Here is a 121320-nt window from a genome sequence, read left to right as displayed (position 1 = left end):
GATTTTGGACTCTACGTATTTATATTTGTACTCTTTTCAAATGGAGCCTTAAATATGAGCCAGATATAAATTTTGGACCCACTTCCGCTTTCCATCTATTTATGCAAATTTTACAACTTTTTTGTTTCATAAACCATCTTAATTTTAACTCCTAATGAAGGAAGATTTGGCCCGACCTCGTAACCATTCAACACATGGCAAAGGCAACAGCTCGGCACAACAGCACGCCCAAGGCGCAAGCTCCGAAAGGAGGAACCAGCGGTCCAAACTCCCTACAAGGAGTCCGAACTCCCCGTAAGGAATCCAGGCTCTCCCTTAGGCCCCGAGCCTTACGAACACAAAGGGCAGCAACCCGTACTGGCCTGCCCCATGGCAGTTCGGGCCACACCTTTATCCGAACTCAATACCACCTCGCACACCACTCCAACACTTTGCCTCCAGTACGCCAAACTGAATAACCGTACCTGACACCGAAGGAGTCCGTATCCAAGGGTGGTGCACCTGACTGACTTGGGATCTGACGCTTGACAGCCGCACTTCAACGGCCACCTGCTACCGCCATCTCCGGTTACAGAGACGGCTCCGACAAAGAGAGCAGTGGCGGTTCTGCCCCAGTAGAAGTGATGACACCCGAACTGGCAAGAGCGCAGAGGTAATCATACCCGACCTAACAGAAGCTTAGGAGTGAGTGCGCGAAGTGGTTATAAAAGGCTCTCTACCCCCCAAGAACAAGGTATGCGAACTTTGCACCATCTGGTTTTATCTTGCCTTTGGGAGAATACTAACTTGAGCTTCGGAGCATTCTCACCGAGTTCTTCCCCGGAGATTACTCGCTTTTTTCCCCATTTCAGGCACCTGTTGCTCCAGTCAGAGGCAAGGTCGTTGACAGCTAAGACTGGCTAGATTATGCACCATCAATTGGCGTCGTCCGTGGGAACGCTTCTAAAAGCATCCCTCTAAAACTCTCATAACCTCTTTTTTTCCAAAAAAACCCCAACACTCATGGCTTCTTCTAGCAACGCCGGATGTGGCACGGAGATGAACACCACCGGGGAACAACTTCAAGTTCCCGTGGTGTGCATCGGACAGTTCACCATCCCCCTTCCAGTGGATGGGATCCCCAGCCTGAATGCGCCACGAACAGTGGCGCCCGTAAACCTTCCCGCCATGAATGTCCCCTTTCCATTCCCTATCGAAACAACCTTTACTGAACCAACTGCTATCCCCCTGGTGACCAGCCAGAACCAGTTTGACGACCTGATGCAATGCATGCGGGCAATGCAAGCCCAAATGCAACAATTCCAGCAGCACCAAGTACTGCACCACATCTCTCAGTATCACTATTAGCAGCAGTTCCCCCAGTTGCTTCTGAACCAACCACTGCTTCCACCTCGGCACCTGCTCCAAAGCCGATTAAGCCCTCCCCTCAAGGTGGATGCTATCACCGAGGAGAGGCCTCCCAACTTCAGAATCCCCACAAGAGCCAGACCTCATCCCCAGACCGCGGGGAAAGAAAAATCACCCCCGCCTCGCAGCTCGCCGGCGGGTCGGGAACCTCGCCCACCAAGTCAGTATCTCGGTAGACTACCAACAGTCCGGGCCCATTGAGCTCGACAACACGGAGGCTAGCAGCGCCAGCACCAGGCCCACTCAGTAACGAAGATGTCGGTGAAGTCGTCGAACTACCACCCGTGTCCTGCCCGAGCTTAGAGGTAAAGAAGAGACAAGCTCGAACGAGGTAAAAGCTGCCCCTATTCTCTCAGTTCCTTCCCCCCTCTCATCAGAACTCCTCGCGATCCCCATGCCCAGAGACTTCAAGCTCCCCCCTTTAGACAAGTATAATGAGTCCTTCAACCCCAACGACCACGTCGATGCCTTCCAGTCCCAAATGCACCTAGCCAGGGCCAGTGAATTGTGCATGTGCGTATCCTTCACCACCACCTTCAGGGGGGTGGCCCGCACTTGGTATAGGAACCTGGCCCCCGGGTCAATAAGAAGCTGGACCTAGTTCGTGTAGGTCTTCACCGCACATTTTGTTACCAGCAAGCAATGCCCCAGAACCGAGGAAAGCATCTTCGGAGTAGTCCAAAGGGAAGGAGAGTTTATCCGGGGCTACATCAAGCGGTTCGATGACGCGTGCTTGCAGATACCGCGACTGGACCCCGCGTTGCAGCTTGCAGCGGCCAAGAGAGGAGTAACACATAAGGAGTTCAAATGGCACATGGTAGCTAACCAGCCCACGACCATAGCTGAATTCCTCAAGCTCGCGGATAAGTTCATGTGAACAGAGGAAGAGATCAACCAAAGGACCGAGAGAGGGATTGAGAAAAGGAAGAGGGAATGTGAGCTTTCCAACCCAATTGACAGAAGAAAAAACCCGGCCCGGGAGGCAAAGCCGAGCCAGCCATTCCGAGCTCCCTTAGCATCTCGAATAGACTACACACCCTTAAACACGAGGCAGACTGAGATCTTGATGACGATCGAAGATGCCCCATACGTAAAATGGCCATCTCGCCTGAAAGGGAACCCAAACGAGAGATAAAAATTTGTACTGTAGTTTCCATAGAGATCACGGCCATAGAACCGAATTGTGTAATAATCTCCGGGACGAGATAGAGGGACTCATCCATCGCGGGTACTTGAGAAATTTTATACAACATAACAACAACAACAACAACAACAACAACAACAACAACAATAATAATAATAATAATAATAATAATAATAATAATAATAATAATAAGACAGGTTGGCAAGGCAAGCAAGGAAGAGATGTCCTCGAATCCAGCAGTAGGCCAACCGAAACGTCGCAAAGACATTCTCCGGAAGAGAGGCCAGTTCGGGAAACCATCCACGTGATCGTGGGAGGTTCAGTGGTAGCAGGTTGTACTTTGGCAGCGGCCCGGACGTCAGTTCGCGAAGCGGCCCGAGAAGAACAGAACCCTCCAAAGAGGCCGAAGATGGAAGAACCGATCTTCTTCACGGAAGACGATGCGCGAGGGGTCCATTACCCCACGACGACGCGCTTGTCATAAAACTAAGGATCGGCAACTTCGAAGTCAGGTGCGTACTTGTGGATTTAGGTAGCTCGGTAGACATCCTCTTCAAGTCGGCATTTGACTAGCTTCAGTTGCATAGAAGTGAGTTGAAGCCCGCGAACACTCCTCTGGTGGGCTTCAGCGGAGAGGAAGTCAGGCCCCTTGGGAAAATAACAGTACCTGTGGAAGTCGGCACATGGCCTTGTGCGGTGAGACTCAACCACGATTTCCTGGTAGTCGTGACCCCCTCCCCATACAATGCCATAATAGGGCAGCCAATTACGCATGTCCCACGGGCAGTGGTCTCCACCTACTATTTGGCAATGAAGTTCCCTACAGACTTCGGTGTGGGGGTAGCGCGGGGTGACTAGCTTGAGTCCCACAAGTGTTATGTTGACGCCCTGAAGGGAAAAACCAAGGCGGCCGATGACCTCGAACTGTAGCGGCCTACGGAGCAAGGCGAGGAACGAGCTTCGCCCACAGAGGAAACGGTCGCAATCCCAACTTCGGCTACGGTCCCGGCTCGAATGCCACAGATCGGTGCTTCCATCAAGGAGCCTCTACGAACTGAACTAGTGAGTTTCTTACTTCAAAATTTAGATATTTTTGCATGGTCCGTGGTCGATATGCCCGGTATTAACCTTAGCCTTATAATTCACAAACTTAATATTGACCTAGTAGTCAGACCCATTAGATAGAAGAAATGCAACTTAGCCCTGGAGCGCTAGAGGGCGATCAACGAAGAGGTCAAAAAGCTCATCGCAACAGACTTCATAAGGGAAGTTCATTACCTGAGCTGGGTAGCCAACCCAGTGCTAGTGAAAAAGGCAAACCGCAAGTGGCGCATGTGCGTCGACTACACCGACCTGAACTGAGCTTGCCCAAAAGACTGCTTCCCCCTCCCCAGAATTGACCGCCTAGTGGACGCGACCTCGGGACATGAGTTGCTAAGCTTCTTGGATGCCTAGTCGGGCTACAACCAAATTAGGATGGACTAGTCCGATGAGGAAAAAACCAGCTTCATAACCGAGTTCGGCCTGTACTGCTACAAGGTCATGCCCTTCGAACTAAAGAATGCTGGGGCGACCTTCCAAAGACTTGTGAATAAGTTGTTTCAGCCCTTAATTGGCACAAAAATAGAATGTTATGTAGATGACATGGTCGTCAAGACGCGATTTTCACAGGAATTAATACAAGACTTAGATTCTGTCTTCCAAATTCTGCGTCTATTTAGCATGAAACTGAACCCAAACAAATGTGTCTTCGGTGTCACCTCGGGTAAGTTCCTAGGGTAAATTGTCAACCGGCGCGGTATTGAGGCCAACCCGGACAAGATAAAGACCATCCTAGATATGAGACCACCCCAAAAAGTAAAAGAGGTTCAAAGGCTAAACGGTCGCATAGCCGCTCTGAGCCGCTTCACGTCCAAATCGGCAGACCGCTGTCTGCCTTTCTTTAAGGCAATCAAAGGCAAAGGGTCCGAATGGACCTGAGACTGCCAGCTCGCGTTCGACGAGCTAAAAAGCTACGTCGCTAGTATGCCAACCTTAGCCAGGCCCGAGGAGGGCGAGGTCTTAGAACTGTACCTCTCGGCAAGCGATGAGGTGGACAGTTCGGTACTAATAAAAGAAGTAGATCGGGTTTAACAACCCATCTACTATGTTAGTAAAATTCTGCAAGGAGCAGAGATGAGATACCCACAAATAGAAAAGCTAGCATACGCACTAGTAATTGCTGCTCGGAAACTCCGCCCATATTTTCAGGCTCACACTGTCATCGTCTTGACTGACAACCTCTAAGGCAAGTCTTACTCAAGCCCGAGGTTTCCGGTCGGCTGACGAAGTGGGCCATCGAACTCAGCGAGTACAACCTCCAGTATAAGCCATGAACTGCTATTAAGGCCCAAGCCTTAGCAGATTTTATCACCGAGTGCATGTTTAGCCTCGAAGTCCCTAGGCCGGTTGAGCCCGAGATCCCCAGTTCGGGTGAGCCCAGACCTCCCAAGCCAATAGAGTCTGAACCCCGTAAAGTAGCAGCTAGTGTGGCATCTCTCCTGGTTAGGCCAAACGTGAACTGTGATGAAGAGCCATGGATCCTTCACGTAGATGGCTCCTTGAACCAACAGGGCAGCGGGGCTGGAATAGTGTTGCGCGGCCTGGGTGGCACGAAATTGGAATACACACTACGCTTTGAGTTTGTGGCATCCAACAACAAGGCGGAGTATGAGGCATTGATAGCTGGGCTGAACCTAGCGCAAAAGGTAAGAGCAAAACACATAGTTATCTGTAGCGATTCCCAGCTTGTGGTCAACCAGGTTACAGGCGAATACGAAGCACGCGAGCTCACTATGATTGCATACTTGGCAAAAGTAAAAGAGGCTCTGCTAAACTTCCACTCACACTTCATCAGGCAAATCCCGAGGTTAGAGAACACTGAGACCGATGCCCTATCCCGGTTAGCCAGCACGAGTCACAACACCATGAGAACCGTGTACATAGAAGACTTACCTCAGCCTAGCATTCTCGGTGGGGCAGAGAAGGTCACTCACATCCTTAAAGCAGAGCCGAGCTGGATCGACCCACTCGTGAGCTTCTTGCTAGATGAAACTCTCCCTGCGGACTGCAATGTAGTTAGGAGGGTGCAGCACCAGGCAGCCAAATGCGTTATAATAGACGAACGGCTGTATTGGCAGTCCTACACGCTCCCCTACCTGCGTTGCTTGCGGCCTACCGAAGCCGAGCTCGTACTCCACGACACTCATGAAGGTCTGCACGGTGGACACTTGGGGGGCAAAGCCCTCGCCCAAAAGGCACTTCGACAAGGGTACTACTGACCAATGATGAAGGCAGAGGCTGTCGAGCTCGTCAAAAAATGCGACAAGTGTCAGAAACATGCAAATATCCACCATCATCCTACCGCCGACCTCAAGTACATCACTAGTCCATGGCCCTTTGCGCAATGGGGCATCGACCTCCTGGGGCCATTCCCGCTAGCAACAGGTGGGAGGAAGTTCCTAGTGGTGGTGGTAGATTACTTCATAAAGTGGATAGAAGTTGAACCTCTGGCAACAGTTACAGCCCAAAACGTACAGAACTTCTTTTGAAAGAACATAGTATGTCGCTTGGGTTACCTCGGGTAGTGATCTCCAACAATGGTAAGCAGTTCGAGGATATCAAGTTTCAAGAATGGTGCCAATATATGGGAATTCGACAGAATTTCACATCGGTCGCACACCCGTAGGCAAACGGTCAGACAGAAGTAATGAACAGAGCTATCATCTGTGGACTAAAAGCACGACTAGATCGAGCTAAAGGGTTGTGGATGGACGAGCTACCAAGTGTTCTATGGGCTCACCGAATCATGGAAAAAATCGCCACAGGAGAAACCCCCTTTAATCTCACCTACAACACTGAAGCGGTAATCCTGGCAGAGATCGAAATACCTACACTACGACTAGAAGCATACGACAATCAAACAAACAGTGATGAGTTACGTACCAACCTCGACCTACTGGACGAGGTAAGAGACCTCGCGTACATCCGAACCGCAACTTACCAGCAAAAGGTAACTCGGTACTACAACGCTAGAGTAAAAAGCGGAACTTCCGCGTCGGTGACCTGGTTCTCCGTAAGATCATGGCACTTGAGCCCGGCGTGGGCAAACTTGGACCGAATTGGGAAGGGCCTGAAGGGATAGGAAATCCATCATATGGATGCCCAAGATTGTGGAATAAAGGGGGCGAATTTCAAAAATTTTTCTTTCCCTTCAATTGGGAATCGAATTCCCTATTTAGAAAATCATATTTTCAATGATCATTCTTGAACCATAAACTGAACCAGATCTGAACCAAAAGGAGGAGAGAGAGATAATACCTGATACGGAGAAATAATATCTCTCAATGGAGGTGTTCACGCCCAAGGTAGAAACCAAAATCTGCTCCCACTAAAGATGGCACAGTGCAAGGTGGAGCAGAATCAGCAGTGTCCTTCCTAAGAACTTGATTCTTCCCAAGAATCACCTGGACGGCTAGTGAATACAACTCCTACCAATCTTTTCTCCAAAAGATTGAAATCAAGATCCCTCCCAAGCAATGGAGATCGAACTGCTATAGGCGGCAGTTGTAGGAAGGAGGCGGCTAGAGAGTATTTGCAGGGTGCAGAATTCTCTCTTCTATGATCTCAGCTCTGAAGACAAGACTGTTGCTGGTGATTGTGTTGGATAAAGGCTGCCGCCCCCTCTTCCTTTTATAGACTTAAAGGGATCAGCTCCTAATCCCATTAGGAGTTGCTAACCCAAATCATATATGGATTAGAAGTCCCTTTAAGATAAGGGATAATCCTTATCTTATCTGCAGATTAGATCAGCCAGTTCCTAATCTAATTAGGAAGTTTCCAAATCTAAATCTCATTTAGATCTTGGACTCTCTGAGTGGATAGGGTGTGGGCCAAATCCTATCAGCTGATCTTATCTCAAAATTCGCCCCTTAAAGACTAATCAAATTAGCCCAGCTCGAAATGGGCTTAAGGCCCATTTAGGGTTATGTATTCATTAAGCCTTCCAAACTGCTGCCCAGTTGGGCTTCCTTGTATGGCGTGGAACCCAAATACTGATCTACACATCAGCCACATGGGTTCTGCCCAGCCTTTGTTACAAGGCCTGGCCGAATACACTGTTATGGATAGTGCACCCCCTGAAACCCATCAGATAGGCTTTATGGGCCCAACACTTACCCTAAGTGGTCCTTGGGCCACGCCACCTTGTAACACCTAGGGACTGTGGGCAGATGCAAGATTAGCCCATCAGGTATTATCCTCAATGGCCTTACACTTAACCTCTCAGTCCATAATGATCATACACTGCCCGACAAGAGATGAACTCTCCCTCGGCTGCAAGGAACAGTGTTGCACTCTCTCAAATATGGATCCCGGGAATTAAAACCTTTTGCAAATCATTTCGAAACCATAATTTATATACTTTTATATCTCAAAAAATTTATTTTGCAAAACAAATCTCAACGATTGAAATTGGCTGCCGATAGTCTTGGTTTCCATTAGTGAGAGTGCATCCTCGATCATTACCTTTGTCCGACAAAGGGGCTGATTCTGTCACTATGATCACCCACTCAGATGAATTCTCAGACTGTCCCAACATACCCAGGTTTTGACCCCTGCTAAGGATCTCACTGATTGGTACATCAAAAACAGCCCAATCCGACACCTAGTGCAGTATCATAATCGAGTCTAAGGGTCGGGTGTAACTTTCCAATTTTGCCCATCAATCTCCAAGGTCCAGGGCAATACTGGAAATCTGGTCCAGTTCAAAGATTCAAATAATCCTACATTGTATGTGCCTAGGGTCTCACCCTGGTAGTTGAGACAAGCCACCCCAACCGACTTGGTGGCACCACAGTGTCAGCCTTGTCAGGATAGGTCTCCCCAAACCGACCCACTGGCTGTGAATATTCTAAACTAACACGAATCTCATTAAGTGTCCAGTTTAAGAGTATTACACAGAAACATACCAAGGGAACATGAATCAAATATGCACTTTTATTCATTTACAATAAACTCATAATGTACATCATTTTGATTGAAGCTAAGGGCACACAAAACTGTCTAACAGCTCCCACTTGCACTTAGGTCCAATCAAGTACTAGTCGGAGTCCCATGCTTTCCACGTGTTTCTCAAATACTTTCTGTGATAGTGGCTTTCTCAATGGGTCTGCTACATTTTCCGTTGATGCTACCTTCTGAATCAGGACGTCCCCTCTACCAATAATCTCCCTCAGTACATGGTACTTCCTCTCGATGTGCTTCGACTTTGAGTGGGCTCGTGGCTCCTTAGCCTGAGCAATAGCTCCATTGCTATCACACAACAATTGGATGGGTGATGTGCTGGATGGAACTACTCCCAACTCATGAACGAACTTTTTCATCCACACGGCTTTCTTGGCAGCCTCACTTGCGGAAATGTACTCGGCCTCGGTCGTGGAGTCTGCAGTGGACCATTGTTTGCTGCTTTTCCAACAAACAGCACACGATCCTATCGTGAAAACATATCGAGATGTAGACTTTCTATCATTTGGATCCGATTGGAAATCGGTATCTGTATACCCATGGATCTGTAGTGAGCTACTATCGAATACTAGACAAAACTCTTCTGTCCTTCAAAGGTACTTAAGTATATTTTTCATAGCAATCCAATGCTCCTGCCCTGGGTTGGCCTGAAATCTGCTTACTACACTCACTGCCTGAGCAATGTCAGGGCGAGTGCACAGCATGGCATACATGATGCTCCCTACGGCAGAGGCATAGGGAACATCCTTCATGCCATCAATCTCCTCAGAAGTCTTGGGAGACATCTTCTTGCAGAGAGTGACTCCGTGCTTGAAATGAACATTTCCTTTCTTGGAGTTTTTCATGCTGTATCTTTTGACTATTTTGTTAATGTAGGCAGATTGGGATAATCCTATTATCCGCTTCGAACTATCTCTATAGAGTCGAAGACCCAGTATATAGGAGGCCTCTCCAAGATCTTTCATGGAGAATTGCTATGAAAGCATGCTTTCACGGTAGTCAACATTCCTACATCATTCCCAATGAGTAGAATGTCATCTACATATAGAACCAAGAAGGTAACCTTATCTCCACTATACTTCCTGTAAACACAGGGTTCATCCGGATTCTACTCGAAGTCAAACGATTTGACGACAGTCAAAACGGATGTTCCAACTTCTAGAAGCTTGCTTAAGTCCATAAATGGATCTATTAAGTTTACATACCATGTTTTCCTGACCCGCAGCTATGAAGCCTTGCGGCTACTGCATATAGATATCTTCAATAAGATCTCCATTTAGGAATGCAGTTTTGACATCCATTTGCCAAATCTCACAATTTCCTGACGATGGGTGTCCATGATATAATCGGTCTCCAAGAACTGGGCATTTCGACTGCAGAACACTTTCTGCTCACTTGGGTCATAGAAAAGGTAACCTATAGAGCCTTTTGGGTAGCCTACAAATAGGCAACGGCTGGTCTTGGATTCCAACTTGTTTGCACTCGTTCTTTTAACGTGTGCTGGACAACCCCAAATCTTCAAGTGTCTGACACTTGGTTTCTTTCCGATCCAAAGTTCATATGGAGTGTTCGAAACTGGTTGGAACCCGATTCAGCACGTAAATCGCAGTATCTAATGCGTAACCCCAAAAGGATGTGGGTAACTCTGAGTGTATGAGAAGTGATCGGACCATATCCAATAAGGTCATATTCCTCCTCTCTGAAACACCGTTAAGTTGTGGTGTAGCAGGAGGAGCTAATTGTGATACTATCCCATTGTCCTTTAAGTAGTCCCTGAACTCGTCAGAGAGATACTCGCCACCTCAATCAGATCGAAGGGCTTTAATTTCTCTCCCCAACTGTTTCTCGACCTCTTGTCTAAACTCTTTGAACTTTTCAAAGGGTTCAGACTTGTGTCTCATTAGGTACACGTAACCATATCGTGAGAAATCATCTGTGAAGGTGATGAAATACACGTGTTGACGCCCCTATCATCTTATGAAACACTCAGACAAGCCCAACAGCAAATGGATAGCCCATTTTCTGGTGCATTTCCTCATTACTGAAGGACCCATCCTCATGCTAATGATGGAAGGCCTTTAGAGAGTTCATCATATGAATCTCCCTATCACATGCACTCATATTAGCTGGAGGGAACAAATAATTACGCCCTAGTTTGATTTAGGTCTAACCAAAGTGGCTCCCACTGACTTTCATAAAGCCAGATTTTGGTGGGCCTTAATTCGACTAGGGTTCCGTACGTAACCTCTCGATGATGTGTGGGGCCCACCACTGAGGGGGGTCATCCAATGACCAAAAGATAACCATGGCAATGATGTGCATTCAGCCATGGTGTGCTCAAGAGCCATTGTCGAATGAGCGTGGGCCAAGTACTTATGGCCCATGTACGCAGTACATCACACATCCATACATCTCATGCAAGGATAAATTGATCTAATCAATTAATTATCCGTAAGGCCCATTGGAAGCCCGTTAAAATTCCATAATATTAACCATTAATATTATCTAGGTATATGAGCTGAATTAGGGTTACCCAGTTCGGCCCATATAGCTTTATTCTTTAAAGAGGGCTTTTAGCAATTTTAACTGTTTAAAACTGGGCCTTTACAGGTTGGGCCGAATTAACCATTTAATTAAATATCAATCCTCAGGCCCATTAGTGGGAAAATTATGGCTGACTTTCAGCCTTGATTAAACCCTAGATTTGGTCCAAACAGTTTGAACCAATCTTGGTTCGAATGGGTCTAGGGTTTGATTTTTAATTAAATCCTTAATTCAAGAAAATAATCTAAAATTAAATATATGATAAAAGAAAAACAAAAAATAGTTAATCGGGGTTGTTCGCACACTCCATCCTGCAAAACAGAGGTTAGATCACAGATTGCAGTTTCTCAAACTTATATCAAGGGGAAGAACACAGATGGCAATGTTTTCCTAGTCAATCATGAAACACTTAACATTAACCCATCAAATATTGACTCTAGTTAATAAATTAAAGGCTAAGGACCCACGAAAGTGCAAAATAGAATATTTACTTGAACAAGAAACTAACAAATTTTCAAATTTTCGATATAAGATTCTCCATGTACATCCCTCTCAGATCTCAAATACAGGTTGAATCGAATTGTACGTTCATCCCAATGGACTGTTATTTTTGTAAGCCTCTTCTCATCCCTCCTGTAGACCGAAACTAAAAGATCTATTACAAATTTGTCAGAAGCGTATTATTTGTTTCCGAAGTGGGTGATTTGTCACTTCAGCTTGGCCTTCAATCACAAACTGTTTTAGGACTGTTTTTCTCATCGATTCGTTTTTTTCTTTATTATGAGATTATTCATGCAGTCTATTTTATTCTTCCAAGGATGACAACCTCATAAAAATATCTGGTTCTTATGCCTGTTCGATTTGATTAACTTCAAAAATCAATCAAATGGTTCAGATTTCATGATTGTAGAGATTTAAGAATGCTTGATTTATCATCACCAAAGCAGTATCAAACTCAAAACGATCTAAAGAGGTGGGCTATTCTTCCCAAATAGGTTCTTCCAATAACAAAAAGGTCCAAATAGATAGAAAGCAGAAAATCTAATGTAAAAAAGAGGGGAACAAAATGAAGAAGCTTAGCCCAAAAGTTTTTGAGATTCATCTCTTTTCTTTCTCTGCACCATATTTGCATTCTATTAACACGTCTTACTTGCTTGTCCTTCTCGTTTCCAATTAAGAAATAAAGTCAGACAAATCTTCTTTTTTCTTGGCTCAAAGAACCAATGTTCTACAGTATGGGCCCAACAATGTCTGAAAAAATAATCTTGGAGAGAGATCCGACTAGAAGATTGAAATTTCATATGGGATATGAGAAATGCTATTGCTCATTACAAGATAGCCTTAAACCCAGTACAGTTAATTGACCAAGCAAGGAATAGCCTTAAACCCAGTACAGTTAATTGACCAAGCAAGGAATGTACATGTATTTGACTGCACCTGTAAATAGTTCTACTACAAATTACCGTCACTTATCATCTGTTGTTCATTGATGGCTCTTTCCAGTCCACATCAGGACTAGCAGGCATTGGCGATACAATCGTTTCTAATGATGATCGCCCAATATTTACAGGCAGTCGGAGAGTGGAAGCAGTAAGCAGTTACCAAGCTGAATGGTGGGCTTTCTTTTTTGGATTGAAGCAGGCCGCAGCAACTTTGCAAATCAGATCGTTAGCTATATTCACTCACTCAAGCAATATTGTAAACAGTTACTATAATCAGATAGATAGGTGAAGACTGGTCGATCAAGCCGATCAAGGAAGAAGTGATTCGGATGAACTCTTTTGATAGTCTGTAAATCATATTAGTAGAAATATGAATATGGATGCCCATGACCTTGCTTATAAGGCATATAAACATAATTGAACGTTATGTATGGATAGCAGCCTATCTGCTGCCTGTACCTCTTCTATTTTGCAATGAAGCCTTTCTTGTTTGCAAGAAGAAGCAAATGTCATCATGGGCTTGGAAAATTATCCAAATGAAGTATCAAACTCTAAAATGTATGTCACCTTGGATGATTTGTAGGTTTATGATATAATAGTTCTGAAGGGTTATGAGAAGATGCCAGAGATAATAATTATTTACGCTAGGCTGATGACTAGACTTGCTCAAAAGATGATTCTCCTCCAATGCCATTCATTGATAATCAGGTTATGTAAGACTCTTATTCCAAATCCCAAGAGATTGATCCTAATCAAGCAGTATCATTGGGAAAGGTTGGTTTCGTAAGGGATGGAATCTGGCACTTACAGGATAGTACATACAAGTTAGTTGATTGAGCAGATTAACAGTCACCTTCCATTATCCACGTTTTTGGATCCTCGGAGATTGTTCAAATGGAATTAACAATCAAGACAGTACTACTGTTTTCAACTACTATCAAAGCAAATCTCACTCTAACCAAAAAATGTGTACTTACCACTACTGTCGTTTCTGCATGCTCATGGCTCACATGTTCTTTCTTTTCTTAAACTGACTAAACTGGTCTCAACAAGGACATGATATGCAAATGAAATCAATTAACAGGTTGGCACGGAATAATGAATCATAACTATAGCCATTTTGCTTAACAGTAATCATTCCATGTTCGAATCAAGTAAATTAGTTTCTTTGTTACCCATGAGGCCATGAGATAGAAGTTGCTCCGAGCAGTAAATTCAATAAAGAAGATGAACCATCTGAAATTCTGAACCCATAGTTTCATATCCTCATGCTATCACATCACAAAAAAAAAAACTACCAAATCAAGTACAACCGAAGGAACAACACTTTTCCCGTTCTGAAGCCTTGACTTTGAAGAAATGGTCCTCAGACTTTTCATCTGAAGGTCAAGATGGGGCATTTTTTGCCACCATGAATCTCATTTCTTCATAGATGACTATCAAGAGAACTCACTGTGCCTATATTTGTGTGAAGGAAATAACCTTGTACAACTCTCAGTTCATGGCATCATAGTCATCCAGCTTCTCGTTATATTCTAACACCTTCCTCTTTATCTTTGATGAGTCCACCCATGTAACAAAGTCCTCCACGTTTCTGGTAACAAGGAATGCTGGATCAGTAACTGTTTCTGGGCCCACTCTGATGTGGCCCTGCTCGATATATGTAACAGCTTCTCTTAAGTGTTCTGCAAACTTCAATTTCACCAATATAGTTGATAGCCTTCGCCTGGAAATGAAACATATAAAGATTATTCCAACAACATGAAAAACTGGAAAGTGCAATTTTACATAGACAACAAAACGATTGAGCTAGACTGCTAGAGACAATAGAAATGCTTTTGGATGCAAAGATCATTTATATTACTAAAAAGATTCTTGCTGAAATTGCATGCTGAGAGGTCTGGGATGTAAAGATGAACCACTTAATAGATTAACTCTATAAAAATCAATTACTAAACTATTCCCTTTCCACCATATTTAGTCTGATGGTCAAAAAAGCCTTAGAAATTATAGAATACTATGAACCTTTTTTTCTTTTATTCTCTTTTTGCAAAGATTAGATGGTTAAATTTCATGTAGTTATACTCTTTTTTTTTCATCTGGATGATCTGTTAGGCAAAAATTAAGTGGTCAGTCCTTATTCTCTGAGCATATGGCACATGCAAAAGGAGGTGGGCCAATCAATATGTGCACAAGAGAGAAATATTTAGATGTGTACATATAGATTTATGTGTGTATGAGAGAGAAATGCGAATTGAGTGGACATGGAGAGAAAGCAGACCTGCAAAAGGAAGATACAGACAAACGATCACACAAAGCCAAGCTCTTCCTGGTAGGGATTACACCCATATTATACCTGGCATTGACATAGAAACAAAACCAATCGTATAAAAGAAATGCTTTATTTCTAAGAGAAAATGCAAGGCTCAAGTATTCCAGTATCTTCCAGGTTTAACCAATAATAGCATCTTAAATAATAAAGCCTTATCAGTGACATTCATGATCCATTTCCATTGGGGTTAAACTAATCATGAATCATGTCTTCAATTATAAGATTACATATTTTTTTTACAAACTTGCAAAAAATTAAAAACAGATATAGTAAAAACATATATATATATATATATATAATTTCACCTATGTTTAATCCAAAATAGCTTCAGGCCTATAACAGACCTTACAATTGGTCAAAAGGTAACTGGAACTCTTTTCATCCTTAGAAAGACTTCAAATGTTCTTCATTAATCCAAGTTAACTAATTAAATGTTTATCAACCTCTAAATATTTGTTCTCCACCCCTCTCAACTTGTCAAAAGAAATGCTAATTTGAGGTAATGAACTGCAAGAGGTCCAATATCAATAATGGTAATGAACGAATTTATATCACGTATTGAAACAATAAAACCAATGTTAGATAAATAATATAAAAGTGTCCAGCCTGTCAATCTTAATCATGAGTTCATGACATGGGAAAAATTCCATAAATAAATCTTAAATTAGATAAATAATATAAAAATAATAAAAATAAAGGTAAAGAAAATTTGAAAATGAAATAATTATCATCCATAATTGGATGGATGATGCCCCCCGTCTCATGAGACCTAATTTGGGAATCTCAAGTGCCAACATTTTCTTCTGACTCCAGAATGGAGCATCATCGTGTTATCTCATCCTGTGCAATTCATCTTGTCCAAGTTTTAGAATATGACCTACTAACCTTGAAGTATCCTGGTAGCAGTGTAGCACTAATAAAATCCTCGTGAAGGCATGCATTTAAAATAAAATGTAGGAGAAAGAACATTTTTTTGAAGAGTAAAAAGAAAGATTACATCAATCATAAAAATGTAAAGTTACAATCTGAGAGGTATTAAGGAGATACCCCACCAACACAAATCAACTGCAAACTAGTTTATAGAAAATAGTTCAGCATTACAATCTTGGATTTCAAGTACATTCCAGAAGCTCTCCCCCAAATCTGTTCTATTAACCTGAATAAATCCATGAGCACCAACACCCAATCCAAAACTAGTTTCCCAACTGAGGCCACTAACACTTCAATACTCTTAGGACTTATTCTCGAACAGCCTCCTATTCCTTTCATTCCAGATGACCCGGCATACAGCAAATGGGATGTAGTAGGAGGAAGAACACAGGATTTTTGTATTATCTTTTTCTTTGATTTTCTTTTTTCCTTTTTTTTTTTTTTGACAGGGGAGGAGGGAGGCAGTAGGAACAATGTAAAGCACAAATTAATAGTAAATGTCTACAAAAACTCAATGAGTTAGATTCTAAGAAATTGCAAGTTAATTGTATGCAGTCTACACTCCAGAAGCCCTGGAAGGACCTAATGACCTAATTGTTTTTTGTGTATCATGGAAGAGAAAAACAAGTTATATTGCTCTATCATCACATGGTCCTCAGGTCCAACAATTGGGCAGCACTGTTATTACTTGGCATCTAAAGAATTACTAATATCAGGTTATTCAAGTTGCAGAAAAAGAGCTACCGCCGCTAAAATGTAACTAGGGAATAAGATGGATAAACCAATGAAGTGGATGTCTATAGTTCAATCAATGACATCAGATGTTCCATGTAAAGTACAAGGCCAAGGCCAGCCATCAACCTGGAAGTAGATTACTAGATTCAATGAGAAACACCGACTGAAAACTGCCACCTCAAAAAATTCTTAGCACTTGAAATTGTTTTAGCCCATCTTGATTGAGCTAGACGACTACTTATGGGTGCCTATATTTTTTTTTCATTTCATCTTAAAATGTTTGCATATCTGAACTCAATTCTGGCCTTCTCAATGGTATATGTAAACTATGTAGTCTTTTATTCCATGGATATTTGAAAACATAGTTTCATAATACGGCCAGTAGGCAAGGGCAACTCATATGACAGATCATTATAAAATAGATCTTAAAAGAACTGTATAGCTGGAATTTGTTGTTGGGATTTCATATTTGAAGACATCATTTCAGAAATCAGGAATTTTGAGTTCCATGCATCAACTTGTCAAATATCGCTAAAAGCAAACTTAGGAATCAATTCCAGTCATGGAGCAACGTGGAGTTGTTGTGGAGCAAGGAGGTCAAATTCATCAAAACCAGCAAATTCCAATTGGGAGTCACTGAGAAATTCTTGATAACGAATCATGTTTCGTTAAAGAGATATGCTACATTAGCAAAGAACTCAAATATTAAGAAAAAGAACACAGTAAAAGTCAGGGGCAGAGGAGCCTAATGACATTTTTTTGTAAATCAACCAACCATTCTCATTCAACACCGGAATACGTGAACCTAGAACCTAGAAAGTTTAAATTTTTCTTCATGTGTGAGGAGAACTTACAGCTTTTCAAGGAGCATATCGGTCATCTCGATACGAAAAGGGTCTCTTGGGTCCATTGTCATCAATATGCTCACGAGCTTCTGCACCATCCGGCATAAACTCGAATATCTGAAAGAAAAATAAAATAAAATAATAACCAAGAGAACATATTTAAAATATCTGCGAGTCTCGCAATGTTATAAATAAGAGAAACAAATTGAATTCATGGCTCAATCAAGAAGAAGAAAAAGAAAATTTAGAAAAGGTAAAATATCGAAGCACAAACAATAGCATGGATATATGAAATTACAGAAAGAAAGAAAAGAAATCACTTTTTGTAATCGTCTCTGCCAGTGACATGATAACGTTGCATAACATGGGCTTCCCTGTGGCCTCCTTCTCTCTTCCATTCGAGAAAATTCACCTTCTTCAGAAGTTTCTTCTCATGGAACTTGAGCTTCCTCATTGCTCTCACTGTCTGGTAATTCAGGAGACGCTCAGAGAGAGAGAGAGAGAGAGAGAGAGAGAGTTTCTGCGTGAGAGCAAGGGATCGAATAAACCCTAAACAGCTAAACCCATAGGATTGGAATCTTTTATATATGAAAGGGATTATAGTAGTTAAGGGCACTCAAGGCACTTTTGGGCCCTAATATCAATAAAACTAATATTTTTAATAAAATTTAAAAAATAGATGAATTTTTTAAAAATAATATCAAATAAGGATAAAAATACTGTTCATCTTATTTCTCTTGAAATTTATTCATCAGCGCCGCTGCTCGTTGCTGCTTCCAACAACCTCCGGCAATGCCTCTTCCCATCTACTCCGCCTCAACCTCTACCCAACACCACCACCTCCGCTTCTGCTTTCGCCCACCTCTGGAGGCGGAGCAGAGGTGGGAGGAGGAGGGCGAAGGCATTGTCAGAGGTTGTTGTAGGCAATGACAGGCAACGATGCTAATAAATGATCTGCAAAAGAAAGAAGATGAATAGTATTTTTACCCTTATTTGATATTATTTTTAAAAAGTTAACATATTTTTTAAATTTTATTAAAAGTATTACTTTTATTGATATTAGGGCCCAAAAATTGCCCTTATCTACTATAATCCCTTGATTAAACGCATCCAATATTTAATTATGAATAATAAAAGGAAAATTCATGTATCATGAACGTTTTAGGGTTGTGTCAAGTCAGTTTCCAAAGAGTCTAGATCTGCTCCTCAAGGAGCATGCCTCACACTAACCTCACAGCATATTCTTGCCACACATCGAGAACATCTCCGATATTTATATTTATTATTCAAGGGAGATGTTCCTAATACAAGTAATGTGGCTCTAAGGTTGGTGTGAGGCGCCGTCTGGAAGGAGTATATCCCAATTCATCCTGAAACTCAAAACGTGTCTTTGTAGTGCCCTAAATTTTCAAATCGTGTATAATAGGTCTGTACGGTTAATTGACCATTAGTCAATACCGTTACGTGATATTATGTGTGCATTAAATAATTTCAAAATAGTAAAATTACCTTTCATAATAATATTTTTCTGACCATTTTATTTATTTCATTTAAGTGTTAGAAAGAAGGGGAAGAAAAGTTATGAAACTGGACACTTATCACCTATTCAACCTCCCCCATTCAATGATCAACTGTAACCGAAGGATCACCTATCTAGTTTCATAACCTTTCTTCCCCTTTTATTCTTTTAACACTTGGAAAATTTGGTAAAATGTGCTCGGAGCACCCTCTACTTTAAAGTTCTTTAATGCCAGACTGTGAAGTTTGGTTTTTCCTTTTCTTCAGCCAGTTTATCCTCAGCTTAAAGTCAAGTTTGTCTCAAGAAAGTGAGGAAGAAGGTGGATGCTATGAATGGGGAAAAATGGAATAGAGATGTTCTAGAGCTTTTTTTTGGGAAAGTGCTTGTAGTTAAATCAATGAAAGCCTTCAGAGTGCTCCAAGTAAGAAACTTTTAGAGTAACAACAAATACAAAGCAAAATGGCTCAGTGATGAAGTTCTTTGGATTGTTTTTAAAAAGGAAAGTGACCTAGAACTATTTCTACAGCATAAACCATGGGTGGTAAAAGGATATGCTACCCTTTTCCGGAGATGGTTCCCCAGAGCCAACACTAGGTATCTGCATTTTACTTAAATGAGAATCACAATCAGAATTCTTGGAGTACCACCAAAAAAGATGACATGGGAATGGGGAGCAAAAATGGTTAGGATTGTCGAAACTCCCATAAAGGATGCGGGACTAGAAAATGAAGGAGAGGAGGGAGAACCTATGTGGAATAGGGTTTTTAGCATACGAGTGATGTTAAATGTTGACTCCCGTTGGTGAAAGGAAATTTCAACGAGGAAGAAAACGGTGAGAAGTGGTATGCTTTTCAATATGAGAGGCTACCAGTTTTTTGTATGAGATGTGGATTGATTGGTCATGAATAAGAAAGATGCAAGTTAATATCAAGTGATCAAGTTTTGGAGGAGTTGGCTAATAGGCTTGGAAGAGAAACGGTGGAGGACATGATCAAAACAGGCTATTACGGCCTAAATTTGAGAGCACTAACAGATAAGGAGAATTTAAAATTTATCAACAAGATAGAATCTAAGGGAGGATTAGAGATGGGCAGAAGCACAAGGATGAGGACTTAGAGGAAAGCCTTCAACCCAAGGCTTTCTTTGTCGGAGAGCGAATGTTAGACGCAAGGTGAAGCAAACACAAGGAAATGGCAAGCTCACCGGAAAGGCAAATAGAGAGGAGGCCCAAACCTCCCGAAGATTGTCCCAGGATGATCATATGTTATTCTAGGACTGAGAAATCTCCTCGCCAAAGAGTCAAACTTTAAGTTAGCTCTAACGCCAAAGAGAGGAAGAGGCCGACCGGAGAACAAGTGAGTTTGATTTTCCTGAGTCAACCATTGGGTTTTGATCAAAACTCGGAAAAGCTGGAAGAAGACATGGACATAGAACCTTTGTTATGCGACAACTTGGATGGAGGCAACATGATGTTGAATCTGGAAGGTACTAAAGGGTGTGATAGAGATATGGAGGAAGACGACACAAGTGGTGAAGAAGCCTCAAAAGGTTTGCTCAAAGACAAGATATGGCTAAATTTAATTCCAAAAGGTTGTGTTGTTAAGAGTTTACTTCCATATTTTAAAAGTGAACTGATAGATGTGGAATGTCTAGTCCCTTATTTTTTTTAATTATGCTTCATCCTGGAAAGAGAAAAAGAAGAGGAAAAAATCATTCAGAGGGAGAGCTCAAAAAAAAGGTAGAAGCTACTTAATAAAAATTAGAAAGTGGGAAGGGGGTCCCAAAGAAAGTTCTGAGAGGGGTGGGAAAAAAAAAGAGAGGAAAATGTGTAAAACATGGAATTTTAGGCCGATATGCAAAGAAAATCAAATCTGTTATAGAAAGCAGGAAACATGGCTCAGAAAAATAGGGAAGATGTGGGTGAATCCAAATAGGCTGGATCTTGGTCCATACCTAAAGAATACCATGGGTTTAAATAAGTGGGTTGGGGGTTCTATCCCGCAACAGAACCCAAGAGCCAAATGAGGATCATGAGTTGGAACTATCAAGGAATATGATCCTTCTTGATAGATCATGCCCTAAAAGTGATCCAATCAAAAGAAAAACCAAAAATATTTTTCTTAATAGAAACCAAAACCTCTTTAATAAACTATAGGTAAAAACTAAGCTTTCTCAAAAGATGGGAGTGTTGGGGAGTGGATTCATGTGGCTTGAGAGGAAGCCTAGCATTGTTCTGGACTGAAGAAGTAAATTTGAAGATCCTGTATGCAATACAACTTTATACATACCAGAGTTTTGGATAATAAGAATGGCAGTTGGTGTTGTTCTTTCATCTATGGGGAACCAAAAAAAGGAAAAAGGACAAAATTTCTATAAAAAATGGGAAAGATTTCCATATCTAACTTCGGAACCATGGCTCTGTATTGGAGATCTAAACTTAATCTTCCAGTTAAATGAAAAAAGGGGGCAAGATAAGTAAAATCTCTCATCTAGAAAAAAATAGAAACCTCCATAGCCAATGTGGACTACAAGAATTAACTAGCATAGGACCTTGATTTATTTGGTTAAACAAAAAGGAAGGCAATGATCTAATAAGAGCCAAATTGGATAGAGGTCTGTGTAATTTTGGGTGGAAGCAACTGTTTGAAGAAGCCTATGTGAGGGTAATGGTGACCATAGGATTAGATCATAGTCCTAGTATGGTGGAAATGGAAAAAAAAGGGAAGGTGGAGGAACAAACCTTTTCATTTTGAGATAATGTGGATATCTCATGATCAATGTGAGCAAGTAGTAAAATATAGTTGGGGGATTGATCCCATGGGATCAGATTAGTTTAAATTGTGCCAAAAAAAATAAGAAATCAGAAAAAAAATTTAGAGATGGAATAAGGAGGTGTTTGGAAATATCTAAAGAAGAATCCAGGAGTTAAAAGAGAAAATTGAGTATGTTCAGAAGAAATCAGGGAATGATTTACGCAAAGGAAATTTGAAGAGTTTGGAAAAAGAATTGGATAAAGCTTTGAAAGAGAAGGAAGTTATGTGGCTCCATAAGGCAAGGATAAATTGGCTTTTATATGGGGATAGGAACACAAAGTACTTCCATGCTCTTACTTTGAAGAAGAGCTAGAAACAGAATACTAAACCTCAAAAATGAGGAAGGAATTTGGTGTAGTGATGGGAAGGAAATTGAAAATATCCTAAACAAAATTTTTTGAAAAATTTTCAAATCCTTAAATCCTATTGGAATAAAAGAATTCACAAATGGCCTTAATAGGAGAATAGATGAAGCATAAGGGCTTCAATTAGAAATGGATGTGACTTTGGAGAAAGTCAAAGAGTTATTATTTCAAATAGCCCCCAGCCCAGATGGGCTACCAAATTTGCTTTTTTTAGAAATATTGGGGAGTGGTGGAGGATAGTATTTTCAAAGCTGTTAAAAAGTTTTTTGAAGGGTTTTTTTTTTAGAGAACTAAATCAAACCCTTATAGCCTTCATTCCCAAAATAAAAAATCCCGAGTTACCTAGTCATTTCAGACTTATCAGTTTGTGCAACACAATTTATAAAATTATAGCAAAGGTTTTAGTAAATAAATTGAAACTTTTCCTAAACAAGTTAGTGGGGGCAAACCAATATGCTTTACCTTCGGGAAAATTAATATAGGACAACATCCTCATAGCTCATGAAGTGATTCATTACATGAAACATACAAAGGGAAAGAGGAAGTGGATGACTCTCAAATTAGATATAAGCAAATCTTATGATAGAGTTGAATGACTTTTTCTCAAAGTGGTGTTCCAAAGATTAGGGTTTGAAGAGAGGTGGATAAGTTGGATAATGAATTGTGTAACTTCAGTGATTTATAGAATTCTGGTTAACGGGTCCCCTAGAGACATAATAATTCCTAAAAGGGGATTAAGACAAGGAGATCCCCTGTCTCCTTACTTATTCCTCTTAGTCTCTGAAGCCCTTCGAACAAAACTGAATAATCTGGTCCATGATAACATATTCAATGGTATTAAATTGTCTTCAAACTGTCCTACCATCTCACATCTATTCTCCAAAGTTGATCCCCAAGAAGGTATGGTCATCCTAGAGGCTATCCAGTCTTATGAGAAAGATTTTGGTCAGCAAGTAAACATGTCAAAATCTGAGGGTTTTTTTAGTAAAAATGTGCATTATAGACTCCAAAAAATAATGGCAAGGCATTTAGGAATGAAAAAAATAGATCACCCCTCAATTTACTTGGGCCTACCAACTGACATTGGAAGGTCAAAGAAAGATCTCTTTAACTTTTTAGTAGAGAGGTCAGGAAATAGATCACAGAGTTGGGAGAGCCTTCTCCTCTCTCCTGTAGGAAAAGAGATCTTACTAAAATCAGTAATAACAGCAATACCCTTTTGCACAATGTCTTGTTTCCTATTGCCAAGGTTAGTGTGTTAAAATTTGAAAAAAAAAATCCAAAGGAAGTTCTAGTGGAACTCCAAAATCTCCAAAAATAAAATGCAATAGCTCAATTGGGAAAAAATATGTATAAACAAACTAAATGGTGGTTTGGGGTTCAGGGACCCTCACTACTCCAATCGAGCATTATTGGCTAAACAAGCTTGGCGGTTATGTGGTGAAAAAAAAAATTGTGAGCAAAAATAATTAAGGCAAAGTACTTAAAAAATAAAAGATTTTTTATACAAATCTGCCCAAGAGGGATTCATGGGGATGGAAGAGTTTACTAGCAGCAAGAAGCATTCTTCAAAGAGGACGTTGTTGGCTAATTAATTCAAGGGAGAGAGTTAAAGTTTGGGAGGATCCATGGATTCCTATGGTCCTAGGATTCAAATTTCAGGGTCCTGCTCCTCAAAACCACAATGAGCTAAGGGTAAAAGACCTTATGATGGATGATAGGAAGAAATGGGATGTCTGGAAAATTCGAAGTTTATTTACTAAGTGTTACTAAAAAAAAAATCAAGAGCATTCCTTTAGCAACAGGGAATGGGAGTGATAAACTCATATAGACTCTAAATGAAAATGTAAAATTCTCAATGAAATCTACCTATTGAACAACTCAAAACCTTATAAAAATAGACCAAAGAGGAGGGTCAAGGGTAGGAGGGGATGCAAGACCCTTAGAGAAAAAAAAACACTAGAGTCTAACATGGAGTTTAAAGGTAGATCATAAAATTAAATCTTTTGTTTGGAAATGCTACTAGGAAACAGTCATCCATGCTCTGTTTTTTGCCACCATGCCAAGGCCACATGGTTTGCTAGCCCTCTAAACCTCAAAAGTTCTGCCTTCAATTCTATTAGAGATTTCAAATCATGGCTATGTTTCTAGGGTGAGGAATGTGGTAAATGGGGGGATAGGAAGATTGGAATTTTGTACCTATCTTTCTACCTCCTGTGGAAAATTTGGAAAAATAGAAATGGTCTTATATTTAATAATGAGCTTCCTAACCCAATTAGAGTTGTTAATGTGACTTGTAGGATGATAATGGAGAAGAACAAGATTTTCCAACAAGATTGGCAGCTTTCTTCCCAACAACTGATGGAAGGGGAAAGGAGGATTTTTGGTCTCCCCCTGATATAGGTGTGTTGAAAGTAAACATAGATGGGAGTTCTTTTAAACAAGGCATGGCAGGTTTTGGGGTTGTGATTAGAAATTATCTTGGCCAAATCATGGTTGCTCATGTTGGAAAAGCCACGACTTTTCTATGCCAAGATATTCTAGAAGTTGCAGGGGATCTCAATGTTTCTTTTGGGTTTGTTAATAGATCCAGTAACACTCTAGCGCATGAGCTAGCCAAGAAAGGTCTTCAGGAATCAGGTTTCTTTTTGTTCTCTTACCCAAAGAGGGTTTTGGACATGGTTGTTCAGGACGGGCTGCATTCTGGTGCAATCCTGTAATCTTGTCTATGTTTTTCCTTGTTTTATGTGTTAGACAATGTATGCCCTTAGCTTCAATCAGAATGATGTACATTATGACATTTAATGTAAATGAATAAAGTACATATTTGATTCATGTTATTGTGGTGTGTTTCTGTGTAATGCCCTTAAACTGGACACATATGACAGCCATTGGATAGATCTGGGAAGATTTATCCTACCAAGGCTGGCAATGATGTGCCGCCAAATTGGTTGGGGTGCCTTGTCTCAACTGCTAGGGTGAGACCTGAGGTACATGCAGTGTAGGTTTTCTTGAAACCCTAAACCAGACCAAAATTCTAGTATTGCCCTGGACCTTGGAAATAGATGGGCAAAACTTGAATGTTACACCTGACCCCTATACTTGATTATGATACTATACTAAGTGTCGGATTGGGCTGTCTTTGATATGCCAATCAGTGAGACCCTTAGAGGGGGTCAAAACCTGGGTATGTTGGGACAGTTCGAGAATTCATCTAAGTGGGTGATCATAGTAATAGGATCAGCCCCTTTGTTGGACAAAGTGAATGATGGGAATGCACTCTCTCTGATGGAAAACAAAATTGTCGGTAGTCGATTTCAACCGTTGAAATTTGTTTTGCAAAATATATTTATACAGAGATATACATACATACACACACACACACACACACACACACACACACACACACACACACACACACACATATATATATATATATATATATATATATATATATATATATATATATATATATATATATATATATATATATATGGTTTCAAAATGTTTGCAAAAGGTTTTAATTCTCGGGATCCATGTGAGTAGAGAGTGTAGTATTGTACCTTACAGCCGAGGGAGAGGTCATCTCTTGTTGGGTAGTGTTTGATCATTATGGGCTGAGAGGTTAAGTGTAAAACCATTGAGGGTAATACCTGATGGGCTAATCTTGCATCTTCCCATAGTCCCTGGGTTTTTATAAGGTGGCTTGACCCAAAGACCATTTAGTGTAAATGTTGGGCCCATTAAGAGCCCATGGTGATGGACTCAGGGGTTCACTGTCTTCTACAGTGAATTCGACCAGGCCTTGTGATAGAGGCTGGGCTGAACCCATGTGACTGATGTGTAGATCAATGTTTTGGTCCCATGCCATACAAGGATATTGTAGTATTGGATGAATGACCATTCAGCCTAAGGTCAGAATTTATAAGCTCAAAGTACATTTGGGGTAAGTGCCAGCTCAGAATTGATGCTAATTCACCGATAGGTATGGATGCATAGGGTGTGGGTTTTTTAACTTTTGAATATTTATAAAGTTGCATCAGAATTCAGAATTCTGCATTAGACATATCCATACTTCTATTAATACATATTTGTTTCTATTAGTAATTATTCCCATAGTTTTGAAAAACCAGCCGGATGATCAGATCAATTGACTTGGAAATATATCAGATAATCGGTTTCGTTTAATCCTAAAATTGTTTTTGAGCCAAAAATTGTTAATTTGGTCAGTGAATCATTGATCCAGGTGATCGAACCATTGACTCAAATAATGATTTTTAGTCATTTTTTATTTTAATTATTATTTTTAAATTATAATGGATTATTCGTTCCTGCGTTCCACCCAATAACCAGTCACCAAAACGATTCCATGTCCGATCTGATTTTTATAACCTTGCTTATTCCCCTCAGTCCTCTTTTATCTGACAACCATAAGAACGGGTCCTTGTAACTTACCACATGGCAGATATTCAGAAGACATCGTATGAAATGAATATATCCGCTTAAGAAGGCCCACTCTAAAAATCAGAAATGATTAAATGTCTATTCTATATATCATGACCTTCTAAAGAACTACAAATAGAAAATTTGATCCATGTTAGAATAGTTGCTTCAAATTCACATTTAGGTGTGAGTCCATATTGATTTTTTCTTTCACTTCAAACATTTTTTTGTTTTTTTTTTTTGATAAATTGCCCGGTTAATACTTTGAGGCAAGACTTTTTTTTTATTTTTTAAAAACTAAAAAGTCAATAACTGTGATGTGAGTTAAGAGTTTAAGAATTAGGAGAGCTAGAATGCACTTAATCGTGCGTACCTGGGTCTTGGGAGTTGAAGCCCTTATATAGTTGAGTTGTCGTAGGTCTCACAAAATGATTAAGTGCACTGATAGGTTGCTTTGCGGAAGACGTCAAACTAGAGCAATCAGCGGACTACACCGAGAAACGAGCTGCCCCGATTGAGGAGACAGGCCACATACTGGTTTCTAAGACCGAGCCGACAAAAACTCTCCAGATCGGTGCCCTGATAAGTGAACCACTCTAGACACAACTAGTAAGTTTCTTACTCAATAACTAAGATGTTTGTTATTGGTCCGCGGCAGAAATGCCGGGAATCAACCCCAAAGTAATAACTCACAAATTAAATATGGACCCTTTAGTTAGGCCGGTTAGACAAAGAAAACACAGCATCACCCTCGAAGCGGTGGAGGGTAGTCGATGAGGAGGTCGGAAAGCTCCTCGCTGTAGACTTTGTCAGGGAGGTCCATTACCCAAGCTCGGTCGCCAACCCGTACTGGTGAAAAAGGCCAACGGCAACTGGCGCATGTGTGTCGACTACACTGACTTGAACAGAACTTGCCCGGAGGACTACTTCCCCCTGCCCAGAATGGACCACCTAGTAAATGTGACATCGGAACATGAGTTGCTGAGTTTCATGGACGCCTACTCCGGCTATAACAAAATTAGGATGGACATAGCTAACCAGGACAAAATTGCTTTTGTAATCGAGATTGGGCGGTACTGTTATAAAGTCATGCCCTTTGGTTTGAGAAACGCTGGGGCAACTTTCCAGTGACTTGTAAATAAAATCTTTAATCCTTTGAGTGGCAATAAAATGGAATATTACGTTGGTGACATGGTCGTGAAGACCCAATTCTCTAATTCTTTAATGGATGATTTAAATGTTGTTTTTCAAATTTTAAGGAAGTATAATATGAAGCTAAATCCGAACAAGTGTGTCTTAAGGGTTACGTTAGGCAAGTTTCTCGGATACATAGTAAACCGACGTGGCATCAAAGCCAATCCAGATAAAATTAAATTCATTTTAGATCTGTGACCACCCCAAAAAATAAAGGTAGTCCAACGGCTAACTGGTCGGGTAGCTGCCTTAAACCGGTTTATGTCTAAATCGGTGGGTCGGTGCCTACCCTTCTTTAAGGCGATAAAAAGAACGATGACTTCGAAGTTGTACCTAAGTACCACTTGCGTTTGATGAGCTAAAAAAGTACCTAAGTATTGCCCCGGTTTTAACCCAACTTGAGGAAGGAGATAAATTGAAGTTGTACCTCTCAGTGAGTGACAAGGCGATCAGCTCGATATTGATCAAAGAAGTAGATCGGGTCCAACGACTAGTCTATTACATAAGTAAAGTTTTGTAGGATGTGGAGACCAGGTATCCTGACATCGAGAAACTGGCATACGCGCTAGTAGTAGCAGATCGGACACTACGTTCGTACTTCCAAGCCCACACCATTATCGTCCTCACCAATAGATCTCTGAGGCATATTCTATTTAAGCCTGAGGTGTAAGGAAGTTTTACAAAGTGGTCTATCTATTTGAGCGAGGACGACATCTGGTTTGAGTCACGTCCAGCGATCAAAGCCCAAGTCTTGGTAGATTTTGTTGTAATGTACATTTAGCATGCTAGCTCCAGATCTAATTGAGCCCGCTAACACATTGGAGGCGTCAACCAGTGTGGCACCGGTCTCGGTCGGGGTAGGATCGACTTGGGACGAGGAGCCCTGGATCTTCCACGTAGATGGTTTGTCTAACCTACGAGGAAGCGGTGCTGGACTAATATTGTACGGCCCGAGCAAGGTGAAGTTGGAGTGCGCACTTCGGTTTGGATTCGAGGCATCGGACAACGAGGCAGAGTACGAAGCACTAGCTGCCGACTCAACTTAGTGAAGGAGATGGTTGTTAAACACCTTGTAGTGTGCAGCAACTCATAGCTGGTAGTAAACCAGGTCAGTGGTGATTACGAAGCTTGCGATACAACTATGGCAGCCTACTTAGCCAAAGTCAGAGAAATCCTACCAAGCTTTCGCTCTTGCTTCATCAGGCAGATACCGAGGTCCGAGAACATTGAAGTCGATCCCTATCACGATTAGCAAGTACCAGCAACAACACCATGCGAACTGTGTACATAAAAGACCTTCCTCGGCCCAACATTCTCAGAGGGGCAGAAGAGGTCCCTTCCGTGTTGCAAGCAGAACCATGCTAGATTGACCCACTCACCGATTATCTACTCCACGGGACCCTACCAGTGGAATGCAATGTAGCTCGGAGGGTGGAGCGTCAATCAGCTTGGTATGTCCTTATAGACAAACGATGCCAATTGATGGTGCGTGATTTGGATGCTTCTAGTTGTAGGGCAGCTCAAACAACTGTTGCCAAGTAGGTCACTCGAACTACAAAGAAAAGGAGGATCAGAGAACCTGGGGTGGCTAACCCGGTGAGGTTGCTCCAATGCTTAGGTTAGTAATTGTGATGTGAGCTAAGAGTTTAAGAAATAGAAAAGCTAGAATGCACTTAATCGCACGTGCCTAGGTCTTGGGAGTTGAAGCCCTTATATAGTTGAGCTACCGTGGGTCTCACGAAACGGTTCCGAGATCCTCGGCCCTTGTAGTTGGGATTCGTTCTGTTTTAGAAGGAGAGTAACGTATCAGTCAATGATATTTATCATTACCTTCCGATCCAGGCAGGGAGAGGATAAGGTCTGCTGTTATGTGGCGTGATCTCGGGAGGTTCGTAGTCCGCTGAAAAGCTTCTAGAGTCGATTACGTGTCATTTCGATACTTAGGGGCCGAAGTGGCTTCGGTACCGAGGTGCCCGAACACCCAAGCTCCTGAGCTGTTGACAAGGCTCTCCTTGCTGAAGTGTCTTACTGACAAGTTGTATTCATATGTCCTTCACTTACTAGATCCGGTCAAATCACCCCTCATCGGTACTCAAGACTGAAAACATATTTATAGGTCCTAGATACATTATAGGTCGTGTTCCTTATTCCATTAAAAGTGTCCCTCCATTTGATTTTTCAAATTGTTTAATTTAAAAGTCTAAGTCCCCATTTACTTTTCAAATCAGGATTTCTTGCACTCATTTTGGTGTGAGACATCGTGCACTTCGAATCTGATTCTCGATCATATTACATGTCACATGTCTCCACATCTCGTATGTGTGGATTAAGTTAAACGGCAAATTTGGGTATTATGCCTCCAAAAATTCATTAATTAAAACTTAGAAAAGAGTGAAAAAAAGAAAAATTAATAAATCTAACGGGAAACAAGAAAAATTCTTCTTTAGTGATTCCTAGAAAATATTTATTTAGGTAAAGTGCATTTATCAAATTTTTTAATTTCTTAGATAAATAAGACAAATGACTCTTTTAGCCATAAAAAATTATTATTAAAGGGAAAATTTTGTCCAATCCAAGTGATGGTGCGTGATATGGATGCTCTTATCGAGTCCGTTTGTCCGGATGGGATAAAGATAAGACTTGCGGATATGCAGCGTGATCTCGAAGAGCTTAGAGACAGCTGACTAGCTTCTAGAAGTTAGCTACATGTCACCTCGACAGGTCGGGCATCACGAATTGCTCGGATCACGGTCTTAGCCGAGGTGCTCAAGGTACCCAAGCTAACCTGGATCATTGAGGTGGTAAGGAATGCCAAGTCATCATCCAATTAGCAGGTCGCTTCCACGTGTCTGGGTGTTGATTGGTTGGGCCAAATTACCCCTCATCACCAAGTGTTGGCAACTTCTCCCTAGGTGAAAAAGTTACCGCACCTGAGAGATGGGTATCACTAATGATAATGATAGTGATACCCAAGTAAAATAAACTTTCCATAAACCCTATATAAATCTGAAAAAAAAAGAATATTGGTATCTTTGTTAATGGAAACCGAAATCCCATTGACCAACTTTCCCCTCTCAAAATCTAAAAAAAGGGTGGGCATTAAGTACCACAGGCCCATGGCCAGGTCTATGGGCTATGAGATATATCAGGGAATTCTTTCAGTGTCCCAAGCCAAACCTATGGCGTTTGGGTCTGTATTGTTGATACAGGGAGTCTCGCTTGCTGGTTTTGGTTCTATGTTGGAGAAGTTTATTTTCCGTTTGGGCAATTCTGAACTTCTTGCAATGCTTGGAGGGGCTTCATGAGTGGTCTACTAGCAGTGCTCAACTTCATTTTCTCAGCAGTTTTGAAAGAGTTCAAAGACAAATATGTACAATACAAATATACGTACCAAATAGAGACCACACCTCGGCCCCACAAATACAGAAACCGATGATGTACCAGAACCAATGCCGTCATCGGGAGATGCTCTCAATACACGGTGGGGATGTTTTGTGGGGCGTTGTAGAGCGGAGATGTAAACTCCACAAAATATAAGATTTTGCACCTTATACATATTTGTACTTGTACGCGGTGTTTTTACTTGGGGTCTTATTGCTCGTTGTTTGATCTTATTTTGTATTCGGAGCATGGACGAATGAATTTTGCCTTAATGGTTTATAAAAAATAATAAAAATATTACAGGTTTCCATGTGGAATATTAAGCCAAGAAGCTTTATTACCTGCTCAGCTAATCCATAATAATAATAATGGGACGTCCCTTTTGTATTCCTACCAGGAGCAGCATTCCCCGATCTGTTGATCTTGAAGAAATGCTGTAACAGTTCAATCAAGCCTGTTTACACAAGTATTAGCTGAATGAAGGAGAATAGGTTATCCCCCTGTTTCCCTTGACAGACTCCAAGTGCTACTGTGCTACTACAAATGCTACTGCTGCTACTGGATTCTGGTTTTACAACAGCTGCTGGGTCAGAAGAGGCTTTCAGTAAGTTCAGTTCCTTGTGTTAACTGTTCAAGGCTTTATAGTGTCTACTCAAGCTGGTAGGAACATTCTGATTTCTTCACGGTTTAAGGCAGCAAGGTCGCTTCGACCCCTTCTTCATGTGGGCTGTTACTGAGTAGAGAAGTCACTGGATGCACTTTTGCTCCAAAAATGCCCCGATCTACTAGGGTTTTAGGGATATAATATGGTGTGACTTGTGAGGAGAAAACCCAAGTTCTGGTCAGGTCTTTTTACATATCCTTTGCTAGAAGTTTTGTGGAATCTTCTGTTTTCGATCCAAAAATGTCCTCGTGTGCTTTTCTTGACAAAAAAATGCTCACTGTGAATCATTTTAACTAATAGGGGCTGTGCATTGTGCGTAATGCCTAAGAAATTAGTCCATCATGTTCTCTTTTGTGTGGCGTGGCCACTTACTTTTTATGGCAGTTATTTTGTTCTTAGTTTCAAAAATCATGGTCATATCCTTTAATGCAGAATTAATTTTGTCTCGAGTACATCGTATATAATTCTGTCAATTATTTGCTGGGCTGTTTGGATACAACTAAAGAATTTATCATTCTCATCAATCTATCTGAGTTTTGTGTTGATGCTTGATGAGGGTTAATTTGGCCTGACCTGTTAGCATGTGGTCACGTGGAGCAGCCTGATGACTAGACAATTCAGCATTTTGGCCACCTCAGCAAGCCAGGTCAGCTCGGGTACCTCGGGAACCTCGGCCAAGACCGAGGTCCAAGCAAGTTGTGGTGACCTAACCAGATGAGTTGCCACGGAGCCCACTTCTAGGATCTAGCCAGTTGTCTTCGACCTTTTGGGATCACGTCGCATGTCCGTGAGCCTTATCCTTATCTTGCCCGGATTGGACGGATTTGATAAGAATTATCGGTTTATGTAAAGTCCATCTCCGAGTTTAAAATGGACTCTAGGTAACGTGGGGCGGGATCTCGGATGTGTTCCGTGAGGCCTACTGCAGCTCGCCTATACAAGGGCATCACGTCCAACTTTACAATGTATGTGCAATATTAGCTCTTTAGCTCTCTTGCTTACAAAGCTCTTCAATTCGCACTACACTCTTTGCTAACTTAAGCATTAGAGTGCCCACACTGGGTAAGCCGTCCCTGGGTCCTCTAATTGTTTTCTCTTGCAATTTGACCGGCCACTTAAGCAAACCGATGTCCAAGCTGCCATCCAGCTAGGAGCGACCAGATTGTGTATCAGCTTGCAATGCAAGCTCTTGATGGTTTGATTTTAAGGGATGAAGATACATGGATTTTGTTCCAACTCATGAAATTAGTAGAATTGGAAATAAAGTTGAACTAATGGGGTAGTTGATAAGAAAAAAAAGGTGTCAAGATGAATTTGGTATGATAAAAGGGGGGGGAGGGAAGAGAGGGGGAAGTTTAATGGAAGTGGTAAAGGAGTTGTCTAAAGAGGAAAGGGTGGGGAGAAGTTTGGTTCATCTGAAAATTTGGTATTAAGGTCAAGGTTTTTATGGTTAATACTTAAAAGGTGTCTTCGGATCGTAAGGGGTGTTTGCTGTTAGCAAGATTTTGGTGTTTGGATCTGTAGATGTGAAAGAAGTTTGAAACAGCAGCTCTAGGAAGTTGAGATTGTTTATTTTGACGGTGTCTTGGTTATTTTCATATTAATTGGGGATGTATCTATTTTTAATAAAATTTTCTGTTTACCATCATATAGGGCTGCAACTTGTTCAGGCCCAACCCAAACTTTTGTACTTTGGTTAAGTTTGAGTTTTCAGGCTTTGCGCTGGGTTGGGCTTGGGCTGAGGCCTCGGGTAGCCCAAACCCAACTTGAGCCCTGCACAATCCAACCCATTGCATGATATGCATATTGTCTTGTGTATCAGTAGAATAAGATGCGGATGTATATTACATGCTTATAATATAATATACACCGGAAACTATATTTAATTATTTAAAATATCTTAGCTTAAACTCACACCATCCACAACATGTACAAATACAAATATGTTATGCATTTTATTTATGAAAAAACTATGATGCCAGAAAGACATGAGCGACATGAAACCAGAAGACACTTCAGCGACATGGAAAATCTATTTGCTCTGGTTAGCCACCTCAGATTTATCACTGTTATTTTCAGTTTAACTAGTCATCAAGGTATCAAGCAAAGCAACACAGCACAATGAGTAGATATCAATCAGCCAACCCCACCCTTAGACCCGGCACATGACAGCTCTTCTGTGTCATGAATTTGGCCGATTTAGGGGGTCACATGATTGGTTTTTCTTTTGAAAACAAAAACGGGTGTACCAAGTATACCCTTGCCAGAAAACCGAAGCGATTACACCATAACTAAACTGAAAATACTTAAACGACCACTTCTCTTGATGAAAGTTGATTCCAAAGAACTATCGTACTTTTGCTCACTTGTTCACCCAGCCAAATTCGATTAATTTCATCTAACTCATTATTTTCTTGTCACTCCTTGTCTCATGTTCAAACAACGTAATTAAAAGGCTGGATTCAAGTCTTCTGATGATACAGAGCATAAACATCACTGTAACATGGACGTGGACTTTTTCCGACTGGAATATTTCAGCTGTTACTTCCGTCTCGCTCCCCTGCTCACTCTGAAGCAATAGCAATTCTGGAAGCAATTAAGTTAGCCTGAAGCCAAAGTCACCCTCTTGTGTAAATCGACAGTGATTGTAAGCAGTTGATCCTCTGTATTTTGAAGAAAGTTGTTGGATGCGCGAAAGAAATCTTTTTTTTTTTTTAGCCTCAAAGATATTGAACTGCTCAGTCTTAATTCTCTACGTTTATAGTATTCCAAATGAGAAATTAACAATTTGAAAAAAAGGAAATGATTTGGTGAAAATCGTTCTACAAACGCATCTTTGTCTTCTTTTTTATCAGAAAAGGATAATTCATTAATACTGAGAAAAGGAATACCAAAGAAAATGTCCACAATCAGGAGAAGCTCCGAGCTAGCTAACAAAACTAACCAATCAGGGCAGTTGAAAACAAAAAGTCCTGATCCTGCAAGCCTCACCTGGCAAGAGCATGTTCCAGGGAGTTCAACTTCCTGTTTACATACAAAAAAATAAACATCCTACTCTAAAGCAATATAAAAAATATCTTTTAAAAATGAAATAAAAAACGCTTGGGCTGTAATTTAAGATCTTCTTGCTCAGTCGAGATCTGGAAATTTCCTTAACCTGTGTTGGCAGGGATGCCAACAATGTAGCTCATATGGTGGGCTCAACAAGGCCTTGTTAGCTCGGATACTTTATTTAATAGTGTTTCGGTTTGGTTTTCTTTCTTTTTTTCTCTCTGATGATCAACAAAACTTGCTTAGTGTCAACTCTAGTAGCTCTACAATCTGTTTCAGTAGTTTTTTTTTTCTTCAGTTTTCTTTTGTGCTGCTTGTAGATCGTTGTTTTCATTTGCTTCCTTGTTATAGTTGTTTGTCTTTGGTGGCTGTATGTGTTTCTGTTTCTCTAATGAATTATTTTTTCTCTACCCAAAAAAAGGATAAATTTCAACCTATATTATGTTGAGAAAAATAGGAAACAATAAGAAAACAACAGGAATTTCATTTCTAACTGAAAACACTCTCACTTCGATCATAAAGATAAAGTTGGGGAGACTGGGGGACTAAGATGTAATGCATAACCGCTGCCATTTTGTTGTTTCTGTATCAACTCCCACATTGTTACCTGCTATCACTAATTCCGTCGTTCAAGAATGTCATTGCAGCCTTTAATGCATTGATTATATTTTGTAATGATGTTCTAATTGATAATTTCTAGATAAAGGATTTATGGTATAGATGCTGATGACATAATAACATTAATAAATTGCTTGCATCTCCACCTTCATGCTTCAAACTGTAACCAAAAGCACACCACTTTGGACCAACTACACAATACATACCAAGCAAGAGCAAAGGATATGAATATGATATACCACATGGAAATGCAGTATTTTGATGATGTATAGCTGAGCCTAAACATTGTGGACAAAGAGAAGCAGTCAGAAACTACAGCAGAGAAAATTCATCTTCCAACGGCGATGCTTCCGGAAGTGTCTCTGATCTGCCTTAGCCATTTTCACTGGACTACTGTTCCATTCTGAATGCAATCTGCAGATGTCATAAACCAAGTCAGACCATTACTTATAGGCCCTCAAAAATAGATGGATAGATAGGTAATATAGATGGTAACTTACATGGGGAATGCGAAAGAGCGATTGCTGGTTGTACTGCTATCTGACCGAAGAGAGATGCTACCAGAATATGGTATGGGTCCTGAGTATGTTATTGAGCCTGACATAGGACCTACTGCAGAGAAACTCGACTCTCCATGACCATGTTGAATGAAAAAACTTCTGCTTGAAGCTGTTAGGCTATCCACTGTTCCATCCTCGAGCCTGGATGTGTTTAGTAGAGTATGAAGAGGTTGTGGAGAGTCTGCTTTTTGTTTGCTTTCAACTCTACCACTGGTTGCTGATGTTGAAAGGTTGGAATCAAAGGTGATGCTTCTGTTCTCCACCTTACTATTTAAAGGGACCTTGTTGTCTGGGTTGCTGCTATCAGATTCAGCTGCAGGGGATGGCACTGCAGAGTTTGCTAAGGTACCTTCTCTGCTCATATCCTGTGATAAAAAAATCATCAAAATCTATTTCATTCTAGAAAACTAAAGATGCTCTCTCTCATATGATTATGCAGACATAAAACAAAAAAAAAAAAGAATGAAGCAAGAAGAAAAAGAACTTATTTCCATAACATAATGCCAGGAAGTAAGCCAGCAACTTCTAGGTACAGGATCTGGTAGTTCAATCCAGCCCAGGAATATGTCTAGATAGAATGTAAGAGAGAAATACAGTACAGAGCTTCATACATCAAATAATGATTTGGTCCAGTAAATCCAAACTCAGACCTGATTTTGATCCTATCAGAAGATTTGAACTACCGGAGACTGACATCCCTCCCTCCCTCCTCCCCCCCACCCCCACAAAAAAAGGATCAAGTCCAGATTGAGAAATATGCCACATCTGTAAATGATGCAGATAAAAAGTAAACAAGGCCAATGGTAATACCTGGTCGTGGGCTTGTTGCTCTCCATTGCTGTCAAAATTGGTTAACTCAGGGCAGGATTTCTCTGTTTTCAACTTTCCGACCAAAAGCATGTTTTCAGACATAACCTTTTTATCTAAGATGTGTGCATGTGCAATCTCATCTTCTACATCTGCATTTTTCTCATCTTTCTGAAACAAATCCTTGGAATTGCATTGGCTATCAGTATTTTTCTCGCAATCACTTTGAACCAAAGATTTCGTCACGTCTGAATCAAGTGTTACTGAGCCCACCATTTGTTTAGTCAAATCACTATTTACATCCAAGTCAGAATGCATGGAGCAGGGCTTGCAGTCCACCTGACCATTTTCGGTCAAAATCTTGTCCTGAGAAGGTACTCCTTCATCAACACAGATGTCCTTGACGACATGATAAGGACCCTCTTTGAAGCAAACAATCAGCTCTGGCACTTCACACTCCATAACACTCTTATCAGTATAAAACTTTGTCACTTTCTCTGACAATTTGATTTCTCCAGAAGGAAGGACATATGTTGGGATGTGATCTCCAATCTTTCCTTCTCCGCCATTTATTAAATCATCCATGCTCACAAAATCGTGTAACCCTTTTACATTCCTTACATTCTCTCCAGTTTGTTTCTCCACTGGTAATGAATCCTTGTCCATTTCACAACTTTGGCTTCTCAAGTCATATGAAATTTTGTGCTTGTCTTTCATGTTCTTGTTGTCTTTTTTCCATTGCCCAGTCTCCAGAGCATCATCAAAAGATTGGGTATCAGTCTTAGGAGCTGGACTTGGATGGCAAAACAGGGATTCACTATCTGCAGTTACACTTAATTTCTCAGTAAGGCAATGCAACAAATTTTAAAGTAGAAAACTGCTTTGTGCACTTGAAGTAACACTAAACAAATCACAAAGGGACAAGCATCATTTCACACAAGGCAAGGGCGTATATGAGCCAATCACAATTGCATACTGCAGTTTTAAGTTTGAAAAAGTTTCTCTGACTAAAATATAAACTTAGAAAAGAAAGAAAATGTAATCATTAAGCTAGAGTGTTCTGCAAAATTCATGGAGGCAAGATCAGAAGATTACCAAGTTTCATGCTTACATAAGTTGGGGAAGAAAATAAATCAAAAAATAACTATTTCTCTCAGCATTTTGAGCAGTCATCCATTGCAGCAAATAATATTGACTTGATCATCCCACCTGTTAGGAAAGGCAATCAGTTAGATCAATAACCAATTCTGAATTCGACAACTTGAAGAACTTTTAACATCAAGAGTAAGTAAATGATTAGATAAGACAAACATTTTTTTTCAGGTTCTTATGAATCAACTCTTTTGTTGAATTGACCACAAGTAATTAAAATGAGCTAAATAATGGTTACATACTTATGGAGTTTCATAAGAAAAACAGCCTACTGCATTAAAAGGCCAACAGAAGAAGCAACATGCATTCAAGGAAACTAAACATATGTGAAATTCATATGCAGGAACTAAATACAGACTCAAGAACAGCTTAAATTGGATAAAAACAACAATATTTATTATTCTTGTTATCAGAAATTAATATCATTTCAGAAAGAGACTTGGAAACATTTTGACTAAACCATGGATAATAAAGGTACAACTACAAACTGTTAACTTGCTCCAGTTAATTTTAAAATTTGATGGAAGTAAAATTGTCCATATTGATGAGCCACCAGCAATGGAAATTCTTGTATGATATGGATGTTAATTGTGCTTCTTTTTTCCATTGTCCTCAAATTTGTCATAGCAAAAAGCATCCAGAATAAAAAAACAAACTTGCTTTCATTTGCAGTACAAAAATGTATTTTTACCAAAACATCTGCAAAACTGAACCAGAGTGCAAATTGGCTTACATTCAGCATTTGCACTCTTACCAAAATAAACATTGTATTTTATCTTACTACCAAGAAAAAGCCAAGGAAAAAGTAAAGCAATACTTTGATACAACCAAGAAAGCAGCAAGAAGCGGAAAAGAGACCATATTAAACTCCAACAAAGTAAAGCACGGAAATTGGGAGACCGCCAGGTAGAAAGACCAAAGAACGTGATGTGTTTTCCTAACACACCTAACAGGAACCAGTCCCTCGAGCAAAAGGGAATCCATTAAAAGAAGAGAAAACGAACTAAAAATACACAGTTCTTTCCTTCATTTCCGCTTTAGTAGGGATTTAGGGAAAAGGCTAGAAGCCATTAAAAGTATTAAAACTCATAAACGAGTTCTTCTAATCCATGTACAACCCCCCTCTGATTTTATAGAAGCATTGAAGTTGCAGAAATTATTTAAGGGGAAAAAAAGCATAAATAAATACACGCAAGTGCGTACTTTTTAAAAGGTTTGGGAATCTTCAATGAACATCAACGCAACTTCTGATTCAGAATCAAACAGGCTCCTCTGTTATAGCTATTTTTCTTGGCCCTTTATTCTTTCCTCTTGTCAGTTACCTTCGGTTAGATCTAAACCCATTCAAAAACTAGGGTTCCAGGTTTTTACCCACACGTGAAGGAATATCGAAAATGGCTTCTCTCAAAAGTCCCGGAGAAAACCAAAAAAAAAAAAATCCAAAACGGACGAGGCTGAGAGATCTAAATTAGATCCCAAAAAATCCTCACAAGCCTCAGAAAGAACAAAAGAATGAATCGAAAGAATCTATTGGCTTTTTTTACCAAAAAAAATGGAAAGAGAAAAGATAAATAAAAGGAAAAAGGAGGTACCTTTTGAATTTTGATCGGTCCAAAAATCAGTCCTTTTCTTGATTGCTTCAAAAGAGACAACCATTACCTTATCTGCAGAAGAAAAAATAATCGTATGGAGACATAGAACAAATTAGACAGACAGAAGACAACAAACTCAACTTCTCAGATCAAGCGGACTCGATTCACGCCAACAGAACACTGGAACAACCTTAGCTCAAAGAAAAACCAAAACCTATTTCAAAAATAAAATAAAAGAGCACAGCGACAACCTTAGCTCCATTCTGCAGCAAAAAGAGACATCCCCTCTCAAATTAATTCAAGACAACGGACAAACAGAAAATCATAAACCGGCCGGTGAGGAGTAGAAAATAGTCAAATTATATTGTCGGTTCGAGAGAGACAGAGAGGAGGAGGAGGAGGAGGAACCTAACCCTATACACTACAAAGTCAAATAACTCTATAGTATTTACTTTAGGAGCAGGCGAGCAGCTCATCTAAAGTCCAGAAGGTCCTAACAAAGCGGCAGGTTTTAGCATTAAATATCACAACATAAAATAAATAAGCAGATTGTCTGTTTGCCAGCATTTACTGGCTTTACTCTACGAATGTTTATCATATATTCTTAATGGCTAATCTGATAATCTCCTGCACTGACCTGTAAACTTTCTATTCCGACGTATGCTGCCGGAGAAACGATATCTTCACATCTGTTATGTTCTCCTCCTCCTCCTCCAGGAGATCGCTTCCCGTCCACTTCTCCGGCGATTTCAAGGAAGTGCACACCGGACCGAGCTTTTCTCTCCGGGGAGATCGCGTCGTTACTCAGATACCAACAAGAGGTATCCGGTCGAACAAACAAGGTGTGTCCTGTATCTTCCGCTTCGGAGATGCTTTACAGTTGATTTCCGTGACGAAAACGGTGTTTCGCTCTGATTGAAAAGGACCGACTTGATCTTCGATGGAGAACAGGTTTCCGTTTTTTTCTCCAAAGACAGGAAGGGAAATGACCGAGGAGATTAGCTCGGAGATGTTATGATTTGCATCGGATCTATAAACTACTCCTCGCTTTCAGAAAATTTGCTTCTTGTAAAACTTCTTCACATAAAATACAACCGCATAAAAGAGTCGTGGCCCGATACTTGAACCGAAACAGAAATTCCGTTACAGTCAGGAACTTGGTTTCAACCCAAAAATCTCAGTACCGCCGAAAAACCGAAATTTATCTTGCCGCCGACAATTGATGTCTCCTTGATAGTTGAAGAAGTTCGCCGTAGAGTTCGTATCAGTCGACGGGAAAAACCCGGGAAAAAGTTTCGGTGGGATGGGCGAGATGTTCTCCTATCATATTTGATATTTCCCTCCCCCTCATCACGACGAAAGAGTTGGGCAGACTTGAGCTGGGCCGGTTAACCAGTTTCCTTGTTTTATTTATTCATTTGAAAATTGCAAAAGGTCCTTTCAGCGAAAAAATAAAAGAAAGAAAATTGCAAAGACCACTCTATTTTGATATTTTCTCTTCTTTTTTTTGAAAAAAAAAGATTAACTGTTCTAATCGAATGATCCTTCAACTCTCTGACTTCCACGTGGAAAATAGATATGGACTTGCTTGGCTGTACCGGTGGCAATTGGCCAACTCTGCATCTGCATGATAGTGACGTCAATTAGTGACGAGGGAAGGGTAAATAATAGAGTCGCGATTCAGTGGGACCACCACTTTTGAGTTCGCACAGTTGTTACTTTGAACATCTCGATCCCAGTGGATTAATGTGCTTCTGCTTGGGATTGGCCCACCCAAAGTCGATCACGAATCATGATGAAAAAAAAAGTCAGACCTAATAGTAATAGAGTAGCGAAACGAAAGCACTACCCAATGAATAATTGAATTTCCCACCGTTATACGATCTGCTGTTTTTACTGTTTAACAGCCTTTTGACTTTGATGGTAGCTTTTCCTTTATATATTTATTTTCTTCTTTTTTCAAAATAAATAAGAAATCGTGAAGATGACGCAAACGTGACGGTCGCTCTACTCATTACCACGGTGATTAGCCAGTAATGAGGGGGTAATGAGTAATGAATGACAAAAACCGCAGGAGTTACTTGGTGGTGGACTCCAGCGGCGCACGTTAGATTTTCTGCCACGTTCATTGCTGAACCCAGTCCAATAATCTACTGACACCAAGGCCAACGGTCACTTCACGTGAGAAAGTTGGATTTATGGAATATGGATAGGCGGCCTGGCCTGCCAAGTGCCAATTGACGGGCTGACCCAGACCAGTCCACTCCAGTCCAATCCGGTATCTTCATTCATGAGTAATGAGTTGAGCCTCTTTTTTTTTTTTTTTTTTTTTGCTGTCCCACAAAGGCACAAACAAAGCATTCTGAGTTGCGATGTTTACTGAGAAGCAGGCAATAATACTGCTCTCTGAGTCGAAGCATATTGTGCAACTTATGGCTGTCGTGTGTCAACCCAATACTCCGTCAGATCGCGATGTGCATGCACAAGATCAGCCATTAATCCAATTGAAACGAGTTGGGTTTCCTACATTTTCTCATATTTCATCGAGATTACAAGAAACACCTTATATTCGTGTGAGAGTTTGGAAGTGGAAATGAAATTAATTGAACAAAAAGATTTTTATTTTTTTTAACATTTCAAAGCTATTCATATTTTAACAATTCTTCGACCTAAAGCCTACCAAATTACATGCATCCTTAATACTAGGGGTGCAATTGAATTAAGCTTCAATCAAATATGTCTGGGCTCGAGTTTCAGTCTTAGGGTAAATTTTTAATAAGTTATTTGAATTCGAATTCAACCAATAAAAGATTCGGTCGGAAAGCTTACAAGCCTAGTTTAAACTTATACAACATATAAATGAACCAAATTCATCAAATAGAACATAATAATATTTTAGTCAAATTACACCAAGACATGTCAAAACTCAATTTTATTGCACCCCTACCTAATTCTAATACTTTAATTGAACCTTAGGATGTGTTTGCTTGTAATGCAAAGATGCAAAACCATGGCAGTGCAAATGATTTGATTGCAGTGTAAATGAAATGATCAATTAAGACACATAAAGCAAAATAAAGTAAAACCCCAAACAAAATTAAATTAAAATTTACAATTATTTTTTCTTTTACACTCTCATGCATTTATATTAGTGCAAATAAAATTATACCGCAACCAAACGCAGCTTTAAGTTGAATATGTTAAACATCATTTCCCTAGTTCCAAAGTTTCCAATGCCATGACCCATTATTTCTACCATTGTCCTCTATTAATATATAGTACCACTTCATCTTTCTTTTGTTTTTCTTTGACATTTTTCCAAATAAAAGCACCATATGCCAGTTTCCAATACTTTTCATTTTCAATGCATGTATGGGCGGAGCTGCTTTTTTCAAACACCATAGCTTGTCGTTACTGTTTCTTTCAACTCTATCTATATGTTATATGTCAAAACACCATAGCTTGTCGTTTCTGTTTCTTTCAACTGTATCTATATGTTATATGTCAAAACACCATAGCTTGTCGTTTCTGTTTCTTTCAACTGTATCTATATGTTATATGTCAACCCAAGAAAGCTTGAATAAATATAGCTAATAAGCTAGATGCTGTTTGGCCTATGAGTGTTGGACACTGTTCCCTAAACATCCACATGTGGCCCCGAATTCCCATAAGTCTAACACAGAGCTTGGGCCTTGGGCTGCTTACAACATTTATGAATGATACGTCTTTCCCATTCTTTTTGGGTGGGCAAGTTTTATTTAACCACTCTTTTATTTTCTGACTTCAAATACATGTTCAAAACAAGAAAATGACAAACAAATTAAATTGAAGGGCTGAAGACATGCGGGTTGTCAATTTCTGACTAAAATATTCCCCTCTTCCTTATCTTCTTGTTACCCAGTACAAATGGTAGGGACATAACAGTCCTAAAAATGTTGTAAACTATAGCAAATGTTTGGGCAATTGGAACCTGTTTGTATTTCGACAAGGTGGAAAATTCTGTGCAATTTTTTAATTTCAACCACTCTCCTCGGATGACAGCCTGACACCGACTTTGTATTGTACTGTATTCCTTCCAAACAGGGCCTTAGTTTTTTCTTCTTCTCCTCTTCTTTTATTGATGACCTCAACTTTTCTTCCTTTATTTTAGGTATTTATTTTTGTTGATTTAGTTAGTTTAGCAGTTTACAATTCTTTTTTAATTATTCCGTTAGGTTCTTTATTATAGCTACTGATTTTAGAGAACTTCTTTTAACCTGATCTCCCAGTTTTTCATATCCATTATCCAAAAGTATTACCAAATCCAAAGCAACCAATGCCTTTCTTTTTTTTTAGGCAAATTTTTTAAACCATCTCTATGGTTTAGCTAATTGATTAAATTTATCCTGTTTATATATTGTCTTAAAGCATCCTTAAGTTTTCTGATAATTGTCTAAAACCTCCCTTATCGATAATTTTTCATCACATTCTATTTGCATGTAACATCACGTGGTTGGTATATTTTTGGAAATTTCTAAAATACCCTTTGCAACTTGAGAGTTAGTTAGCCGACTCCCCTTCTTCCCTCTCCACCTCATTCTCTTCCCTAGTGCCACAGGGGAACTGTTGAAACTGCGAAGGTTAGATGCATGTGCGAATTCCTTGCTTCAACACAAACTCCCTCTTGGAGGTTGAAGATAATACACATCACCGAAGATTGAAAAGACTATATGCAAGCTTGGCGGCTTCAAAGGCAACATCCGCAAGCTGGAGAATTACGGCCGGGTGCCGAATCATGCTTCCCCGTAAGCAGCAATGGCGACACCAACAGAGATGGATGCAATGTTGGCCATGGTAGGAAACTTTAAAGTCTCCCTCTTAAGGAGGATCCTGGTCGAGTAAACGACGGCAGGCATGATTCTTATGGAGGACCCTGATCGATCAATCTCTTTTGTACCTCTCCATCCTCCCAACCGGAGCTCTCTAATCTCTTAGTCTTTGGTTCTCCAATTCTGCCTACATCCACCTCTTTGTGTCCACCCAAAGAGGGCCTTGTTTGGCCCTCTTTCTCGAAATCAGAGTTTATACGAGGAAGAGAGTTACAAAAGAGATTGATGGTGAACGATCAGATGGTAGAGGTTTGAGATATGGATTACAGGTGAGAGAGATTTGGGGGGTAGTGGCGGAGGATTAGATTGCCTAGATCCACCATGGTGTTCAAGCTCTCGACAATGAATTCAATATGCAAATGGAACAAGATAGGGATGCTACGACTAAAAAGGTTAGTCGCTAGTCAGAAGTTGCAGTGGTGAGAATTCTCCTCTTTATGGATGATTGCATATAAACAAATTTAATAGAAGGGTAAAATTGACATTTTACCATTTTCATTAGGATTTAACGACAATGGTAATTGTTAGAAATAGTATGGGTGGTTTAAGACAACAATTAAACAATAAGTGTAGAGTTAGTTAATTAGCTAAATAGTAAGGGTGGTTTAATAAATTTGCCCTTTTTTCTTTCTTTTTTATTTTGTTTTGTTTTTGTAAGAAAGAAACCCATTCCTATTAGATACCAATTGGTTTTAGTTGGATCAGATTTCTATGTATTTTAGGGATAATTTAGGCTATGGTTCAGTACCTTGGTTGTTGGTAGAGGTGTTAGTTGGATTGGATTTGGTCCAATATGAGTTCATTACAAATGAACCCAGTCCAATTCAATCTATCAAATACTCTAGACCATTTTGGACCAATCCAATACAATGTTTGTGGTGCTGTCTAATTGAGTTGTGTCGAGCTAAGGTGTGTTGAATCGAAAACACAACAGATAATCCAATCAATTGGATGAAGCCGAGGTGGAAGGATGAGGTCGTGCACTTAGGAGATCTACAAACTGGGCAGAGTCAGAGGCCCGGGGATGAGGTCCTAGGGAAAGAGCTCCAATGCTCAACTTAGTAGTTGGGTGATGGAGTCAGTTAGACTGAGCTGGACCAAGCCGAGGAGGACAGTAAGAGGGAAAGAGAGTCTAGAGGGTTGAAGACCCTTTACCTTACAAAGAGATGCCTTAAAATAATTGAGTGTTTGAGTTGTACGTTGACACATTCCTTGCAAGGTCATCAGGATGAGGCCGCCCATCAAGGTTTTCGAGGAGCTCCACCTTCCTCAATGAAGCCGCTTATCCTTGGGAGGTGGTTCTTATCCTCGTTCTTGCGGGCTCTACTTCTATCCAAAGTCTATGGTGGCATAGTTATCCACACTTGTAGGTGAGCAATGTGCTAATGTGATTCGTGGACGTCAACCACGGAAGTGCCCATAATGCAACTTAGACCAGCTAGGGCCCCACCCAAACACTAGTCCCCAAGTTCCAAAATCGAGTGAGGTGTTCGTTCGTGGTGAAGTGGAAGAGCTCCTAAAGTGCTCAATTGAGGAACTTAGTACATTTCTTTGGCTGGTCGATCCGAGTCTAATGCTTCAGGTGTTCCACACTCTTTGCTTCAGGAAGATGTCTTCCTCTTCATTATCTTTTTCCTTTTCTTCCCATTCATGTAATTCTACTTCAAGTAGTGCATCTAAGCCGAGGCCCAAACTAGATGTTGTTGGGTGTTGAAGAATGATGCCAACATGGTCGAGGCCAAGGTCAAGGAGACTGAAGGTGAGGCTGAATCGGCCGAGGTCAAGGAGACTGAAAGTGAGGTTGAATCCACCGAGGTCAAGGAGACCGAAGGTGAGGCCGAGTTGGCCGAGGTCAAGGAGACTGAAAGTGAGGTTGAATCCACCGAGGTCAAGGAGACCGAAGGTGAGGCTGAGTTGGCCGAGGTCAAGGAGACTGAAAGTGAGGTTGAATCCACCGAGGTCAAGGAGACTGAAGGTGAGGCCGAGTTGGCCGAGGTCAAGGAGCCCAAGGTCGAGGAGATTGAAGATGAGGCCAAGTTGGTCAAGGCCAAAGTCAATAAGGCTGAATGTGAAGCCAAGTTGAACGAGAACAAGGAGGTCAAGTTGGCCGAGGCCAAGGTCAAGGAGTTCAAATGTGAGGTCAAGTTCACCGATGCCGAGGTCTCTAGGGAGCTGGATTCGTTCATTGGTTGGGTTTGATTCTCCTGGATTGGTCGATGTCTTAAGCTGGCTAAGGTCTCGAACTTGATGGCTAGGTGTCCTCGGTCTTATGCTGGACAAGGTCCTGGGCTTGATGGATAGGTGGCCGAAGTCTTAGGTTGGCTGAGGTTGTGGACTTGATGGTTAGGTATCCTTAGTCTTAGACCAGACGCGGTCTTGGACTTGGTGGCTAGGTGGCCTTGGTCTTAGGCTGGCCGAGATCTCAAACTTGATGGCTAGGTGGCTGAAGTTGCAGACTTCATGGCTAGGTGGCCTTGGTCTTATATTGGCCGAGGTCCCGAACTTGGATGCTCTGGTGACCCCAAGCCTAGATGGCCAAGGTACTTCCAAGCTCTCAGGTAGACTTGTTCATAGGCCAGGCTTTGGGCCTGACTTACACTATGTTGGGCTTGGGCTTCAAGCCAGGTTCCATTCAAAATTCGACAAAAGCCAAGGCCGAGCCCGACCCATGAACATGTCTACTTTCAAGTAGGGGTGAGCATTGTTCAATTAAAACTGAAAAACCAAACCATAAATTTCAATTTCGGTTTTTGGTTATTATGGTTTTATGAAATTTTGGTTTTAATTTTGGTTTCGGTTTTTAGGTTTAGAAATTCGGCTAACTGAAAAAATGAATTAGCTGAACTTTATTATCTATAATATATATTAACATATAATACATATGTAATATGTATAAAATATATTATATTGTGTTATATTATATATTAAAATATACACTATAATATATATTAAAATATATAGTGTTGAAATTCGATTTTAACTTGGTTATTTTGGTTTTCCATTTAAAATTTCGGTTTATTTGGTTCGGTTTTTAACTGAACAAACCATTTCCTCACCCCTACTCTTAGGTTCCTTAGGGAGCTTGGTGAAGCCAGGTCATCTTGGAGTTGATCGACTACTCCTTAATGGGTTGGTCATAGTGCTTAGTTGACTCTTCCCTCAACACTAGGCCAAGGAACTTGCCACGGGTCCTTAGCTCCTTAAGGCCTTTATGACACTATGGAGCAGTCTTCGCTACTTGTCCTCAAGCGATGAGTGGCAGGGACACCATTCTTGCTTCACCTAGTCTGAACTAGGAATCTCAAGTGTTCGTGATCATTCGTTTGGATTCAGTCGAGTCATCGTGGAGGGCACTTGGTATGTGTAGTATGACGAACAAATCATCAAGAAGTTTTTAAGGATCTAAGGGTGCCTTTTAGGGTCCTCGGCATGAGGATTTGTCACCATAGGCACATGTGGGGCTGGTTGCACTACTATAGGGGCATGTCCTTGCTACCCTAACGCTTCAATCATCATTAGGATGAGGCGGCTGACCTTCCTCTGTAGGGCGTTGAACTCTTTCGAATTCAACTGGTTCAACGGCTGAGTTTCACAAGGATAAAACTACATCGAGAATGAAATCCCCAAGATGGGGAGTGTAGTGAGTGCCAAAGTGGTCAGAGGTGTTTTTGGGATGCATGGCTGCTTTCGGTGCACAAGGAGATAAGAGATTGGGAACAATCTTTTTGTGTTAGATTCCTTAGACAACGACAATATGATGTTGTCCAATCCAAGGTGTGTTGAACTGAACTTGCAGCAGATAATCTTGCCAAGTAGATAAAGCCGAGGTGGAAGGATGAGGTCGTGCATCAAGGAGATTTGCAAATAGGACATAGTTATAAGCCTAGGGATGAGGTCCCTGGAAAGGCACTTCAACACTAAAAAAAAATGGGGTGATGAAGTCGGTTGGGCCAAGCTATAAAGGACGAGCTGGGTCGATCCAAGGAGGACAGTAAGAGAGAAAGAGAGTCTAAAGAGTTAACACCCCTTTAACTTATGGCAAAATGCCTTTAAATAATTGAATGTTTGAATTGTACATGGACATGTTCCTTGCGAGGTCATTGGGATGAGGCCACCCACCGAGGTTTTTGGGGAGCTCTGCCTTCCCCGATGAAGGCGTTTATCCTCATTTGTGTGGGACTCCGCTTCTACCTGATGTCTAGTGATGTAGTTATCCACACTTGTAGGTGAGCAATGCAGTAACATGGTCCAAGGACGTCAACCACGGAAGTGTCCATGGTGCAGTTTTGGCTAGCTAGGGAACCACCCGAACAATTTGGAGTGTTTGTTAAAATTGGGTTTAATTTAAATTGGTTCCAACCCAAACCTGATCCGTTAATACCTATATTCTTATCTTTTATCAATGGATCAGATATTGGTTCAATCCAATATAAATCCATTACGGATGGACTAGTTCCAATCCAATATAAGTCCATTGGCACCCCTAGCTGTTGGTGCTTCTATTAATGAGCAATAAAGCCTCGTCAATTACAAAATTCATGGTTTACAAAACCGGACAGGACCAGACGGTCGGATCAGAAAACTTGGGAAGCGACCAGGTAACCGAATCTGTTTCACCCTGAAATTAATTAGACCCGGGCGATCAAACCGTTGAACTGTTGAACCCTTTTTTTTTTTGGTTCCACATTGAGCCTGAATTCTGATGAACCCAGATCCTCGAATGGAGTTTTGAGGTAACACGTGCTTGGAATTAGAGGTGCTTCTCACTTCTCAGATTGGCAGTTCCTCGGCAGGAAGCAACCTGAGGTCTGACCGTCTGAGGAAGCAGTTTGCCGGAATGTCCCAGCGAGAGAAAATAAGTATATAATAATAAGCACGGCAGCCTTGTAGGGTGAGTTGTCAAATGTCGCAGTGATGAAATTGACAGATAACTACAATTAATTTACAGCTCAAGATGCCAACAAACCATTTATTACATATATGGACCAGTATTGAAGTAGGCCAACGGTCTAAGCTAAACGTCAACCCCAGGAATTAAAACCATAACGTCTTCCTGTATTATAAATTTATAAGCCTATAAGATGTTTTGCCTTTTGCCCTTTTGCTTTGTTATTTGATATTGTTATCACTACGTTGAATGAAATATAATGTAGATAAAAAAAATCTTCGTAACGTCAATCACTCTCACGAAAAAATGCCAAAGTGGTAGATGGCCGAAAGTAGATAAGCTTCAAAGTTAAAACAAATCAAACTCCTCTTCTACATTCTCTTGAGGCGGTTAGAGAGTTCATAGAGAAAGCATGGGAAACCGCCAAACAACCGAATCTTGGGACCATTAATTTTTATTTCATGCATAGCATAACTGTACTTATTAGCTTCACCAAACTGGTGGTGGTGGGGGGTGACCCGCTTTTATTGGGTCATTAATTAAATAGACCATGACTTTGATCGATGGTCGATCTGCTTGCATTACAATATTACATAGAGGAAGCTTAACCACCAAGGAACTACGAAGGCCTTGAGATGTCTTTCCTGTCCCTTCATTGCGACAAAACATTTCCTTGCAACCTCTTTACTGGGATCTGCTCTGCTCCTCATGTCTTTTATTTTATTATTCACCAGAGAATGACCGTACTAATTATCGAGATATTAATTTTTATTTTGTTTAAGCGAAAAATGGTTTATTATTTTTTAAAGATTATTTGTATTATAATATTTAAGTATTTAATTATTATTGTTATTATTAAGTATTTAATTATAATAATTATAATTTGTAATGTAAACAATTTAAAGATTAATCAAAATGAAATATTTACTTAATTATTTACACTAAATTCCTTGTAATTTTACATAACTTTAATGCGCAATAAGAGTTTGATCCGTAGGGCTCTTAATTAAGATTAAAATTCAAATTTGTTTGTGGCTGAAAATAACCACTTTGACAGTTTGTGGTTTTGTTTAATAGGTCCCACCATTTGAATTTAATTGAATGTGGTTAAATGGTTATCAAAGCTATGGAACTTTTTTGTGAGAATGTTTAGGTATCAAACTGCCCTCTTCTTAGATTCTATTTCTTGAAATAATAGAATATGAATGTATGACATTTGTTTTAAAGCGCCACGTGTCTGGTTATGAATACTTCAAAATTTTAAATAGACTTAAAGCAATTTAAGTATATGATGAGTGGTTTTCTCTTTTGAAAGTGGGAAGAGCCCACCTCTGGGATGCTGTTTAATTAAATCTTAGGATGCCACGTGTTTAAAAGGAGGGGACTCATTCATTGTATGTGAGGTGATCTAGATTAATTTCAAACACACTAGCATTTGGAAATAAAATAAAACAAAGTCAATTGATATGATTTTTTATGGGGCTAGAACTAACCTTCAAAATGATTAGACACGTGGCAACTACAAGGATGTCTACACCTCAGTCTACGACTTCAATCTCGTTGGGTTGATTCAACCTTGGAAAAACGGAATCCACCTTGGGTGGTTATAGGTCACCTCGCTCTTACCTTGCTTTGTTCGTTTACCGACGACGAGACGACTTCATCGTGAGTAGATTAAGTAGACTGACCATTATCCCCAATTAGGGTTGGATTGGAGTCGAGCCGAATAGTACGAGGTTCGAGTTCGATTCGTTAAAGTACTACAAGGCCTGAGCTCAGTTCGAGTTAGAACCTTGAGTTCGAGCTGAATTCGGTTTGAGTTCGATTTGAAATAGAATGTTTTATAAAAATAAAAATATATATATAAAATATTTTTATTTGATATTTAAAAAATTAAGAATTATAATATTTTTATTATATATATTATTTTCTATATATATTCGAGTTCGATTCATTTATTAATCGAGCCTATAAATTGGACTTGAACTAGGCTCAAAGTTCGGTTGAAACTGAACTGAGCCGAGCTTTTCACAAGGCGAGCTCAAGTAACTCATGAAGAGCTCGGCTCGTAACCAACCCTATCCCCAATTGAATTAAATCAAGTAATAGCTCAACATACGACCCAAGCCATATGCATAGAGAAACACACCCTGTCAAGGCGAGTTACCCTAGAAGAAACACACCTGAGCTTTACCACGTGTGTGTAGAGTAACCATTTGGCAGCCTGGTCTAATAATATCATTATCATGTATGGTTCTCTCATCACTCAAGGGGCCTTAGGCCTCCTCCATGCATCGGCAACGTGGCGAGCGAGTCACCAATACATGTTCCACTTCAGTTCTAGGTGTCTCATAAAACTGCCAGATGCTCAGCATTTCTTGGACACATATTTTTCGAGCATGAGCATCCGAACCCTATTTAGTATGTGTTTGATTCTATTAACACCCAATTTTTGTTCGACTCCCTCTCTAACCCACTTTTTCTCCATTCCTCTCCACCATGGTCCCCCCACCTCTCATCTTCCTGCTCCCTCTATTCAACATTTAGGTACAAGAGAAAGAAGTAACGCCAAACGATTTGCAGCTCACTGCATTGGACGAGTTCAGCACAACTCTACATCCTCTCTATTGTCAACCGCACACTAGGTTTTCTCCATTTCTTTCGGCCATCAAACTCTTTCCCATAACCCCCGGCAGCAAGGAAGAAGGGCCGCACATAGAGGTAATCGTCTTCAACCTCTCAAAAATTATTTACAGTCAAGGTTCTAACTTTTCTAATGATACTTTTCTTTGTTTTTTTTTTTCTTTTCATTATTTTGTATTATTTTCCCATGGAAAAATGCCGAGTATTAGTGTTGAGTGCATGATTTTACTCAAACAAGGGAGGCTCATCACTCTTTTGTTCAAGTTCTTTTGTTCAAGTTGTTGATGGGTGGCGACTACTCGTTCTGTTTACATTTATCGAGTAAACGCTGCCATATAAGCGCCCCTTAAGCAAAGGCCTCATTAATTGCATCCATGCGTATGGATGTTTGCAAATCTGTGCGCCTCTCTTCTTTAAGGAAGTTTCATTTTGGAGTTTCCTGAAACGGGTAAGCATTTATTAGCACTTTTCTAATAGGGTGCCGAATGATACCTATATATCATAAACACTCTTATTAATTGTTTTTTTCGATTTTACAGCCACACAAATACAAATCGTTATTTAATAAATGTAAATGCAACCAAACACCCTCTTAACAATTAATACAACATTCATTTCATGCTTCATTAATTATTCACATAACCACCTTACATAAATCGGCTTAGTGACTTGATTGTCGGAGATCTAAGTTCGGAATATCACCCCGGGCCCTTGACTCTGTCCTCCCTTGTAAGAGCCTTTCAATATGATTCAAGGTCGTCCGCGACTTTTCATCTCATCAATTTTGATGCAATCTTTGATCCATGCAAAATGGTAAATAAAATGTCTTGGCAAAGCCCCAATTGAGGGGCAGGCACGTGGTGAACATCTGCCAAATACCGATGCATGATTAGAGTTGATTTAATAGCTTGAACTTGCCATCCCACTAGTGGGCCAACAGCCTTTTCAACAGAGTTTCTGTTGGGCACGTTACTATGACATTGGGTAAATTAATAATTGTCTTTTAAGCAAAAATATGCCAGTGAATTGATGAACTGCTATGAACGTGGCTAACCAAAAATTGTGCAAGCCACATCGGAGAACAGCTTGGACTGGGATTCCACGTGTCCCACGAAGGCACGAACGAAAGACACAATGGGTCATCAAACACCTGTTATAAGGGCACACCGACTTAAATAACACTACCTACGCACTCTTAACACCCTATGCTCTTTTGCTGTTTAGTTTATCAATCATAAGCTCATAGCTCACCTTGTCAGTTCAGCTTGGTCTAATTGATCACCCTATGCGGTGATTGACTTGAGAATTGGATAACCTAGATCCCTTAAACTATGTTTGGTTTGAAGAAAAAAGTAGGGAAAAAAAGGAAAAAGTAAATAAATCTTTACAAATTTTGTATAACTTTTCTTACCTTTCTCTTTTTTTTCCTATATTTTTCTTTAAATCATGCATAACCTTAGGCTATGTTTGGTTTGAAGGAAAAGATAGGGAAAGGAAGGGAAAGACTGAAAAACCTATACAATGTTTGTAAAAGTTTTTCTATCTTTTTTTTCTTTTCCCTGCATTTTCGCTCAAACCAAACATAACCTTAGGGATTCACCTCAGGGCCTCTTACCATCCATCCTAGTACTTGTAGATTGCCATAAATCCTCAGCTCCACCAGTTCACCAACATTTTATTGAGGGGTCTTTGGATGTGATTGCTAGAAATGGGAGCTCATTCATGGGACAGTTCTCATTTGTTAGCCCATAAAATTAAAGCCTGAGCTCTTTTAAATTTTCTAAATTGACTGATAAAAATGAAAATTTTATGTGGATTAATCAGAGGATCATCATCCATCGAAGGATAGCTCTTTTGTGAATTGAGTTCTAATTTACTCTAATTATGAAAAGTTATCTTTCTATTTGATTCATATGGTAATTTGTGTAGTTAGATAAAATTAATATGTGAAGGTGAATCCATGTGTACATTTTTTTTAAAGAAAACCCATGTGTAATGGGAGAATCAATTTTGACAGTTTTTTTTTTTTTATTTGTTGAAATGTCAGAAACATGGATGCATATCGGACATGGATGCATGTCGGACATAAGCCATTAAAAAAGACGAACTGGAGAATGGAGATGGGCATTCATGATAAATCAGCCTAGGTTAAATCTCATCGAGTGAATTAGTTGAACGGCTGGATGCAGCGACCAAGAGTGAATTAGCAAAGAGATGGAGATAGAAATACCAGTATGGGAGCCCTTAAAGCACCTGGTCCTGATGGTATGCCTGCAACAGTGTTTCAGAAATGTTGGACGATAATGGATTCAGATTTAGTGAAGTTAGATAGGGGTGCAAGTTGGGCGAGTTGGGTCGGGTTTATGGTCAATCAGGCTTGGCCCTAAAATTTGGGTTTAAGGCCTGAGCCTGCTCAAGCCTGAGGTTAACTCCAATTTTCCTAATCCGAGTCCAGCCTGCCTTGTAATTTGATGCACTCGGGTTGGGCTTGGGTCCGGGCCGGACTTGGGTATATATATATAAATATGTATGCAAAATATTTATATAAATATGTATGCAACATTCACGTATATACACATTGGGCTGGGCTGGGCTCGGACCAGGTTCAGGCTACTTAAGGGTTAGGCCCGAGCCTGACCCAAAAAATAAAAAATCCCAACTTCTTGGACCTGAACCCAGCCCGAGGACCGAAAATCCAAGCCCATCCCTTATAAATTTCTAGGTTGGGTTGGTTTGGGCTCAGGCTGGGCCCGCCCAAGTTGCACCCCTAAAACTAGTTCAATAGTGATTTGAGAACTCGGAATTGATAGAATCATTGAATCAAACTTTTATTTGTTTAATTTCTAAAACATCAGCCCTAGATGTTGCTTCTGATTTTTGCCCAATCAGGCTTAGTAATGTCTCCTATAATCTCATTGCAAAAATTCTTGTTAATAGATTGAAGGCACTCCTCTAAAAAATTATTGGCCCATGTCAAAATGCTTTTTCTCCTGTCCGATAAATAAGGTTTTGTTTGGAAAAAATGCAAATAGAGTGTAAATCCCACTTCAGGGTAAATTTGTACTCTGGTTCACTTTTGCTTGTGTTTGGCAACACTACATTTATGCATTGACAAATGACAAGCCAATGCATATTTTCATTGATAATAAGATGTAAAATTATATCAATAAAAAAGAAGTAAATTCGCATTCAAGTGGGTTTTTGATTAAAAAAAAAGCATATGATTTATTGGAATTCATGTTTACATCCATTACAACTAAAAGTCTGTTTGGTAAGGTAAATTTGTTAGTGCAAAACTAACCCAATTTTATAATTTATATGAAATATTTTACACTCTACATATTTGCATGGTTTCCAAACGCTGCCAAAATGACAACATTATCATGGCAAAAGAAATTGTTCATACTTTGAAGAAACAAAAAAGGAAACCCTCTTATTTCCTATTAAAATTAGATCTCTCTAAGGCCTTTGATAAGGTGAAATGGCCATTTTTGATGAAGACTCTCACGTCTTTGGGCTTTGCTGAAAGATTCTGTAGAATTGTACCACAGTGCTTATGGACTACCAACTTCTCCGTTCTGTTAAATGGAGAACTAGTTGAACCTTTTCAGCCATCTGTACAGAGGTCCTTTCATGCCTCGTCTCTCGACAGTTAGAGACTGGAAGACTTAGAGGTATCCCTCCTGCAGAAAGAACTGGTTTAAAGCTTAACCAATTATTTTTTGCTGATGATATATTGTTATTTGGTAAGTGTATGTTATGGACACACCGCCTGGCAGCACACTGCGGTGCAGTCATAGGCAGCAGCACGCACAACGGGCCGCCTAGTAGCATGCACTACCCGGAAGCGCCGTACAGCAGCTTGGCAGCGCACCGCACACATTGCCCAGCAGCGTGCACAGCAGCACGCACCGCCTGGCAGCGCGTAGCATGTACCACCCGGCAGCGCGCAGCACTAGGCAGCAGCACGGCAGCAACACGCACCTCACGACAACAGCACTGCGAGATGCGCGCACCGCTCGACAATAGTAGTAGGGCAGGGCCCACATGACAACTCATCAGGGTGGGCCCACACTTATCTTACCACATCAGCTCTGCCTGCCAACTCACCACCAGCTTACCTTATCCCTTATCCCTTATCCCTTATCTTATCTTTATCTTATTTTATCTTCTTAAGTAAGAGTTGTGTTACCATTAGGAGTTTTAGTTTGAGTTGGATTACCCTAGCCTAGCCGAATCCAACAAGGAATTCCCTTCTGTAATCTCCTATTTAAGGAGCTATGAGTTGAAATAAAGTATTCAGTTTTTCAGTCAAGAAAAGAGTGAGGATAGTTCTGGTGGTCTCTTGGACAAATCACCCATTCAATTCCCGCAATAGGGTCTGCACGCAAGGGAAGGCGCAAGGGAAAGCAGGGCTTTCTCCCCGTGGACCGACCCGTGATGGGATCCTATGCATGGGACCATAACATTTGGTATTAGAGCCAAATGTCACGGGCGATATGGAGCAACTACCATCCAATGTCAATGAACTGGAACATAGGCTAGCAGAAACCAGCATGAAGGATCGTGAAGTCAAGGAAAATGTCCGGGAGTTGCGACGCCGCCTAGAAGCATTCCTCTCCAACAAAGAAATGAGTTCTGAGGGAATCGTCAACACAAACAGTCATCGTCCGGACTGGGCAGAGGCATCTAGCGAACAACTGATCGCTGCACCTACAGCCGCAGTTATTCCCAAGGATCAACGCACGGAGGATGAAACTGTAAAGTCTCCTCCTTTGGCCGAGGACAATGTCACGACCATTATATTGGTACCTGTAGAATGCGCTCCTTGGTTGAAGATAGGTGGGCTTGGCGATGTTGCTGGAGCTTTACCGAAGGCCTTGGCTCGGTGTGGACATAGAGTTATGGTTGCGGCACCACAATATGGTAACTATGCAGAAATCCAAGAAACAGGAGTGCGCAAGAGATGTAAGGTGGATGGGCAGGATATGGAGGTAACTTTCTCTCATGCTTATATTGATGGCATGGATTTTGTGCTCATAGACTGCCCTATGTTCCGCAATATTGAGAAAAATATATATGGGGGAGGCCGAGGGGATATTTTAAAATGCATGGTTCGCTTCTATAGGGCTGCTCTTGAGGTTCTCTTCTATAAGTATACCCGGTGCGTTCTTGTGTTCCACAACATAGCACACCGGGGTCGTGGTCCAGTATGCGATTTTCGTTATGTAGACCTTCCACAAAACTACTTCAAACTACATGACCCAGGAGGTGGGGAACACTTCAAGGTCCTTGCAGCTGGCCTGAAAGTAGCAGATCGTGTAGTCACTATAAGCCATAGTTACGCCTGGGGGCTAAAATCTAAAGGAGGCTGGGGTCTGCATCAAATAATAAATGAGTGTGATTGGAAGCTAAAGGGCATCGTGAATGGGATTGATGCAAAAGAACGGAACCAGTTTTATGCACCAAGCTACGGGACAACCCATGTTGTTCCTGTTGGTGGACTGAGAAATAGTGTGCAGTCGTTTGATTCATTTGCAGAGTTCCAAGCCACATATCCGGAATTCGAGCTTGAGGACAAGCTCGTAGTCCGGGAGGGGTGTGATGTTATGGACACATCGCCTGGCAGCACACTACGGTGTAGTCATAGGCAGCAGCACGCACAACGGGCTGCCCAGTAGCACGCACTGCCCGGCAGTGCCGCACAGTAGCCTGGCAACGCACCACACGCACCACCTGGCAGCACGCATAGCAGCACGCACCGCCTGGCAGCACACAGCATGCACCGCTCTGCAGCACGCAGCACGCACCGCTCGGCAGCGCGTAGCACGCACTGCGCGGCAACAGCACTAGGCAGTAGCACGCACAACACGACAGCAACACGCACCGCACGACAGCAGCACGCACCTCACGACAGAAGCACTGTGAGACACACGCACTGCTCGACAGTAGTAGTAGGGTGGGGCCCACATGATAGCTCATCAGGGTGGGCCCACACTTATCTTACCACATCAGCTCTGCCCACCAACTCACCACCAGCTTACCTTATCCCTTATCCCTTATCTTATCTTTATCTTATTTTATCTTCTTAAGTAAGAGTTGTGTTACCATTAGGAGTTTTAGTTTGAGTAGATAATTAGGAGTTTTAGTTTGAGTTGAATTACCCTAGCCTAGCTGAATCCAACAAGGAATTCCCTTTTGTAATCTCCTATTTAAGGAGCTACGAGTTGAAACAAAGCATTCGGTTTTCCAGTCAAGAAAAGAGTGAGGAGAGTTCGGGTGGTCTCTTGGACAAATCACCCATTAAGAGAGTTCGGATGGTCTCTTGGACAAATCACCCATTCAGTTCCCGCAATAGGGGGTCTGCACGGAAGGCAAGGCACAAGGAAAAACAAGGCTTTCTCCATAGACCGACCTGTGACGAGATCCTACGCGCGCGACTATAAAAGTGTATCTCTTATAAAGTCCATTGTTAAGGAACAACTAACATCCTTTTGTAGATGGTCTGGCCAGAGATGAGCTCTATCTAGGCATTGCTTTCACAGGCTGGACGCACTACTCTCATCAAATCTACCTTGGAAGTTGTACCTTGTTTTCAAATGGAGACTCGTCTACTTGCAAGTTCCAAGAGAGATATGCTCGCTCCCAACTAGATAAACTATATCGATCGTAATTTCTGGCCGGTGGAGTGATTTGGAAGGCAAGAAACGAATTCACAATTCAAAATGGGACATTATTGATGTTGAAACCCAAATCTCAAGGTGGTCTTGACCTAGTATTTGTTTCTAATCAGAATATCCGAATATGGTATTGTTAGCAAAAACATGTTGGCGGTTTTTGCAAGACTCTGCATCATTATGGGTAAAATACTTGTTGCCAAATACCTTCAAGGAAAAAATTTTTGGAATTCTATACACCTCGATCCGGGTCATCTTCTATTTGGAGAAGTTTGCTCAGTTCAAAGTCATTATTGGCACAAGGAGCTAGCATTGTGGTTAATTGAAGATGGGTGGGACAGACTTTTTCTCTGATCCGTGGAGTGCTGTGGGATCTTCTCTCCAAGAGTTTTATGTAAATGACACTTATTTGTCGTGTGTTGCTTATTTATTGATGACAACTCACACACCTGGAATCTGCAGGCTAAATTACACTACGTTCTACCTCCAAACTTGGTTACTAATAAAATTCAGAAATGTTCCTCTTCCGTATCCTCCTCACTACAAGTGGCGGACAGACTAGTATGGTGTAAGACTCCTCATGGTCATGGGCACTTTACATGTACGTCAGCAATACTGAAACTATTGTCTTAAGCTTCCTCATCTCCTAGTTCCTCCTCTTCACAGCATATATACATAAAAGCTAACATGCCATGGACTCATTTGTGGAAACACAAGTTATGCCATTTGCTGTTAAGATGTTTTTATGGAGGAGCGCTTTAAATATTCTCCCATCTGTTGATAATCTAAAAAACATATAGAGTTCTCAACCATTCTCATGGTCATTTTGGCTCATTGACTGTGAGGCAGGGGATGGTGCGTGGCATGAGTCCAAACTATCCACACACCTTCATCATACATGCCATGCATCAACTTTGTAGGCTGCATTCAATTAATAATGACTACCTGAATCTTTTATGTATGTTTATTAAGTAGTATATAGGGAAATATATATTTATTAACAAATTGGACCACCAAGCCCCAAGGTGAAGGTGTGTATATATTTTTTTTAATCAGTCCTACGTACGTAGACCAAGATAATCTTGACAGAGTGTCAGTATTCAAGTTGTGATATATATATATATTATCAAATAAATGATTAAGTTCCAATCGAAGCGTTTATTTGATGGTTAGACGAATCCACACCATCACCCAGCTTTTAGAAATGGTAGCTGCAGTTTCTAGGACACAGTGCACAAGAGAGTTGGACCACATTAATCCACACCATCACCCAGCTTTTAGAATTGAAAAGTTAACAGCTTTACTGTTGCCTCTATTTAGCTGGGTGTAGTCAGTAGTGTACCACCTCCCAATTGCCAGATTGGGCTATAACTTTATATGGAATTTTATATGGGCTATAACTTTTGGCTTATAGAAATCAAAGCTTTGCACACCTCCCAATTGCCAGATTGACAGTACCAGCTGCCATTCAATGATTTCCACTGAACCGACTACACCACTATCAACATATGATGGTTGCATTGCCGCTTTAGAGTTTAGACCAAGGAAATCAAAAAGAAAGAGAGCTCCATTAACTATTAACCCATAAATGATTAAAAGTTACCTGCTGATCCCTTCTGCGGGATCCTGCATTGGTGTTGGTGCGTTCTTATCCTGTTTTCTTACCCTTTGGATATATATAGTATCTATCCATCTATTTATCGTTCAACAATAAGATTTCTCGATCGTATCTAGAGAAAGTTGACAAGAAAGTAATAACCATTTGTGCTTCATATGTTTTTTCAAAGATTTAATTACAGGAATAGATGTTTAGAATTGGAATTAGAATGGGTTATTCCGATTTTAATTATTTGATTAAGTAGAATTAAAAACTAATTTTTATTAATTTTTATTGGAATAATATTTTTCCATTTGAGTGAATGACCATTTTTCCCTTCTTTTCTTATAAATATAAAATTTCATTTTTATTGATTTCAATTATTATTTTCATTCTGTCTAAACCAAACAGCAGATCATTCCGATTCCAATTCTTAATAGACCGATTGGAACTAGCATCATGACTCATATATAGATATTGTCCATTTCGTTCCGAGATTAATGGGAACTAGCATCATGACTTAAATAACGATGGGACCGATTGGGTCAACGACGAATTGAAAACATGGAGTTGGATGCAAAGTTCCCCAGTTCATTGAATTGATAGCTCCAACTCATGAGAACATTCATGAAATCATAACTAGCTGATCGAACTTATTGGAATTTTCGCGGAGCTGCAGTGGGAGTCCGCGTTCTGCACTGGATTCGTGAACCTACGAATAGGATTCGAACACGTCGACCATCCAATGTTAATGGTCAAACACACATTACTGTGGTCTGGTCAGTTCAATCGGACACGAACCATTTTCAAGTTAACCCTCTGGTTGTGATTAAATGGGTGTAAAACCTCATTGTGCAATTTTCATCACTGATTATCCCCTGGAGCTTTCCTCCTTCCACTGAACCCTTCCTCCATCGGCAGCGATAAGGAGAGCTCAAACGGTTCATCGGCAGCGACAAGGAGAACCCTTACTCCTCTTCTCTTCTCCTCTCCATTCTTCTTTTTCTCTTCTTGTTCAACAAGTAGCTCCGGTGGTAGGGCTCCTCTTCCATTCTTCTTCTTACAAGTGTCCACTTTTGTTCTATTTTCAACAGAAATGACTCTGTTCTATGATTTAAGGTCTCCAGCTAAAATAGGATGAATTGGATAAGGTGGAGAAGCAATTGTTGTCGTTTGAACCAGAAGAGATCGTCATTGGACTTCACAACGAAAGTTCCTCTTACAACAGGAGCCTCACCATGCATGACTTTCCAAACCCATTTTGCTTATCACAACTTGCAGCTTTGTCCCCACCAACAGAAGCATCTGCAACACCAATCTTCTAAAATTTCACAATAACAAGCCATATAAAATGAAGGGCTCACCACTAAAGGAATAAATGGAAGCCATAAATATTTGTAAAATCCTGCAGATGAAAGAAAGAAAGTTAGTTGACTTCGCCTAGTTTATTAAACAGAGCGTTGTTCATTGAAAACTAGAAACATTAATGTTACCATTTGCATTAAAAAATATGAACAACACAGAGAATATCTACATACATCAACAGGTTGCAAAAGAAAAACAAAAATAAAAGCATCCAATAATCAGTTAATTAGATTTTGTAGTGCACCATGACAAATATATTTATATAATCAACTGAGTGATATCTTCCTCTAGATAGATACCTTATTCCGACCACCACGTGAAAATCTTCATCCACAGCTCGTCTGAGAAACTTTTGAAAGTCGAACTCACTACCTTATGCAAAGTGAGCCTAGGAGGAGAGCAACAACAAGAACCTTTACTTGTTAGAATCAAAACCAGGTGAAGCATTCTTCTGTGTTAATTTATTGAAACTAGTCCTGGAACTACTGTAATGAATCCATGGCGAAGAGTGAAATAATCTGTTTTGGAGACAGACCCATCATTGAACTGCCGAAGAAAACAGACCTGAAAATTTGCAGGTATGATTCATATGATTAGAAGACCAAACAGCAGGTACGTAGGTACAAGTTCTTCTGCGCACGTAGCTTACGGGCCAAAGAAGTAAAGGCTGTTAGAGAATATCAACCTATTCAAGAATCTCACCTAACAGCTACAACTTTTAGGTTAAATGGTTCTTTGAGATGGTATCATGGCCACTTAGTGACCAAGTGGTCTAGTATTTGATCTTTATTACCTTCGTTATAATTAATTAAATTTCAGCATAGATAGACCTCTGTTTGTTCACACTTCAGGTCCAATGGGCTTTTGTGTGAGAAAGTCTATTAGAAAATATCAATTTATTCAAGAACCGCACCTAACAGCTTAAGCTTTTAGGTTAAATGATTTTTTGAGAAAAGATATTGGCTCCAACACTTCAGATGTCGTTTGCCAAATGATGTTTGATGGGTGAGCCTGAACCTTCTTGGATCTACATACATCAATAACTCCTATAATTAGAAGATTTTGCTGAATTCTACATATTATAGTCAGAATTAATGTAGGTTCTTTTATTCAAAACCTACCACCGGAGCTACTTGTGGAATAACAAGAGTAGAAGAAGAATGGAGAGGAGAAGAAGAAAAGAAGAGGAGGAAGGGTTCTCCTTGTTGCCGCCGATGAACCGCACGATTAGTGTATTAAGTTGAAATCACTTTGTATCCGATTGAACCGACCAGACCACGTTAACACGTTTGACTGTTAACGTTGGGATGGTCGGGATGGTCTACGTGTTCGAATCCTATTCACGGGTTCACGCGTCCATACATCCAGCCCAAGTTTTGGATGTGACCAATCCACGAAGCGGCTAAATGCCTGCAACTTTTTTTTATCTTTCAAGTAGTTGATTCAGAGGAGAAGGTCGATCCAAAAGTTGAAAGAATATCGTGCAGCAGGCTCATTTATCGGTCGTGAGTTGCTTTTTTAACTTGCACACATTCACACACGGTACAGCATCTTTCTTATTCTTTCAATTCTCTCTCTTACAGACTTTTGCTCTCCAGAGCCGGAAAAGAGCAGCTGAGCAGGAAGTTGGCTGTGCTGTACACAAACTGCCAAAATGGAAAATGATGCGGCAAGCGCAATTTGCTTACATACACGCGCACGCACATCTCTTTGTTAAGTTGGGGTCGCAAATTGGTGAACCGGCCCGGCCTCGATTCGGTAGTCGTAGTCCACAAATTAAATCTCTCAAGGTTGATGATCGCACTGACACCATTTGATTTAATTTTAGCAATCGAATGGCTAATTCCAGGTCATTTCTCACCTGCTCAGTCGGTGTTCGGATCAGTTACCAAAACACAGTCCCAACAACGTCCCAACCAGCCATGACAGCCATACATGCAATGTTTCCATGTGCGGTTGCAATGGCCTACTGTTGGGAGAGTTTTGTCGGTAGGAGATCCGATCCATTTACCTGGGTAAGTAACTTACCAAAAAGTGAACGGGGCCTAAGTGAATAAGTGATATTCAATACAATGCCGTAACACCAGCTAACCACCACTCACTCACTCCCCACTTTTTACCACCACTGTACATTCCCCTACCTAGGGATGGCAATTTTCTCCATCCCCGACAGGGACCCGACTTCCCCGACCCCATCTAGGGATTGTTTTGGCGGGGCAAGGATGGGGATGGAGATTAATAGGAATCCCCGGTTGGGGTCGGGGTCGGGATTTAGGTCCCAACCCCGATTATGTATGTATGTATGTATGTGTATATATATATTATTTATATTATATATATCAAAATATATTTAAAAAATTATTTATAATTTAAACTTTTTATTTATTTTAAGTAAACTTATTTTTCAAATAAATATTGTGGTTTAAAAAATTTAAGGATTTAGGTTCCCACGGGAAATCCATCCCCATTGGAGATGAGGAATAGAAGACAAATTTTACCTCCAACGGAGATCGAGAATGAAAATAAGATTAATTTCATAATTAGGATGAGGGATGGTGAATATAGTCTCCGCCCTGCTGCCATTCCTATCCCTAGGAATAGGAACAATATTCATCTTTTAATAAAGGGCTTAAACTATGCTTATGATTTAACTAATTGACTGATTCAAGAAAATGCCATGATGCCACGTCAAGCCCCACTCTTGATGTGTTACTCCTCCTATAGTTAACTACTGTGTGTGTTGATGGGAAAAAGGAGATTAACAATCAACATTATTGGGCACTCTGAATTGCCAAAAACTCAGGCAAATATCTGTTACTTGTTTTTTACTCTACTGTTCTACGAGGCAAAGGCGAGGCCCACTTTGTCATGTACTCATGTTAAATTGGTACTTACTGTGTGAAGTGTGTACCGCCAAGAATTCAGCCTAGAGCCTAATATCTGTTACTTGTTTTTCACCCTACTTACTGTCCACTTTGTCATGTAAACTGGGTTCATTTCTTAGCCCTGCAAACTGTTCAATCACTTCCCTTTCATTCCAAGGGATTTTCTCTGGGGACAGCCCTCCCTTAAACACTCACACCCCGATCTCCGGTGAATGCAGCATTTGATCCCAAATCTTGCCTTATTATTACTCATAGTCATAGACTTTACTCGTGACTCGCAAGCTACCTCGCATTTAGGGGTGTTATTTTTTTGGATTTTGAGAGGGGGGAAAGTTGATCAATGGAATTTTAATTCCCATTGATGAATAATTCTATGTTTTTTTTTTCAGATTTATGTAAGGGTCAATGAAAGTTTATTTTCCTGGGTACCACTTAACTAAGCAAGTGATAATCATCTCCTAGGTAGGTAAATAACTTTTCCACCTAGGGGGAAAGTTGCTAGCACTTGAATGGGACAAAAATGTCATTTTTAATAATGGATTTCTATGGTTAAAATGGACATTGCCTTATTGACATGGGAAATAAAAGAATATGGGTAAATTGACGACTTACCCGGGTAACGGGAAAGACTTACTCGGGTAAGTAACTTATCGAAAAGTGAATAGGGCTTTATAAACTACCTTAATGAGTCATGCACCAATGATCTTCAGATTTTGTTTATAAATTATTTATTTACCGATACAAACACTTTTTATAAAAAAATAAAATCATGTATATAGATATAGGGGAACAACCCTAATGGCCTAACCCTACCCTAAGTATTTTATTTAGGCCATGTTTGGGAGTGCTTATTTGGGCCGGGACCACACCATTATGCACTTATTGGTGTTTGGGGAATAAGCCCAAAATAAGTGTATTTTAAAAATAAGGACTTATTTTTAAGTCCAAATTTTTAGCTTTTTTTAAACCTCTATTTGATTTCACTTCTAAGAAGTACTTTTTTTAAGAGCTAGGACCACACATTAAGTGGTTATTAAGTGCTTATATGTGTTTGGTAAAAAAGTGGGGAAGTTAAAAGTACTTCCTAAAAAGTGACTTGAAGTTGGTTTTTTTTCGGCACTTCTAGGAGAAGTACTTCTCCAATAAAATGGGATGGACCAGTCTCTGGTATTTTCTTTTAATACCCAAAATACCCCTGTACGATGGTTTTACCTCCATCTCCTCTCATTTGAACATAGCAAACCAGGTAGCGACGCACCTAGTTACAGGTCCATTGGCAACAATCGGTGGTAAGGAAAAATGGTCGGTGGACCTGTCATTTTGCCATTTTCTTCCATTATGTAAAGCTTTTCTTCTCATTAAATCAATTTTCTTAGGTTTTTTAAAACTTGAAACTCCCATGTTTGTTGTGTTCATAGATCTGCACTTTGGAAGAGTTTAACGGCGGCAATCTCACCGTCTAGCCACCGACGACAAGGAGGTTAGTTCGCCGAACTTCTCCCCTCCATGTTTGGTGTTTTTTTTTTTTTGGTATTTTTGTATATATGTGTGAGTGAAGTGAGGGCTAAAATTGTTATTTGTGCCAATATAAACACTTATGGAGAAAGTATCTTACCAAACATCCCCACCTCAATAAGTGCTTAAAAACATAATAAGTGATTTGGCAAGTGGATCACCAAACAACCTTAAGTGGTTGTTAAAATAAGTACTTCTAAGAAATGATTTGGCAACAAGTACTTCTTTTAACAACCACTTAATCATCAAACATGGCCTAAGTGCTTATACAATAAGCACTTATTTAATTTTTTTCTTCTAAAATTATCTCTAGTTGAATTTTAAAATACCACTTATAAAATTATCCCTAATTGAATAAAAATGCTTTCGTAAAAATACTTTTATAAAATTGCTTTTATAAAAGTATTTCCATAAAAGTGGTTTTATAAAAGTGTTTTAATAAAAATGCATCTATAAAAGTACTTTCATAAAAGTGTTTTCGTAAACTTTGAAAGAAAATAAAGGACAAAATAGTCACATATATTTATTTAAATTCTTGTTGGAGAAAAAGACTACCAAACACCCAATATAAAATAAGTGCTTATTTTTAAGATAAGCACTTAAAAAAGTTGAGTGCCAAATATAAATAATTTATTCAAATAAGCACTTGTTTTTAGGCACTTATTCAATAAACACTTATTTTTGAGGTTTATATATAATAGCGGGCCAACTTATATGACTTGTATAAATTGGGAATAAAATCGAGGGTTTGAGCCAGCATTAAGCCCAGGGCTGGGCATAGAACAAAGCAATTATGAAATCTATCAAAGTTAAGTGATTTTGGCCATTTAAACTTCACATTTTTAAGCTATTTTGCTGCTTTGATTAGTGGGTAAGAAAAATTGTGACCTTAGTAGTGTCCGTAGAACTCGTCAGTAATACATGGTTCTTGGATTGTGAGGATTCATGCTTCAACGCCTCTAGCTTCATGAGCTCAAGTTTGGTTTACTACAATGTTGCGAATCTCTCTACTTTGTAATTTTCTTTATGGGTGGTTTGTCAAAATCTACTAGTCGAGTTCATTACGATCCATTAAGACCCAAAATTTTGAGTTAAACAAACATGGCCAAGTCTATTGTACATTGTTCCCAATCACTTATTAAGGAAATTTAAATTGAAATTAGATTAAAAAGAAAAATGTCCCTTATATCTAACATGTAAGTTGCATAGAGTAATTGTTATTATTTGTATAAAGAATAGTTATTTCACACAAAAGCCCTCTTTAAGGGTGCCAATTGGGCAGCGGGCTTAGGTGTTGGGCTTTTGTCAAAATTTGAATGAATCTGGCCAAAGGCTTGAGGCCCATGCAGTATAATCGTAAAATGCTAAATCGGGCCAACCCATATATGGGTGGGCCTCTCATTTATAAGTGTTTTTTTTTTTTCGTTGAACTTATAACATAAAGCATACTTTTGTTAGGTTGTGGAGAGAAAATCTATGAGCTCTGTCAAAATGGGAAGTGATCCAGCAGTCCAATCTTTTTTTGGTTACCATTGGGTGAAGAGGTGATGCAGATGATTCCGGATCTCCTGCCCACAAAAATCTTATCCACGTCTGCCCACATGATACTACATATGTGCATTGGAAATATCTTCAGTATTTACGTGTGGCCATTCATGGGGAGATGTTTCCAATTTACAGCTGTAATATTATGTGGATAGACGTGTATAAGATTTTTGTGGGCAGGAGATCTGAACTCGCTGCAGATAGATGGTCTTAAACTTTAAAGGAAAGATAGTAGCAGGATATGGATGTTGTAGCGCCTAATTTACAACACTCAGGATTTCCTCCTCACTTTTCCTACCAACATTTTACCACATCTCTCAATGAAAGATGTGTGGCTGCAATTCACAGTGGGTAGAGAGTAGATAGGAAAAGTGTGTAGGAAATCTGGGCCGTAATTACAATGGGAGATTGGGAGTTTTGTGGCCAAGATTGGTTCGTGCTCAGTACCCTCGCGTATATTGAAGCAGAAGCATATACATTTAGCCTAAGCTAAGGCTAAAGACTTGCTGGGTATTCTCAAACAAGGCTTTGGTGTTCTCCTTTTCTTTTGTGCCGATTAGAAGAAATGATGCTACCTACACCTACACACATGGCAGTACAGAAGTGCTGTTCTACAAATTAATGGTGAACTCTTTTCGGAGGATATCTTGTTAAAAGACCTGCTAAAACTTTTAACCTCCCTCCTCCTTGTGTTTTGTTTTCTTAGTTTTATTACTGTGTCGTTCTGTTTTGTCTTACTACTGTTGTTAGGGTCCATGGTGTTAGTTTTCTAGAAGTTAGTTGTGTTTGTTGAACTTATTGTTCCCTTGTTGTATCCTTTATCGTCTCAATTATAATGAAATCCTTTTTTACCTAAAAAAAGGTTGTTTAGCCAAATGAACTTAGCAATTCGATGTTAAGTTTATCTTTTCATGTACTTTATTATCCAAATAAATTTTCAAATGTGAACAAAAACAGCTGAAATTCACCTTTTACCGTTTTCAACGGTTTAAAGGGTACGCTACGCAGCGTCTAATTAAAGTCATATGTAGTTAAATTCAGCTCATTAAAACCTAACCTACCCAACTGTTTAGGGTGAGATAGAGATTGTATGTTTGGCTCAGTGTGGAAGGAATATAATATAAATATAAATATGTATAATCAAAATGCATAAAAAATAATACAAAATACAAGATTTTGCATTCTATAGTCCTTTCATGCTGAGCCTTTTTGTAACTGAATATGCACATCTAATATAGTCCTTTCACTCCGGTACAATCATAAATCACCATTTCATGGTGGATTTAAAGCCACCTCATTCAACATTGCGAAATTTTGACAAAAACAAGGGGGCGTGGACCGTTAAAAGCGATTCTGGACCGAAAGTTTTTTCGGCTTTTGGAGCCTACTACTACAAATTTCTCGTCTATACCCCCTGTAGAGTAGAGCGAGTTGGCAATTTGGCATCAGCGCATCTCAAATCCCTGATTGTACGTGGCTCAAAACTGCAATTTTTAATTATTCATTTTAACCCTATTGTTAAGAGTCCATTTGATTCACTAAAAATAAAATAAAATAAAAAAGAGAGAGAGAAAGAAGAAAATAAGAGAAGTATGCAGAATACTAAAGCAAGTCATGGATCGGAATTTTAGATGGATCCACACTATTGAAGTGCTTACACTTAAAAAAAATGGCAATTTTTTTAAATTATTTTAACTAATTGACTAAATATATTTCTACTGCTTCACTATTGTCTTATCTTTCTGTTTCAGAAAATTACCATTAACCTTAAATATTAACGGAAGGGACGAAATATCAGTTTTACCGTCGATGAAATTTGCAAAGAATGCAAATGGCCTCTCTGCTCAGTTGTTGCCTTAACTGTTGTTGCTGTTGTTGAAGATGCAAATGGCCTCTCTGCTCTTCGACTACAGTTCTTTCGGATGTATAAAGCTCGAAGGAAACAACATACTCATGTCCTTTGGTAATGCTTAAGAGCCATTGTACATTATCTTCCATCACTAGATAGAAATTTCGGAATCTCCACACACACAGTACAGTCCAACCAAACTGTCGGAGGCATGGAAAGAGCGAGAGAAAGAAAGGGGAGAAACTATCGTTCAAACCGTCACTAGTGGACAGTGGAACATGGGAGAGAGCGAAAGAAAGAAAAGGGAGAAGCCCTTGCTGTCGTTGGCGATGGAGGCAGAAAACCCACCGGTACAACCAAATGGCCTGCCTGTTGAGAGAATGGTAAAGGTATGAGTTCTTCTCCCTTCTATGATTTGATTGGTTAATTTAGCGCAATAGTTTGTTAAACTCAATTATTTGATTATTGGGTATATTCGCTGCAGGTTGAATCAAGAAACCTGCTGTTGTCTCTCTGTTTGGGAGCTCTTGTTACTTTGGAGATGAACCAGTGCAGATGGAGCTGACTTGTTACTCTGAATTGTATTTCTACTACATATTTTTTTTAATGCAATCCAGGCCCCAGAGCCACAACAAAGAGTCCGAATTCAGACCAACCACCCATCAACCTTGCCAGACTTTATGTAGAGGTGTCGACAAACTGAGGCACCGGTCAACCGAAAAACTGGGGGTACGAAGAGATGCATACCTGAATAATGACACCTGGACGAGATTGGTAGGCCACCATATAAGAAGAATGAAGAAACACCTAACTAGTAGCTACCTGGGTTGTTATAACAATGACAAGGGAGACGAAAAAGTTAATGTTCTTCTTGTAGAAGATCTCAACAGCGGTGACGATGTGTACGGCGTAAACTGTCCCGGCTCCGGAGTTGGCAAAGATGGTGACTAACACGTGCTCTTTGACATTAAAGGGTTCAGGATTCAGTGTGAATTCCCACCGGGGAACCCTTCAAAAAGAGACGATTGGTGATCATCGACGCCATTAGGCGCCCAAGTGGGACCACAGTGATCTCAGTTGATATTTCAGTGATAGTTAGAGGCTCTGTCCAATACCAGAAGAACTGGTTGAGGAAGGAGAGAAGAATGCATGAAACTGCTCCAAGAGGGAAAGAGATGGAGAGAGAGAGTTAACGGGGCTGCAGTGTCAGATAACCTATGTGACACCACCAACAAACATTTACTAAATAAACGTAAATGAAATCAAACATCCCTGCAAAATAACTTGATATTTTTTTCTATTGCTCTTCTGTATATATTAAAAATATAAAAAATGAACTTTGATTTATGTGTATCTCAGGTTATTTTTTGAAGCTTCCACAAATGGCTAGGTGTTTATTCACTGTGAAGTGGTATCTAGTTGTTATAAACGATTTCAATTATTGTATTTTTCAGTTTTACCAACAAATAAAGTATAAACATTTATTCAAACACATACTTGATCATCTTGCTCAACCTACAGTAAAAGAAAAAAAATATAAAGATAAACATGTAAAATGGCCATGGTATTCTGTTTGGAATTGAATTTACTTTTGCTACGACACTGTCTTAGCGCAGGGTTAAACCAAAAAAGATGAGCTTATGACCTTATCTAATTTAAGGTTGGTGAATGTCAACACATCAAAGCTTTTTGATTTAGTTGTTTCAGTGCAGCGGTGGGGCGCTGTTGTAGCAAATGTAGTTTGTTTGGAATTTGGACAAAAGAGGTTAGAGGTGGGGCTGTTTCCAATATCCCATAAATTTGCAGTTACGTTTGAAACACAAAGATTATGAAACGTCATAGGGTCCATTCTTTTTAGTTGTTCTGTTTCTGTCATCTGCTACTGTTTTTTAGTTAAGTTTTCAATGGAACTTCGGCTTAATACCCAAAATGGTGAATGCGGTTTTTCAAGTTGTCTTTGGGAAGAAGAAATGGGAAATCCAGGAAGAAGAAGAGTGAACAACAGGAGTGCTATGATATGACATGGATGTCAGATTAGACACGTGGCTAATCCCGCAGGACAATCTGGCCCCGCCATCTGTCACGTAAGGGACTCGCTAGTAACAAGGAAATGTACTCGTGGATGCAGGCGGGAGGCCATATTTGGTGCCACGTGGGAGTTGGGACTTTTTATGTCGTCAGAATTCAATTGGTTTTGAATAAAGTGAGGTTAGTGGCAGTTCAGTAATTTAATCTAAAACCAGAGATGTTTAAAATGACCTCTACTTCCTTCTGAATCATTTCTTGCTTGAGTATTGAAAATCTCTGTCCTCAGAAATAGAGAGAAAGAGGAGGAAGTCATGATCTAGAAGCGAAGTCTCTGTTAAGTTTCAAACCTTGCTGTGTTACCAAGAAAGAGAGAGCATTTTTCGAGCTCTTTAGCGTTTCTTTGTTTTCTTTAGAGCTAAATCGATCTTTAGAGCAAATGTTCGAGCAACAGCATTTTGTCGACTTGCAGGAAGGCTTTGGGGACCCAAAATCATGGCTTTCGGGAGAAGATCACTCATCTCCCCTCCTCTCCCAACGAGCTAACTCTTCCCTTTCTAATGGAAATGGAAGTAACAACAATGTTGACGAAGTACTCTACAAGAAAATCGTCGAGATAGTCCCGCTTGTTGAGTCTCTCATGGTAAGCTCATTACTTCGATGCTTCAAAGGGATCTTCATGTGCATTTGATTTTTTTATTTTTCTTCATTTTTTCTTTTATGCGTTAGATTTTTGAGAAACATTTTTAGCTCAATTTTGTTCCATTTTGTAAAAATTGCGTTCCGTTTATATATTAATTTTCATTCTTTATTTGTTCAGGACCGGAGAGCAAACACTTCGTTCACACGTCGTGCGTCGTTACTCTACACAAAGACGCCTTGCAGAGAATCTTATCCCAAAAAAGTAAGATTTTTTATTTGGATTTTCGATTTGTATGTCAAATTTACCAAATGGGAATATAAATTCGTTTGGATTTTTTGTTTTTATGTCAAATTAACCAAATGGGAATATAGATTTTGAACCTTTTCTAGAGAAGTGCGGAGAACTTATGTGCCGTTTCAGTCATAAGTATTGCTCTCACTATTGATTTAGTGATGATATTTGAAGTATGGATCATTGGTATTTCTTTATGGTTTCTCTGTATATAATTGCAAATTTTATGGTTTCTCTATGCTGTAATATAAGTGCTCTACAATTTTAACCTGAAGCATCCCATTTTATGGGTGACATCTGCTTTGTGTTTTACATGTGTGATCTTTTATGTTGTATTCCTTCTGACATGATTTATTATGCTGCTGGATGTGCGTTAACTGTATAAGGACTAAGGATTATGAACTGATTCTAAGCAATTTTATGATTTATAATCAAGGGAAAAAAAGTTTTAGAGTCTAATAGACGAATACCAAGTCCACTAGATTAAAGACAACAAATATGTTTCATGAAGATAGTAAATGAGCAAGATCTGCAGTCCATGTATAAGGCAACAACCCACAACGTACAAATTGGCAAAGTCTTATCAATTGGCACTGACAATTAAGTGGACTTATAATGCTAACCTTTCTGTTGGAGCTATTGTCTTGTTTAATGTCTATATTCTATATTTCTATGCTATGTCAGCTCTAGATCGGTAGATCGAATCATTTTGCTATTTTAGTCATATCTGGAGTGGAGGCTTCAATGTTCACAATTATGATCTCCTGATTATGGAAATGGATGTTCACATTGGTTGTCAATCATTTACAGATTGGTGAACCGAAAGGTAGGAAAGCAGCTCAATCTATTTCAACTAAAAAACCAAGGGACTTTGGGGATAAGGGACCTGGCAAAAATGCTAGCCAAGATGCATGTTCTGATGACTTGTCAATTTTCTCATCAAAGTCACTGGTGGCAGAAAGGGAAAGGGAAGAGTTGATGTTATTGAGGAAACAAGTAGAGGAGCTACAGAAGAAATTATTAGAGAAAGATGAGCTTCTGAAATTGGAGGAGAATTCAAAGCACCAAATGACTGCAGTTCAAGCAAAACTTGATGAACTTAGACGTCAGATGGCAGAAAAGGACTCTTTGATTAAAACTGTACAGTCACAACTATCTGATGCAAAGGTATGTTTATGATTCTCTTGCATTTTAAGAATGAACACTCATTATTCCTTTTTCCTGCCAGTAGTTATATGTTCACTTTATTTCCTAGCACTAGTTACACCTATGATTACTATGGGGCAACTAGGTTGCAGAACTTGGAAAGATAACTGGGTTCAATGCTCTAATGCCAAAATTGCACTTTGTCTTCTCTTCTAGTGTACCCAAGAGAAAAGGCTTTCTTCATACCAGCCACTGCTGATAATAACCTGTCTAGTTTTGATACTTTAAACTAGCCCTAATTACAGTAGAAATCCAACTTAAGATGAGTAGTTGAAGTTGTAGGAATAGGCTTCATACTTGTTTGAATTATATGAGAAATATTAAATATATGATGCGAAGACTGGATGTTTCAGGATTTACTCATCAGGCATTTTTTATTTAAAGAAACATTCATATTTCCGAATCACTGGATGGACTCCAGCAAGTTTTTGTTCTGATGAGTTTATGATTCTTCATTTTTCCCCATTTTCTGAAGGAAAAAAAAGATAAATGTTTTACTGCAGTGAGTTCCTGGTTCCTGATTTTATCAGTGTTGCATGTAACCTCCTAAATGGATGACATGTCATCTTGGACACGTGTCCGAGTCTTGACACTCTATGGATTCTTGAGGACCCTTCTACATAACATTTCCTTTTTATCTCCTCACTTATTTGACATAAATAAACAACTAACCTACAAGATTAATCCATCTATGGTATTAAATGCCACTTATGAACAAAGGCAACATTTTTTGTAGGTTCAAAAAAATTGAATTATTTTTAATAGCATATACTTTTTCATAGACATGTCTATGAGTCCATGTTTTCTCATCTTGCCGAGTCAAACCCTTAGGAGATGTGTTGTATTCTGTTACATGCTTGACTAATACGCCAAAAGCCTTAAGACTGATGGAATGCATCAAGGCAAATACTTTAACATTTAGGACCATAAAATACTACAACGTCCGCTTCCACTGTCTCGGCCGCTTCACTCTAATGGTAGGTAGCCTTCTTCACAACATCACTCACTCTAGCGGTAGGTAGCTCTTTCCACGATGATTCACCTCTAGCAGCAGGTAGCCCTCCAGGTAACTGTTTCCGTGACGGCTTTCACTCTACTCCCGGTAGCCCTTTCTGTGACAGCTTTCACTCTACTCTAGGTAGCTCTTCTCCCAGATAGCCCTTTCCATGATTCGAACTTGAGACATGGTGATAGCCTCAGATAGTCAGATACCAAATGTTGCATGCTTGACCAATACACCAAGTCAGATACCAAATGTTGCATGCTTGACCAATACCCCAAAAGCCTTAAGACTGATGGAACACGTCAAACCAAGCACTTTAACATTTTAGTGACTGTAACAGATTACAACTCCTATGTCTCTGTCATGCAACACTAGATTTTATTAGGACCGCCTAGTTAATTGTAGTTCCTTTCACAATCATATTTAATGTTTGGGTTTTTGAAGGATGTAAAAATAGTGAAATGAATTTATCACCCATCTCCTGATCCTCGCCCCATCAAAAAGAAAAGAAAGAAACATTGTTCAACTCATTACTCATCTCAACTCAACAAAGCCTTGCCCCTACTATATGGATTTGGCTAAAAAAAACATTAGATATAATTGTGAACAATTAGTCAAATTTTCTAGACACTTCATTAATCAGTCCCTCTCATGAGTTTTTGATCCAGTCATCCTGATTTTGCAAGGTATGTAGTGTTTGTAGTCCTTTGTTTTCCCCCTATTACTAGTACTGATGCATGAGATATTTTCTTTTTTTTTATTATTATTATAGAGGTATTCTTCATTATTTGACATTTGGATAGACATTGCATGCTTATGTTCAAATTTCAGATTTTGTTTCACAATATGGATTACACCATTAATTGACTATTTTGTATATGCTTGTTGGAGAGCATGCATGAAAGTCTGTATTTGTACAGAATCACTTCAGAACAGTTAATAGTTGGCTTCTTCCACAGATTAAGCTTGCAGACAAGCAAGCAGCTCTTGAAAAATTACAATGGGAAGCAATGACATCTAACAGCAAAGTTGAGAAGCTGCAGAATGAGCTAGGTTCAATGCAGGGAGAGATTTCATCATTCATGCTGTTATTTGAAGGCTTGACAAAGAATGATTCCAATGCATATGTTGAAGATTATGATGTCACTCCTTATTGTTTGAATCCACTTCCATATATGGTAAGCTTTGCTCTGTCTATTTTATGAATTATGTAGTAGGCTCATTTTGCGGAATCTTAGGTAATATGCCAACAAGCATTTCCTAAGTGATTGTGCTGGGCTGGATATTGAATGGCAGGTATTCAATATGTACAGGGATTTAGATCTTGGTATTTGAGTGTTTTATGTAAATTGTTTCCAGAGTAACTCAATGTGTTTAATAGAATGTCATATATAACAATCTCTATTTTCTGTGTGATGCTGTGAAGAAGGGAGATGAGGAACAACTGAAAAGAGGAAACATCTTATTGTGAAGAATTTATTCTTGATTGCATATGCTACCTGAAGACATATACTGATTCCTTAAATCTTTTCACATAACAAGTCCCATTTTGTTTAGTTAGAAGCAAATATCACAAAGACCGGAGCTACTACCATACCAACCGATCGAATAGAAAACAAAAGAAGAATAAGAGAACCAAGTTAATATTAACAACATTATGGCCTTATAGATCTGGTAGGACCACTAAATTTATTTCGAAAAACACCATTTCATTATTTGTTTTTTCAAAAGCAAGTATCTTAGCTTCCTAGGAGATGATATCATGAAGCAAAATATTGTACAAACTCATAAATGAGAAAAAGAAAACTAATAATAAGCAAGATATGTGGTTGAACAAATACAACTAAAACCATAATCGACAAAGAAGTGAGCTGCCCCTTTTTATTTTTCTTCTTCCTAATTGCTTCTTGTGATTTAGAGGCAAGCAAAATTTTCAATGCTCGGCTGTCCAATGTATGCCCAGCAAAACAGAAAAACTAGTAGGTTGTTTAGACTGAATGTTCTAGTTGGTTTTGATCTTTGACTAAATCATCTGAATTGGTCTGAACAGGATGATATGGATGAGATGGATATGGGGAAAATGGAGGAAGCAAGGAGCGCATATATTACAGCTGTCGCTGCTGCAAAAGAAAAACAAGATGAGGAATCGATTGCTATTGCAGCCAGGGAAAGGTTACATCTTCAATCATTTGTTCTCAAAAACAAACAATTAGAAAGTTGATGGAAAAGAGCTTTCAAGTTTACAGAGCCCCCTCTAAAATGCCTGTCCATTTTAACTTTTTTAGATTTTTTTTGGTTCAAGACCCTAAATATGTGAAACCATAGGGCTTGTGAAATAGTTACTTTGACTTATCATTGTTCATAATTGTATCTCAATATAAAAATGCTTTTCCCCATTTTTTTCCATCAACTCTTTTCAATGTCTTAAAATACTCCAATGGAACATTTCTGTAATATTCGTAATATTACCATGGGTTCTATTACGGTGTGAAAATATAATGGTGATGGAAAACCTCAGCCTCTCACTTCATAGAAGGCGATGCCAAAAAGTGGGAAACATGCCAACTCAGGAGGGGGGTAGCTCATTAGTTATTCTCGTATTATATCAAAAAATAAAAAATAAAAAACCCTTTTTGCACACACTAGCATTTGCCTATTATCGTATTATTATCCTGTGTGAATTTAACAAATGAAAATAGAGCTTGTCAATTATAATCAGGTCTTATTGTCATATAGGGTCAAACATGATAGTCCTGATATACTTATTGGTTGTCAGACCCTATTATTCAGGACTGGTCTCCATATTTACTTATTGGTTCGGGACTGTATCTACCCTGACCTGGACCAGACCCGATCAATTAACAGTAGCACCAGTTTACTCAGCGTGGCAGCTCTTGATATTGAGTGAGCGCTACCATGTTGTCTCTCATTTAGGGGTTGTTTGGCATTGATGGTGTTTATAAAATAAATATTTTGTACGATTTTGTCTTGAAAAACAAAATAAAAAATCTGCTTTAAATGTTTTGTACGATTTAGTGTTTTTTTGATAAACAATTTATATCAGTACCATATAAGTCAAACAGTAAAAAACGGTCTTGAAAATGAAAAATGTCAGATTTAATGTTTTTTGATAAACAATTTACATGGTTTTTGAGAGAGCCATTTATCAGATAAACAGCTCAACCAAACAACTTTTTTATTTTTGTTAATCGCGTTTACAATGCTGAACTGGCACTTATTGAGTTGAACTAACTAAAATCATGTAGTATGAAGTTATAGTCCAGCAGGAGTTGTGTGAGTCTTATGGTATTCATCACTCATTAACTTGAGTGTTTGATGATGTAGCAAATGACAAGTGTTTTGCACTTATTCTTTAAAAAAAATCATAATTCATACATATTGGCGAACACCCTCAAGCTTCATGCTATCGAATAATGATGAAGCAAAAGGGGAAAAAACCCATAACTAGACGACAGTGATATAGGCCTTAAGGAATTCTTGGAGGCCCACCAAGAATTCGTGGACCTTCAAGAAAAATCCAAATCTGTCAAAATAAATAAACTGTTGCTTTCTACACCCTCTAGACATATTACTTCTTCCACAGCTCCGATTTCGGAATCAACACTAATTTTGAAAGAGAAAATAAACATATCAAAACACTGAAGAAAAGACGATGAAACGAAAGCACCACTGGAACAAAACTAATAAAGTACTAAACCATATGGTTGTGCTAAAGGGATTGAAAATTTTCAAGCTTTTCAATATCTACAACAGTGAAGGCCCATACACCAGGCCCTCTGCTTCCTTAGATTCAGGTCCTCCGACATTGGCATCTTCACAGGACTCCCAGTCCACTCCCACCTCAATCTGCATGTCTGAACTCAAATTAGAACAACCTCATAAAACCCAAAACTAGTGGAGCTGACGATAACTTCATCCAACTTACACAGGGAATGCAAAAGAACTTGCGCTGCTGTCCGATTCAACAGAGATGCTTGATTCCAGGGATATTGTTCTAAAATCTTCACCTCTGTCACGTTGCTCTTCCCCTATGATATCTGCTATTGTCGACTCGGAATCAAAGTAAACACTTTCTCCATCTTCACCCTGTTCACAACAATAATCAATCTCTTTATTCCCAGCTTTATAAAACCAAAAACCAGATCCATAGAAGAGCAAACACAACGATTCAATATGCAGTAACCACAACAAAACATTGCATATATTCCATCTGATGATGATGTTGCGCAGAAAGAATTGTTAGAGCACACAACTAGACCTTCCCATCTGATCTTGCTGCCTCAAAATCAACACCATCTTTATTTAACACATCTCCATTGCTGTTTTTGTCCACAAGGTCCGCATCCTGATCACCATAAACAAGCTGTTCCGATACCAAGAGAGCGTGAAGAAAATATCACATTAGAAGTAAGAGCAAAGTAACCGGCTGATTAGCTTCACTTGGAGATTGGATCTATGGAAATATACTGAAATTTAGACTGGGTTCTTTACCAACCTTACGGTTGACGGTCCTTAACTGTCTAATTCTGCATTCGATGTGATGAGACCTCTCATCCTTTATGATGTGAATGGCTCCATCCTTCCTGAAGCAAAACACGATGTAGTCCTCCTCTCGGAAAATTGGCCGGCGTGAGTCCACCTCATTATCCGGTTGTCCAGAATCTCCAGTTGGGGTCAAACCGGGGACTTTTCCATCTGGGTTGTGTTTGTGGGCGAGAAACGAGTCGTGGTCAATCTCATAGTATCGGGTCTCATCCTTCGCTTCAGAAACTCTGGTTTCGGTGGGCTCACGTGGTGGTGGTACAGAAGGGTGGAAATTATCTGGTTCGTCATCTGTGAATCCATAAAAAAAAAAAATGTTGACCCAAATGAAAACATGAAATGTTAATTCTGTGGCGGAAATAACCATCAAAGTATCTAGTCAAAACTGTCTGAATTTTGAAGAAGAAACTAAGGAGACTAAAGATGCTTTAATATCATTTTCCATGTTCTAACTTGTAGCTGTTCAATAACCAAAAAAACATTCTTCTATGCAATATACAGTAACAGTAGTTTTCTTTCTTAGTTGTAAGGTAAAATTCTATTCAAATTTGCAAATCCTCGCCAGAAGCAGCAAAAACCTAGGATCTTGATCCAAAATCATGTTTTCATAGCCAAAACTAAACCAGAGCCCCTGGCCCCAATTTCAAAACTAAGCATCACTGATAACAAATATTTCGGAGAAATGCTTATCGAGCTTTTCATTTTCAAAACACCTTTTACTTCGAAAACAAAAAGTGGGACCTGGGGGAGCCGGTTTCCTGCCACCCAAAAACAAAAACACCAACCAAAAATATATCCCTTTGGATGAAATCAGAAAAGTTGAATTGTTAGGATCATTAGATGGAATTGTTTTGTCAAACCAATGTTGCAAACGATTCTTGATGGCATTTTGAAATCCTATCCGGCCTGATTCAACAAGGTAAAGAGATCACCATAGTCACAAAAACTAGTTTATTGGCAAACGATTATTGGCTTTACCCGAAGGAATCCTGCAAGTGAAAACACTCGACGCCCAATCCAGAAGCCGCCATCCCATCAGCCTTGCTATTGTCCACGGCGTGCACATCGTTTCTTCACCTCTTCTCTCGCAGGTGGACATGGAAACCAATGTGAAAGAGAGAGTCAGTGAGTGAATGATAAACGAAGAGGTTGAGTTTGATAGGGAAATGGTGCTGAAAGGGTCCTCCAAATTTGAAAAAATAAAATCAAAGAAAAGCATTAAGGGGGGAGGAGTTACAGTATCCAATTCAATAACATCGGTTTTAATTCTCGAAATGGTAACCAGAGGAGAATAATGTGGAGAGAGAGTGAGAGTTGCAAAAAGACAGCAACCTTCCTCATATGGCGCGCTAACGAAGGCATATGTAAGCGTCATCACTCATCAGAAGGCTGAATTCATTCTGATTCCGTTGTGAAGACAAGGCATATATCTCCGTGCGCGCCCCAGCCCCATGACGTTGCGTGTACTTGGGTACTTGGGTTTGGACCACCAATCCAACAATATTGGGCATGTAGTATTGGATGTGTGTGGTACTGGGGTCGAGTCCGGATTGGGTTTGAAGACTTGGGTGGCGGTGATTTGTGCTTAAGGACGGTAGAAACTTCAACCAAAATAATTAAGCAGGATTAAGGGTGTTTCTTCAATGAGCTTTTTTTTGGAAGGTACGGGAAAAAAAAACCCATTTGGAAAAGGGCTTTTATCGGATCTAAAAGCAGAAAATGTCCGTTTAAAAAAGTTAAAAGATTGGCTAATTGGCTTTTGAGTTGTACGGGAAGAAGTCATTTAAGAAAGACTAAAAAAGCACGGCACCTTACCAGAAGGGGTTGGATATGCTACAAACAACACAGATGTGGTGTACAATGAGCAATGTAACCTAATCTGCATAAGAATAATGAGCAATGTAACCTAATCTGCATAAGAATGCCAAAGTGTCAAACTTGAATCAAGAACTTAGATAACGTAAGTTCGAGTTGGGATTGAGATCAGATGGGATCACCAATTATATGTAGGGGTCTAAACAATATTCGAAAATCTGATTTTGAATTTGATATTTAATATAATTGAATCGAATTCGAATAATTTAAATATTTAATTAGTTGAATTTGGACATTATATTCATACTAAATAGTTAATCGGATTGGAATTCGAATATGACCTGATTCAATTCGATAAATATCCAAATTCGATCAATTATTTAATTCTTATGTATAATATATAAAATATTTTATATAATTTATATATAATAATTAAGTTATATAAATAATTTATATATTTATATACTTTATATTAATAAAATATTTATTTTATATATTTATTAATTATCTAAAATAATTAATTAATTAAATTCTAATCAAATCGAATATTCAAATATTTAATCAGATTCAAATTTGAATATTAATTTTCAATATCCATCCAATATCGGATATCAAATTTACTAATCGAATTCAAATTCGATCCATTTTCATCCCTAAGTAGACGGACCCTTTATTGGATATATAGCAATCCTTAACAGACTTCGATGTCATAATTAATCCAGTTAGATGGATAACTGTAACAACCCCAACTGGACGCCATGTCCAGGATGTCAATTTTTAGGGCACCCCAACCCAAAGGATACAATAAACGGGACGGTTATGAACATTTGATGGGGTAAATTTGGAGTAGCAGATCCTTAATTGGGAGTTGGGACAAGTCAGACAGTAAATTTCCCTTTACTCTCACCCTGTGACGATAGCAATAACCGCATGTGAAACTTGGGGGATGTTTGGTTGCCCCAAATAAGGCTAGAAGTTCAATAATTCTCCGGATAGGTAGTTAGTAGTCCGGAAGTACAGAAGGATTGAGGGGAGAAACAGCCATTCCATATTATGAACTGTGAATACCTTGGTTTCATTGCACATCATCAATGTAAAATTAATCCACCATGTGTATCTCTGAATTGATAATTGGTTACTTAGTCCATCACACGTCACACCCAACAACAAGTTGCATGGCCTACATTAATTCCTTGCACATTAACACCGTTTGGAATTGTGGTTCTCGTCCATAATTGTGTTCACAATTTTTGAATATTTGATTTTGCTTCGCTCATCCTAACCACCTTAGATGTAAATTTCTCTGCAATTCAGAAATTCGGTATAAGAATCTCAGAAAGGAAACTCTAACAGCATCCCCTCCTTCCACTTGACTGTTGAAAAATCTCTTACAAATTAAAAGATAAATAACAACCTTTAAAACTCACTCATACAAATGCATTCCATTTCCACCTCCCAAAATTATAAAATAGCAGAATATATATGACCGAAAGCATTTAACCATCTCTCAAAAGAAAATTACAAAAAGTCATCTGGCTTGCCAACCCGGATATTCTGTTCAGCAAGGAAAGCCATAATCGCATTTTTCTGCCAGCTTTTGAAGCTCCTGCATCCACCAATCAGAATAAGAGCCCCACAATCAATTTGCTTCTAACAGCCAAAAATCAGACCACCATCTAAAACAATCTCAAAAATATCTCATGAAAAATCAGAATTACCTATAGACTATAGGTACAGGGATAAAGACTCAATATATTTTATAAAATCACCATATGGGAGCAACAAGTCAAGAACCCGTCTGTGTGTGCATATGGTGTGTCACTAACTTTTGTTGCTCACTAGCTGCAGACTGCAAGCTATGGTTGGTAAACAAAAATATGGTGTATGGTGTTGCTGTTGGACCCTGAACTGTTCACGGAAACTCACAAGATGCAAACAATAGAAATTTAAAAGGTAAATCCACAATGACAGAACGTAGTTGGAGTTATTTTTCAATGTGCATCCGGGCTCCCATGTAGCCAGAGCAGCAACCATCCCTCTTATTTGTTTCTTCTGCAACATAAACCTGAAATAGTGAATGTGTTAAATTTGGAAAGACATTTTCTGTCATTTTTCTGCCCACTATCTTATTTGGTGTAATGCCTTACCAGTCAATTTTTTTCTTCAGACTTCTTGAGAGATTTTAGGCCTTCTCTGACTCTTATTTCACCGTGTTCTAACAATTAGGGCTCTTTAATCGCTGCTGTACATGCGTTTTCCACTTTGAATCAAGGAGGTTGCTAAAAACTCTTATCATTCCTTTTTTTTTTTTTGAAAATTTGGTTTAAATTGACATCAGATCAGTAAACCATTTACTGATTTGTTTTGTAGCTTAATAGCTTATAATTAGCATGTAATAAATAGTTATATATTATTACAAATGCACGTTGAAATAATGTATATATATTCTTATTCATAAAAAATTTTATTTTGTTGCTTAAGTAAAACCTAATTGTTTTCTAGATTGATTAACTTCATCAGGCCAAAACGTCTACACAACCTAGCCACCTTAACTGAACTGACCATTTTTTGTCTAAAATTAATTATACATTACAGAGAACTAATTGAACCCCAAATCGCCAAATTTAAGATAAAGTAGGACATTTACTAAAAATGAGCACTAAAAATTGATGCCTCAAGCAACAGAATCTACAAAACTATAAGAAACCTTTTAATAAAAACATTTTATATTACATTATTTTATCCTGATGCCATCAATATTACCTTGGCCCCAATCAATAGTCAAGAACTCATGCCAAATTGGATCTAGACCTCTATCTTGGGAACCTCAGTCATATGTGGGAAGCATAAGCATTGAGTATACAATTATTGGGATGAACATACTTTTGTGTTCTCTTTATTTTTATGCCTTTAAAAGAATCAAAATTCGGTTGTCTTGTACATGCCATTTTATAACCAACTTGAGTGTCAATATAAATAACTTACTTGTGATCCAGATGTGCAATTACTTCTCCACCTGGAAAAGCTGATTGAGTGGCCTCAAGTGCTACTTTAATTGACTGCTTCCATGTTCCTCCAATGTCTTTTCCATTAGTTTCTCCTTTTGATCGACCTGGGTCTTCCATTGGCAAGGAATATCCAGAAAGAAGGTGACCCACCCAAACACCATCTTTTCTGAAAATATTGCATTAGGAGTCTTTGTTAGCAGAAAGTACCAACTACCCATCCACACTATATGTCCCACAAAATGTCATGGCATTTGCACATAGCTACACACGCATGCAGTCATGGCTTGGTGTCTGGCTCATTAGAATGATAAAAATCCATAATTTTTTAGATGTGTGTGTGCGCCATTCTGTTTGAGCTTCTGCGTTAACATGAGATGAGTAAACCCAACATAAATATCCAATCATTAAAGAGAAAACCTTCATACTTTCATGGATTTAGAAACTTAAACCTAATTTTTACCTTCAATTCCTTACTGCCCCTATTGTTACTTAATAACACAATAGAAAATGTAGAGAGAAGGATAGTGATGTAACTACAATTAGGAGTCTCAATGTCATATTTTACAATCAAAGCAAAGCAAAGCATATGCATGAGGATGGTGATGTCCTAACTACAATTAGGAGTCTCAATGTCATATTTTACATGCAAAGCTAAGCGCATGCCTCCCTCTAGTATTTGCTACTACAAGGTGTATCTTAAACACATGAACTAATAATGGGTTTTGCATAGCCCCAGTTCAGAGGTTTACGACCTCTTCTGAAATAATAAATCAAACTATAGCCGTTGTATTCATCCATATCCACTCCATATCAGGTGTTCATCTTCTGGAACCCACGCAACTGGTTCTTGGCATGAGCATATAATTGATACAAAAAACAGATTTTTGGAAAAGATTATGCACAGCAGAAAGTTGCATGTGGTAAGAACTTACTGAACAACATCCATATGTCGAGGTGCATAATGTCCACCACCTATTCCCAAAAGCACTTTGTTTCTATTGCCATTCCTGCATCATCAGAAATGTCAGAATTTTGAAGGAAGAACTTCTCTGAAGTCTGCACATGTAACTGAAACGAGCAAAGAGCCTCTATTTTTCACCAGGACAAGAGATGGCCTGACATTTTGAGGTCAGAGAAAAAACATGGTCAATCCAACAAGTATAGCATAACCACTATTGAATATTAAACAGGAATAACTCTATAACATAAAATGGTTTAGTGGCATCCTATGATACAAATGAAGGAAATTTAAACATCTCCTATACTATACAATTACTTAAGAAATGCATCTGAAAAAACCTTGCACAGGAACTTGCTTAGATTAACCATACCTGACCCAATTTCCTACAGAACCACCTCCCCCAAGCCCAAGTCCTTCCCATACTAGCTTCAAGAACCACAAACAAAAAACTTGTTAATGAAAATGACTAGAAAGAAGAAAAGATAGTATACATTAAACTAAGGTACACTATTCTCTCTTCTAGTTGGTGTTATAAAGTCAATACAACCCATGATATTTTATAGTTTATGCTTCTGCTTTTGCTATCTTACCATATTTTTTAGCAACTCTACCAGTTTATGCTAATTTTTCTACAAAGCAGTCAGCTAGCATCATATTTGTGACTTAAAGTCAACATTAAAGAAGTATAAACTAAGGTGCAAAGCAAGAAGAGTTATAATGTCACGCAAACTCTGCTTCACTTTTGTTATCTTTAGCATTTTTTCTTTCAGATTTTTTTTTCTTTTTTTTTTTTTTTTGAGAAAAGAGGTAAAGTATTGTATTAAACTTGACAAAAAGTACAAGTATCAAGTATGCTCCAATTTTTTTCTTTCACAACTTCAGCTCTCTGTACTGTTGCTTATCACTAAAAAAGAAAAAACTAAAGCTTTTGGCAAGCAAGCGAGAGAGAGAGAGAGAGAGAGAGAGAGAGAAAGAGAGGCTGCAACTATCTGGTAGTTAAGGCTTTTTGGCGAGAGAGGCAGACAACAAAAGAGTGGGAAGAGGGTAGAAAACCAAAAGAGAGGGGAACATTTTACCTTTTTCTGTTTACCAAAGCATTGTACATGATACTCTTATTAGAACTAAAGAATACATGGATACATACCTTTACGTCTATAACTGGAATTAGATTATGAAAGAAGGCACCTTCCTACAAACTGAGAGTTAACTATCCTAAGTGGAATTAGACTTCAAATGTTGACAGACTGTACTTTTCTTTTTTCTTCCTTTAATTAAAGAAGGCACCTTCCTACTAATGTTCATACCGTTATGCAAGAGAATTTTATGTTTGCCAAGAGACAGCATGCAAAGATATATTAGTTATACACCACCCATCAATGCTCAAAATATTCAGTGTTATGAAACCTACTAAAGCAACAGCTTGTGCAGCATCCTGCCTTTTCCAATACTCATCTGTACTACCTGTAACAACCAAAAGAATTTCATACATAAGGTAAAAGGATCATAAAAAGTTCATATACAATACATGAAAACTGCAGAAGTTCCATAGACTTACGTGCAAGCATATAGGAACAAAGTAAATGTGATCTACCCTAGTTGCTATGTATATCCTATGCTAGGTTGTGCTCATAGTACATGCCTTGAGCTGATTTCTTGAATTTCCATGGCCAAAGGAGATTCCTTGAAAAGGAAGAGAAGTAAATTCAGAAACCTGTTTCAATCATTTATTACACATGTTGGTAACTCTTAAAAAGAAAGAGAAGGGACATCTAAAGTTTTATTCTTTTCCTTCCCTTCCCCCCTCCCCCAAACACTTCCTTTTCCCATTTTTTGTCTTGCATCAGATGCCCACATCCACAATTTCATGTAGTTTATTTTTATTGGGAGTTTAAGAAAGATCCCCACAGTGAGTATAGGAGCAAATCCACTTAAATTTCATGTACAGATAGAGCCATTGTCAACCAACAATATCTTTTGCACCCGTAGTATTGACCCTCTCACACTACTCCAAGTAAAAAGAAAAAAAAGAAAAAAAAAAACTCTTAAAACAAATCTCCCTTGAGAAACTCCTAGAATTCTGAGTGCAGAAGTAGCAAACAACCGATAAAGATAACAATAAACAACTACATGAATGCCTAACTAAGTTATAAAATTTATGAATTATAAGTTGCAGTTAAAGAGAATCAGATGGAACTTCGAAGAAAAACATTTTAGAATTTTTGCAGGCCCTTTTTAAAAACCTTGTAACAAGACAAAGAAACAGCACAGTTTTATCTCATCATTAAAAAAAGCATTCTTATTAAAGTTATAAAGTCGGAAGTATGGAAATTACTATAAATGGTTTATTATCTATCAAATGAAGAAACAAATTTATCAACCATAACAGTTTAACCATGCAGATATTGAAACGATCATAACAGTAGAATTTGGACACTCACTCCCTCGGGTTCCTTCACCTGTGCCTCATTCTTTAAAGCCCTAATAGTCTAATACAACCTTCTTTTGTTGGACTGTCCTTCCATGTTAAAGAGGTGTGGTGTCGACCTATACCTCCAAAGGTTGGGAGTTACTATTGGAAAACCTTTCTAGAAAGTGTTAATTATAGGAGATTTACTTCAAAGAAAAAGACCCAATAGCTGTTTGTCTCCTCACTGGTGTGTCCTCTGTAAAGTTGATGGTGTGTCTGGTACCATTTACTAATTTCTTATCAGTTTTGCTAAAGTCATTTGGGAATGGGTTACTTCTCTGTTTGTGTGCAGGTGGACTCGCCCATTGAATGTGCAAAGCTTATTCACTTCCATGCCTAACTGGCCAACAAAAAGGGCTAAGATTATGTGGAGATGTACTAGGGCTGCAATTTGTTGGACTGTTTGGGAAAAGAGAAATTCACGGATTTTTTTCAAATAAGGAGAGAAGCTTGGAAGTAATATTAGAGGCCATTCATATTAGGGTGATACATTGGTTGAAAACTTTCAGATAAGGAGAGAAGTTTGGTAGGAGATTGTAGTATCAGCTTCAGCTAAGAAGGTTTCAAGTTCTTGTTGAACCCCTCCACCTCACAGTTTTACTAAACTGAATTTCAATGGCAGCAGTATGGGCAATCCAGGGTCCTCCGGAATAGGGGGAGTTACAAGAGATGAAAAGGGAACCTGTTAGCTATGTATTTTAGTCCAATTGGGGTGGGAGATTCCTTGAGGGCTGAGATACTATCAGTGAAGGGGTACAAAGGGTCAATGACATGCATATTAATAAATTGATCATAGAAGGAGACTCTGAAGTTGTGGTGAACTGGCTAAAAGAGGATGACTCTAGGCTCTGGAATTACAGCAATGAAAAGAGGAAATTTAAGTGGCTGACTAAGGACATTGAAATTCAATGTACATGGGTAAAAAGAAATGCAAATTCATTGGTAGATGGTCTAGCTAGGCAAGGGGTGAACAGAAACTCTATTTTTTGGGCTATGTTGTAACTGCTTTACATTTTGGGTGTACATTGGATGTTATTTAGCTCCTTTGCTATGTAATTTTTCAATCCGTTAATAAAATTCACTATTATTAATAAAAAAAAAAGATATTGAAACGACCATAATCAAATAATTGATTGAATAAAAAGTGTAACAAGTAGAAGTTTACCAATCTCTAAAAACAAGGTTGGCGAATTGGTTACAGGACCATGATGTGTACCCTCCAGAGTAACCTAAATGAGAGAAAAGGGAAAAAGAATAACCACATTTTATGATTTGGACCAAAAGATGGTGAAATTAAAAGAAATGACAAACATTCATCACATGCAGATTAAGAGAAGCTAGGAAATAATCCATGGGAATCACATAATCTTGAAAGGCCCATAATAATTAACAAAGCTAGACATGATTCCATATCGAGAAATATACAATACACACTATGGTGCAACCAAGGATACAGATTAACAAAAAACCAATCACCTTCACAATTCTCCATTCTAGATGAGCTTTAGCAAAATAGACGTTAAAGTTAAAAATATCATCTGAAGCTAATGGAAGATCCTTTTGTGGTTAAAGAATACAAGATCAGGTTGTCCTAATCAAAAACCATAAGATATACACTATAGTCCAATCAACTTGTGTGCTAGTAGATACAGATGAACCAGAAAAAGAAAAAAAAAAATCACCTTAACCATTACTCATTCTAGATTAGCTTTAGCGAAGTAGACGTTAAGGTTGAATAATTATTATCTGAATCTAAAGATAAATCTTTTATAGTTAAAGAGAAGAGACTTCACAATCTCTCTCTATTCATTAGAAATTTAATCCTGGAAGAGTTAAAGACTTGTTCAATGAAAGCTTGTAACATATGAAACCCAACCAAAATAAATGTGAAGAAATTATTGATCTCACATTCTCAACAGACCAACATCATCAAATTGGCTCTGTATGTGTGTCAGAAATCTCATTAAAGAGATCTAGAAGAATAGATAGATGTAAAGTAGCATGTACCCACTACAGTAGTTAAAACAGAAACAGAACCAGAAATTAACAAGTAATGGCAAAAAGCATGAATGGAACATCCACTGCAAAAAAAAAATGTTATTAACTAGTATTCATCTCAGTTCTCAAACTACATAGTAACGATGAAGAATAGAGTTTCATCATATTAATAGGACGGAAGGACACCTCAAATTCAGGAATTAAATTATGAGTTTCGGAAAGTGCAGAGTAACGATGAAGAATAGAGTTTCATCATATTAATAGGACGGAACGATACCTCAAATTCAGGAATTAAATTATGAGTTTCGGCAATTTTCTTTAGAAGCCTCAACCATGGCCCTACCCGAGGACTTGGAAGCGCAGCCCAGCCAGGCTTGCCACCTTGAGGAGGTATATCACCTTCACTTAAATGGGGTATACCTGAAAAGAAAGGTCACTATTATAACCATACAACACAATTAACATGGTTCTGTTGTGTACATTAAACTAGAGCCACCATTAGCAATAAGAATTGAATTGCAAAGGAACATAACCAACGAAATGAGAAACAATTTCAAGAAGAAATTGTAAACTAAGGTTTTAGTGAATAAAAATGATACCGATAGGATGAACAGTGAGGGCAGGGCGGTTTGAAACAGCGGTGTGCCTGCTAAAGAACATGATTTCATCCACCACCTCACCGGTGGCCTCCTCCCAACGCTTATCAAGGTCATCCTCTGCCACAATGCCGTTGTCATGCTTTAATAGTCTCACCTCTCCATTCACGAAGCTTGGTATATCCTAATCCAACCCATCAAATAAATAAGGTTTGTGATCGAACAGCTTATTAGCATTCATTCGAACCCTTTACTCTTAAAAAGGAAAAGGAAAAGAAAAAGAATCACGTGTTTTGAAATAAATTAATTAAGAATGTCCAGTGACTAGAGTTGATAAAAAATGAAAATTTTATACTACCACTAAACGGTTGAAAGACGAGCAGAATAGAGGGGGAAAATCTATCAACTCAATCTAACGTGTGAATTGAGAGGGAAATGACACAATCGTTGTACTTGATAAAATTCAATAATTACCTATATACTCCCCAACCAAGAAACAAACAAATAAAAATATCAAAGGAAAAGAAGAAAAGTGATGAGGCCTGAGGGGGTACTCATTCTTTGCTTGTGCCCCTGCTATACCAGTAAATGGTAGAAAGCAAAGATGAATTATTTAGCAAGTTAAAGCATACCCAGCTAAGTTGGTGTTTCTTTTACGCGCGAGAGGAGATATGTAGCTAACCTGAAGAGAAGGGCCTGGCTGCCAACCGGGCATGGCTAAGAGCGCAGAGGCAGGGCCAATGGAAGCCGGATCGAGGGTCGTAGCTACCAGCAGCGTCACCATCTTTGCTCTCTCTCTCCCTCTCTCTCTGAACTCAGACAAAAGTAAAGAGGCGATCTCACTTCAGACTTGAAAGTTTGAGGTGATTTCAATGTTTGTATGTATAAACATAGAGATGGGAATGTGAAATTCGAAAACCGCCTTAGGAGTTAGGACGCCTGCCCCTGCTTTTGCAAAAACAGATGGCTCTGACACCCCTAGTTATTTGAAAAAGAGCCGCCATTGTTGGCGACTGCGGACTGGTGAGTGTTGGTCTGAGATTCACGCAACGTGTCCTGTGTATCTGGGACCTACGCCAATGCGTCACAAAATCAGAATGACAAGGAAACAAAGGGTATCGGCGTCGGCGAGCGAGTTGGGTATTACCCACCATGGCACCGTATAATGTTGGGACTTGGGAGTGTTTCCCTACGATGCATCTTCTTCTACACTTCGACGGTCTACATATAGTCGTACGCGTACTCGTCGAACACGATTCCGCCTTCCGCGTCAACCCGTCAGCTCCTGAGTGTTAACTATGTTGAAAGAAAAATAAAATTGATGCTACCCAGGATCGAACTGGGGACCTTTAGTGTGTAAGACTAACGTGATAACCACTACACCACAGCATCTCAGTTGACGATGGAGCTCTATTATAATTATTGTACCGATATTCCAATACTTATTTTCCATTTGCTACTTAAGCCGACCACTATGTGTTCCTTTTATTGCAACTCAGGCTCCGTTTGGTTCGCGGGAATAGGATCTGGAATCGGAATTCCAACTGGGTAGAATTAGAATCTCATTTTCATTCCTACTAGAATGGATTTCCTACCCTTTGGAATGAAATCCTATTGGTGCTGATTTCAGGGTCCATTTGGTTTGTACTCGGAATTGAAATCAGAATGATCTATTTCTCATAGTCTGTTTGGTTCAAACAGGAATGGGAATAGGAATTAAAATCAGTAGGAATGGGATTCCGATTCCGCCCAACCAAACAGTTAGAACCAGAATAGCCCATTCTAATTTTGATTCCAGACCCCTATTCTTGCAAATCAAACATACCCTCAATTTCCATTCTCATTCCTGTCTAAACCAAACATACTATGGGAATAGACCATTTTGATTCTGATTCCAATTTCAAGTGCAAACCACAGACCCTTAATTTTGAGTTGGATCTTCTCACCAAGAAAAAAACGCTTTTGATAAATTCCAACATGGTCAATGCCCACGCATGCTTGAGATGTGCAATGTAGATCATGTTTTTTTCTTTTGAAAGAAAACTCGAAGGCTAGATCAATCCATTGAATCTTTTTCTAGTACAGGCCCGATGAAATCAGGAGGTGATGACCAAGTTATAAGTGTTACATCCAATTTTGCAAGCTTGTGAGCCACCATCTTCCTTGTATAGGGAATGTAGGAGATGGAAAAGTGACGGAAACTTTGCAAAAGGTCCTTGCAATCGGCGATGATAGATAGAAATCACCAATGGACATCAAAGTTTGTGTCCGACAAGAAAAAAACAACCTTTTGCGCATCTCCTTCAAGAAGACATGATAGAGGTTGAGTTCCTTAGCTAAGAGGAGACCAACATGGAGAGCTTGGGCTTCAACCATTTCTGGGAAGTTTAGATCAAATCTTTGAGCTCTTCCATAAACAAAATTCCCCAAGTTATCCCTTAAAATTACACCCAGTCCAGACCAATTTGAGTTTGAAGAACCATTCGCATTAACCTTGATGAACGAGAAGGGGGGGGTAACATGATGATATCAGACTGCTTACCTTAAACTTGATAAGATCATTAATTTGAGAATTTTCCGGTGTCAGGATAGAGGAAGGGTTCAAATCAGAATTCTCCATGACATTTTTTTGCATCAAGCCTTCCATCAATGCCATAGAATCACAACAAATTTACTGAAGAAACTGATGCCCTCATTTGGAGAGTCATCGCTATTTTCCCACAAATAAGCAAGCCAACCATCAAGGTCCCTCCCCTGGATGTCCTCAAATCAAGGTGAAAAACAAGAACCAAGCCAGACAGGTCGAACTACAGAATAGTTGAGAAATATATGTGAAAAGTCTTCGACACCATTATTACAGAGCACACAAGTGGGATCAAAACGATCAAAAGCTTTAGAGAGCTACAACTTAAGAGGGAGGATCTTCTGAATACATCGCCAAATGAAAACCAAAATCCTCAGGGGGAGATCATTAAAGCTCCAAAAAGATTTCCAAGAGAGACTAGGTAAATCAAGGGTATTGCCAGAAGTGCTTGGTTGCAATGCTTGGAGTTCTTTGTACGTTGAGGCACAAGTAAATTTTCCATGAGGAGTTAGAGTCCAAACAAGGCAACCTTATCTTGAGTAAGGTTCATGGGGAGCTCTACTTTCACATTCCTGTTGATAGCCTGAGGAGGGGAATCAAGAACAAGACCAGGAATCCATGAGTCATCAAAAATGTTGGTGCTCCAGCCATTTGAAATCACAGAACAAGCACCCCTAAGTAGATCAGTCCTGGAGTCAAGCATGCAATGCCAGGTGACCAAAGTGTTACCCTGTTTTTTAACTTGCCAAAATGATTCATTTTCATTCAAGTATTTGAGAGATAGAAGGTTAGCCCAGAGTCTATTTTCATTGGTTAAGAATCTCCAGGAAAGTTTCATAATCAAGATTCTATTTCTAGTGGTAGAATCTTGAAAGCCCAAGCCCCCAAAACTTTTGCTTTTCATAAAGTTTCCCCATCTTTGGAGGTAAATGTGAGGATTGCCATGAGAGTAGTCCCACCAGAAATCCCTTGCCATGGAGTTGATCAACCAAGGAAAAACTTGGGTAGCCATGAAATAGGAAGGAATGGCCACAATAATAGATTTAATTAACACCTCCCTTCTTGCATGGGATAAAAAATTTGTTTTCCAAGAATTGAGTTTTTCTTTACATTTATCAAAAATGAAACTCCAAGAGTCCACCCGAGAACTTTGCTTGAGAAAAGGCATGCCAAGATATTTTTCATGACCAGTCCTAATCCGGACATTGATTCTGCAATCTCACATCTATGTCTTCGAAGAACATTTGAATTGAAGAACATAGAGGATTTGGCCAAATTGAGTTCTTGACCCGACCAATTACTAAATAGAGAGAATATGTTTAAGATTTGTGATTTCTCTTAAAGAATATTTGCCAATGAGTAAGATATCATCTACAAACATCAGGTGGTTCAACTTGGGGTAGTTCTTGACAAGTTTGAAGCCAGAAAGGGTATCATACTCCTGATTTTGTATCAGCACTCAGTGAATATTCATGTAAAGAATAAAGAGATATGGCGAAAGAGGACAGCCTTGACGCAAACCTCTTTGAGGCTTGAAAGGATAAGTAGGAAATCCATTTAGAAGGATAGAGAAAGACCTAGAGGTAATGTAGGCGTCAATCAACTTATAGAATTGAGGAGAAAAACCACGTAAATGAAGACTAGAGAAATAAGTCCCATTCCACCCTATCATAAACCTTCAATAAATTGAGATTCAACAGAAAACTACCATTGCGCCCCTTCATTTTCCTCATAGTGTGAATAGCTTCATTTGCAAGGACTTGATTGTCATGGATTTGTCTTCCTGGAGATAAAGCCTTTTGTAATAAGAGACTCCATGAGAGGCTTAAGTCTATGAGTGATGATCTTGGTCACAACTTTATAAGTGACATTCGTAAGGCTTATAGGACAAAGATCCTCCACATATTGAATATTATCCTTCTTGAGAATAAGAACAAGAAAAGTGTCATTAATCTCCTTGATCAAAGTGGGGTTTGAGAAAATGTCTTGTACAAATTTAACCAGATCTTGTCCAACTTCTAACCAGCATGTCTGGTAAAACAAAGCATGAATACCATTTGGACCCAGGGCCTTAAGAGGGCCGACGTCAGATAAAGCTTTCTTAACCTCCTCGCTGGTGGGAGTTGCACAGAGCATAAAATTAATCTCCTTTGAGATCTGATGAGGAATGATGGAGGGAGGAAGATCCTTAAAGTTATGGTTCGAAGAAGTGAACAAGTTCGTAAAAGAATTCACGTACCATAGAAGATCTCATCAGCATCTTGAGCCCAATTTCCATGAGAATCTTTTAATCAACTGATATCATTTTTCTTGGTAATCTTTACAATAATGATGATGATGAATGCATGTATCTTTTTGTAGCATATTGCCCAATAACTTGGTACATGGCTAATACAGGTATGGTATGGTGGAAAAAAAAATAAAATGAGAACGAGAGTCATCTATTTTTTCATTGATTTCTCATAGTAAGAAGACACAAAGATGCACCCACTACACACCACACACTCAGACGACTAGTGCCCCCATCGAAGAGCCACATATCCAGGGTTGACCACATCATCACTATTTAATCAATGTGTGGCCACAGTCTCAATTGGGTCAATTTTAAGTATTTCCAAGTTCCGTAAAGACTTTTAGTCCCTCGAAATGCAACTCTCTTATGAGTTATGAGGTGGAAGACAATACAAGCGAGAAAACAAGCAATTTTTACTACATATTTTCCACCATATCCTGTATCAAGCCTTTAAAGCTATGATATTTAAAGTTATGATATGATACACCCCATGTTGAATATATCTTTTGTTAATATCTATCAAAGACATTACCAATTAAGTCATCTAGCACCTCTTATAACTTGTATTGCTTATACCAATGTGTTGCAAGGTTCAAAATATTGATACGCCGGTACAGGCGTTTATCTTTTTTTTTTTTCAAAACTGGTTCAAGGGAGCTGGTCTAAGACCACTCCATCCCCTGAACTGATCAGACTCCCTATACACCTACTGTAGGGGCACATCAGAAAGGTCCCAAAACGATACATATCTACCGATATAGGCTGATACATAACGATACTTTAAACCTTGATAAATATCAATAGTTGAAACTTCATTGATGTTTACAAAAGTGAATTTTGATTTATTTGCACATCAACCATTGAAAGAAACTTCATTTAAACACTTCCCCAATGGTGGAATGTTTATTCATTGTCCCGCTGGTGTGGATGTCTAATGGTGCCTAATGGCATCTAATTGTCCACAAACGATTTATCAAATACATTATACCAAATACATGCCAAATCATGGTCATATTGCAGAACAGAACCAATCATGTTGAAGTTGGAATAAATGGTTTACAGCAGGGTCGATTCACTGAAAATAGGTGTTGGCCTGAAGGTGAGAGAATATTTGAACTTTGAAGTTTAAACCGTGTGAAGTTTTTGCTTGTAATACTGGGACAATCGCGATACACCAATCAGGTCTATACATTAGAGGCTCTATATATCATGAATGGATGAGTCCTCTCATTACCTAGAGGATATGGAGTTTATTTGTTGCCTGATCCACCAAACCAACGGTCACAATCTTCCTTGGGGCACAAACCACAACAATTCTATCCACACCTACACACAAAACAGTGCAGTCCCTTCTTGTTTTTCTTCCAAGTAGTTCATGTTTTTAGTTCTAATTTTCTGATTGATTTGGCACATGTGAAATTTCATTAATTACTGTTTGGCATGAATGTGAAGTCTGGAGCTTTAGCTTACTACTGCTGAGCCACAAAAACGATACAAAATTTCTCATGGGCGCAAGAACCAAAAACGTAAGTTGTTAAAAAGGCTACAAAAAAAATGTAAACTTCCCCAACCAAAACCAAATAAGGACATACAAATAATATGAAGTTCATAAGGTGTTCTAGCTACCACGGTTAACTGAATGGGCTCATGACATCCTTTGAGCTGCTTCCTTGGCCAAGAGCTTCTCCTTCGCTTTAGTCCTTGCCTGAGACTTCGAACCCATGATGCCACCTCCCCATTTCTTACGTTGCTCATCAAACTTGTCATTAAAGTTGGCCTGGAAAAATTAGAGAGACGCAATAACTTCATATCAGTTTCAGGAAGTTCAGATGTCTAAAACTTCAAATTTCACATCAAATTATTTCCCATTGATGAATTCAAGTTTCTTTAGGTTCTAACCGAGCTTTTCTACTCTACCCAAGGTTCAAAGTAAATATAAAACAATTTTGAGGGCAGGAGGCTTCTGTGAGTTTAAATGTTAGGAACCCTTAACAGTAATGCAATCCTTTATCATCAGGCTGAACAAAAGTACAATAGGTAGCAGTATCATAAGCTTATATGCTCCATGCTAAAACTTTCAGTACCAAGCTTGTAGATACTTTGAACCTTGGCGGTGCCAGCCTAGCAAGGAGGAGGAATACATTCTAGATTTGGTATGGCATCATAATTCATGAAGTACTTAGTATAGCTAGAACTATTCTTCAGCTCCTGCCTCTCCCATCCCCAAAAAAAAATTAAAAATAAAAAGAAATTCTTGCCATTCTTTGACATACTATTTTTCTGTCAGTTTCCTGATTCGAATAAAAGCGTGGATATATATCACAAATTACTTCGAAAAAAAACATTTTATTTGACAATTTATTATAGTTATAGTAATTTCAATTTATGGAATCTTTTTTTATTTAATACCACATATAAAGTTTCAGGCAAAATACATGGGTAAAATCCTTGAAACTTTTATGAGGATACTGGGTCCACAACTTTCAACAGAAACGAATACCAGCAAAATAAGTTAGATTTTGATTTTAGAACTACGAGAAGACAGCAATATATTTTAAAATAAACCTAAGTATCTCTCATATCTAGAAGAATGGTTCAAACACCTCCTCTAGGTACAAGTTCAGTAATTCTCACCTTTACTGCCTCCACAATCTTGCTGAACTCCAATTTATCTTCATTCTTCACTGATGTTAAGCATAAAGCAGCAGCAGTTTTCTTGTGAACAATCTGCATAAAATGAACAAGATAATGGTTAGTTGAATTAAGTTTTACCTTTTTTCCAGCATCATGCATAAGATGCTGTAATGGTATTCCTATGTGTAAAGGTGGAAAATAAACAAACCGCTCCTAGACGTGATTTCCCCTTCACAATTGCATAAGGAATCTCCATTTTCCGGCACAATGCAGGCAACCAAACTACAAGCTCAATTGGATCCACATCATGAGCAATAACAACCAACTGGGCCTTGTTCTGCACGGATTAACAAAAAAAACTGTGATTAAATCCACATCTTGGTGCTGCACATGCAATTTTCTAACAGTACAAGTCAAATCCTTGTATCCAAATCACATTTATGAATGTTAAGTAGGAAACAGATAACATACAGAAAAACCACAGAAAATGTTTTTTTTTATAAGTGAATAATGATTGTTAAGTGAGAAGACAAAGAACATACAGAAAAAACACAGAAAAGTAATAAGTAGTTCATATTTTTATGTTTAAGCTTGTAATCTTTGGTTCATGCTTGAACAAGAAATGAAAAGGAAAAAACATGAAACTACCCTGCTGGAATGAACTTACCTCACACCACATACTTGAAAATAATTACTCTTCCCAATGATGATTTTACACACAATATCAGTCCAACCAAACAAGTAAGAAAGGATGTCTAAATATTGTGTTGCAAATAAACACACATGTCAACCTTCCTATCAACAAGTGGCAAAGTGCAGTGGAAAAATATCAATCAAAATGAACATACCTGTTCAATAAGGTAGGTGACGTGATTAAGGCCATATTTCACAACAATGGGCTTCTTTACCTCAACGGTCTTCCCCTCAGCTTCAGCTTGTGCCCTTTTAAGAAGCCTTTCCTTCTTAGCAGCTTTGTCCTCAGGTCTATACTTGAGTAGCATCTTGAAAAGGCTCGTTGCTACATTGTAAGGTATTAAAACAATTAAAATAACATTAAAAATATCAAATAATGATGAGCTATTTAAACACAGGTACATAGTCATGAAATCAACACCTAGTTTATAAACATTGATCATGTTAAAAAGCAGTAATTGGGAACAATGCATTTTGAATAGAACATAAGAGATAGAGATGAAAGAGGGAATATAAAAGAAAGGGAAACAGAAGGAAACTTACCAAGATTCTTGTCAAGTGTCTTCGTAAATTGGTTCAAAGCAGGTGGAACCTTCAATCGTTGCTTTAGAATTCTCCTTTGCCTTTGAATACGGACAACTTTTGGCCATTTGACAAACCTATGCAGATCCTTTTTTGGTGGCAATGCACCACCAATACCAAACTGCTTGGGGCGCTTCTCAAACAATGGGTTAACTACCTTTTCCTGTAAAAGAGTAAGAATGCCCTTCAATTGGAGCTCATATAGAAAATGCATAGTTTAGTGTGATTCTGTACAAATAAATGCATATACAAGGAAGCAACCAGAGAAGAATGGGGGACAGTATGGTAAGAAAGAACTGATTAAGATTCCACGATGGTGGATAAATCTCCTAATGATTATAATCAAGCAAATGGTTAAAACAATGGTTTGTGTTTGAATCAGTGTCAAATTTAAAGAAGTGGTCCTCAAAATTCAAATGATGGTTCACCAAGAATTCCAAATACAACCAAATAGGGGGAATGGTAGAACCCCAAAACTGAAGAAAGAAAACAAAAAGGGCAAATTCCACTCTTTAGCCATAAAACAAACTGTGCAACTTACTGGCTTCTTCTTAGCCGGTGCAGGGGCCTTTCCACCTCTTTTAGGTGCCTGGAGAAAAAAATATATATCAGGGAGACAGAAAAGTATTTGAAGGACCATGAAGACGTATACAAAATATTGAAATGTTGGGCCATTATATCAATATCGACATGTACTATAAAGACGACTCCGTCAACAGCTTACTCAATGTTTCTTAACAATATACCAAACAAATAAGCATGCATACTGCATTACTGCTAGCACTAAGGTCATCCGTCCACAATATCTATTCTAAGTATCATAACCCAGGTGCAAAGTAAACAGCTTTACTGTATAGGCACACATCAAGCAGCCCCTTGTATCTGATGTTTCAGCTAAAGTAACTAATGACACAACTTCTTGTGATAAAACAATTCGATACAGACCCTTTTCGCCTTTTAGGGTAAAAACAACTTCAAAAAGCCTAAAATAGACTGGTAGCCAGCAATCAGCATCTCCCCAGTGTTGTCAAATTCAAACTTCGAGTGGTAAATGTAAGAACTTTAGGCGCAACCACGATGTTGGAGCAAGTTGGCCCCCATTACTATGGGGATCCCTTCATACATGCAATTTAAGAAGGGAAACGAGAAGAAAATTTGATAACTGAAAGTATAATTCTGCACATTTTTTAGCCTTAGTCTAGTCATAACAGCATCAAAATAACTACTACAAATCGTTGATATTTATGCTTGATATGCATATTGGGACTATTGATACACAAAGTAAATAGTAAACGAATTGTACAGAAGAAGAGAGAGAGAGAGAGAGAGAGAGAGAGAGAAAGTCTTTTTAGTTCCAGAACTGATTAATCAGGACAACTGGAACCGTGATAAGCTAAAATTTTGGTAACTCTAGCATCTGGAATAATACAAAAATAATTGAAGCATTCTTGTATTTCCAAACTTTCGATTAGTGTATTAAAGAACTGACACTGATACCAAGCATCGCGTTTTCCTAACAAACAAATAAAAAAAAACGAACAAAGACATCTTCCTCTTTATAGCTGCAGGAGATGAGGAACAAAAGAGACTGAATGAAGCAAATTATCTATCAAAAAAAGAATGAAGTAAATTTTAATACAACAAACTTTTCTTATATTTGGAGAAAGAGATTCAAGTGCAGGAGAAGTGGAAAATGAAAACGAAAACAGAATAGGGATGCTAAGGGCGTACCATTTCTTTGTGCTTGATCGAAGAAGGGAATAGATCGAATCCCCAACTTCCGCCGTAGCCGCTAGAGAAGAAAGGAAGTACAGTTGCTAGGTTTTTAATCCTTGAAACCAAAAAACCCGAAACCCTAAAGGGTGGCGATTCAACAAAGGCCCCACACGGGCGAAGAAAACTAATTTGACGTTAGATTGGAATCAGTGAGGGAATTGTCCACCATTTTAGGTGGTACGGTAAAAGAAAGAAAAATGCTAAGCCGGTCCTGTGTCCTGACTCTTGAATCTTGACCGTTGACCTTGAGAAAGTGAGAAGTGAGAAATGAGAACCATCTTTTGATGGAAAAAGATGAGTTACACAAACTGCTGTAACCTTTCCCCTTAAATCCGCATCACAAATAAATACAAAGTCACAAAACCTAATTATTTATAGCTTTATAACGGAGTATAAATGCAAATATGTAGAGTATAAAATCTTATATTTTGTATTATTTTATATGTATTTACACTGTATATATTTGCATTTGTACTCTTTCTAAATTGAGCCTTACAACCTAACTAATCAACCGCTTGATTACTTCAATTTACGTTCACAATACGCATGCTTGAATTTGATATTTAAGTTGAAGATAATCGACAAAATTTTGGCATTTGTTTGGATTCCGAATTTTGAAGTCAAAGTTCCTCAGCCGATGAGTTCCTCGGCCACGCCCCGTAGATGAGCACTAGAAAGCGGTGGTGGACTCCGAATTTCGACAAATCCTATGTGAACTGGACCAGATGCTCAACCAAATTTCAACTTCGAGTTCCCCAACCGAGGACTAAAGCTCTCTTCCACGCTACACTTCCGCCGAGCACCTTACTCCTCGACTTTGAAACTGGGGGAGTGGTGTTCGGGTCATGGTCGAATTGGCTTCGAACGCCACATGGCTGCCCAATCACCTCGGCCACGTTAGCGCCAGGCTACCTCTGTGGCCCCTACCTTATCCCCCCAGCCATGACAACCCCACAGGCGAATAAGCATGACCAACACAGGAGAGCAGATGGGGACAACCCCGCTGGGGATTAGGTCTTATCCCGAAAACCTCGGCGGTTAACCTCATCCCGACAACCCTGGAAGCCTAACCCGATCAAGACAGAGATCTTTGACTATAAAGAGGTACTCCCCACTCGAGGTAAGGTATCCAACTTCTAGTTCTCATACCGTTATACTACACGGACCAGTACTATTCTCCAATTGCTCAGCCCATCTCCCTACTACCTTCAACTGACTTGAGCGTTAGAGTATCTACCCGGGTATAACTCCTCGGGCCTTTGACATTTTCTTATTCGCATATCTCATTGCGCAGCTTCATCCTTCCACCTCGGCTCCGCCCAGTTGGCAAGGATTATCTAAATGTGACCTCAGTTCTTGTACTACCTAAGATCGAGTAGCATCAACACTCCTTGATGATGCATTTCATTTTCCACAAGGGTGAGATTCTTCCATTGAGACAATCGATTACAATCTTAGAATCCTTTTTTATGTTGATTTGTTGATCCCTATAGTTGATTGCAATATTAATGGATTCCTAAACTGTCCAAGGTTTAATTATCGAGATACCAATCCTAAGGGTTTTGGTCTCAAGGACCTTGCCTTGATGAACCATCTTGGTCAATGGAGCCGGTCACGCATTAGTGGCATGAGCTTTTATGGGCAAGAGAAGCATACTCATGGCCCGGGATGGGCTGACCGTTTGATGATATATAATATGTGAATGTTCCGGGTCAAATTGGTATTCAAAATTCAATTGAAGGATGGAAATGGGGGGTTAATAAGTTTTGATGAAGAGAGGACCATAAGGAATTTCTATGTGCTTTAATAGAAGGTCCATAAATAAAACCAATTGTCCAATAATCTAAAACAAGAGGAGAGGAGATTTTGAGAAAGACGTACCTTGAGTCAGCTAGCAAAAAAGATACATTTGCATTAGAATTCCAGAAGACCGCTAATCCTCTTACTCTTCCTTTAGGAGGAATAAAATAAGAATTAGGGTAATGGAAATGATTGGCTAAAAGCTGCATTTTGTCAGTAGGAATTTTGGTTTCACAGAGGAAGATAAAGTTAGGAATACGATGCTTCACCAAACTTCCTAGTCCTTACTGCCAATCAACATTGGCGGTCTTGTGGTTGTTGCAGGCCAGCCACCACTGCCTTTGTTAGAGAAGAAAAAGGAGAGCAAGGAAAGAAACAAAGTTGATCTGTAGTATCTATAGGATTATTGTTTTCTGACGGAACCTCATGGGTATTCAGTGAATTACTGTTGCCTTGATTTCGACCGACTATTGATAATATTATTTCATATTGATTGCTTAAGGTGCAAGGATCTGGTTGGTCATAGGTGGGAAGATCTAACAAGTTTTCGAGTTCTAGGTGCTAAAGGAGGTTTATTTTGGGGCGCTTGCCTCGAGACGAGGAAGGTTCCGAAGGGTCAGAAAAGACAATGGTAAGGGTAGTTTGAGTCTGTAGAGCCAACTGGAAAGTTTATGGAGAAACCTGAAGAGAAGAAGAAGCTTGGTCCGACCGGTTAGAGGTGGAAAAAGTTGAGACAACTCTAACTACGGTTAACTCAGTAGGAGTAGATAGAGAATGAGTATGGGAAGGAGGGCCAGAAGGTGGTGCAGACGAAGAGGATGGTCTATCATTCTGTCTCCGGGAAGGGTTGGGAACAAAGGCATAAAGTGTAGGGCGTTTCCAGGATCTATGCATGGGAAGTTCTACTCTCATTCAGGGTCCAGGATTATGCACAAGTCATTGATTAAAAAATTGTTCATACGTCTACCCAGAGATACGGGGGAGAGGTTGAGAACAATGACGGTAAAAGTGACCTACTCTTCCATAGAGGTAACAAGTAGCTAGGAGATCTTCATAATGGTAAACAATCCAGTGGGTAGCACTAAAGAATGAACCAATTTTTAAAGGTTAGTCAATGGTTACAAGAACATTGGCTCGGATATAGTTTTGTATAACAGTAACTTGTTGAGTGGGTCTTATGCTTTCGAAGATTGGACGACCAATATCTTCAGACAGTATCTCATAAGGGAGGTCATGAAGTTGAATCCAAAGTTCGAATTGGTTTAGATGCCAAATCCACTTCTACTCAATATCGTCCCCTAGTTCTAGAACAGGACTTATCTGAACTCACTATTGAAGGTGGTTGACTTAGCTGGTCAAATAAGAGATCAAGTGGTCTAATCAACTGTACTTTAGATCGAGCCTTAGCCACCCCTGATTGGATCACAACTTTTCCTAGAGCATCATTATCTCTGGCAACTAAATGGGAATCTGATCATCATCCCTTAATCATTGATTTATCTCCTAGAAGAACCCAATTCCCAAAACCCTTTAGATTCTATGAAGTGTGGCTAACAGAAAATTCTTGTAGAAGTGAAATTACTAAGGGCTAGGGTTGTCCTACAAATGGTTATGCTACCTTCCAGATCTCTTCCTGTATGGATTACATCAAACAGAAGCTAATCACTTGGAGGAAAACCAAATTCACTGATCCCCAAATCAGATTAAAGGAGCTAGAATCTCTTATAGTTTTGGTGGAACAAGATACACTTTGGGATCAGGATAAGTTAATGTCCCTTTACAATCAATATGATAATATCCAATCTCAAATCGAAAGCTTTTGTAGACAAAGATCAAACAATATTGGCTGTCACTAGGAGATAAAAATGCTCATTACTTCCACCAAAGTACCATCTGTAGGCAGAAAAGGAACGATATTCAAGGTATCAAAGATGATCAGGGAACTTGGATAACTGAGCATAAGGAAATGGCTCAAGTTTTCATTTCTTATTTTTCCAATCTTTATTCCCATCAATCCCTGTCTGATCTTTCCTTCTTGGATGAACTTTTTTCTCCTATGGGACCTGATGTGCACTGAAATCGTAAACTTTGCTAAAGAATTTTTCCAAAATAAGATATTGTTGAAACGATTAAATCACACTTTTTTTATGTCTTATCCCTAAAAAAGAAAATTGTATTAAAGTACAAGAGTTTCGTCCCATCAATCTCTGTAATGTTTTATATAAGATCATTTCAAAAATCATAACCAATATATTCCGTACTATCCTAGATAAATGTATCTCCCCGAACCAATTAGCTTTTATCCCAAGACGTCAAATGGTAGATAATACCATTATTGCCGATGAAGTTTTTCATTATCTCAAACATCACAAAAGGGGCACTAGCTATTTGGATATTAAACTTGATATAGCCAAAGCTTATGATAGACTTGAGTGGTCCTTTCTTCTAAAGATTCTAAAAGCCTTTGGCTTCTCACTAGATTTTTGTGAAATTATTGTTGAATGTATTTCTTTCGTCTCTTATTCCATTCTCTTAAACGGATCAGCAGAAGGAAAATTCATTCCCTCTAGAGGTCTTAGGCAAGGCGATCCTTTATCCCCTTACCTTTTTATTCTAGCTATGGAGTGCCTTGGCCGTTTGATCCATAAAGCTGAATAGAACAATCAAATTCAAGGAATCAAAATTTCCTCCATAGCACCCTCCATCTCCCATATTCTTTTTGCTGATGACATCCTTCTCTTTATGAGAAGCCATTGAGAGGAAATAGACAATCTCAAAGGAATTCTTCAACTTTTTCAAAATAATTCTCGAAGACAGCTTCAAATGAAGAATCTCTTAGATAATTCAAGACATTTAGGGCTTCCTTTAATTTGGGGTCAAAATAAACAAAGTCAGCTCTCCTTCATCTTGGATACTCTTAGGAAAAAACTTAGCAATTGGAAAACTTCAGCCATTAGTCAAGCTGGAAAATGTATTCTCATTCAATCAATGCTCCAATCTGTTCCAAATCATGTTATGACTGTAGCCCAATTGCCTCAAAAAACGACTTCAGCCATAGAGAGTATCATTAAGAATTTTTGGTGGGGTAAATCCTCCACAAAATCTCATCCTTATCACTAGTGCTCTTGATCAAAATTAACCTAGCCAAAGTCGCATGGAGGTCTTGGTTTTAGGGAAATTAAATTAGTAAATTTGGCTTTTCTTAAAAAAAATTAACTTGGAGATATTTAAATGAACAACATAAATGGTGGTCTCAGTTATGGAAATCAAAATATCTCCCTCGAAATGAATTGTTTCCTCGCTCAGTTCCCCATAACAGCTCCTTCTTTTGAAAATCCACGGCACCCAAAATTCAAAATCTGTTTCATGAAATCGGTTACATGGTCTCAGCAGATTCTACATTGTCAATCTCTCAAGTTCCTTGGATTCAACATAGCAATTCCTTTCAAATGATTTATCAACCTATTAATGGTCACCTTCGTCATTGTACTTTCCAAGACTTAATTAGGAATGGTGAATGGAATTCACATTTTCCTTAAGACCCAATTAGGCTCTCCCCAACTATCACTTATTCTCCAAAAACCCATTCTACCTAAAAATACATTGTTGAAATGGGTCTGGATGAAGCATTTCTCAGGAAAATTCTCTACATACAGGGCTTATAAAGATTTAATCCAAACTTCTTTACCCCATTTGGACACTCGGTTAACCACCTGTATTAATTGGACTTGGAAGCTAAATTTTCCTCCTCGTTTTCATTTACTTTTCTGGCGAATTATTTTCAATTATCTTCCTGTGAAAACCAAAATCTTCAATCAGAATCAAGATCAAGATTGTGTTCTTTGCCAAAACCAGTTAGAATCAACATCTCACCTGTTTCTTCATTGTACTTTCACGCAATCCACTTTGTTTGCTTCTCCTTGGAACATCAATCTGGATATTTCTATAATTCATAATTGTACTGATTGTTTATTTTATCTTGAAAAAAAAAATTCAAATAAAGATGATTTCTTTCAGATTCTTAACTGGTATGCTATTGCCTTATATTATATTTGGTTTGCAAGAAACCTAAAAAAAAAATTCAAGGAGATTGAAACTTCTAACTTATGGATTTTGCAAAAAATCAACTCTATTTTTAACCGAATCCAAAATACCCATCAGGCTAATCATTCATCTTCTACTTTGCCTCCAACTTTCACTCTACAAACCTCGTATAATACAAAATCTTGCAATCTTATTTTTCTTATGGCACAATAATTTTGGATAACCATCTTCAATGTTTACAAGTTACAGGTGGTAGGAAGTTAAGAAGCAGAACTTTTTGGAATTAATCAAGGTCTAACTATTGCGCGCCAACTGGGAAAAATTCATCTGATTGTCTGCTCTGACTCTCAAGTAGTAACCCAAGCACTACAACAGCAAGCAACACTACATTGGAATACTTCTCATCTTTTTTTTGTTACTTTAAACTTATTTTCCCACTTCAGTTCTATCAAGCTTGCATATATAAATAGGAAGTACAATATTCCTGTGTATGAACTAGCCAATTGGTGCAAATATAATCCACAGGAAAGGTTTTTGACTTCCTATTTCCCTACTGATATCCCTGTAATCCAGAACTATGTATCCTGTTGCTATCAGTAATATAATTTTTATTTATCTTGCAAAAAAAAAAAAAACAGGGGTTTTAATACACTAATAACTAAACTAAAATTTATCGTATGTAGTTAAAAAGAAAAATAAACTAACTTAAAATAACTTTTTTTTTTGTAAATTACCAGGTTTGAACTAATAATTCTTTAATAAACATACAGGTTGACATCAATCTCAGTTGGCCACCACTCACCCAATTTTCAAATTTCAGTTTCGGGGTTGAGCCTATGTTCTTCTGTCTTCAGTGTCAGACCAGCCCCGGGCGGAAATTTTCGGTTTGACCTGGGCTCTCTGCTTTAGACCTGTCTTGGGCCTGGCCCAAAGTATATTATTATATGTTTAATAATATATGTATGTTATGTATATATTATATTATAAAAAGTATAATATAAATTCTTTACATATATAATATATTATTATATGCTAAATAATATAAAATATTACAAATATATCATATTTTATATGTAATGATACAGGCCCAAAGTAGACTGGGCCTATATAGGTCTGGGTTATACTTTATACTTCAATAAATTACGTTAAAGATGTTATATAGTCTTAGTTTATTTTGTTCACATCCATAATATAGATTTTATATTTCACAAAGTGTATTTACCATCAAGATTTTAACCATTATATGTATTTTAATTTGTAAGCTTATGTGGTTGTGAATGTGTTCTAAAGTCTAAACCATTGATGGGGATTGGAGTTGGGGATAGGAGTTATTTAGAAATCTTATTCGGATTTGTTCTCCACAGAGTATGCCTCACATCAATCTCACAATGCATTGTATCCATGCATTGGGTACATGTTCCTATGAATGATAACATCAACCACACAACACATTCTACCAACTCCTTTTGAGCTAAGATCAACTACCCACAAGCCTTCTCACAATCTTACGTACATACCACTACTGTCGCACATCAGGAACATCGTTGGATGAACTTTATAGTGACATTACTCCTATGAACCCCAATGGGCCCAACTCTTGGAAATGACTTATGTGGGAAATGCACTTATTCAAATAAGTGTTTCTTGAGAAATACTTGCATGGATAATAGTATCTATTAGTATTCTTTTATTCCCCAAGTAAAGGTGTATAATGACCAATTTATCCAAAAAATTGTCATTATTGAATGGATAGTACTGTCCCATCACATATTAATGATTTTTGGCATGCATGGGTACCCAAGTTTGAGGAGAGTATTATTTCCCTAGATAAATGAGTTGCTTGGAAACATTATTTTTTGCGAGATCCACTAATACAGGAAAACAAATGTGGGTTTAGTTATTTTCCATGAGACCTATCAACTTACCCACCCTTACTTCGGGAAAATGAACGAGGCCAATATTCTTTTACATTTATATTTACATTTAGGGTGTCAATGGTATTTGAAAATCCGATTTTGAATTCGAGATTCAACATAATTGAATCGAATTTATATAATTCGAATATTTAATTGGATGAATTCAGATATCCTATTCATACCAAATAGCTAATCGGATTTGAAGAATATGACCTTATTTGATTCAACAAATATCTGAATTCAATTGATTATTTAATTCTTATAACTAGTGGGGACTCGTGCGGTGCATGAACTAGTTAAAAGAATTTAGAGCAAATGGAGATAAGGGTGCAACTTGAGTGAGCCCAATCTTAGCCCTACCCAACTCAACCAAAGCTTTTGCATAGATCGTGCTTGAGTTTTTGAACTTCAAGCTGGTCTTGAAAAAAAAAATAAATAAATAAAACTTACGCCTAACCAAAACTAAAGTTGGGCTTGAATTGAGGCCTTGGGTCACCTTACCCAATTTGAGCCCACCCAACATTTTATCATATACATATATGCATGTCATCAATCTATTCTACCTAAAATTTGGGCTACACACGCCCAAGCCCAAGCCCAACCTGATATTTGGGTTAATCCCAAGTTAAGCCTGGGCTGGTACACTCAAGCTTAACCTTGAGTTGGGCCAAGCCTAATCACGAGGTTTGAGACTTAGGGTTGGGCTTGGGTTGAACCCTCAACCCAACCCAACTCACCCAAGTTGCACCCCAAGAAGTAGCATTGTGACTTTCATAATTGTATTAGTTTTTATTTTTTATTAAATATAACCTTGAGAATCAATCAACCTTAATTTAATTAATTAATTAATAATTTATTAATTACATTAATTAACTTAACAAATTTAGTTCACTTAGAAAATGATTAACTACATAATAAGATAATTATATAATTAGTTAGCTAATTCTAACTTAATTACTAAAGCTTATTTAATTACTTGACCAATTAATTAATAACATAATAAATTAGTTAACTAATTAAGTTAATAATGTAACAAAAATATACATGAGAATAATATAAATTAGTAAAAATTTTCTTTAATATATTTTTATTAATAAAGTTTTATTTAAAAATAAAGTTAATGCAAATTAATGCATGCTTATTAATAAAACAACAAAAAGTAAGAAAAATTTAGTTTCAAAATTGAATTTTATATTTTGGTATCTATTTAGATTTCATTTAAAAAATAAAATGACCCTAAAAAGTTGTTAGTAGAATTAAAAAATTAACAAAATTATTAGACTTAAACTTAATTATTATTAATTTGAAATCCCATAATCCACTAAATAAAAAAATCAGTAAAAGTCAAAACATTTTATAATTTTTATTTAGTGGATTAAGGGATTTTATCTCCAAGCAATTGTTTTGAATTTTACTAAATTTTTATTTAGTGGATTAGGGGATTTTATCTCCAAGCAAATGTTTTGACTTTTACTAAATTTTTATTTAGTGGATTAGGGGATTTTAAATTAATAATAAATAAGTTTAAGACTAATAATTTTGTTAATTTTTTAATTATATTAACAAATTTTTGGGGTCACTTTTTACTTTTTAAGTGAAATATAAATAGATATCAAAATATAAAATTTAGTTTTGAAACTAAAATTTTCTTACTTTTTTGTTGTTTTATTGATAAACATGTAGTAGTTTGTATTAACTTTATTTAAAAAACTTTATTAATAAAATTATATTAAATTAATTTTTACTAATTTATGTTATTCTTATCTATATTTGTTATTACATTATTAACTTAATTAGTTAACTAATTTATTATGTTATTACTTAATTGGTTAACTAATTAAATAAGCTTTAGTAATTAAGTTATAATTAGTTAACTAATTATATAATTATCTTATTATTTAGTTAATCTTTTTAATTATATAATCATTTTCTAAGTGAACTAAATTTGTTATGTTAATTAATGTAATTAAGAAACTAATAACTAATTAATAAACCTTAGTTAATTAATTTAATTTAATTAAGGTTTATTAATTCTCAGAGTTATTCCATTAATTTTGTTTTTTATATTTTATTAATTATATTTTGAAATTCTACTTAATTTATAATTATCAGCTTTAATGTTTGTTAAGATAAACAAATTTTATTATAAATTATTAGTTTTGTTTTTATATTTAGTATTTTTTGTACTTAATTGTAATTTTTCATTTTATTATTTTTTCATTTTAATTACTATGTGGTTAAAATTTATTGAAAATAAACATTAAAAATAAAAAATTACTAACTTGTATTATTTTATCCTTTTTCTATTAATTTTACCAAAAAGCAAGTTAATTTTTAATATTAGTTATGCAGTGGAAATTTTAATCAAATAAACTGATTTTATAATTTAATTAGATTGTATTATGTTCAATTAAAATTATAATGTAATTAAGGGCAAGTTTCTTAAAATACCCCTAAATTTTAGGAAATTGACTAACTCTATCCTTACTATTTACTTATTGTCTAAAAGTATCCCTAAGTTTTCTGGCAATTGACTAAGCCCTCTCCCACCATTAGTATTCCGTCACAAACGGTTCATATGTGACATCCTATGATGTATAATCTTTTTTAAAACCTAATATTACCCTTGTTTTTTATTAACAAAGTCACCTCTAGTTTCAATTTGGTCTTCTGAAATGATTACACTACAAGAGGGAGAAATTCTGGGAGGAGTAAATAGATGGATTTAAGGCACAAGGAAAGAGAAGAAAGAGGTTTTGGGTGTTTCTAATTTCTGGACTATCGGAAACAGAAAGGAGATATGGGGGCTTTGTAACTTGGAGCTCAATACTTGGGATTATTTCTTCTGTAGGATGGCAAAAATAGCAAATGAAAAGTTCCTGTGAGTTACTTGAGAGGTATAGAGGTCCAAATGAAAGAGTTAGAGTAAGAGTTCAAGCTCGTGGCATTGAAAGTTTTTTGTTGCGTGTCGTTTTATTCCTCTTTTATTTTAGCTGAAATTTGGCTGTTTTTCACTCAATTTGATAAAGATTTTGCTAGTGTTTTGGGAGACTTTGGTTGGGTTTACAGAAACTATTGGGACAGGAACGGTGGTAAATTGGTGTGCAACCATCCACAAGTCAACTGCTATGAAGCAAAGCATTAACCATGGTGGGAATGGAGCGTACAATGTTGGTTCAAAGGGTGACTCCTCTAAGTTTATCTCTACAAGCAATGGCAATGATGCGGTACTCTATTTTCATTCAACTAGTTTTTTTTACTGTTTCTTTTGTTGGTTTCTATTCAATAAGACCGGTGACTGAAATGATGCAACCTTGATCACATATTTGATATTAGTTCCTTATTCCCTCCTTAGCTAATTTGGCCAAGCAACCAACTCTGATGGTTTCCGTTCAAAGCCATCATGTTGACATTCTGAAGATTCTAACTCAGGTCATTATTAGTGGCTAGATCTACTGATTTAGGTCGCCACTAGGGATTTTGTGCACAAGTAAGCCTAGAGTATGGGTGAATTAAATTTATACTTGGGCCGTTCGTTTTTCGGTAAGTTATTTATCTGAGTAAATATAGTTATCTGGGTAAGTTTTTCTTAAGAAATATTTATCCGGGTAAGTGTATTTATTTATGTTATTTTATTTCTCATGTAAATAAGGCAATAACCATTTTAACCATAAAAATCCATTATTAAAAAAGATATTTTTATCCCATTCAAGTGTTGGCATTTTCCCCTAAAGTGGGAAAGTTATTTACCCCCCTAGGAGATGGGCATCACTTACTCACATAAGAAAATAAAATTTCCCTAATTCCCACATAAACCTAAAAAAAAACCATAGAATTCTTGGTCAATGGGAATCAAAATCCCATTGACCAACTTTCCCCTTTCTCAAAATCCAAAAAAAGAATGCCCTTTTGGAGTTTTCTGTGCTTGTTTGGAAAATAGAGCACCATCTCTGAATTCAATGGTAATGCAAATGTTTCAAAAGACAAAACCGAAACTATAGGTGAATTTGTTAATAAAAAATCCACAAAAGCCAAGAATAATATAAAGATACCTGGACAAATTATCTTTCAGCAACTTTTTCCTCTGCCTTATAGTTGAAATAGGATGAAAGCGTAACTGCAGAAGTCCAAATGAGACGTCCAAACGGTAATCTTCAGCAACTTGCTAAAGTTCCCAGCCGTAAGAGACAATTCTAGGGATTTAACAATGGAGTCCATGGATTTGTATAAAAGATTCAAGTGGGTGCTTTGGTGGTGGACCCAGTTTTGATACTGGAAGGGGAAACGATGAGCACTATGTTTGCAGTGGTAGAGCTGGCATTTTGATGTGTTGCCACCGATAAGGATGACCGGCTGTTAAGCACTCAACAAGGTGTCAAATGTTTTATTTTGAACATTTAGAAAAGAATAATAGGTAAAATAGTCTTTTTCATCTTTTCATTAATGGATGCTAATGGTAAGGAGGACTTAGTCGATTGTCAAAAAACTTAGTGATACTTTAAGAAAATTTAAACAATAGGGGTAGAGTTAGTTAATTTACTAAAATTTATGGATACTTTAAGAAAATTGCCCTATAATTAATTGAGTTATTGATGAAACACCTATCCATTTATTGAAAGCCAAATATAATCCTTCGAAGATTGATGTTAGATAGTTGCAAGGAGCAAAAATAGGATAATGACGTGGGTTAAGGAGGTAGTTGGAAATGATAAACAAGAGAGAGAGAGAGAGAGAGATTCAAGGAGGAAGTTTTCCACTTTAACATGATTTGGGTTAATGGTAAATAGAGTCTTGCCATGTAGCTCAATTAGGGCTGTACACGGGTCGGGCTGGGTCGGTTTACTGGGGTTTTCCCAACCGACCCAACTTGGTTGGGTTACTTGAGGTGGAAACCGAAACCGACCCACTGATAGGCAAAATCGACATGGTCGGTTTGAATCGGGTTGGGTCGATTTCGGTCGGTTTCAGTTTTGCTTCTAGTCAAACCTTATTTCTGAAACTTGTTTCACCTTTGGTTCAGTGTCAACCTTATTAACCCCTATTCTACTCAAAAAGCTTTTGTATTCAATAAGACAAAAGACAAAACTGTTTTATAGAAGACAAAAATTATTGATATTCAATATTCAATAAGACAAAAGTTAGAAGACAAAAGACAAAAGTTATCAATATTCAATAAGACAATAAAATAGAAAGTCAAATTGTTTTATAGAAAAAAGGCTGAAACATTTATATTTAAAGAAACTTTCTAAATTCTAATCTAGGTAAAAGAGGACACCTAATTCTAATTGTAATTGCCTAATGGGTTGCTTATTTGGTGTAAAAAACTATAAAAACTAGGATAGATATAATTTAGTTAAGTAGGAACTAGAAGATAGGGCTATTCTAGTTCTAGTAGAAGACTAGTTAAGTAGGAAACTAGGAACTACCGAACTAGTAGAAGACTAGTTAAGTAGGAAGACTAGTTCGGTTCGGTTTCGGGTCAGTTTCGGTTTTTACACAAGAAAACCAAAACTGGCTCGATATTTCGGTTTATAAATTTGCCCAACCCGAACCGACCGGTGCTGATGAAAACCCGATCGACTCGGGTTGGATCGGTCTGGGTTGGTCGGTTTGGGCCTTCTTATGAACAACCCTAGGCTCAATAAGAGGCCCGGGTCGAGGAAAAGGAGGAAAGAGAGAAAGAGAGAGAAAGAGAGCAAAGATGGGGGTAAGAGAGAAAGGACACCTAATTGCTTTATAATATAGTATAATATAAAAATATTTAAATGTTTTATATAATTTATATAATAATAATAATAACAACAATAATAATAATAATAATAATAATAATAATAATAATAATAATAATAATAATAATAATAATAATAATAATAGACTAGTTAAGTAGGAAATTAGGAACTACCGAACTAGTAGAAGACTAGTTAAGTAGGAAGACTGGTTCGGTTCGGTTTCGGGTCGGTTTTGGTATTTACACAAGAAAACCAAAACCGACCTGATATTTTGGTTTATAAATTTGCCCAACCCGTAACCGACCGGTGCTAATGAAAACCCGGCCAACTCGGATTGAGTCGGTTTGGGTTGGTTGGTTTGGGCCTTCTTATGAACAACCCTAAGCTCAATAAGAGGCCTGGGTCGAGGAAAAGGAGGAAAGAGAGAAAGAGAGCAAAGATGGGGGTAAAAGAGAAATGAGACCTAATTGCTTTATAATATAGTATAATATAAAAATATTTAAATGTTTTATAATATATATATATATATATATAATAATTAAATTATATAAATATTTTATATATTTATATATTTTATATCAATGTTCTAAATATTGATATAGGGCGTATTGGCTTGTATCAATGCTTTTTTTGTGTGTTTATTTATTTATTTTTTCAAAACTAGTTTAGAGATGTCAATTTACGTCCCAACTACCCTTTGAACCATGACCTGACCAAATACACCCCCTGTAGGGGTATATCAAGAGGCCCCCAATACAATACGTATAACTGATATGGGCCGATACATAACGATATTTTGAACATTGATTTATATCATTAAAATATTTACTTTATATATTTATTAATTACCTAAAATGATTAATTAGTCAAATTCAAATATTTGAATATTTAATCAAATTCGAATATTAATTTTCAGTATCCGTCAGGCATTGAATTTTCTAATCGGATTTGAATTCGGATTTTGCCTGATCTAATTCAAATTCGATCCATTTACATCCCTATTTACACTCCATTGCCTTGGAGCCATATATTTAGGGGTGATCATAGGCTGGGTCGGGCTTTGCACTTATGAAAAGGGCTATAGCCTAGGCTTCGGCCTATCCTGACTTGGGGTTTCTGGCCTAAAACATAAGCCCTAGCACTTTTATACAGGCCTAGGTTGGACTGGGCTAGGCCGGGCCTATGTCTTTCATATATCAAACATTACATACATATATATAATATTTTATATTAAATGAGATATAACATGTCATATTATAATATTAATATTTATACATAAAATAATGTAAAATAATTATATACAAAACCCGTATGTAGGACGGGTTTGAAGTATTAGGCCCAGGCCTGACGATAAAAGAATCGCAAACCGTCGACAGCAGGATTCGAACCTGCGCAGGCAAAGCCCAACAGATTTCGAGTCTGTCTCCTTAACCACTCGGACATATCGACAATCTGATTTTGTGTTAGTAATCATATTATAAAATAGTATATAGAAACAACTTCCAACTTTGGAAATTGGAAGTCCAAAGTGGCCTATTAAACCTATATATATATATATATATATTGGGAAAGAGCTTTTCAGGTTTAGTGCTGACTGGACAAGCCAAATGTCTATAATTGTATTACGTCCAAAATGTTGCTTTGTCTTCCATTCCAAATTTTTAATCCATATAAAAACAGCCCTAAAAGAGTAAAGGTGGGTGTTTATGTTGTTAAATCAAGTTGCTCAAAGTTCCACTGAAATCTCCCACCACAAGAGATGCATGCTCTAAAGTCTAGACTCTAAAGATGCTATTAGAGGCGAGGCATGTTCCAACAGAAAACTAACACTTCCCATCGAGCCCATCGAGCTAGAGTTATCTGATATCCTTGTTGTATTTATCCAACTTTATCTTTTCTTTTACTTTTATCTTTTCATTTACTTCTTCTATATAAACACTTGTACTTCCGATTATTGAATATAAGTTTTCTATCGATATCATAAATCTCTGATAAGAATTTATCATGTTATCAGAGCAAATCTCACCTTGGTTGATCATTGCGATTGAAGAACCCACGGTCGACACTATCAGTGTTGAGGACTCAAGCAGTCCATAGACTCCATACCAAGGTTTTTAAAAACAAATCGGAAATAGAATCGGTCAGGGGACCGGTTTCTGGTTAAGCGGTTCAACCGTTTGAGTCAAATGGTTCGACTCGTGATGTCATAAATAAATTAAAAATTAAAAATATATTTATAAATAATAAAAGATAGTATAAAATTAAATAAAAAACAGAAAAAATACAGAAAATACAAAAAATAAAACTATCTAAATACAAAAATAATATAGTACAAAACACATAGAAAATATAAAAATAAAATACTCTTACCAAAAAAACATAAAAATAAAACACAGAAAAAACACAAAAAAAAATCAAAAAATGCAGAAAAAAACAGAAAAACAAAACTATCTAAATACAAAAATAACAAAACACATGGCAAATAAAAAATACAAAAAAGTATAAAAACATTCTAAAAATACAGAAAAAACACCAAAAAATAAAGATAAATTAGGATGCATTTAATCATACTCGTATATGTACAGAAAATCCAAAAACCTACATAAAAACACAGAAATTTGTAAAAAATAAAAATACACAGAGGTTACTGCTGGACCCGTATCTCGTAACTCTACCATATGTCCAGCGTCTGGACTCTGGGGTGCCGATGGATAACAGTCAACACTCACTAGCACAGTGTGTATCTGAAGATGAAGATGCAAGTATCTGTAGGAATGTTGACTCATCAATATCCACTGGATTAACATGTCGACGACAACATAACCGTCCAAAATCCATCACCTGCTCAGCCAGCAACTGCTGCTGCCTTCGGAGCCTGGGTATCCCATATCCTGTAACTCTATCATATGTCCGATATTCGGAGTGCTGACGGATAGTAGTCAACACTCACCAGCACATCATGTATCTGAAGATGCACATGTTTGTAGGAATGTCGACTCACCAATCTCCACTGGATCAATGTGTCGATGGCAACATAACTGTCCAAAATCTACCGCCTGCTCAGGCACCAACTGCTGCCGCCTTTGGAGCCTGGGTATCCTCTATCCCATTGCTGCAAGTCATTAACACTTTAGCTTACTATTGAACCTGCTGCAAAATCCACGTTGGCTGCCATAAATGAAGCTCACTGCCGTCACCGGTTGCGTGAATTGCCGTCAATCACTGTGTATCATTGTCAGACGTCGTAGGTCATGGATGCCGCAGGTGATCGATTGGGTGTGAGGGCTGAGATGAGGGAAGGGTTAGAATGAAAATGGGGGTTCTAACCCTAAACATTCATAAGAGGTGAGATTGGGGATGTGGGGTCATTTTATTTTTGTTTTTATTATTTTATTTATATCAGCAAAAATAAAATTTGTAACCCACGAACCACTGCCCGGTCGAACAGTTTAGCGGTTCAACCATTCAGGTCAGCGATTTTTTGACTTTTTCAACAGGTTTTAAGGCTTTACAGATTTTTCCGGATCCAACCATCTAATCCGGTTTTGAAAACCATGGTCCATACTACCTCCATCACTCAGATAATCCTAGCACAGTTCTAGTAACCAACTTACTTATGGTGGAGAATTATGCTACTTGGAGCAAAGCCATGACCATGGCACTTTCGGCCAAGAATAAGCTTGAATTTGTTGATAAAAGCATCACAAAGCCCGAAACATCTGAGGCAAACTTATTAGCGTGGCAGCGAGCAAATAACATGGTTCTTTCATGGATATTAAATGCCATACACAGAGATCTTGCTCCAAGTGTACTGTACGCAGCATGGTTTTTAAAAACGAATCGGTGATCGAACTGGTCAGGGGTCCGGTTGCCGGTTTGAACGGTCCGACCGTTTGAATCGAACAGCCGGTCTGTTCTGAAAAAAAATAAAAATAAAAAATTTGGAAAACGGTCAAAACCGTTCGAACAATTAACCAGCCGGTTCAACGATTTACTGACCAAAATTAATGATTTTAGGGGAAAAAAACGGTTTTGGAGGAAAATGAAACCGGTCAGATAACTGGTTCCCGGTTTTTGTGGTCCAACCGTCCAAACTTGTCCGGTTTTGAAAACAATAGTACGCAGATTCAGCTGCTACGGTCTGGAAAGACCTAAAGGAGCGGTTTTCGATTAGTAACAGACCAAGAATTTATCAACTCCAACGTCGATTGTGAATTTGTGATGCTTCAAGGAGATAAGTACTTATTTCCAACAACAACTAATGCAATTTTTGATGGGTGTCAATGATAGTTACTCTAATGTTCGTTCTCAGATCCTTCTAATGGATCCCTTGCCCACCATTGGGAAGGCATGCATATTCTTTAGTCTTACAAGATGAAACACACACAACTATTCAATCACACTCCACAATCATTCCTGACAGTGCTGCACTTAGTGTGAAATCAGCATTGACAACCAGCACAGAAATTTCTACTGACTTACCCTTGGCAGCCAATGCATCGTGACCACCAAAAGAGATAATCGTGACCACCCTTGGCAGCCAATACTCGGGACATGTTCTACAAACTCCATGGATACCCTTCACATTTCAAGCGTCGCAATAATAATGCAAGTAAGTCGCGCCCATCAAAAGAGATAATCTGGACAACAACTCGAATTCCTCATCAACTGCCAACACTCAAATCTTGACTGAACAATATAGTCAATTCATCAAACTTCTTAATGAGATAAAGCTCTCCACTCCTGCTAATTTTGTTAGAATGTCATCTTGCCTAATTTCTCAGTCATGGAATAGCACCAATTGGGTCATTGACATAAGTGCTAGTGAAGATATGGTGGGGAATCCTAACTTGCTCTCCTCCACCACCAAACACGACAAACCCCTAACACCTATTACTTTACTTGATGGTCGTGTTACACCAGTCACATCTATTGGTTGTGCCTCACTTAACAAAGATCTACCACTTACCAATGTTCTTTACCTACCCAGTTTTCATTTCAATATCCTTTTTGCCAGTAAATTGACTTCTTCATTACATTGTTCTGTGACCTTTTATTCCGATCATTGCATGTTTCAGGACCTTGTGACGAAGATGGTGATTGGACTACTTAAAGAGCATGACGGAATCTATTATATTTTTGGTGACACACCACCAGCATCACTCACTTCTACCCAATCCTGTTTTGACTTATGACACTGGGCCCTTGAATACATTTACGTTTAGCTTTCTTGATGTTAATTCTGCTTCTTGTTCATCTTTACATTGTGATGTTTGTCCCTTGCTAAGCAAACACATCAACCATTTGTGAAGAGTTCTATTACTATTGATTCACCCTTTTCTATAATCCATTGTGATATATGGGGTTTGTAATTCGTGCTCTCCATTTCTAGAGCAAAATATTTCCTTTCCATTGTTGATGATTTTACTAGATGCACATGGGTCTTTTTTATGCAATTTAAATAAAAAACTTTGCGCACTTTACAATGTTTTCATTCCTATGTAACGACCCAATTTAATCTCTCCATTAAAATTTTAGCACTGATAATGGTAAAGATTTTTTTTTCACATCCCATGCGGTCTTTCCTATCTACAAATGGCATTCTCCATCACCATAGTTGCATCTCTACTCTCTAGCTCCCAACAAAACAGCATAGTCTAGCGGAAGCATCATCACTTACTTAACGTGGCAACGTGCCCTCCATTTCCAATCTAGCCTTCCCCTTGCTTTCTAGGGCGAATGCATCTGCTACATACTTAATCAACCACACACCTTTCTCATTGCTTCAAGTTCGCACACCCCATGAAATGTAATTTCACAAATCACCTCTTATTCATCACCTTCGTGTTTTTGGTTGCCTTTTCTATGCATCCACAAGGCATCTCTCCCATAACAAGTTTGGTCCTCGGGTTCGTCGGTGCATTTTCATTTGATACCCACATGGTCAAAAGGCATACAAGGTGTATGACCTATCCACCCATTCCATCTTTGTAAGCCGTGATGTGGTTTTCCATGAAGACATCTTCCCATGTGTCTTGCCTCAACCCATTGTTGAGTCCCCTCGCTCCATGGGTGTTCCAATTAACTAGTTGCCACCATCAACATCTCTTGTCCCTCTCTCATCCACGCCAACACATTCCCATGATACATCCATTTCGGCTGCACCATTGTCTCCTTCTCGGACCTGTCAGCCTCCACTTTACCTTGATGACTATTGCTGTCATGTTCGAGACCAAGGCCAACTCACCACTTCATCAAGTAAATTGTATCCAATTTCTGATTACCTCTCTTACAAACACTTAAGTCCACGCCATTTTGCCTTCGCTATGTCCATTAACACGCATCCTGAACCCACCTCGTTCACTTTAGCTGTTAAGGACCCACATTGGTGTGACACTATGGCCAAAGCAATTCAGGCCCTTGAGGCTAATCACACTTGGTCCATTGTGGACCTACCTCCTGGTAAATGACCCATTGGATGCAAATGGGTCTTCAAAATAAAGTACAATTCTGATGGTTCACTTGATTAGTACAAGGCCTAACTTGTCGCCAAAGGCTTCACACAATTCGAAGGCATTGATTATCATGAGACGTTTGATCCCATTGCCAAGATGAGTACTGTGTGTTGTCTCCTTGTAGTTGCTGCAATCAACAATTGGCTGGTTGACCAACTTGATGTCCATAATGCATTCTTACATCGCGATCTTCACAAATAATTTTACATGCAAATTCCACGAGTCTTGCCAAACATGGGGAGAACCAAGTATGCAAGCTTCACAAATCCCTATATGGTTTAAAGTAGGCCTCATGGCAATGGTAAGTTCTCATGTTGGTTGTTAGAGGGGAATTGGGATTGTATCCTGCATTTGTTTATGTTGTTTTAGAAGAAAATCTGGTCTAAAGTATTTTTTTTGATAAATAATCTGGTCTAGAGATTGAACCGTATTTCCCTCCGGATCAATGGGCCAAGCTGTTGTCATTGAACAAGTCAACTCAGATAGGTTAACAGTTCAATGCATGTTTTTTAAAAACCGAACCAGTCAAGGGTTTGGTTACCGGTTTGAACAGTTCGATCATTCGAACAATTAACCGACCGGTTCAGTGGTTTGCTAACCAAAATCAACGGTTTTGGGGAAAAAATGACCGGTTCCTAGTTTTTCCAGTCCGACCATCCGATCTGATCCGGTTTTGAAAATCATGGTTCAATGATATGGGGTTGATAGGTTATTGACGAGGTCAATGGATTTTTGCAACTGGATT

General features: G+C 38.6%; 6 protein-coding genes, 2 non-coding genes and 1 pseudogene across 15 annotated transcripts; 2 read left to right on the top strand and 7 right to left on the bottom strand.

The window, feature by feature from the left end:
* Window positions 1–13699: 13699 nt before the first annotated feature.
* On the bottom strand, window positions 13700–18016 carry LOC148854573 (Alpha-L RNA-binding motif/Ribosomal protein S4 family protein). Its single transcript, XM_088983816.1, has 4 exons — window positions 17763–18016; window positions 17452–17559; window positions 14882–14956; window positions 13700–14326 (listed from the first exon to the last, which is right to left on the bottom strand). Exons 1-4 carry the CDS (start codon window positions 17894–17896, stop codon window positions 14095–14097), a joined length of 549 nt encoding a protein of 182 aa, XP_088839942.1. The 5' UTR covers window positions 17897–18016; the 3' UTR covers window positions 13700–14094.
* A 17564-nt stretch (window positions 18017–35580) lies between these two features.
* LOC148854572 (uncharacterized) lies at window positions 35581–41028 on the bottom strand. 6 transcript variants are annotated; one of them, XM_088983635.1, is made up of 6 exons: window positions 40239–41028; window positions 39602–39673; window positions 37953–38066; window positions 36861–37678; window positions 35991–36415; window positions 35581–35904 (listed from the first exon to the last, which is right to left on the bottom strand). In XM_088983635.1, the coding sequence occupies exons 3-6, from the start codon at window positions 37960–37962 to the stop codon at window positions 35796–35798; spliced, it is 1362 nt and encodes a 453-aa protein (XP_088839761.1). In that variant the 5' UTR covers window positions 37963–38066; window positions 39602–39673; window positions 40239–41028; the 3' UTR covers window positions 35581–35795. The 6 variants fall into 6 exon arrangements, with proteins under 6 accessions (XP_088839761.1, XP_088839764.1, XP_088839762.1 ...); XM_088983638.1 differs by having other exon boundaries at window positions 37969–38066; window positions 40239–40982; XM_088983636.1 differs by lacking the exon at window positions 40239–41028 and adding an exon at window positions 39853–40095.
* A 10775-nt stretch (window positions 41029–51803) lies between these two features.
* On the top strand, window positions 51804–58892 carry LOC148854571 (granule-bound starch synthase 2, chloroplastic/amyloplastic pseudogene; annotated as a pseudogene). The gene is made up of 3 exons (XR_016112437.1): window positions 51804–52078; window positions 54048–55674; window positions 55752–58892. The product of XR_016112437.1 is annotated as a granule-bound starch synthase 2, chloroplastic/amyloplastic pseudogene (transcript).
* Window positions 58893–71711: 12819 nt separating this feature from the next.
* Window positions 71712–77007, top strand: MPB2C (movement protein binding protein 2C). The gene is made up of 5 exons (XM_088984352.1): window positions 71712–72101; window positions 72279–72362; window positions 73203–73559; window positions 75561–75779; window positions 76652–77007. Exons 1-5 carry the CDS (start codon window positions 71898–71900, stop codon window positions 76820–76822), a joined length of 1035 nt encoding a protein of 344 aa, XP_088840478.1. The 5' UTR covers window positions 71712–71897; the 3' UTR covers window positions 76823–77007.
* A 1075-nt stretch (window positions 77008–78082) lies between these two features.
* On the bottom strand, window positions 78083–80561 carry BASL (breaking of asymmetry in the stomatal lineage). Of its 2 annotated transcripts, XM_088984351.1 has the most exons (6): window positions 80402–80561; window positions 80143–80243; window positions 79118–79455; window positions 78881–78985; window positions 78548–78708; window positions 78083–78468 (listed from the first exon to the last, which is right to left on the bottom strand). In XM_088984351.1, the coding sequence occupies exons 1-6, from the start codon at window positions 80524–80526 to the stop codon at window positions 78360–78362; spliced, it is 939 nt and encodes a 312-aa protein (XP_088840477.1). In that variant the 5' UTR covers window positions 80527–80561; the 3' UTR covers window positions 78083–78359. The 2 variants fall into 2 exon arrangements, with proteins under 2 accessions (XP_088840477.1, XP_088840476.1); XM_088984350.1 differs by having other exon boundaries at window positions 80143–80554.
* A 1735-nt stretch (window positions 80562–82296) lies between these two features.
* On the bottom strand, window positions 82297–91207 carry LOC148854568 (D-aminoacyl-tRNA deacylase-like). The gene is made up of 9 exons (XM_088985105.1): window positions 90692–91207; window positions 90013–90193; window positions 89691–89833; window positions 88581–88644; window positions 86357–86409; window positions 85319–85374; window positions 84920–84994; window positions 83965–84153; window positions 82297–82585 (listed from the first exon to the last, which is right to left on the bottom strand). Exons 1-9 carry the CDS (start codon window positions 90791–90793, stop codon window positions 82498–82500), a joined length of 951 nt encoding a protein of 316 aa, XP_088841231.1. The 5' UTR covers window positions 90794–91207; the 3' UTR covers window positions 82297–82497.
* Window positions 91208–91328: 121 nt separating this feature from the next.
* Window positions 91329–91401, bottom strand: TRNAV-UAC (transfer RNA valine (anticodon UAC)). The gene has a single exon. It is a non-coding gene; the product is annotated as a tRNA-Val (tRNA).
* A 4888-nt stretch (window positions 91402–96289) lies between these two features.
* On the bottom strand, window positions 96290–100886 carry LOC148854566 (large ribosomal subunit protein eL8y-like). The gene is made up of 7 exons (XM_088982340.1): window positions 100527–100886; window positions 99337–99384; window positions 98757–98958; window positions 98369–98538; window positions 97729–97857; window positions 97521–97613; window positions 96290–96663 (listed from the first exon to the last, which is right to left on the bottom strand). The coding sequence occupies exons 1-7, from the start codon at window positions 100527–100529 to the stop codon at window positions 96532–96534; spliced, it is 777 nt and encodes a 258-aa protein (XP_088838466.1). The 5' UTR covers window positions 100530–100886; the 3' UTR covers window positions 96290–96531.
* A 14541-nt stretch (window positions 100887–115427) lies between these two features.
* TRNAS-CGA (transfer RNA serine (anticodon CGA)) lies at window positions 115428–115509 on the bottom strand. Its single transcript has one exon. It is a non-coding gene; the product is annotated as a tRNA-Ser (tRNA).
* Between the last annotated feature and the right edge of the window lie 5811 nt (window positions 115510–121320).

This window comes from Nelumbo lutea, chromosome 4 (genome assembly GCF_056320005.1).
Source record: "Nelumbo lutea isolate HS-2025 chromosome 4, American lotus-T2T, whole genome shotgun sequence".
In the NCBI taxonomy this organism is placed as follows: Eukaryota; Viridiplantae; Streptophyta; class Magnoliopsida; order Proteales; family Nelumbonaceae; genus Nelumbo; species Nelumbo lutea.
Note: the sequence above shows the minus strand (reverse complement) of the source record. Positions and strands in the feature narration are given on the sequence as shown.

Excerpts from the sequence above, each read along its gene's own strand:
- LOC148854572 (XM_088983635.1), bottom strand. Across the intron at positions 36,416-36,860 it reads AGCAACAAGCCCACGACCAG|GATATGAGCAGAGAAGGTAC; the intron begins GTATTACCATTG and ends TTTTTATCACAG. Across the intron at positions 35,905-35,990 it reads CGCTCTTTCGCATTCCCCAT|ATTGCATTCAGAATGGAACA; the intron begins GTAAGTTACCAT and ends TGACATCTGCAG.
- MPB2C (XM_088984352.1), top strand. The coding sequence starts at position 71,898 with ATGTTCGAGCAACAGCATTTTGTCGACTTGCAGGAAGGCTTTGGGGAC. Across the intron at positions 72,102-72,278 it reads CGCTTGTTGAGTCTCTCATG|GACCGGAGAGCAAACACTTC; the intron begins GTAAGCTCATTA and ends TTATTTGTTCAG. Across the intron at positions 73,560-75,560 it reads CACAACTATCTGATGCAAAG|ATTAAGCTTGCAGACAAGCA; the intron begins GTATGTTTATGA and ends CTTCTTCCACAG.
- LOC148854573 (XM_088983816.1), bottom strand. The coding sequence starts at position 17,896 with ATGAGGAAGCTCAAGTTCCATGAGAAGAAACTTCTGAAGAAGGTGAAT. Across the intron at positions 17,560-17,762 it reads GGCAGAGACGATTACAAAAA|ATATTCGAGTTTATGCCGGA; the intron begins GTGATTTCTTTT and ends TTTTTCTTTCAG. Across the intron at positions 14,957-17,451 it reads GATATGCTCCTTGAAAAGCT|GTATAATATGGGTGTAATCC; the intron begins GTAAGTTCTCCT and ends TGTCAATGCCAG.
- BASL (XM_088984350.1), bottom strand. The coding sequence starts at position 80,539 with ATGACGCTTACATATGCCTTCGTTAGCGCGCCATATGAGGAAGGTTGC. Across the intron at positions 78,709-78,880 it reads CAGCAAGATCAGATGGGAAG|GGTGAAGATGGAGAAAGTGT; the intron begins GTCTAGTTGTGT and ends TGTTGTGAACAG. Across the intron at positions 78,469-78,547 it reads AGTTCTTTTGCATTCCCTGT|ATTGAGGTGGGAGTGGACTG; the intron begins GTAAGTTGGATG and ends TCAGACATGCAG.
- LOC148854568 (XM_088985105.1), bottom strand. The coding sequence starts at position 90,793 with ATGGTGACGCTGCTGGTAGCTACGACCCTCGATCCGGCTTCCATTGGC. Across the intron at positions 86,410-88,580 it reads AACCTTGTTTTTAGAGATTG|GTAGTACAGATGAGTATTGG; the intron begins GTAAACTTCTAC and ends TGGTTGTTACAG. Across the intron at positions 82,586-83,964 it reads ATTGCACATCTGGATCACAA|GAGCTTCAAAAGCTGGCAGA; the intron begins GTAAGTTATTTA and ends TGGTGGATGCAG.
- LOC148854566 (XM_088982340.1), bottom strand. Across the intron at positions 98,959-99,336 it reads CACCGGCTAAGAAGAAGCCA|GAAAAGGTAGTTAACCCATT; the intron begins GTAAGTTGCACA and ends ACTCTTTTACAG. Across the intron at positions 97,614-97,728 it reads GGAAATCACGTCTAGGAGCG|ATTGTTCACAAGAAAACTGC; the intron begins GTTTGTTTATTT and ends CATTTTATGCAG.